The sequence below is a fragment of the Phacochoerus africanus genome, chromosome 9 (genome assembly GCF_016906955.1).
Source record: "Phacochoerus africanus isolate WHEZ1 chromosome 9, ROS_Pafr_v1, whole genome shotgun sequence".
Taxonomy (NCBI): Eukaryota; Metazoa; Chordata; class Mammalia; order Artiodactyla; family Suidae; genus Phacochoerus; species Phacochoerus africanus.
This window is the reverse complement of record NC_062552.1, coordinates 54,420,010-54,564,188: the sequence shown is the minus strand read 5'-3', so window position 1 is coordinate 54,564,188 and position 144,179 is coordinate 54,420,010. Positions and strand designations below refer to the sequence as shown.

Genomic DNA, 144,179 nt, shown 5'->3' with positions numbered 1-144,179 from the left:
ATTCTGGTCTTCCCACTCCTGGCCCAGAAGCCTTGGCCTGTGACGCAAGAGCAGACCTGTGCCCACACGCCCAGCAGAAGAAGCCATTGTGGGAGTTCCCGTCATGGCGCAGCAGAAACAAATCCGACTGGGAACCATGAGGTTGTGGGTTCGATCCCTGGCCTCACTCAGTGGGTTAAGGATCTGGTGTTGCCATGAGCTGCGGTGTAGGTAACAGACTCAGCTCGGATCTGGTGTGGCTGTTGCTGTGGCTGTGGCTGTGACTACAGCTCTGATTAGGCCCCTAGCCTGGGAACTCCATATGCCATGGGTGCGGCCCTGAAAAGGCAAATGACAAAAAAAGAAGAAGAAGCAGCAGCAGCAGCAGCTATTGTGGTCCCTCATGTCAACAAATGCAGGGGGCGAAGTTCCAGAGTGGGTTGGGTTGACCTTATATAATTTGGACTCTCTCGGCTCCACGAGTCAGTGCGGCAGCAGCGGGCAAAGGCTGGGGAGGCGCAGTGCCTAGAACATGCTGTGAGCCTGACATATGCATCTGAGACCTGGTCACTGGCCTGTGTCCAAGGCAAACTTCCCAGGACCCTCAAACAGAGGCAGCCACGCCCCGTCCCAGGGACAAACCTTGCTTTAGGCTGGTCCCCACTCTGGGCGGGTCATCTCTGCTCTCTTGACCCCAGAGGCCTGATGCATCAGGAAGGAAGCTGGCCTGTGGCTTAACTTCACTGGGCCTCAGTTTCTTCATTCATTAAATGGGGGTAATGATACCTCCCCTGCTGCGATGTCACAAGAAGGGTATGAACAAATTCTATAAAGTGCTTGATGTAAGTTCTTGCACACAACAGGTGTTCAGGGAAGACAGTGGGAGGACTTTTCCAGCTCCAAGAACCCCGCCCACCTTCCTGCAGGAAACTATCTCACACTGGCTCTCTGATCACCAGAACTGAAATACTTTGGCCACCTTTGGAGGGTGAGAAAACTGATGTCTCCTGAATTGGGGGACGGGCAAGAGGGAGAAGGAGCTGCCCAGGTTCCCAAACGGCTGCCCCTAGTGCCCACGTCCTGTGGCCTCTTTTACGTGTTAGCGGGGGGAGCACTGGACAGAGGTGCCCTCCCATTCATAGAGGGAATTCCCTTGGCAGCCCAGGACTTGGTGGGTGAATCAGCAAATCTCCTGCTTGGAAAATGGCACTGACAAGGAGTGCCTCCTCTGCTTTCCAAAGGGCCGTTGCTGGGACTGCCACTCTGTGTGCCCACTGACATTACCTGGACAATGTGGGGAAGGGGACATTGATGGCACTGAGATGGGGGGGGGAAGAGTTGGCACTGACTGATGATAATGCAGTAAATAAATATAATAATGTAGGAGTTCTCATCGTGGTGCAGCAGAAACGAATTTGACTAGGAACCATGAGGTTGAGGGTTTGATCCCTTGCCTTGCTCAGTGGATTAAGGATCTGGCATTGCTGTGAGCTGTGGTGTAGGTCACAGTTGGCTCGGATCTGGCGTTGTTGTGGCTGTGGTGTAAGCTGGCAGCTACAGCTCCTATTAGACCCCTAGCCTGGGAACTTCCATATGCCACAGGCGTGGCCGTAAAAAGCAAAAGAAAAAAAAAAAAGTAATAACCACATTATTTTTGCTTGTAAAGCAAAAATAATGTAGTTTTACTTTTTTTTTCTTTTTTCTTTTTCTTTTTTTGTCTTTCTATGGCCGCAACCTAAGGATGGCACTTCTATGGTAGGGGAATTGGAGCTGTAGCTTCTGGTCTATGCCACAGCCACAGCAACGTGGGCTCCAAGGCAAATCTGCGACCTCCATCACAGCTTCTGGCAATGCCAGATCCCCAACCCACTGATCAACGTCAGGGATTGAACCTGGGACCTCATAGATACTTGTCAGATTTGTTTCCACTGAGCCACAACGGGAACTCTTTTTTTGGGGGGGGGGGGCAAACCTGTGGCATATGGAGGTTCCCAGGCTAGGGGTCTAATTAGAGCTGCAGCTGCCAGCTTACACCACAGCCACAGCAACACCAGATCCAGCCCACATCTGCAACCTACACCAGAGCTCATGGCAACACCGGATCATTTAACCCACTGAGCGAGGCCAGGAATCGAACCCTTATCCTCATGGATAATAGTCAGATTCTTAGCCAGCTAAGCCACTAGGGGAACTTAGTTTTACATTTTAAAAGGAGCTGGTTATAAAATAGTATGTAAAATGCAGTTTCTGTATACACTTAGAAAAAACTGGAAGGAAATGTACCAGCAGGCTGAGGAGGGATGTCCAGGGTAACTGGCTGGAGGCTGGGTTTTGACTTTCTTCTGTGTCTTTCAAACTTTTCACTGTCAGCATGATTTGATCATTGCTTTTATCATTGCTTTTATCATTGGAAGAGCGACAACAAAACCCACTATCTTTAAACAAAAGTACACAAAGGCTACAGTTTGGGCTCCAGCTGTGAGCAGAGGGCCAACTTCCTGACCTGCTCTCCAGGGTGGTGACCCTCGGGCGGTGGTGGGGCCAGGTCCTCCCTGGGGACTGGTGAGATCTGGTTCTTTGTCCCTCAGGCCTGGCTGGGGGGGAGGGGACACAGGCCTGCTCCCCAGACCCCTGCATTCCCCAGTGAAGGCAGCACGTGTCCTGCCAGCCATCTTGCTGGTCTGTCGTCGGTGGGGCTGTGGCTTTGGCCCACGCCCACCGGGGGGGGGGGGGGAGAGGAGAGGGAGGCAGGGGGGGATGCTGACTCCCTGCCTGCCGGGAACTGGGCCAGGCGGACGGACGTGGTGACAGGCAGCCGTGACGTTTCCCCCACTTCCTGCGGCCAGGGTCCCTTTGGGGAAAGCCGGTGGGATGTGGCATGACACAGCAGGATGTGGCGACACACTCCAGGCAGGCAGCCCCGGAGGTCCAGGAGGGCTTCAAAGAGAAGCAAGAAGCTCCGAGGAAAATCAGAGCCAGGCAGAGGAGTTCTGTGTGTCCCCACATGCAGCCACCTCCTTCCTGGTCCTCTGTTTGGGTCTTTGCAGTGTTTCCTCTTGGCCACGAGGCCGGGCAGGTGCTCTGGTCTCCGAGGGCCTCAGCTGCAGTCTCTGGGTCCTCAGGGGACCCCAACATTTGCTTGTGCCTTGACCTGAACACTTATCCACGCACCTTGCAGCAGCCCCAGCACGGGTGACCTGCCTGAGTTCTCCACTCTTCCTCCTTCGCTGCTTCCGCCAAGCACTTTAGAGTTTTTAGAGGGGTTTGCTTTGGGCACTGGCGGGGAGGGGACAATTCTTCATGTAAAATTGTTCCATGCTTTGCAGCAACCCCCTCCCACCAGATGCCCAACCACTGTGACACCCCGAAATGTCCCCACACAGAATGACTGAGCTAATGCTCCATCCCTTACCCAGGTGGGCGGCTCACGTGATCAAGAGTAGGTCTTTCAGGGTGAAGAGATTTTTCTTTTTTTCTTTTTCTTTTTTTTTATGGCCACATCTGTGTCACATGGAAGTTCCCAGGCTAGGAGTCAAATCAGAGCTGCAACTGCCAGCCTACACCACAGCCACAGCATCACCGGATCCTTAACCCACTGAGGGAGGCCAGGGATCAAACCCTCATCCTCACAGATGCTAGGCAAGTTCTTAACCTGCTGAACCACAATGGGAACTCCCTCCCTGCCTCTTGTTCTCCACTCTGCACACGGCCCGAGGGGTTCCAATTCAAGGCTTGCTGTGATTCCACCTCAACTCATTTCAGCTCTAAATACCAATGTTTTCCTATGTCTACTGTCTAAAACTGGCCACAGAAATATTGCTGGTGCCACACTTTCTTATAAAACTTTGCTGCTCCCCCCACAGGAGGTAGAGTCCATTTTGTCTCTCTTTGAAAGTGAGCAGGATTTTGTGGCTGCTTTGAGGAAGAAAATGCGGCAAAAGTGATGCAGTGTAGCCTCTAAGGACAGGTCATAAAAAATAATGAATCTTCTTGGAGTTCCCGTAATGGTGCAGTGGCTAACGAATCCGACTAGGAATGATGAGGTTGCAGGTTTGATCCCTGGCCTTGCTCAGTGGGTTAAGGATACGGCGCTGCCGTGAGCTGTGGTGTAGGTTGCAGATGCAGCTCGGATGCCGAGTTGCTGTGGCTCTGGCGTAGGCCAGCGGCTACAGCTCCGATTAGACCCCTAGCCTGGGAACCTCTATATGCCGTGGGAGCAGCCCAAAAAATGGCAAAAAGACAAAAAAAAAATAGTGAGTCTTCTCTCTCTACCTTTGATTCCATCTGCCATGTTGTGAGGAAGCCCAGGACACAGAGCAGGGCCTCATGCATAAGTTTCCAGCCAGTGCCCAAGGATCTCTGCTGATCAGTCTCCAGCATCAATCACCCCATGGCAATGAAGGGGCCTTCGGGTTCTGCTTTCAAGTCTTCCAGCTGAGGTCCCAGGTGTTATGGAGCAGAAAAGAGCTGTTCCCTCCTAAGCCTTGTCCAAATTCTTGGCTCACAATATCTGTGAGCCTGGTAACAGTTGTTTCACTCCTTCCAGTAGGAGACCATTACAAGTTTGGACTGGAGTCCCCAGGGGTGGTTCAGTGGGAAAGAACCTGACTAGCATCCATGAGGATGCAGGTTTGATCCCTGGCCTTGCTCAGTGGGTTAAGGAGCTGGCCTTGCAGTGAGCTGTGGTGCAGGTCGAAGATGTGGCTTGGATCTGGCATTGCTGTGGCTGTGTCTGTGGCTGGCAGCTGCAGCTCTGATTCAACCCCTAACCTGGGAACTTCAATATGCTGCGGGTGTGACCCTAAAAAGACAACAACAACAACAACAACAAAAAGAGCTTGGACTTAGCCAGGAGCTGTGAGCCACTGCGGATGCTTTTTGAGTAGGGGAACCATGTGACTGTGATGCTGGGCTCAGAAAGCCTCTCAGGCCATGTGCAGAGCAGAGAAGAAGAGGCAGGGAGCCCAAGGGGGAGGCTACTGCCTCAGTCCAGCCTTTGTGAGATGGGGCCCTGTGACTGAGAGGAGAGGAGGGTGGGGTCTATAGAAAGGACACACAACTGCAGGTGAAGCCCAGTTACCATCTCAGCTTGGTCACCAATGGGGCAAGTCATTTCCCTTCTTGGAGTGTACTTTTATTAACTGTAAACTGAGTGAGACAAAAAAAAAAATTACTGTTTTTCCCATTTTTTAGGGGTATAAATTCTCCATAGGGCTTACGGCTCAGCCTGTGTCTCTCCTCCCCAGCATCAGCGCTTTCAGGTGGGCTCTCTCTCCCCCCAGAGGTTTTGGTTCTGCTCCCAACACTCATGTCTTACCTTGCACACATGCCCTGTTTGCTGTATCTACTTGATAACTCACTTTTATTTTGCTTACTTTAATTGTCAGGCCATTTCCACTGCATGACTCTCTCCTACTTGATGATCTTTCCAATATTCCTCCCCCCCCCACCCCGCAGGGCACTCATATGTAGAGTCTGTACCCAGGGGAGGGAGAGCTGGGTCACCAATATGCTCGCCTTTGACCTGGCAAGGTGCCACATTGTGTCCCTGCCAGGTGGCCTTATCAGTCTATTCCTCCACCAACCATGGGGTCCACATTGGGTAGCATCAACTTTTTTTAAAATTGAAATAAGTATTCTTTTTTTAATTTCAATTTTTATATTTTCTTAAATGTGCTGTTTTCTTATGATTTTTATTTTCCATTATACTTGAGTTACAGTACTCTGTAAATTTCTGCTATACAACAATGTGACCCAGTCATACACACACATACACACACACACATTCTTTTTCTCACATTATCCTCCATCATGTTCCATCACGAGTGACAAGATAGAGTTCCCTGTGCTCTACAGCAGGATCTCATTGCTTATCCACTCCAAAGGCAATAGTTTGCATCTATTAACCCCAGACTCCCAGTCCATCCCACTCCCTCCCCCTCCCCCAAGCTTTTTTTTCTTTCTTAATTTTTGCCAGTTTGATGGGTGAGACATAATATCTCATTGCTGGTTTTGTTTTCTGTTTTGTTTTGTGTTTAGGGCCTCACCTGCAACATATGGAGGTTCCCAGGCTAGGGGTTGAATCAGAGCTGTAGTTGCCAGCCTACACCACAGCCACAGCAACGCGGGATCCAAGTCACGTCTGTGACCTACACCACAGCTCATGGCAACGCTGGATCCTTAACCCACTGGGCAAGGCCAGGGATCGAACCCACAATCTCACGGATGCTAGTCATATTCCTTTGCGCTGCGCCACAATGGGAACTCCCTCATTGCTGTTTTAATCTACATTTCTCTGATACCTTCAAGGTAGAGCCTTATATGATTATCAGCTACATGGGTTGCATTTCCTAGGAGGCATTTGTTCACAAAATTCCAAAAATTCTGCTGAATTTTCTGTTGGGTTGGGTGTCGTTCTTCTTGATTTGCAGAAATCCTTTATATATTCTGGAAACGGATCTCCTGCTGGCTGTATGTATTGCAAATATCTCCTCCCAGATTGTGGCATATCTTTTAATCTCGTTGATGATATTTTTTGTTTCAACTGAAGATTCGAATGTTAATGTCATCAGACTCATTATATTTTCCTTCACAGCTGATGCTTTTTGCACGTAAGATATTCTTTCCTAGCCAGAGTCACGAGGAGGCTTTTCGAGTTGCTGGTGCCATCCTGTTTCTTGGCGTGGGTGCAGGGTACAAAGCTGGGTTTACTTTGTGAAATTTTATGGATCTGTGCACTTATAATCATTCTTTACCCCGAGGTCATAAAAATATTCTCCTAGATTTTCTTCTAAGTGTGTTAAAATTTTTTGTTATTCACATGTAAGCCTGGAATCCACCTGGAGTTGTGCGTGTGGTGTTAGTTAGGGATCTAATTTTACTTTTCCCATATGGATCACCACTTGTCCCAACACCATTTATAAGTCTGTCTTTTCCCCACTGGTTGGTGACGCCTTTCTGTCATATAGCAAGTCCTCATTTATGGACAGTTCTGCCTCTGGGCCCTTCTTCTGTTCATTTCATCGCTATAGAGCCTGATGCCAAAGCTGCCCTGCTGAATTTCCTTACAGAGTTGTAATATTTGGTGGGGCCCAGTGGAGGATTTGAAATGGCAGAGTTAGAAGGATACTGTGAAAAGATCACTCTGATAAGTGGAGAATGGATTTTAGAGGCCAAGGCCAAAGGGTCAGGAATCCAGTTAGTTGGGGGCTGCTGCATCCAAGCCAGAGGTGAACAGCTTGGCCAGGAAGTGGGCTGATGTTGGATGTGTCGTGGAGGTAAAGTGGACAGGATTTGCAGATGATCAGAAAACCTGGGGCTCAAGGGTGACTCCTTGTTTTTTGGCCATTTGCTGAGATGGGAGAGCCTGGAGTGAAGCTGACAGGTGGGCCCTTAGAAAGTTTCCAATAATGACTGCCTAGGAGTTCCTGTCTTGGTGCAGGGGAATTGAATCCACCTAGTATCCATGCAGATACGGGTTGATCCCTGGCCTTGATCCGTGGGTTAAGGATCCAGCATTGCCATGAACTGTGGTGTAGGTCACAGATACGGCTCAGATCTGGCGTTGCTGTGGCTGTGGTGTAGGCCAGCAGCTGGAGCTCCAATTTGACCCCTAGACTGGGAACCTCCATATGCTGCGAGTGTGACCCTAAAAAGCAAAAAAAAAAAAAAAAAAAAGACTGTCTAAATGAAGGAAGGAATGAGTAGGAAGCAGACAAGTGTGAATGGGTGGATGGGGCCCCTCCACCTCCTGCAGTCCTTCCTTCTGACTCCCCAGGGAGCATAAAGCACCAGCCTTCTTGTTTCACATTATCAGTTGTTTCAGCCTGTGTGTCACTTCCCCCAAGCAGGACGGTCATTACTAGACAGGGAGGGACGTACCCCTGCCTGTGTGGTGGTACCTCCCCACCCCCACCCTGGCTCATCGCAGAGTCCCTGGATTCTTGGTCCCAGGACTGTGGCTCATGGCAAAGGCTCCCAGACCCACGGGAGGCCTGAGGCCCTGGGGAGGACAGAGCCGGTCCTGAGGCTGCAGGCCCAGCTCTGCTACTTACTTCTCTCCTCAGTTAAGGAAGTGGCCTGGGTGAGACTCCGTGTCCTGGGGCAGGGATGTGGTCTGTGCTATTTTCCAGGATGAAGGAAGGAGGTCCCGCCACCCCCGTGGAGAAGCTTACAGTCTGGGAGGCCCTGCTCGTGGGTGGGGCCTCAGACCGGGGCGTTTTTTGCTGTTTACAGCCTGCTGCTGGCTCATCAGCCCCAGCTGTTATGAAAACACCTTTAATCCATAAAACGTGGAAAAGTGCATCTGGGCGCTCAAGCTGAGTCATTTCTCTGAGCAAGCCTTCAGCTGGGGCTGTGTTTTGGGCCAGGCCTGGGGTGGGGCTCTGCAGGCCTGTGTTTAGCCCGTGGACAGCCCCAGGTGGCCTGGCTGGCCTGTTCCAGCCCCAGCGTACAGGCTTCACTCGTTTATTCACTGAATCAAGAACGATGTTAAGGGAGCTCCCGTTGTGGCTCAGGGGAATGAACCCGACTAGTTCATGAGGGTGGGGGTTCAATCCCTGGCCTCGCTCAGAGGGTTAAGGCTCTGGTGTTGCTGTGAGCTGTGCATAGGTGGCAGATGCAGCTTGGATCTGGTGTGGCTGCGGCTGTGGTGTAGGCCGGCTGCAGCTCCGATTGGACCCCTAGCCTAGGAACTTCCAAGTGCTGCGGGTATGGCCTTAAAAAGACCAAAAAAAAAAAAAAAAAGAAAGAACAATGTTAAGCCCCTTGTGCGTGTTGGGAATAAAGCCCTGTCCACCAGCATGGCTGAAGCAAAGAGAAGGACCCAGATCCTCGAGGCCCCAAATAACCACAGGGATGTGTTGGGGGCCAGGGGGTGAGGTGCGGGGACGATGAGGAAGAGAAAGGGAAGGAAGCGTGTCAGCTGGAGCTGGGGAGGAAAGCCAGACTCAGCCTGGGTTCTGTGCTGCCTGTGAACCCTGGAGCCCTTGGCCTGAGCACTGTGCATCCCACCATGACCTTGGCCAGGGGTGACCTTCATGATGGGGCTCAGCGGGACTCTTGGGTGGAAAGGAAGGAGGGAGGAGGGTGCTGAAGGGGAAACCAGTCTTTATTAAGCAGCTACTTCATGCCATGCCCTCTCTGCTAAGCTTGTCTTGGGGCCTCGCCGCCTCGTCCCAGAATGCTGGCTCCTTGCTGGCTGTAAGGCATCAGGCCAGTGACTTCACCTCCCAAGCGTTCTATCCTCGTCTGCCTCATCTTCCTCATCTAGCCTCGGGCTTGTTGCGAGGATCTAATGAGATCATGCAGAGGCACTGTCAATAAATGGCTCTTGGTGTTTTTTTTTTTTTATTTTTTATTACTCAATGAATTTATTACATTTGTAGTTGTACAATGATCATCACAATCCAATTTTATAGGATGTCCATCCCACAACCCCAGCGCATCCCCTCACCCCTCCTTTGGAGACCATAAGTTTTTCAAAGTCCGTGGGTCAGTATCTGTTCTGCAGAGAAGTTCATTCTCTCCTTTTTTCAGATTCCACGTGTCAGTGAAAGCATTCGATATTGGTGTCTCATTGTATGGCTGACTTCACTTAGCATGATAATTTCTAGGTCCATCCGTATTGCTAAAAATGCTGGTATTTCATTCATTTTAATGGCTGAGTAATATTCCATCGCGTATATGTACCACATCTTTTTGATCCACTCCTTTGTCGATGGACATTTAGGTTGTTTCCGTGTCTTGGCTATTGAAAAGAGTGCTGCAATGAACATCGGAGTACATGTGTGTCTGTGAGTCATGGTTTACTCTGAAGAGATGCCCAGGAGGCTCTTGGTGTTTTTATAAATAATAATGGTTCACATTTATTGAGTATGGCCTGTTCCAGGCTCTATGCTAAGAGTAACTCCTTTAATCCCTCACAAATTACTGAGGTGAGTTCTCTTTTCAGTCCCATTTTATAGATGAAAAACATCCAGGCCACAGGGACACTGAAGCTGGGGCCAGCAATCTGTCCCAGGCGATAATAATTTATGTATCATTAACTCCATCAGACCGGTTGGATTAAATTGGTGTCTCTCTCAATGTGAATTCTCCAGAACCCTTGTCATTGCTCCATTTAAAAAAATTTCTTCATCATCAGATAAGTGTGGAAAATGCTGGAACATTGCATTCTCTTCCTGAGAGATTTAGGGCACTCTGATATATCAAAGGCTCTCAGATGTGCTGGGATTAAAAGGGGAAAAGCAACGAATCTGTTTCTGTTTTTTGTTTTTGTGTGTGTCCTTGTCCTTTTAGGGCCACACCCTTGGTATATGGAGATTCCGAGGCTAGGGGTCTAATCAGAGCTGTTGCTGCTGGTCTACACCACAGCCACAGCAATGCCAGATCTGAGTCATATCTGCGACCTACACCACCGCTCATGGCAACACCAGATCCTTAACCCACTGAGCAAGGCCAGGGATCGAACTCACCACCTCATGGTTCTTAGTCAGATTTGTTTCCACTGACAAGAACTCCAAGAATCTATTTATGTTTAACCCAGCATTTCCAAGCTTGTTTCCTCTCGGAGCCTTATTTTTGAGATGCCCTCAGGAAGATCAGCTGGAACAATACATATTTTCATGCGGCACTTCTGAACTTCTAGTGCTGCATCACGGGTTTTATGCTGTTTTATGGGGGCACCCCGTGGACTACCATCCTTTGCTCTCTCATTCATTCATTCCACAAATGTCTCCTGAGTTCTCACAGGCACAATGAGAAGCAGAGATGATGCAACTTCTGTTTTAAGAATCTCATAGTCTGATGGAGGAGACAAAACAGTGTTATCAGGAGTTCCAGGGACTGAGGGAGCCGAATGGATGGCACCTACCTCCATCTGGGAGTCAGTGAGGGCATCGTGGGGGAGCCGTGGCCTCAGCAGGCCAAGTGAAGGGCGTTGGGTGGTCAGGGCTGCAGGCAAATCTTTGTCCATCTGTGGAAAAGCTTTGCATTATCTCAACTCTGCAGGACACGCCTAGGATTATCAGATTCCCGTCTATGAAGGGTATTTTACAACCCTACAAATCGTAGGTAAATGATAGTGATGCAAACTAATTCCTATCTACACGGGGGATTCTGAACTGACCTGTCCTCCATCACTGACTTCCCCTCCTCGGTTTTGCTTCCATTTCCACATTAATTTCAATAGTTCCAATCCATAAATGTGTCTTTACATGCTCTTTTGAACTGATTACAATATCTCTTGCTTCCCCCATTGATTCTGGAGTGTAATAAACTCTTTAACACACTTTTTTTTTGTCTTTTTAGGGCCACACCCACGGCATATGGAGGCTCCCAGGCTAAAGGCTGAATCGGAGCTACAGCTGCCAGCCTGCACCAAAGCTGGATCCGAGCTGTGTATGTGACCTACACCACAGTTCACAGCAACACTGGATCCTTAACCCACTGAGAGAGGCCAGGGGATCGAACCTGTGTCCTCATGGATACTAGTCGGGCTCATTTCCACTGAGCCATGACAGGGAATCCCATATTCATTTTTATATGTGCGGGGACAGTCATGATTTTACCTCTTTTAAAAAGGATGGCAGGAGTTCCCGTTGTGCCTCAGAGGTAATGAATCCATGTATCCATGAGGACATGGGTTCAATCCCTGGCCTTGCTCAGTGGGTTGAGGATTGCCGTGAGCTGTAGTGCATGCAGGTTGCAGACTTGGCTCAGATCCCATGCTGCTGTGGCTGTGGTGTAGGCTGGCAGCTGCAGCTCTGATTCGCCTCCTACCCTGGAAACCTCCATATGCTGTGGGTACGGCATTAAAGAAAAAAAATAAAGATGGTAGCTAGAGGCTCCCCAAGCAGAGGGGTACTCTGGCCTCCCCAGAGGCTTGCTCTCAGCACTGGACATTGTGCAGCTGGTGGCCCAACCCTAATCCTCAGCTGAGCAGATCACTGGGAGCTGCTGAAATGAGGTTTTTTTTGCCTACACCCATGGAATATGGAATCTTGGGCTAGGGATTGAATCTGAGCTACTATAGTTGGATTCTTTTTTTTTTTGTCTTTTTTTGGTCCTTTCCAGGGCCGTACCCGCGGCATATGGAGGTTCCCAGGCTAGGGGTCTAATCGGAGCTACAGCTGCTGGCCCACGCCAGAGTCATAGCAATGCCAGACCCAAGCTGCGTCTGTGACCTACACCACAGCTCATGGCAACGCTGGATCCTTAACCCACTGAGTGAGGCCAGGGTTGAACCTCATGGTTCCTAGTCGGATTTGTTAACCACTGAGCCAAGACAGGAACTCTTGTAGTCAGATTCTTAACCCACTGCGCCATGGTGGGAATTCCTGAAATGGGTTGGATTTTCAGCCCCCCACTCATGGAGGATGGAGGCAGTTGGGGTAAAATGAAAACATGCTAGTGATCAATCACCAGGCATTGATTTGCATGGAAGGGGGATTACGCTGCTCGAGGTCACCTCCTGATTGATGTGTCTGCCGGGGAACCGAACGCACCTCCTCAGTGGAATCCAGTACATCTTCTGACCTTGCAGTTGAAGCCATCCTTCTTCACCAGAGGGGAGGTCAATGGGCTTGGCCGCTTTGTTTAATGCGCACAAACGTAGGCAAAACTCACCAAGAACAGAGTGGGGACATGTGATGCTCTGTGTCTGAAACCAGGGAGATTCAGCAAATGCTTGTTAGAATCACCCCTCCTGGAGTTCCCATCGTGGCTCAGCAGACATGAATCTGACAGCCATGAGGATGCAAGGGTTCCCTTTGTGGCTTAGTGTTTAGCAAGCCCAACTAGCATCCATGAGGATGTGGGTTCCATCCCTGGCCTCACTCAGTGGATTAAGGATCCTGCGTTGCCCTGAGCTTGGTGTAGGTCACAGAGGAGGCTCAGATCCCGTGTTGCTGTGGCTGTGGTATAGGCCGGCAGCTGCAGCTGTGATTCGACTTCTAGCCTGGGAACTTCCATATGCTGTGGGTGTGGCCATAAGAAGACCAAAAAAAATCCATAAATAAATGTAATAGTTTGTGTCTACTAACCCCAAACTCCCACCAGACTGGACTCTGAGCTCATATTGACACTCAAGGGCCTCCCAGGAGCCCAGGGGTTGGAGCTCAGGGGCTGGGGGCGACATCTGGCCTCATTTCTCTGGGACTGGATTGTCACTCTGCCCTTCCCCAAATTCCTCAGGTCTTCTGCAGGGGGTGGGGACCTTGATGTCCCCTACTGCCCTGGCAGACACCCCAGCAGGAACCCCTTCACTCCCCAAGCTCTACTTCCTTGTTTGATTTGCATAACAATCTGCTCAGACCAGCTCTGAACCTTTCGTGCTGCTGAGGGCTGGAGCCCTTGGCTCTGACCAAGAGAAAAAAAAAAATCCAACCAAACAACCAAACAAATCTCTGGCAAGAGGAAAGGCCGTTGTTGGTTCCTGGGCCGTCTTTCTGAGGAATTGGTTCTGTGGGACGAAATGGGCTGGCTTGGCAGTGAGCTTGGGTCTGTCCCAGGTGAGAGGCCCTCCTGGAGTGAGGCCCAGTGTCCCATCTGTGGGCTGTTTGGAGAGTTTATCCTACACACACACACACACACACACACACACACACACACACACACACAGGCAAAGGGAGGTAGGACAGGGTTTGGCTTCAGAGCCCTGCTTGTCTTAGCAAGACTAGAAATAACACACACACACACACACACACACACACACACACAGGCAAAGGGAGGTAGGACAGGGTTTGGCTTCAGAGCCCTGCTTGTCTTAGCAAGACTAGAAATAACACACACACACACACACACACACACACACACACACACACACACACACACAGGCAAAGGGAGGTAGGACAGGGTTTGGCTTCAGAGCCCTGCTTGTCTTAGCAAGACTAGAAATAACCTGCATGTCCAACAGTGGGGGAGGTCACCGGGATTCTGGGCGGCCTTCAGTGGAGGGCTGCAAGCCTGGAAAAAGAATGAGGTTCCCTAGAGGGGGCTCACGGGGAGGGGGCAGCTCCTGTGTGCCCATGTGGGCTCCGTGCCAAGCCTCAGAGGCTGCCACGATGGCCTCAGCTGGGCCCCCTCCCCCTGCAGCCTCCCTCAGTACCCCCCCCCCACCAGTTCGGGACTCTGTCCCAGTCTCCCAGCCATCAAGCCCTCGGGGGCTGGGGCAGAAGAGCAGGTGGAAGACCTGCAGGGGGCGGCGCGGCTGGGGGACGGCTCTGTCAAACCCAGCTGTGTGGCCTTGAGCAACCCATTCTCTGCTCTTTGCCTCAGTCTCCTCATCTGTAAATGGGGACAATTTACCTCCCTTGAAGGTGAGCACCTGATCCGCTGAGATTGGTAAAGGTGTCCCATAAAGGTGAGAATGACTTAAATTCTACCCGGTGGGACCAGTCAGGGTGCAGACCCAAGGCTGGGAGGGGGAGCCGTGGGCCAGGAGCAGCAGAGGCTCAGGCGCTCTCCTTGCCTGTCACATGTTTTGTGTGCCTGTTGGGGGTGCTCACTCAGCTCCCTGGGCCACCCCCACAGCAGCCAGGCCGCCCCTGCACAGGGGAAGAGGTCATGCCAAGACTTCCTGAGGGAGAAGAAGGCACATGAGGCGACACAGGGTGACAGCCCCATCCCTCACCCTCACCCCCTGCCCTGAGGTCGCCCGCATATTGCCGGGATGTGGGTGACCTCAGTTCACCCACAGGTGCTGGGGGTTCGCCCTGGAACTGCATTTGCTCAGCGAGCTCACTACATGAATAGAATGATTTGGGGGAACTTCTGTGGGAGCTGGTGGCCACGGCGTGGCGGCGGGGGGGGGGGCACGCAGGGTACTGAGCTGGAAGAGACGGGGGATCTGAGAAAGAAGTTCCCTCGGAGTCTGGAGGCAGGGGACCCAGCTGGGCACAGAATCCTCCATGGGGTCTGACTGTGTCAACCCCCTGGACCCATAGACCCTCAGCTGGCTCCACAGGGAGCCTCTGTCCCCTCAGCAGAGTCAGACTTTTTTCTCCCAATTAAACTGTCATTTTTCTTCCCTTCTTGACTTGGTAATTTCCCTCTTTCGCTTTCCCCTCCTCCTTTAAGCTCATACCTCGTTGTTATTCTTTTAATAAAACTTAAAATTAAAAAAAAATTTTTTTTTGGTCTTTTTAGGGTCGTACTCGCGGCATATGGAGGTTCCCAGGCTAGGGGTCAAATCAGAGCTACATCTGCCAGCCTACACTACAGCCACAGCAATGCGGGAGCCAAGCTGCGTCTGCAACCTATACCACAACTCACGGCAATGCCAGACCCTGAACCCACTGAGTGAGGCCAGGGATTGGACCTGCAGCCTCATGGATACTAGTGGGGTTCGTTAACCCCTAAGCCACGACGGGAACTCCCCACGTTGTCTTTTCGATTCCTTTCAAGGACCCTAGGAGGAAGACTTCACCATGCTCTTATTCTTCAGAAGAGGAAACAGTCAGCAAGGACAAGGAACTTGGCTGAGGTCACCCCCTGGTAAGAGGTCAAGGCTGTTCTCACCCGCACACCATGGTGTTGGGGTGGGGGCGCTCACAGCCCACAGTGGGCCTGACCTTGGAGTCAGGAGGTGAGTCAGAGATGAGTCTTGGGATCGAGGGGTGAAGGAGGGGAATCTGATGGAGGGAAAAGCATGTGCAAAGGCCGGGTGGTGCTGGAAAGGGGACCTTGAGCCAGGGTGACTAGAATGAGGCTGCAAATGGAGAAGCATGGGGTCAGGGCTCCACTCAAGAGGGAGGATTGGGAGGTGAGGCAGTGGAGTCAGATGGGGTTCGAGTGCCCCCAAGGCTACAGGGAGAAGGGCCTTAGCCAAGCACGTCCCAGATATTGACCAAGGCTGGGCCGGGCCCCCTGCTGCCTAGGTCCAGTGCCAGCTAGAATTAAAATCTGTCTCACACGAGTTCTCTTGTGGCACAGCAGGTTAAGGATTAAGGATCCAGTGTTGTCATTGCAGTGGCTTGGGTTGCTGCTGTGGCATGAGTTCAATCCCTGGCAACTTCCACATGATCTGGGCATGGCCCCCAAAAAACAAAAACAACGACAACAAAAAATAAAGTCTGTCCTACAGGCTTAGGATCCCAGGCTAAGGACAGGAACCTCTGGCTGAGGAACTCAGGTGACAAGCTCAATAGTTCTTCCAACTGAGAGGGGCTGAAGACCCTGGGGACCCGTTCCCCCTTAAGCTCCTCCCAGGATTCAGATGCCCATGTTGGGATCTGCAGAGACTCTGGGTCCTCACACTGTCTTCCTCAAACCTTATTTATACTAAAGTGTTAATGACTCATACAGCTTAAAATGTAGTGGTTCTCAACCCTGGCTGTTCAGAAGAATCATCTGAGGTGTGTGTGAAGGTTTGACCACTGTTTTTATAAAAATGGTATAGGCGCATTCTTAGCAATGCAAGCAATACAAAAAGTACAAAGAGGGGACAACACATCCCCCCATTAGAATGCCAGCTTTCTGCGCACAGGATTTTTTTTTTCTTTTTTTGAAGAAGTTCTCAGGCTAGGGGTTGAATCAGAGCTGCAGTTGCTGGCCTAGCCCAAGGCCACAGCAACGCAGGATACAAACTGCCTCTGTGACCTATGCCACAGCTCGTGGGAATGCCAGATGTTTAACCCACTGAGTGAGGCCAGGGATTGAACCTGCATCGTCACGGACACTATGCTGGGTTCTTAACTCACTGAGCCACAGCAAGAACCCCTGAGCTCAGTCTTTTTATTTGTTCTGTTCTCTTGTATTCCCAGCACCTAGAATTTCCTGGTGCAGGGCTGTTTACTTAATACAGCCCAACAGCCACTGTTAACATTTGGTGAATGTCACCTACACACGGAGAACTTTGGAGAGACAAAGACGTACAGGCAGAAAGCAAGGCAAAGAGGTCGAAACAATTTTTAAACATGAGACTGTACCACACCTGCTATACTTTAAATGAAAATATTTAACTGTAATTGAGCTTAGCAGAAAGAAAATGAAAAAATTCCTGAATGTTAAATAAATTTTTACTTTCCACAGAGATGAGAGTTGATAATGAATTCCTCCACCATGAAGGGAAAAAAAATGATGAAACTCATTAAGACATTGGAGTCTTGGGGAAAAAGAATAAACCCTTCACTCTGGGCAGGCTCCAATTCTTCTTGGGATGAAAAAGGTGATCAATTCCTCTGCACACCCTCCCTCCCTACTACCCATAGCTCCTGATTTTGATGCTAATATTTTCAGTTTGTCAAGGTCTGCAACACTCTGCAGCCATGATTCTCTTAGTATTTTGTCTTAGTCCTGTATAAATATATTCCATTCCATCCCATTCTTTTTTTTCCCTTTTTTTTTTTTTAGGGCCACACCTTGGGCATATGGAGGTTCCCAGGCTAGGGGTCAAATCAGAGCTACAGCTGCTGGCCTACACCCCAGCCACAGCCATGCTGGATTCAAGTTGCATCTGCGACCTACACCACAGCTCACAAAAACGCCGGATCCTTAACCCACTGAGCGAGGCCAGGGACCAGACCCGCAACCTCATGGTTCCTAGTGGGATTCGTTTCCACTGAGCCACAAAGGGAATGCCTCCATTCATTCTTTAAGCACATTGTGTCCCTGAGTTTTTGCATTTGGAGTCATCTCTTGATTGAATGGGGAAAAATTGTGAAAGACTTTGAAGTGGATCCCCCCCCCTCCCCCCCCCGCAAAAAAGACTGGTGAGTGTTCTATATATAGGGACTTGTGCATTTCACAGCCTTTGAGCAAATCTTAGTCATAGAAAACCTATAGCAATGCTTGTCGATGAGAAATGCAAATGGGAGTTCCCGTTGTAGCACAGTGGTTAACGAATCCGACTAGGAACCATGAGGTTGTGGGTTCAATCCCTGGCCTTGCTCAGTGGGTTAAGGATCCGGTGTTGCCATGAGCTGTGTTGTAGGTTGCAGATGAGGCTCAGATCTGGCATTGCTGTGGCTGTGCTGTAGGCCGGCAGCTACAGCTCCGATTCGACCCCTAGCCTGGGAACCTCCATGTGCCACGGGAGCAGCCCAAGAAATGGCAAAGACCAAAAAAAAAAAAAAAGCAAATGGATTTTGGCCCGTGGAATGTATTGCCTATTGCCTGTGGCCATCGAATCAGTTTTGCTCTGGTAGGTAAATTCATTTCAGTATTTCTTATCTGCCTACATATGTGTTATGTCGTTTTCTTTTTCTTCTTTCCTTTTATTATTATTTTTTTTTGTCTTTTTCTAGGGCTGTACCTGCGGCATATGGAGGTTCCCAGGCTAGGGGTCTAATTGGAGCTACAGCTGCCGGCCTACACCAGAGCTCATGGCAATACCAGATCCTTAACCCACTGAGCAAGGCCAAGGATCGAACCTGAAACCTCATGGTTCCTAGTCAGATCCATTAACCACTGAGCAATGACAGGAACTCCTATTTTTCTTTTGGACCAGTTGTAAAATATTCCTTGTTCCCTAATTACATAATGAGTTAAATAAAAATTTTGATATGTTCCTTTTATATTGTATAAGAGTCAGACACCCCCCACACACACCTTTTTTGTCTTTTCAGGGCTGCACCCAAGGCATACGGAAGTTTCCAGGCTAGGGGTCAAGTTGGAGCTGTAGCTGCTGGTCTACACCACAGCCACAGCAATGGCAGATCTGAGCCGCACCTGTGACCTACACCACAGCTCACGGCAACACTGGATCCTTAACTCACTGAGCGAGACCAGGGCTCGAACCCTCATTCTCACGTATATCACCCAGCTTCGTTTATCACTGAGCAGCTCCTAGAGTCAGACACTTTTAACAGCTAGATTTCACGGCTGAGTAATTTTTTTTCTCTCTCTTTAAAGAAAGGCTCAAGGGTGCTATTTTCCTCCACCCTTTCCGTGTTGTCTGTGAATCTAAACAGCCTCACTGGGGTGTAATGTTCTTGGTTTCCCACTTTTCCACACCACTCTGAACACTCAGTTCCCTTGTCTTGAATGCTGCTGTGGAAAAATCTGACTGAGGCTGTCAACCGAAAAACCAAAAAAAACCCCCAAAAGTCTACAGAAGGCTACAAATAAGAGTTTATTTGGGGTTGTAAGACTTTTAGGTCAGGAGACACAGACTTGGGTAAAATCCACAAAGTGCTGCAGGGAAGAGGTCTGTAAAGGCAACAGAAAGGAAATTTGTCCTTAGCGCGTAGCTGTCATGAGTTATTTTAGGGTGAGGGTCTAGTAGGTATTTGGAGTTTCTGGAACACTGGGCAGGTGTCCTGGATGCCTGTGTTATGACGACAGGACTCCATGTGGGCTGAGGCATCCATAAGTCACACTTCCTCAGTGGCCTCCAGCGCCAGTTTAGAGCTCCCTTAGCCATATCAATTCCATTTTCATTTTCCTTTCAAAAAGCCAGACTGGGAGTTCCCATTGTGGCTCAGTGGGTTAAGAACTCAATTAGGATCCATGAGGATGAGGTTTGATCCCTGGCCTCGTTCAGTGGGTTAAGGATCCGGCGTTGCCTTGAACTATGGTGTTGGTTGCAGACGTAGCTCAGATCCTGAGTTGCTGTGGCTGTAGCATAGGTCAGTGGCTGCAGCTCTGATTCGACCCCTAGCCTGGGAACTTCCATATCCACAGGTGTGGCCCTAAAAAAAGAAGAAAAAAAAAAAGCACAAACAAAAAAAGCCTGATTGATTTGTTTTTAATCTATCATGAGATTTATTTTAATCTATTACTTTTTTTTAATGATTTTCATTTTTTTCATTATAGCTGGTTTACTGTGTTCTGTTAATTTTCTGCTGTCCAGAATGGTGACCCAGTTACACATACATGTACACATTCTATTTTCTCACATTATCAGGCTCCATCATAAGTGACCAGACATACTTCCCAGAGCTACACAGCAGGATCTCATTGCTAATCCATTCCAAAGGCAATAGTCTGCATCTATTAACCCCAAGTTCCCAATCCATCCTGCTCCCTCCTCCTTGGCAACCACAAGTCTGTTCTCCAAGTCCATGAGTTTCTTTTCTGTGGAAAGGTTCATTTGTGCCATGTATTAGATTCCAAATATAAGTGACATCAATATTCCCCTTGATGGTGATCAGTCTGAATTCCTCTTGTGCTCTCTCAGTCCACACAACTGGTTCTTCCTTCGCTCAGGGAGAGTTTCTCTAAATTTTTTTTTGTCTTTTGTCTTTTTAGGGCTGTACCCAAAGCATATGGAGGTTCTCAGGCTACAGGTCGAACGGAGCTGTAGCCGCCGGCCTACACCACAGACACAGCAACGCAGGATCCGAGCCTCGTCTTCGACTACACCACAGCTCATGGCAACACTGGATCCTTAACCCACTGAGTGAGGCTAGGAATAGAACCTGCAACCTCATGGTTCCTAGTCGGATTCATTTCCGCTGTGCCACGACAGGAACTCCTATCTCTAAATATTGTTTTGAGGAGTTCCCGTCGTGGCGCAGTGGTTAACGAATCCGACTAGGAACCATGAGGTTGCGGGTTCGGTCCCTGCCCTTGCTCAGTGGGTTAATGATCCGGCGTTGCCGTGAGCTGTGGTGTAGGTTGCAGACGCGGCTCGGATCCCGAGTTGCTGTGGCTCTGGCGTAGGCCGGTGGCTGCAGCTCCGATTCGACCCCTAGCCTGGGAACCTCCATATGCCGAGGGAGCGGCCCAAGAAATAGCAACAACAACAAAAAAGACAAAAGACAAAAAAAAATTTAAAAAAAAAAAAATATTGTTTTGCTTTACCTCTCGGATAATCTACTTCAGGGACTCCCACCCTCTTAGGTTGGAAGGTCGGGGTTCCATAATGATCATCTCTCTAATCGTTTGAATTTATGGTCCTCTCTCTCTGAAGTGTGTCATGAGGCCGTTTTTTAGATGTGCAGTGGTCCTGCTCGGGTCCTCAGTGGGCCGCCTCCTCTCCTCAAGCTCTTTTTGCAACTCCTGATGCTATTTTATTTTTTTATTTTTATTTTATTTATTTATTTTTTTAATCCTGATGCTATTTTAAAGTTATCTCTTCTTTGTGCCTTTTTTTTTTTTTTTTGCATTTTAGGTCCAGACCAAAGGCATGTGGAGGTCCCCAGGCTAGGAGTCAAATCAGAGCTGTAGCTGCCGGCCTACACCACAGCTCACAGCAATGCCAGATCCTCAACCCACTGAGCAAGGCCAGGGATGGAACCTGTGTCCTCATGGATGCTGCTCAGATTCGTTTCTGCCGAGCCATGATGGGAACTCCTGTCCTGAAGCTATTAGTTTCAGGGAAGCTGCCTCTGATCCTTGGCCCCATCCCCTTCCAGCCACGCCCTCCAGTGATTGCCAGCCTCTTCATGGCAGTTGGCAGAGTAGCCTTGGGTGTTCTTTTTCATTTTGCTCAGTTAACTCGAGCATCTCCTGCAGACCCTCTACTTCTCACAGGGGAACCAGGCTGCCTTCCCGTGGAGGGACAGTTGTGAGAGCTGTGTGGTTTTCAACCTGCTTTTCAGGAGCTCAAATGTGCAGGGGTGGGCGGGGAGACTTCCCCCACCGAGGCCACTCTTGCTGAGGGTGCAGGCCTTCCGTTTCCTGCTGCCTCTTACACACCCTGCACCCAGCCCCCTCTGCCTGGCCAGGACTGTGTCCTGCTCCCATGTCCCTGGCCGCTCGGGATCCATGAGGGTGGAGGGCACCAAAGGCCACCGCTGTGGAGATTGTCTGCTCAGTGTGTTGGCTCATTTTCTTCATAAACAAGTTGCCACTGTGCTATTACTCATCTTGTCAAGTACTGGGGTAGCGAGAGTCTAGGTTCTCCTGCCCTCTAAAGTCTGACCTCCTAGGCAGCTTCTTCTTCTTCTTCTTCTTCTTTTTTTTTTTGGCCATGCACATGGGATGCGGAAGCTCCTGGGCCAGGGATCAAATCTGAGCCATAGCAGCAACCCAAGCCACAGCAATGACATCGCCAGATCCTTAACCTACTGGGCCAATGGGGAACTCCCCAGGCGGCCTCTTAAAAATGCAAATCTCTAAGTCCTGCCCACCCAGAGGCCCAGAGGCCCAGAGACTCTGATTCTGTGGGTCTGGGTAGGACCTGTTCCTCCCCACCCCAAGTGACATGGATGTCCAGGCCAGAGCTGAGGACTGCTGAGTCACCCATCGGGACCATGTGCATTTTTGTCAAATTAAAGGAATGCGGCTCTGATTACATAAGATCACATGGTGATGAACATTTCACAGTTTTGGAATGTCCCAGTAGGTGGGCAGACTGGATCATTCATTCTATTGGTAAAGCCTGAGGCCCAGAGAGGGGAAGTGACTTGCCCAAGGTCACACAGCAAGTCAGCAACAGGTTTAAAGGACTGAACAGACAGGTTTGAAGAACAGGAAATGCCAACCCCAGATCTGGGGCCTCCGGATCAGGGTAGCCCATCTCCAAGGGCAAGAAGGTCTTTGCCGGTGGCATGAGCAGCCTCCCTGAGGAGGGGGTATAATTGTGGCTCTTCCCCTGGGGAACTTTGACCAGGAGTGTCTTGAGGGGAGGGTGGCCACAGGAGGCACAGCACCAATCCCAGCCTGCCAGGAGGAGTGACCGCATAGCCCCTCATGCCTGCCTCACCCCACTCTCCCACTTCCCAGAAATCAGGCTCTCAGCATGAGCCCAGGACTTGGTGATGACCTCGGGCCAGACGGCAGGTTGAGCCGTCCTGGCAAGGAAACAGAATCAGAACAGGTGGAGAACCTGGGATTAGCACTGGGTTGGGCCTTTCTGCTCCAAGCAGTTTAGGCAGGACTGGGTGGTGCGGCTTGACGTTCCATCAGAAGGACAGGCTGGGACCCTTGGGCTGTCCTGGGTATTGTCAGCCCCTGGCCTGTTCTCATCCTGCCCCACCAGCCAGGTGACATCAGGCCAGAGAATGAGGGCCTGGCCCTGACTGGTTTCAGGCTCAGCTGCCTCTGGGAGCAACAGGACCCTCTCTCAGATTGTGGGGGAGGGTTGATTCCTGCAGAAGCAGGGGCTCTTGGTAGCGAAGCTCAAAATAGATCCAATCCACAAGGAAACAAGAAATATTCTGTTGGAGTATTTTTGTGAGGAGATGGGGAAAAGGAACCTGATTGTTCCATAGAGCTGCAATTTATTACTATTATTATTATTTTGCTTTTTAGGGCCACACCCGCCGTATATGGAAATTCCCAGGCTAGGGGTGGAATCAGAGCTGTAGCTGCCCGCTGACACAACAGCAACGGCAGATCTTAGCTGTGTCTTCGACCTACACCACAGCTCACGGCAGCGCCAGATCCTTCACCCACTGAGTGAGGCTAGGGATCGAATCTGCCTCCTCATGGATACTAACTAGTTGGGTTTGTTACCGCTGAGCCACGGCAGAAACTCCTAGAGCTGCAACTTAATTTCTCCCCTGGACGCTTCTGATCTTTCCTTGCTTAACCCCCGCCTCCTCTTCTCCCAGCCCTGACCTGGAGTGCGTCTCCGGGAGTGTGTGAATCATGACGGTGGCTGGGTGGCTGCCCAGTGCCTGCCACACACTGGGAGGTACAGGAAACACGCCGGTGGCAGGACCATCCGGACCCTAGTGGACACAGGAGTGCCCAGGGAGGAAAGCGCCAACTCGGGATTCAGACCCAGACCGCCCAGGCCGCAGCTGCTGCTGAGGCGACCTTGAACACATGGCCACAGTCACGGGCTACTTGGCTCTTGACAGCAAGCCAGGGAGGGAACAGGCCAGGAAGCTACCACCAACCACAGAATCCCGTTTTTCAGATGAAGCAGGGCTAAGGGAAGTGCAGAGCTCGTGGGGCTTTCGCTCCCTGGAGCCCGGGCTTACCTGGTTCGGTTCTGTAGCTCTGTCCACTGTTACAGTCTGAGCAGCACCACCGATTCCGTACGCCCCTCCACGCCCCATCCCCCGGCTGCCCCGGCCACCCCGCGGAGCGCCATTGGCTTCGTCTGCGGTGGAGCCTGACTCCGTCTTCCCGGAGGCTGATCTCGCGAGATCGTAGGCAGGTGCCATCACAACTGTCTTCAGACTTGGTTGCCTGGGGTTTTACCCTTCCTAGTTTGCTCTCACCATTTTAGGGTGGTCCTCTCCTCACCTTGGAGAAGGCTTACCTCTCAGGGAAGGAGATGCAGATCTGGACTTCTCCCATCTTTTTTTTTTTTTTTTTGCTTTTTGCCATTTCTTGGACCGCTCCCGCGGCATATGGAGGTTCCCAGGCTAGGGGTTGAATCGGAGCTGTAGCCGCTGGCCTACACCACAGCCACAGCAACGCCAGATCCGAGCCTCATCTGCAACCTACACCACAGCTCACGGCAACGCCGGATCCTTAACCCACTGAGCAAGGCCAGGGATTGAGCCCGCAACCTCATGGTTCCTAGTCAGATTTGTTAACCACTGAGCCACGACGGGAACTCCAAGGACTGCTCCCATCTTTGTCCCAGGTTTTTGTTTCAGGGCGCCGCAGTGTTCCTGGGAGGGGCTGTACTGTCCAGGGAGGCCTTCTTCAGCTTCTCTTAGGCAGGGTCTCTTAATCTTTAAGGGGTGCTGGACACTATGACCATCTGTTTACATGGTCACCCTTCTCCCAGAAATCTTTGCAGATATACAAAAATAGTACATACACTTGAGGGGTTTATATACCCTCCAATATCCATCTCTGAATCTTCCAGGGGTTCCTAGAGTTTGCATCGATAACTTCTATGTTAGGACGTGCTGCTTGCCAATCTCCAGAACCCAGAATCTGGATGATTATGACGATTGGCTAGCTGGATATGTCCATGCTTGAAGGAGGCTTTTTTTGGGGGGGGGGGGGGGGGCAGGCCCTCGGCATGCCAAAGTTCTTGGGCCAGGGATTGAACCTGCACCACAGCGGTGACAAGACCCGATCCTTAACCTGCTGAGCCACTAGGGAACTTCGAGGCTTCTTTTTTCGAGAGAGCAATTTCATAAAAGGATCGAATTGAGAATGGCTGAGCCTACTTAGGGAACATGGCTTCCAGTTGACTCACCTGTCAACTTTATTTTTTTTTCTTTTTATAGCCGCACCCTTTTTAGGGGTCGAATTCAGCCTACACCACAGCCGCAGCAACTTGGGATCCGAGCTTCGTCTGCAACCTACACCACAGCTCATGGCAACGCCAGATCCACTGAGCGAGTCCAGGGCTCAAACATGTCCTCATGGATACTAGTTGGATTTGTTAACCACTGAGCCACAATGGGAACTCCCCACTTGTCAACCTCTGTACAGGTATACGCAACAGACAACCAGTACAGAGAGTGGGTCTATGCTACAATAACAATAGCTCATGTTCAGTGAGCGATGGGCACTGGGCTACATGCTGATCATCGATTATTTCATTAAACCTCCATAACAGTCAATCTCATAGGATTCTGCTGCTATGATCACTGAGGCCCAGAGAAGTTAAGTAACTTACTCAAGGTCACACAATAAACTGACCCCATTGGCCTTTGACCTCAAGCACTCTGACTCCAGAACAACTTGATGGTCTTCCTGCCTATGAACTGGTGACACACAGCCGAGGGGTGGGGTGGGCGGGGGTGGGGGCAGTGTGGGTGCTGGCCCCATCCTGTTCTGAGGCTTGACTTTGGATGCTGTTGGGTTGAGGCAGAGAGCAGGCCCTTAAGTGGATGGCAAAATGATGGTTTTCTGGAGAGCCTCACGCTGGCACCCCAAAACCCCTATCTCTGTCACTCCTTGACAGAGTGTATCATGAAGTGGCATTTGTCTGGCTTGGCACAGAGACAGAACTCTGCCCTCAGGAAAATTTGGCTGGTAACATGACCCCATTTGATCCCACAGGCTGGCAAGGCCTGGGAAATGTCAGCTTAAGCTCATCCATCACTTTTTTTTTTTTGCTTTTTAGGGCCGCACTCATAGCATACGGAGGTGCCCCAGGCTAGGGGTCGAATCAGAGCTGCAGCTGTAGGCCTACACCACAGCCACAGCAGAGGCCAGGGATCAAACCCGCAACCTCATGGATACTAGTCAGATTCGTTTCCACTGCGCCACAACAGGAATTCCTCTACCGCTTTTAAGTTCTGCTTTACCTCCGGTGCTCTCTGTAAAATGCCTGTGGGAAATGGCGCTCCTGCTTCTGCTTCCTTCTTGCTGGATCTCTTAAGAGGGATGCCAGGAGTTCCCTGGTGGCCCAGCAGGTTAAGCATCCAGTATTGCCACAGCTATAAGCTCTGGTTACAGGTGTGGCACAGGTTGGACCCCTGGCCCTGGGGAAATTTCAAATGCCGTGGGGGTGGCCAAAAAAAAAAAAAAAAGATGTACTGCTGAGGTCTGTGTTCACCCTGAGGGCTCACCCCCACTGCCCTGGCCTCTGTTCAGGGCCAGTGGTTCTCAAAATGAAGGCCCTGGGTGGCTGGCGGCCTCGGCTACACCAGGGAGCTTGTTAGAAATGCAGACCCATAGGCCCCAGCCCAGATCTTCTGAATCAAACTGTGTTTTAACTGCCTTTCCAGGGATGCTGAGGCTTTGGGAACCACTGCCCTCGGCTTCTGCCTCTCCCCTGAGCAGGCGGCAAGGACAAGAGCTTGGCTTCCCACCCTGCCCTGCATCCCGGTCCTCCCCAGAGCCTTCCCCACACGTGAGTGGACTCCAGAAACAGGCAAGAAAGGGAGAGTTGGCAACAGACGCCGGTGGTTGTACTAATCTTAGCACATGGTAAATGGTGCATCTCCAAATCACTAATGGGGAAATCAGCTAGCTTTCTGGGAACAAGACACGAATAACCAAAACCAGCAACGCACAAAAGAAGTTGTAAGTGAAGTTGTAAGGAAGACACCTTCTAGAAGCCAAGAAGGGGGAAACCCCAGTGACCCTATGCCACCGAGCTCCACAGGCCTGGGGGTGCCAGCTGGGCAGTGAGCGTCCAAGAGGCAGGAGGCTCCAGGCCTTGCTCCCACCCTCCCATCTTATCTCCCCGTGGGGGTGGGCAGTCTAGGCAGATGCCTTCACAGTGGCCCCCTTTACCTGTTCATCCAACAAATGTTATTAGGCACCGGCTGTGTGCTAGATCCTTCCAGCTAGAACCCTGATCCGGGGTGGGAGTGCAGACTCCAGCTGAGGACTGTGGAGGAGAGGCGGGATGTGCAGGGTGGCAGTTCGTGCAGGCCACCTTGGGCCTGCTTCCTCTGTGTGACACTCTCTCCTTGAGTCAGAGTTCCTGCACAGCTCCCCATTGTCACCTAGGCAGGTGACCCAGCCCAGGGTGCTTGTCCTCTCAGAGTGAGGAAGATGGTCAGGTGGGGGCAGGGTGGCCCCACTGGGGAGGCCCAGACCCTGGGATCCCAGCCTAGAGGCCACATGGCCACCCAGCCTCCTGGGCTGTGCTGTGCTTAAGTGAAACTCCATTGCCTCCTGCTGGCTTTGCTTGGTCTTGGCCCTGGGCTTTGCCCGGGGAGGGGTGCTCGCTCTGGCCCCACAGCTTATTCCTAGTCTGCTGGGGGTTCCAACCCCACAGCCCTTCTAGAGCAAAGCTGAACCCCAAGGTGGCTGAGTGGCTGTCCCTTGCTTTATTCTGACTATAAAAAGGATAAGAGATTTTTTGTACAAGGTCAAGCAGTTCAGAAAAGCACAAACCATCTCAATCCCACCACTTAATATTTTGGTAAGCGACCTCTCTTTCTCTCCACCCCCCTTTCCCTCTAAACACACACACAGGTAAAGTGACAAATAAGATCTTTACATAAAATCTTTGGAGTTCCCGTTGTGGCGCAGTGGAAACGAATCCGACTAGGAACCATGAAGTTGTGGGTTCGATCCCTGGCCTCGCTTAGTGGGTTAAGGATCTGGCGTTGCCGTGAGCTGTGGTGTAGGTTGCAGGTACAGCTCGGATCTGGCGTTGCTGTGGCTGGGGTGTAGGCCAGCAGCTGTAGCTCTGATTTGCTCCCCTAGCCTGGGAAACTCACTATGCCTCAGGTACAGACCTAAAGAGAAAAAAAAAAAAAAAAACACCAAAAAACCTTTTTTTTTTTTTTTTTTAAATATTGTTCTGTAGCTTGCTTAAAAAGAAAAAGAGCAGCCATTTACTGCTGAGCACGCTGCGCCTCATGGCATGGCTCTCCCTGCAGCCCATGAGGGACCCGGGGTCCCAGGCTGGGCAGCCCGGTGGCAGGGATTTATAGCAAAACAGAAGGACTCTGCTGGGTTCCTCAAAAACATGCTGTGGATGACTTTCTAGGTCAATAAGCAGAGCATTCATCACATGCTCTTAAATATGAAAAATAAATTAGCACAGAGTTGGCTTTTTTATGTGTGTGTGTGGGGGTGGTATAGCCTTTGAGGAATTACTTGTAAGCAGCATGGCCAGGTCAGAGCACTGTCAGGTGCACACACATGCAGCCCCCCATATATTGCAGGAAAGCCTGGGCCCCTTAGGCCCACCTGGGGCCTGGACTGGGGCCACAAACTGACCCCTCAGGCCACAGAGCATCCTCCTGACTGGAAAGGGTAGGACCTGTTTTGGTATCACTGATGTGTCAAGGGTTTCCCTCTAGGACGTCTTCAGGGCACGTTGGCAGCCCCGGCCCTGCCGCATGTCCTCCCTTTGGCAGTGGTCTCTGTCTACTCCTGCCACCTGCTACCCTGAGAGCTGCTACTTCTCTTGCTGGATGAGCAAGAGCCTCCTGCCTGCTGGCGTCCAGCATCACCTGCTGCCACCCCTTTCTGATCCTGTGGTCAGAGCAGTTTTCCTAACACTCAATTTGGATCGTGTTTCTCTCCTGCTTCAGAGCTTTCCCTGGGGACAGGTCCCCGATCCTCAGCTAGGACCATCTCCACTGGCTTTCCCGCCTCCTGCAGCCCGTCCTTAACTCCCAGGCCAGGCTCTATCACCTCTCCAGCCCTTACCTCTGCTTCGCCTGGGTCTGTCTCCTCCTCTTGTTCTGAATTCCTACTCATTCCCTGAGGCTCCATGTTCACTTCTGAGCCCCCCAGGCAGGGAAGTGAACATGGGGAGGGGGGGTCCCGCAGCACCCTGATTCCCTGATGCCACTTCTCGTCTCCTTTTCCTGGGGTGACCATTTGCGGTTACTGTGACCTCGCTGAGGGCCAGGGCCATGCCTGAGTCTCTGTGTTTGCACCAGCAAAGGTTTACGGGACATCTGATCAGAAGGTGCCCACGACTGCCTCTAGAGGCAGGGCCAGCTGCTGCTTATCATGCGGATGAGAAGTTGAGGCTCAGAAAGGCTCACAAAGGTCACCCAGCGAATGCGAGGGGAGCTGGGCCGCTGGGTAGGGCGTAGGGCTCGCAGGTGACAAGTGGATGGTGGTCCCCATCGTGGTGTGCGCGTGCAGCCCACAGGCTTGAGGGAGGGGATGGCCTGCTCTCCAGCACTACTTGTCAAACCACAGCCACCGCAGCTGTTCAGGCTTCCGTCTTGAGGTTAACGGGAGTTCCCTGCACCCCCAGGTTGGGAGAGGCTCCAGGGCCCTTGCTGAGGAGAAGGCCTGGGGGCACTGCATGTGATCAGGACTCTTCTGACTGCGTGTCTCATATCTCAGACACGCCTTCTTCCAGGCTGGGGTTTCCTGAGAGCAGTCAAGGCTGCAGGGTCTGGCTGCCCAGTCGCCCCTCCCCATGGCAGTGCAACAGCTTCTGCCCCGGGACGGGGAGGCGAGGACCTGAGTGTTCTGCTCTGCCCCAGAGGCCTACTTGGTGAGCTCTGGCACCCTGAGTGGGCTGAGGGGTCATCCCAGCCACCGATGGTCACCAGTGGTCATGGGACCCTCCGTGGGATGGTGGAGCCATGCAGTTGAGCTGTGATGACACCCAAGCCTCATCCTCCACACTTAGGGGCAGTGGAGACACAGCCTCAAGCCTTCCTTCCTGCTTGGGAGCTGCCTCCCTCTCCAGGGTTCTGTGGACTCAAGTTCAATCTTCTGCCTACTCTCTTGTCCTGTCCTCGGCCCAGTAACCAGAACAGGGGCCCAGCAGCCCCCTCCAGCCTCGATGGGATTTTATTCCCTCCCTCCTTCCTCTCTGGCCAACAGGGAAGCTGTTCTAGAGGAGGGAAGAACAGAAGACTGAATGCTTTTTGCAAAGCAGGAGCTTTCTAAAGGCCAGGGTGGGAGTTCCAGCTGTGGTGCAGCAGAAGTGAATCTGAGTAGTATCTGTGAGGATGTGGGTTTGATCTCTGGCCTGGAGCAGTGAATTAAGGACCTAGCATCGCCGTGAGCTGTGGTGTATGTTGCAGATGCGGCTCGTGTAGGCAGGCAGCTGCAGGTCCTATTTGACCCCTAGCCCTGGAACTTCCAAATGCCAAGGTTGTGGTCCTAAAAAGCCAAAAAAAAAAAAAAAAAGGGCTAGGGTGCTTGGTGGTGCCCTGCATATCTGCAGAAACTGAGCTTTTGATGGGGCCTGACCCATAGCCTGGAGCACTAGTGGTGGGGGCCAGTCAGGGCTTGGGTGCCCTGAGCATGTCCCTCCAGCCTGCTTCTCTAAATAGTGTGAGGTCATGCAGGGAACGTGACTGCTGCCTCTAGGGAGAAGTGGCTGCTGGAGCCTCTTGGTACTCCACTCTGGCCTCTCCTAAGGGCCCCCCAGGCCATTGTCCCTCTACTGAGGCCTCTGCCAGTGTGGTAGCCCAGGGCTGGGTGAGGTTCACGCCGACTGCCAACCCAAGTAGCTGCTCAGAGCAGGAGAGCCAGGGAAAGGGCTCTGGGAGCCTCCTAAGCATAGCATACCCCCCTCCCACCCCGTGGGGATCAGAGCAGCTTAGAGTAGAAGGAAAAGCAGTTTCTTAGGAAAAGCAAGGGGCCTGGACCAGAGCCTCTGCTTCCTCTTCTGCAGAGAAACCACAGCTCAGCTGTGCTGGCTGATAATTCAGCAGCTTCTGTCCCTGGAGCCTGCTCCAGGGGCCTTGAGTTTTGAGCAGATGGCCCCTGGGGCTTTGGATGGAAAAAATGGGGCTGGGAGAGATTGGATTGTCCAGGGAAAGGGCTCAGACCTGGATTCCCTATAATTTACATCTAAACTGGAACACTTTCAAGAATGAAGAGGAGCGGTTTTAATTATCACACAGGGTAGCAGATGCAAACTGGGGCTCTTCAGGGCAAACCAAGAGTATGTTACCCTACTTACTACCTTTTCCTAGCTGTGTGCATTCGGGCAATTACATAACCTCTCTCAATTCTGGCTTCTGCATAAAAAAGGCTGATATCCTGTGCTTGCCTTCCAGGGCTGCTGGAGGGATTAAAGGAGTGAATTAAGTTATGTCAAAATGTCTGAACGGCCCTGGGCACAAAGTGGGCTCTCGGGGGTTTGTTCTCCAGTGAAGGCTGGAGAGTCAGATTACCATTTTCGCTGTGCCCTCCCGAGGGTTGGGGGCCAGGGTGAGCACCCTAGTTCCCCCCCTTAGGCCTTCTTGTACCTGGGGAGGATGGGCCAGTGAGGAGTCCTGAGCTGGAGCTCTTTTGTGGACGTGTCACTTCCCCACCTCCCCCAAGTGGTGTTTCTGTGCTTACGGAGGACTCCTATCAGCGCCTGGGATGGCTTTGCTACCACCATGCATCTTTGGCTGCCAGAGATCTCAGTCTGGGTTCCGGGAAAGTCTGTGAGCTTCTGATCTCCTGGCATAGCCCAGTGTGGACGCGGGCATGTTCTCGGAGGGTGGGGGTCCAGGAAGGTGGCTGGGGGCTGAACTGAAGGAGGTGGCCTGCATTTTCTGTGGCTGCTCCTGGGAATTGAGAAACTAAACAGAGCCTGCACCAACCCAGAATTTTTTAAGAGGTAAGTATGGGTCCTCTGCCATTTCCCTGGGCTAGTCCAAGTCTCTGGGCCTCTGGTTCCTGCAGGAAGGCCCTCTTCAGTGCATGGTGAGAAGACCTACTGGACCTGGTGGCATTTCTGCAGTGGCACAGGTTCGATACCCAGCCCAATGCAGTGGGTTAAGGATCTGGATCTGGTGTTGCTGGAGCTGTGGTGTAGGTCGCAGCTGCGGCTTGGATTCAATCCCTGGCCCGGTAACTTCCATATGCATGGGTGTGGCCAAAAAAAAAAAAAGGTGCAGGTGTGGGTGGTGCAGGCCCAGCTTGAGCTTGCCCTCTACCCACTACCCTCGGGTCCTCCCCACTGCCCAGGACCCTTCAGAGAGAGTAGGGCTTGCTGAGGGGACAGCTTTCTCCAGTGTCCAGGAAGAGGCTCGGTAAAGGGATGAATAAGTGAGGTCAGAGCCGGGAAGTGACACTATGTCTGTGGCATCAGCTCTGTGCGGAGGCTGCCCCCCCGCCCCTCCCCTGCCCAAAGCAGGAGCTGCTGCAGGTGGAAGGATGTGACCAGATGCCCTTGTGCACTGCCAACTCTCCAGGCAGACTTCATGCCTGGAGACCTCATCCCAGCAGCCCTGACGACTGGCTACTTTGTCCTCCACTTCCTCTCCTCACCCTGAGGATGCTGTTCTGGCCCCTGGAGTCAGGGCTTGCTGGAAGGCTGGTTTCTGAAAACATCAGCTCTGGAAGGTTCCTTGAGGTAATAGCACGCAGCCCTCGGCTGACTCCTGTCTGGCCAGGCTCCTTTAAACGAGGGGCCCAAAGCTCAAGGCGGTCAGTGGTTGGGGAGGGATGAGGTAGGGGTGTGGCTCCCAGGGCTTCCCCTTGGGGAGGGTGCAGGGTTTGCCTCAGCACTGAGTCCCAGACAGAGGCCACAAGGCTTCCTGTCGACTTGGTCTTCAATACATTTGGCCTCAGCTCCACCCTCCTGACAGAGGCCAAGGAGGGAAGTGGGACACCGAACAGGTGTCACTAACGGTATAGCTAAGAAAAGATGTTTGCAAAAATGAAGTACTGCAGGAGTTCCCGTTGTGGCTCAGTGGTTAGTGAATCCGACTAGGAACCATGAGGTTGTGGGTTTGATCCCTGGCCTTGCTCAGAGGGTTAAGGATCCGGTGTTGCCATGAGTTGTGGTGTAGGCCGATGGCTACAGCTCCAATTAGACCCCTAGCCTGGGAACCTCCATATGCTGCAGGAGCAGCCCTGGAAAAGGCAAGAAGACCAAAAAAAAAAAAAAAAAAAAGTACTGGAACTCTGAAAATGGTGCCAAAATCCCACTGGAAGACGGGACCAATGGGCCTATTCATGGAGGGTCTTGAGGTAAAAGTTGTCTTGATCCTCAAGGATGACGCTGGCATCTAATATGTTCTCAAGAGAAATGTCTGACTCTTGCATTCCTCTCCTGTTCACATCCTTTGTTCATTTTTCTAAGATGTCTTTTTCTTTCCTCCCCATGTCTTTTTTGTCTTTTCAGGGACCCGCTCACGGCACATGGAGACTCCCAGGTTAGGGGTCAAATTGGAGCTGCGGCTGCTGGCATACACCACAGCCACAGCAATGCCAGGGATCGAACCCACAATCTCACGGTTCCTAGTCAGATTCGTTCCCGCTGCACCGTGATGGGAACTTTTTACTTAATGATTTATAGGTACTCTTTGTATATCATGGATAGCAATCCTTTGTCATGTATTTCCCCCCTTTTCTCTGTCATTTATGTTGGAACTTAATGTCGTCTTCCATACGAAGTTTTACAGTTTCGTGCTGTCCTATGTGGTCTTTTCCTTTGGCTTCTGTGTTTCACGTTGTGCCTGGAATTTCTTTCACTGAGATGCTTCAGCTGCTGCTTTACATGTTCTGAGAAACAACAGCCACAATGCTTGCAGTGGCAGCAAATCATGCTTGCATTTCAAAAGAAAGCGTTTATTTTAAAAATAAGAACTGTCACCCCAAGCATTTATTTAAATATTAATAGATATGGGTAAAAATTACAAGTGGTAGAACAAAACTAACAGCTTTATGTTCACAGATGGTCAGACGCTGACAAACAAGAACTAAGATCTATGTATGTTGAGATTTGGTTGTTATGAAAATGCATACGAAGGCTTAAGAAACGGTCTATTTATAGGCTTTGGTGGAGCCATAATCCCCAATTTTCTACTGGCTCCTGATGCTGCTTGAGAACCAAGCAAAGCTGAACGGGATCCAAATACGTTGGAAGGTTTAGTTTTAGAAGATATCCTTCTGCTTGTGCCGGACCCCCTAAAATGTGCCAAAGAAAAGAATATTAAAATGTTAAATAAAATCAAACGTGAACAGTCTTTTTGCCTCTTAACCTGCAAATAGATGTATCAGCCACGGTCTTCCTTGGTTATACATGTCTGTGCATTTTCGACCTAGAAGGGCCCTGGGTGAGGTAAGTTTCCTTTGCCATTCAAGGAATAAAGGAAGGCTGCCCTTGACACAAATCTGTCATAAATTTGTATTCCTAAAATGTCAAGGATTCTGTGACTTGAGACTAACCCCCTGTGCCTTCTCTTCCATCTCACAGCTGATAACCAGACCCCTCCCTCCCACCCCTCCTTCCACACCCGCCATCTGAAAGCAAGTGAGAATTCCTGGTTTTAAGGCCCCAGTGCCTGGACAATAGGCTGTGGAATTACTCCCAGAGCAAGGGATCTCTGCAGGTGGGTGGAGATGTGGGGGGCAGAGTGAGCCTCCTCCTGGCCGGCCCCCACTTCGGGGAAGGCTGCAGATGTGGATCCCTGGGGGCCCCGGAGCAGCCCAGGGCTGGCAGATCTCCGTCAGGGCCTCGCTGCCAGTGGCTGGCTCGCTTGTCTAAGCTCCAAGATCTGCCTACTCTCACCTCCCACTCGCTGCCTTTAAGACCGTTGAGAAGTCCCTGCCACAGCCCATCACAAAGTCCTCCTGGCACCTCACTTCCCCCACTGATCTGAAGAAGATAACAGGTTTTTCTCCCCCACCTCAAATAAACTGTAAAAAAATTAAAAAAAAAAAAAAATCACAGGGCCAGCATGTTTACAAGACTAGCAAGGCAGCAGGCTCTGCAGAAGCCTTTCCCACCACCGCTCCGTAACCCAGCTGAATTCAGGCCCAGTGGCTGAATTCAGGCCCAGTGTTCGTTCTCCGGCACCAGGGCATGCAAATGGCCTCTTATCTGTGAATTTAGGGGCTGTAGGGTATCAGGGCCACGAATCTGCTGAAAACATTTTGGTGGGGCTGGATGCAAAGTGGTTTTTCAACATTTTTGAACTCTTGCTCGAGGGCAGTTTTACTGCAGAACTGGCAAAGATCTGCTAAACCAGCAGAGAAGCAGCCTTAAATTTCCCTATGCTGATTTCCTGCTGAGAAATTAAGCCCCGAGCGAAAACCTGCTGTTTATGTTGATTTACAGAATGAATCTGCCAACGGCAGCCTCCATTTCACCAGAGCCATCCATCTCCCTCCCACTCAGAGTCCAGAACACAACCGGTTCATTGTGCGTTTCTCTGAAGATGTCAAACTCGGAGGGTGGGGTGGAGAGTTGAGGACTCTGGCAAGGAGCCATGTGTATTCCGTGGCTGCGCAGAGCTTCTCGGGCAGGTGAGCAGCCTGGACATGTGGGAAACTACCTTGCAGGGTGGCTCAGTGGGCACGAGGAGAACACAGCACAGAACCAAAGAGGCTACTGCATGGCAAAGCAAAAGTTACACAACTTACTGCTTTTAGCCAGTAGGCATTAGAAAAGAAGCCCACTGTCAACACACGGGTTAATTAAAAACCAGCATCAAAACTGGTGCTTCGGACTTTCCGTGTGGCTTGCAGCATAACTATGAGGCATCGCTTCTACAGCAGCTGTGGCTCGACCCCTGGCTTGGTAACTTCCATACATACGCTGCAGAGAAAAAAACACAACAACTGGTACTGACTTTTGTTCAAGGGTGAGTTTTACTACTTACTAGATTAGGCTCTACGCCACAGGGGAAAGGGCCTCCCTCTTTATAAACAAAATTTGTGAAAACAATAAGGGAGCCAATGGCAGCGAACACAAAAACCTGGTTTGCTTGGTTCTACCATGTGACGAGAAGATCATGATGTTTTTTCAGGAAACTCCACGGACGATGCGCAGCAGTGGAAGTGCTCTGGGCAGCCTGGGTGAGCCAGGGTCTAGTCCCCACTGTGAGCCTGGGACCAGGCTGGGGACAGCCTCACACAAGTCTTCCCCAGGCCAGGTCTCGGCTTCCTTGTCATAAACCCCAGGGGGCTGGACCAGAGGCCTTTTAAGGTCTCCTAGGCTGCATGCACGCCTGAGGAAATGAGTATTTCCCCAAACAGGGGAATCAGTGAAGAAAATAAGAAAATGTCCCCATTGAAGAACATCTGCTGGTCCCTTGCACACAAAAAACCACAAAAGTTATTATTCACCTGTAAAAATGAATGAAATCTTGCCATTGTGACAACATGAACGGACCTCAAGGGCATTATGTTATGTGAAGTATGTCAGACAGAGAAAAACAAACACTGTATGATCTCTCCTGCATGTGGAATCTAAATACATATTATTTAAACCAAGTTCATAAATGCAGAGAATACAATGATAGTTGCAAAGGCAGGGGTAGGGTGGGGTGTAGTATAAGTGGGTGAAGCTTTTTTTTTGTTTATGTTTAAATAAAATAAAAAATAAAAACCGCAAAATTAAATGAATACTTACTAATGCCTTTAATCTCTGACCCCTGACAGAAGGATTAGCACACACAAGGTGTTTGTTTATGGACTGAATAAGAAAATGACAATTTGGTAACATTTGCCTTTCTTTTCCTCCCCCCATCCAATTTTTGGCTTTTATAACACAGAAGGAAAAGAGGTAGAAAAACTGCAAAAGAAAAACACAAGAGGAGTTCCCCCCGTGGCTCAGTAGTAACAAACCTGACTGGTACCCATGAGGATGCGGGTTCAATCCCTGGCCTCGCTCAGTGGGTTAAGGATCTGGTATTGCCATGAGCTGTGGTGTAGGTCACAGACGCAGCTCTGATTGGACCCCTAGCCTGGGAACCTCCATATGCCGTGGGTGCATCCCTAAAAAGCAAAAAAAACCCCAAAAACAAAACAAAAAAACCCACTAAAAAAACAAGAAAAGAAAAACACAAGAGCTTGCACAAGTTTACTGAGGACCTGTTTCCCCTTTTTTGCAATAAGCATTTCTGTAACAATTCGCAGACACGTGAGGCCAAACTCTCCAGACTAACAGGATGGTCTCCAGCCTGCCCAACCTTACCTTCAGGGCGAGGGCAGAGGATGTCCTTGTAGAAGACAGGAAAAAGGGGCTGTCAGAAACAGGGCAATTATGAAGAAACAAGAATGTTGCCCAGCTCATTTCCAGGATCTGACACTGCCACGCTGGTGAGCGGGGAGCACCCCAGAGCAGATGCGGCCCAGCCCAAGGGCCAGGCAGATGCGGGAAAGGGAAGATGGCACAGCTGGACTGACCTTTTGAGTTTTCTTTTGTGGCCTCTTCTCTGCTACCCTGCAAAGCTTGGGAGGCCGGCTCTCCCGGGGGTTACTGAATAGCAGGGAATGTGGAACGATAAAAGCAGTGCGGCAAATGCTGTTGAAATCATGAGTGATGAAATAAAACTCTTGCTTTATGTAGATGGTATATAATTTACAGCATTTTAAGGTGGAAAAGTCTCATAAGAGCAATTGTTGGGAAAAAAAAATTTTTTTCCCCCTAAGGTAAGGTCAAAGTTGGAGAAGTTTTTAAAAACCAGAAAACTTTAGTAATAATCAACTTCAGAGCAGGTATTTTATTTTATTTTCTCTCTCTCTTTTTTTTTTTTTGTCTTTTCTAGGGCTGCACCCGTGGCATATGGAAGCTCACAGGCTAGGGGTCGGAGCTACAGCTGCCCGCCTATGCCACAGTCACAGCAACACCAGATCCGAGCTGCGTCTGCAACCTACACCACAGCTCATGGAAACGCTGGATCCTTAACCCACTGAGCGAGGCCAGGGATCAAACCTGCAACCTCATGGTTCCTAGCCGGATTCGTTAACCACTGAGCCACAACGGGAACTCCCAGAGCAGGTATTTTATTTATTTATTTATTTATTTTATTTTATTTTTTGTCTTTTGTCTTTTTTTTTTGTTGTTGTTGTTGTTGCTATTTCTTGGGCCGCTCCCTCGGCATATGGAGGTTCCCAGGCCAGGGGTTGAATCGGAGCTGTAGCCACCGGCCTACGCCAGAGCCACAGCAACGCGGGATCCGAGCCGCGTCTGCAACCTACACCACAGCTCACGGCAACGCTGGATCGTTAACCCACTGAGCAAGGGCAGGGACCGAACCCGCAACCTCATGGTTCCTAGTCGGATTCGTTAACCACTGCGCCACGACGGGAACTCCCAGAGCAGGTATTTTAAAACTCTGAAACAAGTCAAACCTCAATCCTCACTTTACAAACTGGAGAGGCAACATTTAACAATGGCTTACTTTAACAAATGCTTCAGAGCAAACCAGAGCAGTCGTACTTTTGTTTTTTGCTTTTTAGGGCTGCACCTGCAGCATATGGAAGTTCACAGGCCAGGGGTCGAATCGGAGCTACAGCTGCCAGCCTATGCCACAGTCACAGCAATGCCAGATCCGAGCCTCGTCTGCAACTTACACCATATCTCACGGCCATGCTGGATCCTTAGCCCACTGAGTGAGGCCAGGGATTGAACCTGCGTCCTCATGGATGCTTGTCGGGTTTGTTTCTGCTGCGCCACCAGGGCAACTCCCAGTTGCACTTTTGAACTTCTCTCTCTTCTACTCTACGCTGCAGAAAAGGTGGCAGAACTTACCCTTTTGCCTTGGAACCACCGAAACTAGTTTTTCTCCTCTTAGACCTTTGGGAGGCTGGTATCCTTTTCCTTTTCCTTTCGTTTTTGGTTTTATTTGCAAAGTAGTGAGAAGATATGAGTGTTTCCTCATCCAACTCCTCGGGGGCGTTTCTTCCACTGCCTCTGCGGCTGGAGGGGCTTCTCCGTGGGGAACTGTCCTCAGCTAAAAAAGGAGAACGCAGACATTAAGTGACGCTGTGCTTGTCTAAGTGCTATCACAGCCTAGATGTGGATACAAAGCACAGGGCCACAGTTCAGCTGATGCCTAGCTGCCTCCCTGCTGAATCCTGCCATGTGGATTCAACAACTCCACCAGAAATCAATCCCCCCCCCACAAAGTCCCAAAGTGGTCAATGGCAATTTATTTTTGAAGAAAGGGGGTCAGAATTCATTAAGAAAATGTATGATGCTCTTTAACTTGACTAGAGATGTCAGGTTTATTAGCCCATAATCTGTGGCCTGCACCCCTGTTATTGTTTGGGCAGTTAATCCTGTTAGGCTCTTTGAAAAGTATAAAGTGCTAAATAAAAGGCAATTTTATTTGTCATTTTACACATGCTAAAAAAACTTACCCAGTATAATGAAAACATAACTATGTTCTGCATCTTATCTTTGAACGATAGTAAATGAGTGTCAGAAAATTCTAGATATTTTACTCTCTGCATAATAGTTGTGAACATTTCACATACCACTCAGGAAATGGGTCTGTACGAAAGCACACATTTGCAGAGAAGATGGTAATTTCCATAGGCATTCGCAACCTAAGGCGCCCCCAAAGCATGGACTCTTCCCATAAGTCAACAGGGATCAGGTTCATTTTCTGAAGATACTTCCTGGCTGGCCTGGTTCACCCTCAGGCCAGCCCCCGCCTGGGAGGAAAGGCACAGGGGGAAGCAGCACAGCTCGGTGAAGAGCTGTCATCCCAGCCATGGGATTTTGGGGAAATGAAAAGGCCTTACTCATTTTCACCTCTGAATGGCTGCTAAGAGGATAGCACAAAATAGGCGAATAGGAGTGTCTCTCTCTTGATTGGGGCTGTTTCTGCAGAGCAGCCCTGTCTTATGTGGGCAAAATGCCCTTCCACACAAGTTACTATACTAAACAAATGTATACAAATGACCCACCAAGAGGTCAACGTATTTGAAATAAGGCTTCTAGGAATAACTACTACACAGAGGAATTAACGAAAACTCTTGGGCATTTTGTCAATGGACAAAAACCCTAAAAACAAAAAACGACTGTGGGGAGAGAGAACCTGACATACAGCTCACTCATTTCTCATCCTCAGCCTTGAGAAGGACCTAGCAGTGCCAGCCCCACCACTGCGGTCCATTACCAAACAGTAAAACACTTCCTGTGGCTAGTCTGCATGGCAATACGCTGGAGGAAGGCCCAGGACTCCTGCACAAGACTTGTCCTATCTGCCGCAACGAAATCTTTCTTCGTCCTTGCATTCTCCCCGAGCCCATGCTTTCTGCAGCTCAGTGAGGAGTTGCCTAATTAGAGGTGCTGCATGACAAGTCTCGCGTGACCTTTGGGAAACCCGCTAATGATGCACTCACTTGGGCAGATTCTTTCAATGGCTAATCAGTTAGACTCTCCAGTGTTCCGATTACATGTCCGTTTTTCCAAAACATTTAAACTCCACTTCTGAACTTTATCTTTAGACACGCTTGTCAGATAACACGTTCCTCCCTCAGATAAGGAAACTGAAGCACAAAGAGGTTATTTGTGGCCTGCCAAGGATCACACAGTGAGATGGTGGCAGATCCCTGGGCGCTTGCCTTAACAGAACCAGCAGTTCCTGGGCCCAAGGGGCCTCCTTTGGGTCCTACTGGCAAGTTCAGTAACTTGCATGCCCTGGGGGCCTAAGCACCAGTGTCCTCTAAGAGGTCTACTCTGACAACTGGACGTCTGTGTGACAAGGCGTAGGAAAAGCATTAACACAACCCCGAAACCACATAATTCTAACCCAGTGAGACACATCGCTTCGCATTACAAGAGGCTTTCAGAAAACATGTATTTGGCTGCATACTGAACCTGGCAATGTCCACTCGGAGTATTTCTGTAATATTGGAATCACTTCTGCACCGTATTTTTCCAGTTTGTCTTCTGTAACACCATCAATTTGAAGCAAAACCTCAGGATCAGAAGATAAAGATTCTGTGCATGGGCATAAAATTAGAAATTTAAATTACTACCCATAGAAAACCCTCTGAATTTATGCTCATTCACCAATTCAGCACATGTTTGTAAAGTGCCAACTAACTGCAGAGCACTGGGTACATGGGCCAATTTTCTACAAGGCAGTTAGTGCCAACAGAGGCAGCAGACAGGCCCAGAGGGCAGACGCCCATCCTCCAATTCCAGCAGCAGAGGGGCATTAAGTCAGGACAGAGAATGGAGACGGCAAAGGCCGTGGGGGGCATGGGAGAGCGGGGGCCAGGGCGGTGTGCCTCGGTTTAACACGACTTTATCTGGCCCAGTGTTCTCACAACGAAGACTCGTCTAGCTGCAAAGATGATGATCCTTCTGTTTGCAGAAAACATCCACATCTGTATTTCCAGCTCCGACTTCTCCCCTGCACTCCAGAACGGCCATGGCTGAATTCTCCCTCCTCCCTCCAGCCCAACCCAAACCTGTCCTTCCTCCAGTCCTTCTGTGTGCTGACTTGAACAAGCAGGCTGTTAAGAGTCCTCGGCACAGGGAGTTCCCATTGTGGTACAGTGGAAACGAATCTGACCAGTATCCATGAGGATGCAGGTTTGATCCCTGGCCTTGCTCAGTGGGTTAAGGATCTGGCATTGCCATGAGCTGTGGTATAGGCTGAAGATGCGGCTTGGGTCTGGCATTGCTGTGCCTGTGGTGTAGGCTGGCAGCTGTAGCTCCAATTAGACCCCTAGCCTGGGAACCTCCATATGCCGCGCGAGGGTGCGGCCCTAAAAAGACAAAAAAAAAAAAAAAGTCTTCTGCACAGAGAAGGCACATCAGTCTTCAGCCTAGACAAGAGTGATATTTAAAAGATTACGCTGGCTGCTGTATGGAAAATGGACTGTGAGGGAGAGAGTGGAAGCCAGAGCCTGGTGGAGGCCATTGTAGGACCTAGGAAGGATTCAGAGAATTTGCCGGTAGCAGGGGAGATGGAGAGAAGAAAGATGCTGACAAATTTTGGAGGCTGGGTCTGGAGGATTTATTGATGTACTGGCTACGGGGAGTGAGGGAGTAAAACTTCCCTCGTATGTGACCTGAGCAAAGGGTAGATTTCCAATCTGTGCTTCTCACAGCATTTCTATGTTTAGAGGAAAAGAAGAGATCCAAGAGGCAGACCAGAAGGTTTATGGAGAGGGGTAGCAGAAGACAAAGTGTGGGGGGGGGGGGTGCTGCAAGCAGAAATGCAGATAGAATTTGGCCTTTATCGGGAGAGCTGCTGGGGTTTGAGCAGAGTATCTGGAAGATGAAAATGTATGTTATCTTCATATCTGGAGTTAAGGAGGCCAGTTACGAAACTACACTAACAGCCTAGGAACAAAACACTGGATTTCATTTGATTCTAAGATGGACACGTTTTTGCATTCCTGAGGTCAAGGTGTGTCTTACAAGTGCTGACGGCCAAATGGCAGTTGTCCTGAGGCTGTCACTGCCTGTACACGAGAGAACTTAGTCACAGATATTAGTGCTGCCAGCATGGAGACAGCGCCACTGCAGTGCTGGCTCCTGCATGTTGAGTTTAACCGCCACATGAAACGAAACGTCTTCAGATAGACTGGACTGTTTAGATTCTGCATATAAGTGATAAAAAAAAAAAAAATATTGGGGGGTTCCTGATGTGGCTCAGTGGAAGTGAATCTGACTAGTATCCATGAGGACTTGGGTTTGATCCCTGGCCTCGCTCAGTGGGTTTAGGATCCGGCATTGCTGTGAGCTGTGGTGTAGGTAACAGACATGGCTCGGATTCCCTGTTGCTGTGGCTGTGGTGTATAGGCCAGTGGCTACAGCTCTGATTCGACCCCTAGCTTGGCAACTTCCATATGCCATGGGTGTGGCATGGAATAACGGGGAATAAATTTGGCATTAATCAAGCAAGTATCTGTCTTGGAGGAAAGGACAATATCCAAGTTTCTTGCAAACAACAACCAAGTGGATTATAGGATCTAAAAAAAGAAGTATCAGAAGTAGATGAGGCTGTGTTACACTGGTGTTACGAGAGATGTGCACCCCTTCCGTGGAAGCTTCCTGTCATCATCAAGAAAACGCCGCCATCAAATCAGAATGGGTGACAGGGTTTTGATTAAAGTACTGGGGAAAATAGTACAGGCTAAAAAGGCTCATGTCCTGATGACATGAGGGAAAACAAAGACATGGACAACGGAGTCAAAACATGATTCAGAAGAGTCAGGCTTGGAATGTGACTCTTACAAATACCCAAATCAATTTATTTTGATTACATGCATGTTCCATATACGCACAGTTATATATGATAAAGATCTAAAAAGTAAAAAGCAATTCTTTCAATAAAAGCATTGTGTCAGTTTAATTAGCAGGATTTTTTCTCTCTTAGGAGTCCATGAAATAACAATGTGGTACCTGAGAGTTGATGAAGTACAGTAATGAACTATGGTGGCAGGAACGGGAATGGGAAAGAGAGAAGGTGATGATTAAGAGCTTCTGTGAAAGGAGTTCCCATCGTAGCTCAGTGGAAACGAATCTGACTAGCATCCATGAGGACACAAATTCGATCCCTGGCCTCGCTCAGCGGGTTAAGGATCTGGGGTTGCTGTGAGCCCTGGTGCAGGTCACAGACAAGGCTCAGATCCTGAATTGCTGTGGCTGTGGTGTAGGCCTGCAGCTCCAGCTCTGATTTGAACCCTAGCCTGGGAACCTCCATATGCCCTGGGTGCAGCCCTAAAAAGAAAAAAAAAGAGCTTTTGTGAAAGAAGAGCGTGGAAGGTAACGTACACTGATCAGTCAACTACGTGACCAGTTTATTTTCCAGGGACTTTGCTATTAGAGTTCTGGGTTGAGCTATCTGAAGCCTTGAAAATAAATAACTCAGATCGACAAGTACATATCACAAAATACTTAGACAGCAATGTGCTAGATCTGGATACACAAAAGCATAAAATACCATCTCTTTTTATAAGGAACTTAGCTCCCCATTACAAAGACATGTGCACACAACACAAACATCATAAGGCAGGCAAATAATGCACACAACATTGGAGTTCCCGTCGTGGCGCAGTGGTTAACGAATCCGACTAGGAACCATGAGGTTGAGGGTTCGGTCCCTGCCCTTGCTCAGTGGGTTAACGATCCGGCATTGCTGTGAGCTGTGGTGTAGGTTGCAGACGTGGCTCGGATCCAGCGTTGCTGTGGCTCTGGCGTAGGCCGGTGGCTAAAGCTCTGATTCAACCCCTAGCCTGGGAACCTCCATATGCCGCGGGAGCGGCCCAAGAAATAGCAACAACAACAACAACAAAAGACAAAAGACAAAAAAAAAATAATAATAATGCACACAACATCATCAGTGACATCTGGTGTTAGAGATGACAACTATCCATATCCTAACACGCAGTATTAGACAAAACATGGCTGGTCTAATGGCTGAATAACAAAGAATTGTATATATCTTAAAGAATGTATTTCATCTCAAGAATAACTTTGAATTATTTCTCTGAGCTTTCAATTCACAGATAAAAAAGACAGACATATTTACGCTCTTGAAAGGTTTCTTAGCAAGATGAACTTTTGGCCTGTTAATTTATGCCACAAAACGGAAGACTCACTCATACCAACCTGCAAGCTTCTTGAGAGTGGCGGTATTGAAGATGTTAAAGTAATGGACACCAAAAACTTTCCCCAGAGATTTGCAGACTTCTGTAAGTTCTCCAAGACATTTCTTAACCATCTCTTCCCTCTGAGATACCTTTGCCACTAAAGCCTTTTGTTTTTTCACACTGCTGGAATTTTCCGTTTCCATAAAGTCTACCTTTGTGAGAGAAAAAGAGAGCACAAGAATGGGTGCATGCACACTTGTATCTGAACAGAGTCTTTATTTAACATTTGCATTTTGGGGGTATTTGCTATTCTAAGTAGAGAGCGAGCCCCTTGGGAACAAGGGCTGTACATTCTTGTCTTCTATTTCCAGTGCCTAGCACAGAATAGCTCCCCCCCCCCCACTTTGGCTGTGCCAGATCCCCTACTCACTGAGCGAGGCCAGGGATCGAACCCACATCCTCATGATTCCTAGTCGGATTCGTTTCTGCTGCGCCATGATGGGGAATTCCCAGAAGAGCTTTTTGATAAATGTTCCCTTAATGAATAATGATTTATTGATATGATAACCTACTCAATTCATTTTGACAGATATTACTTGGGTTCAATTTTAATTTCTCTTTTCAAATTAAGAAGAATGGAGTATGTTCATCTGAGAATAGTCTATATAAATTAAGTATCCATAAGCTTTGGAAAAGATATCTTTAATCTAAAGTAATGTATATTTGTCCTCTCATTGTGAGATAATAAAATAAAACAAACATTTAAAATACCATACCTTTAAATGACCATTCAGTATAGCCTGGGCTTTATCTCCCAGCATTATATATGCAATTGGTTGATCATTGGCATTGATATATAAGTCTTCATCCAAAATCTTGTCAAGTATCAGCTTTTTAAAAAGTCTTTCAGCATTGTGTCGTGAATAAGCAGATCCCTTTCCAAATATCCCTGACTGAAGTTTTGCACTTTTACTCCCTGGTAAGAAAGTACAAGAAACTGGATTAGTAAATGTGGGTATATCATAACTCTAACAGAAAAGGCTAAAAAAGTCATTTATGGACAAGTCTGGATAAGTGGAATAGAGAATTTATTCTGCAGGAAAACCTATGACACAAATAGACACCAGAAAATGAGACTATCTGAGGAGAAATCTAAAATTTCTATAACTGTATAATACTTTTCCTCACCTTTTTGTAAGAGGCATTGACCAAAAACAGCAGCAAAATTAAGTTGATCCTAAAGATGTTGCATTTACAGCTTAGAAAATTATTATTATTATTTTTGCTTTTTTTTAGGGCAGCCTCTGTGGCATATGGAGGTTCCCAGGCTAGGGGTCGGATCAGAGCAACAGCTGCCAGCCTACACCACAGCCACAGCAACACAGGATCTGAGCCTTGTCTGCGACTCACACCACAGCTCTCTGCAATGCTGGATCCTTAACCCACTGATCGAGGCCAGGGATCGGACCCCAAACCTCATGGTTCCTAGTCAGTTTGTTTCCGCTGCACCACAAAGGGAACTCCCTAGCTTATAAAATTACATTAGAGCAAAAAAATCAAAGAAAAAGATTATATAAACTTTAATAGCTTCATATCACTGTGCTATATTAGGAAAGCTGCATTATTGATCTAGTTACAAAACATGCTGACAATTAATTTTATAAATATTATTTCTGGTCCTGTATGGAAATTGCTACTCCTTTACAATCAAAGTATTTAAGTCCATACTTTTGGTCACCCTCACAAATGAAACCTACACAAATTCCAAAACAAGAGCGTAACTCTACAAAGCTGTACAGTTCCCTCCTCCTCCTGCTGGCCGAGAGCCCTACCCTGGGCTGGATCCTTGGTTTTACATCCAAGCTGCTGTAATTACTGATGTTCTCATTGTAAACACAATTTTATTACAACGTTTTACTTAAGAAGGTTTTGACATTAATTATAATCAGAATTAACAGTTACTTCTCTAAAGCTTTAGCTCTTTTAAGAGTTCCAAATGATTACATTATGGTAAATTTCAGGTGGCTTCCAGTCACAGGTGCTGGATGACTCAAGTTTTTCCTCCTTTAAGTGATGTGTATTCCTGAGCCCCCAGGGAATTCCCAGGTATCATTCTTTTAATAACATATTTCATCTGCAACCCCTTGTTCCCCAGGTCCCCCAAAGAGTCAAAAGTAGGAGAAGCTAAGAATCAAGAAAGGGAAGGCCAACATTAAAAGCTGCTTTAGGGAGTTCCCATCATGGCGCAGTGGTTAACGAATCCGACTAGGAACCATGAGGTTGCGGGTTCGATCCCTGGCCTGGCTGAATGGGTTAAGGATCCGGCGTTGCCGTGAGCTGTGGTGTGGGATGCAGACACGGCTTGGATCTGGCGTTGCTGTGGCTGTGGCGTGGGCCAGTGGCTACAGCTCCGATTTGACCCCTAGCCTGGGAACCTCCATATGCCCTGGAAGCGGCCCTAGAAGAGGCCAAAAAAAAAAAAAAATCTGCTTTAGCCAGAGGAATGTGCAGATCCAGAAGAAACAGCTGAGAAACTGAGCAAGCTGTCTTCCTATTCCAATCTAGGCTATTGTTTTATAGATTTTTTTTTTTGTCTTTTTGCTATTTCTTGGGCCACTCCCGTGGCATATGGAGGTTCCCAGGCTAGGGGTCTAATCGGAGCTGTAGCCATTGGCCTACACCAGAGCCACAGCAACTCGGGATCCGAGCCGCGTCTGCAACCTACACCACAGCTCACGGCAACGCTGGATTGTTAACCCACTGAGCAAGAGCATGGACCGACCAAACCCGCAACCTCATGGTTCCTAGTCGGATTCATTAACCACTGTGCCATGACGGGGACTCCTAAATTTTTAATTAAAGTAATACACGTATGTGAGAAAAAATAAAATATAGTACAGGAGGGTTTATAATTAAAAGCAAGATTTCTCAGTTCCACCTTGCCCCTCTCCAGTCTTACTCCAAGGCAATCATATTTTTGGTTTGTTTTTTAGGGCAACACCCACAGCACTGTGGAGGTTCCCAGGCTAGGGGTTGAGTTAGAGCTGTAGCTGCTGGCCTACACCACAGCCACAGCAACTTGGGATCCAAGCCTCGCCTGTGACCTACGCCATAGCTCATGGCACCATCGGATCCTTAAACCACTGAGCGGGGTCAGGGATTGAACCTCATGGATACTAGCTGGGTTTATTACCACTGAGCCATAATGGGAATTCCAGAAATCGCTTTTTAAATAGCTTGTTTTCAGAGTTCCCATTGTGGCTCAGTGGAAACAAATCTGACTAGCATCCATTAGGACGTGGGTTCAACCCCTGGCCTTGCTCGGTGGGTTAAGGGTCAGGCGTTGCCATGAGCTGTGATGTAGGTTGCAGATGTGGTTCAGATCTGGTGTTGCTGTCGCTGTGGTGTAGGTCGGCAGCTGCAGCTCTGATTCAACTACTAACCTGTAACCTCCATATGCCGCAGATAAAAAAAAAAAAAGCTTGTTTTCAGGTCTCTGGTGGTTACCTCTGCAAGGAACCTTAATTCTTGCTGTCATTCCACCTGACATTTATTTACTGACCCTTCACAATGAAAGATGAGGCCTTATCTCATTTATACAACCTCCTTCACTTTATCCCACCTCAAATTTTGCTGGTTATATAATATTATTTCATCTGCTAGTTATTTTTTTTATTTTTATTTTTTTGTCTTTTTGCTATTTCTTGGGCCGCTCCCACGGCATATGGAGGTTCCCAGGCTAGGGGTCGAATTGGAGCTGTAGCCACCGGCCTACGCCAGAGCCACAGCAACGCGGGATCCGAGCCGCGTCTGCAACCTACACCACAGCTCACGGCAACGCCGGGTCGTTAACCCACTGAGCAAGGGCAGGGACCAAACCCGCAACCTCACGGTTCCTAGTCGGATTCGTTAACCACTGCGCCATGACGAGAACTCCTGCTAGTTATTTTTGTAAAAGACGAAAGATTTATACAATATGAAGAGAAACCAGAGTATATGCTAGTTATTTTTGTAACTTTAGACAGAGCTTCTGACAACTCTCCCTCCTCAATGTAGGAAGTCATCAGCACCCCAGTCCGTCCATATACTCCTTTTCTTTTATTTACTGTACTTTTATTTTTACATCGAGATTAACATCTATATCCTGTCCTGTTCTCTAACCACATATGTTAACTCTAACTACTGTTAACTAATCAGCTGTGTTTATTATGGCAAGTTTCCTTCTCTACTTAGAATTCATGACTCTTGTGCAACTGTAAGGCAGATGTTTACTGTAACCAAACGGATTATTTTCTGTACATTTTTATCAATTACTCAAAATGGTGCAACCATTTCCTTTGTTTCATATTTGACCTTGGCTCTCTTGTATAACATTTCCCCTGGAGTTTCCCCCCTGCCCCCAGCAGCATGCAACAGCTTGATATGGGATTTCAGTTCCCAGACCAGGGACTGAAGCTAGGCTGCAGTGTTGAAAGCACGGATTCCTAACCACTAGACCACCAGGGAACTCCCTCTCCTGGAGTTTCTAAATGCTTTTCTCCTCTTTTTGTTGAAAAGTAACATTTGTTTTCTTCACTGCCATCAATTAAAAAAATTCATTTCTTGGAGCTCTCATCGTGGCTCAGTGGTTAACAATCCGACTAGGAACCATAAGGTTGCAGGTTCGATCCCTGGCCTCGCTCAGTGGGTTAAGGATCTGGCGTTGCCATGAACTGTGGTGTAGGTGGCAGATGAGGCTCAGATCTGGCGTTGCTGTGGCTCTGGCGTAGGCCAGCTCCAATTTGACCCCTAGCCTGGGAACCTCCATATGTCACAAGTGTGGCCCTAAAAACAACAAAAAAACAACAAAAAAAAACAATCAAACAAAAAAATAATAATTTCTTATTGTTTCTCTATATTGCTGGAGACTTATATCACCTTCTTTCCTTTCTAGTTTCCAGGGCTGCTGATAGTAATCTAATGTCAGTTTGGTTTTAGTTTTTTCTTTCCAAAGTTTTCTGGATCATCTATGAAGGAGTCCAGAATATGCCACGGTGGTATAAAAATTATTTTAAACAGAAGGCATTTGAGTTCTTGAAATATATCTGCCAAAACCAGAGACATCCGAAAGAACTCAAGTGTCACATAAACCTTCCCCAGGGGCAATCAGAGAAGGTAGACTCACAGGAGAAGAGATGTCTCCACATCAAACCTAAACAGACATGGTCACAAAAACTATCTTGCCTCCCTCCCATGTTTCACCAAAGGGCCTACTTATCTTCCCAAAAAATCACTTGTTTTCCTCTAAGTGTCCCTTTCGTCTCTCCTCCCCCTATTAAAATGGTACATGGGAGTTCCTGCCGTGGCTCAGCTGGTTGTGAACCCGACTAGTATCCATGAGGATTTGGGTTTGATCCCTGGCCTCGATCAGTGAGTGGGCTAAGGATCCAGTGTTGCTGTGGCTGTGGTGTAGGCTGGCAGCTGCAGCTCTGATTCAACCCTTAGCCTGGTAACTTCCATATGCCGTGGGTGTGGCCCTAAAAAGACTAAATAAATGGCATAGACGCCCCAAATTCTAACTGCCACTTTGAGTCACATTTTCTCTGAACTTCGTACATACATGATTAAATTTCTCTCGCTAATCTGCCCCCAACAAGTAAATATAACAGGGGAGAGGAAATGCACCCTAACATTTTTTTACTCTTGGTATTCTTTTTTTTTTTAATTTTTTTTGTCTTTTTGCTATTTCTTGGGCCGCTCCCACGGCATATGGAGGTTCCCAGGCTAGGGGTCGAATCGGAGCTGTAGCCACCAGCCTACACCAGAGCCATAGCAACGCGGGATCCGAGCCGCGTCTGCAATCTACACCACAGCTCACGGCAACGCCGGATCGTTAACCCACTGAGCAAGGGCAGGGACCGAACCCGCAACCTCATGGTTCTTAGTCGGATTCGTTAACCACTGCGCCATGACGGGAACTCCTACTCTTGGTATTCTTAAATCTCATTTTATAAAGCATCTTATTAGGCATTCAGTGGGCATTTTATTTATTTATTTTAGTTTACTTATTTTTGGCCGTATCTGCGGCATGTGGAAGCTCCTGAGCTGGGCATCGAACCCGCAGCACAGCAGTGACAACTTCAGACTTAACCTGCTGCACCACCAGAGAACCCCTTAGTGTGCATTAAAAAAATTTTTTTTTTGTCTTTTTAGGGCAGCACCCATGGAATATGGAAGTTCCCAGGCTAGGGGTCGAACTGGAGCTGCAGCTGCCGGCCTACACCACAGCCACAGCAATGCCAGATCTGAGCTTTGTCTGTGACCTATACTGCAGATCACAGCAACTTTGGATCCTTCACCCACTGAGTGAGGCCAGGGATTGAACCCACATCCTCATAGATACTAGTCAGGTTTGTTACTGCTGAGCCACAATGGAACTCCCTCAATGGGCATTTTAATCAGAAGCTGTTTTACTCTTCTATTCTGGAAAATTTTATCAGGGGGTTTGATGCTTCTATTTTCTATTTCAAAAAAAAAATTTTTTTTTGTCAGATTTTCCATTTCCTAGTGATTAATTGCCATTTTCTCATATTTTCCATATATCACTTTGGTCAGGTAGAAGATTTTCTTGACTTTATCTTCCAACCTTTCCACTAAGTTTACTTGGTCATTTAAAAAATTTAGCAGCTCTTTCTTAGTCTTTTGTTTCCTTTCCATAACATTTTATTAAGTCTTTGTGAAGATATTAAGATTTCCCTTCCCTTCTCCTCAAGGCAACTGCCTATTTTCTGAATTGTCTTTATTCCTAGGGTCAAACACACTACTTATTTGGTCTTTCTCTTGACTGTCTATTTATACTTAATCTTCAGGGACTAGGTTAGACTTTTTAGGGGAATTTCCTGTTATTTATATCTTGATCTCTTTCCCCCCAAATTCCTCCCCTGAATGGGGAGAGCCAGTCAGGTCTGCTTTAGGTCAAATGGGCTGGGTGGCTCCCAAATGCCACTTAGGAGCTCTAGCCCCCAACTCAGCTGTCTTTCTACTCCTCAGTTTATCTTTGTTCTAAAATCAATTGCAGGCTGGTATTCCATGCAATTCTTTTGTGAGTGGTCTTTCTTTAAACTGTTCCTTCCTATTTTTGGCTCCTCTGCTATTGACTCCCACCCCCTAGGTGTCTAGACTTCAAGTCCAAGGCTTGGTGATAATGGTGTTCTGCTTGATTGTTTTGCCCTTTTTCCTACACGTTATCTTGCGTTGCAATTTAATGCATCTCATTCCATTTATCAGTATGCTTCCATCCATTTCAGAAAAGATTTTAAAAACCTTTCTGATGATCTCTTTCCAGTTCTCCATGCTATTACAGACTTATACTTCCTTTTTTTCCCCTTCTTTCTTTCTTCCTTTCTTTAGGGCTGCACCTGTGGCATATACAAGTTCCAAGCTAGGGGAACAACTGGAGCTGCAGCTGCTGGCCTATACCACAGCCACAGCCAAGCCGGATCCAAGCCATGTCTGCAACCTATGCTGCGGCTCACGGCAATGTCAGATCCTTAACTCAAAAGAGAGGCCGGTGATGGAACCCAAATCCTCATGGATACTAGTCAGGTTCATTATTGCTGAGCCACAATGAGAATTCCTCATTTTATTTTATTTTTACTATTATTTTAATAGGACCTCAAATGAAAAAAAGAAGATAGATACTGGAATTCCCCTGTGGCTCAGCAGGTTAAGGATCTGACATTGTCACTGCTACAGCTCTTGCTTGATCCCTGGCTTGGGAACTTCTGCATGCCACAAGTGCAGCCAAAAAAATAAAGACAGATACTTATGCTTAGGCTACCATCTTGAACTGGAAGTTAGTCAATGGGTAATTTTCCAGAGAAGTTTTATTCCATTCACTCAGATAAAATTGTGTAAGTTTTGGAGTTCCTGTCGTGGCTCAGTGGCTAACGAATCCGACTAGGAACCATAAGGTTGCAAGTTCGATCCCTGGCCTTGCTCAGTGGGTTAAGGATCTGGTGCTGCCGTGAGCTGTGGTGTAGGCTGAAGATGCGGCTTGGGTCTGGCATTGCTGTGCCTGTGGCGTAGGCCAGTGGCTCCAGCTCTGATTTGACCCCTAGCCTGGCAACCTCCACATGCCGCAGGTGCAGCCCCAGAAGAGGCAAAAAAGACAAAAAAAAAAAGAAATTGTGTAAGTTTTATCTTCCTTTATATTTATGAAAACTCATCTTTGTGACTTATACAAATTCTATGAAAATAATCAGTATAAATCATAAAAACTAATTTTCTTTTGTTACTCAAAAAGGTTTTATTCCAATATTCTTAAGTTCTGTAAGAAAACAAAGGATTTCTTTTTCTATGTGCTTGTAATGAATTCTTTAGATGTTCTATTTTAACTGCTGTAGCTCAAAGAATAAAACAGATGACTTACCCAGGAAAATGTCGACCAGCATATTCATAGTAAATCTCCCAGAAGAACCTATATTTCTTGCTCCTCGTGATGAACTATGTTCTTGAACAAATCTTACAATATTTTTTACATCATCAGTTACATCTCTTGTCTTATAATCCTATGAATAAAAAGAGATTACCTTTTGCTATAATTAATGATACCTAGACTGCTAGGGTTTAATACGAACTCTAACAGTCCCACAAAAAACCATTTGTAGACTAAAATCAAGACCAAAACCCAAGGAAGTTCCAAATGCTTAATCTTTTCTTTTCTTTTGCTTTTTAGGGCCACACATGTGGCATGTGGAAGTTCCCAAGCTAGGGGTCGGACTGGAGATGCAGCTGCTGGCCTACACCACAGCCACAGCAACTCGGGATCTGTGGTATCTGAACCACATCTGCGACCTGTACCACAGCTCACAGCAAGGCTGGATCCTTAACCCACTGAGTGAGGCCAGGGATCGAACCTGTGTCCTCATGGATACTAGTTGGATTTGTTTATGCTGCACCACAATGGTAACTCCCAAATGTTCACTCCTTTCTAAGTACTTTTATTAACCTTGTGTCTAGAACAATTAGCACTTGACTATATCCACTTCATTACTGTTTCACAGACAGTTACCTGCAGGCACTCTCTGGGTAGAAATATTCTTTTGAAAAAACCCTTCCTACCTTCTCTGTCCCTTACTGGGATCTTGACCTTTGGGTTGAAAAACATTGTCTAAGCATGCAAATGCCTGAGTTCTGATCTCCTTTGTGTCTTTGGCACTGCAGTCAATCCTTTTTAGTATCTCCAGTCAGTTCCCTTTCTCATTCCCCTCAGCCGTCTCCATACTCTGCCTACTTTTTAAAGCCCCCATCGCTATATGATCTTTTATTATCATCGATCCTAGTTCTCTAAGGTAGCAATACTAAGCAGCTACTAAGCAGTTCTCAAAAGCTGAGTCATGCTTCTGTGCCTCTGTAGATAGTTTCTCTACCTTCTGATCCTTGTTCATCTGCCACATTCTGGAAGACAGACAGATTTCTTGTCCTATACTAACAACTGGTAGTGATTCTGAGGCTCTGTATAGCGTCATCACGAAAGAGTGTACCCGTCATGCTCGCTGACATCATTCCTATCTTAACTCTTGGTGATGTAGGGCACAGAGATGATCTCCCCATGCTGTGGCCTTGGGCAATGGGATCCCCTGTGCTCCACGGGTCCTGCCCTCCACATATGTCAGCCACTCACTCGCATGGGCTCACCCACTACCTCAGCCTTACTAGTAAGGCCAACCCTGCCATTTTCTGACCACCACTTCCTAATTTTCTAACACATGCCATCTAGAATTCTGATTCCAACAATCCATGGGGACTGGCTATCCACTGATTGTCATCCTCGTACGCTCTCCTATCTCAGCTTAAATTCCAGAACCAATCATTGTAACACTACCTTTCATAGACCTTCAACTCCTTGGCTCTCAGGTCATACTGCCTGACAAAACACATTAGATCCAAATCTCCACCACTTCATGCCTATCCGTTTGTAGCTGAACTTCCCGGAGAAACACACTCAACCATGCTGTTTTCACTTTCAATACATGGCCACCAAGCTCAAATGGACCCTTAATGCTGCCAGGTAATCATGACACATGCTGAGTATCACTCCCCCACTCTGTTAGGAGGAGTCAGCAAATCATGGCCCATGAGCTATTCCTGTAAATCAATTTTATTGGAACACAACCATGGAAAATCAATGTAATTATTGTTTATGTCTACTTTGGGGCTGAAAGAGCAGAGTTGAGTAGTTGTGACAGACACTGCCCACAGAGCCTAAAATATTTATTCTCTAGTCCTTTACCCTTGAAAGTGTGACAATTTCACACTTTCTCCTTTCTCGTCAATCCCCACTTCTGTCCTGTGAGCCGATGACCTTGTCTTCTACTTTGTTGACAAAACTGAAACGACTAAAACACAGCTTTCAGAAACTTCCTTCCCTACATTTATCTCCACACTGTCTCTCCTTTATTCCTGTATAGGTATATATATATATATATATATATATATATATATAGGTCACACCCACAGCAGCAGCCAGGGGTCAAAACTGTGCCCCAGCAGTGACAATGCCAAATCTCCAACCGCTGGGCCACCAGGGAACTCCCTCCTCCTGTTTTTACAGATGAACTAGCCAAGCTCCTATCTGCAGCCACTCTTTGCTCATCCACACTAGCTCCCTAAGCCCTCACTTACTCAGGGACACTGCTTCAGCAATTCTTCCTTCTTATGCGTCTGTTTCCATCCCCTGCAGGCACATTTCTATCAGCAGGCGAGTATGTTATTTCTCCTGTCTTTTCTTTCTCTTTTTTTGTCTTTTCTAGGGCTGCATCCGTGGCATATGGAGGTTCCCAGGCTAGGGGTCTAATTGGAGCTGTAGCCACCGGCCTACGCCAGGGCCACTGCGACACAGGATCCGAGCTGCATCTGCAACCTACATCATAGCTCACAGCAACGCCAGATCCTTAACCCACTGAGCAAGGCTGGGGATTGAACCTGCAACCTCATGGTTCCTAGTTGGATTCGTAAACCACTCAGCCATGATGGGAACTTCCTCCTGTCTTTTCTTGATTCCACTTCTCCTGGCAGCTACTTTGATTTTCCTGTTCCTCCCTGAAGCAAAACTTGACAGAATGTTCTACATGCACTGCCTCCAACCTTGCCCCCTCCAATGAAACTGGTCCAGTCCAGGTGCCATATTCCTGCGGCACTAAATCCAGCTGTGAGGCCTCGGTCCTCACAGACGTGGCCTGGCAGCTGCGGGTGACCAAATGGTACTCCCTTCTCCCTGAAAGGCTTCTGCATCAGTTGCCCTGGTTTCCTCCCACTGTACGTGTTCTCTCTCCGATTTCCTTCCTGAGTTCTTCCTCGTCTCAACCTCTTCAAGTCCCAGAGCTCAGTCTTTGGTTCTCTCCTCTTCTGTCTAAACTTAAACCCCTGAAGATTTCTTCTGCTTTCTTGACTTCGAATTCAATTATATACCAGCCACTCCAAAGTTGTATGTATTAACCAGCCTCTTTTCAGAACTCCTGAATCTAAGATGTATCTAACTCAAGACCCTAAACTGAAGTCCTCATCTTACCTGCTAAACAACCTTTCTGGTCTCAGCTGAGGGTCAGCCAGCCCTCCAGGTACTGCTCTGGCTGGCTGTCACCGCCCCCCAATTAACTCTTAGCGCTCTGCAGGCACATTAGCTCCATCACTACCCCTCAAACACATAGGCATACCCCCACCTCAGGGCTTTGGTCTTGGCTTCCGCCAAGAACACCCATATTTGAGAGCTGCTCAGCCAACTCCCTTCTTCAAGTTTTTTGCTCAGGTCTCATCTTTGCAATAAGACTTTCCTGGACCACTGCATCCTGTATCCCATTCATCATTCCTGACTCCTTACACTGCCCTACTTTCCACCAATGTTCTTCCCCCAAACATGTACTTATAATGTATACTGTCTTTTTTTTCCCCTTCTTTTTAGGGCTGCACCTGCGGCATATGGAAGTTCCCAGGCGAGGGGTTGAATCAGAGCTGCATCTGTGACCTACGCCACAACTTGCAGCAATGCCCGATCCTTAACCCACTAAGTGAGGCCAGGGATTGACCCTGCATCCTCACAGATACTAGTCAGGTTCTTAACCCTCTGAGCCACAACGGGAAATCCTAATGTCTACTGTCTTTATTCAGACTTCTCCTGTTAGAATAAAAGCTCTAGGAGTTCCCGTCGTGGCGCAATGGTTAACGAATCCGACTAGGAACCATGAGGTTGCGGGTTCAATTCCTGCCCTTGCTCAGTGGGTTAACGATCTGGCGTTGCCGTGAGCTTCAGTGTAGGTTGCAGACACAGCTCGGATCCCGCGTTGCTGTGGCTCTGGCGTAGGCTGGTGGCTACAGCTCCGATTCGACCCCTAGCCTGGAAACCTCCATATGCCACGGGAGCGGCCCAAGAAATGGCAAAAAAAAAAAAAAAAAGCTCTACAAGAGCAGGGATCTTTATATTTTGCTCAGTGATGTATCCCAGATCCCTGGAACAGCACCCCCGTCACAAAGCAGGCACTCAGTAAATATTTGTTGAATGAGTGAACTGATTAGCACTGTCTATAGGGTGGGGTGCAGTGGGTGGAGATGGCCATGAATCCGCAGATTCCACCCTGAGAGAGTAAATCGGCCTCTGCTCTGGCTAGCACTGCTTATCTTTGTAACTTATCACACAGTATCACAATGATATGAATACATGCATGTCTGCCTCCCCTCCTGTCTATGAACTGGCCTACACCATGTTCAGCTGTGAATCCCCAGCACCTTACACAGATGCTTCAAATAATCTATCAACTGTGAAAATGCTCTGTAAACCGTGAAGTACAGAAGACGTTAGTGGTGTAGGTAGCAGACACTGCTCGGATCTGGTGCTGCTGTGGCTCTGATTTAGGCCGGCAGCTGCAGCTCCAATTCGACCCCTAGCCTGGGAACTTCCATATGCTGCGGGTGCAGCCCTAAAAAGCAAAAAAACTCAACAAAAACAAAACAAAACATAGAATTACCAGGACAGGCACAGTAAAGTATCTAATGACTGAATTTAACAACCTCCCAAGGTTAGCAAACTCATCCTGTAGCTACTGCCACTATTCTTTACAGTTTTTTAAAAACCGGTTTATAGAGTAATCAATTGATCTCAATTCAAAAACAGTATACTAGTTTTAACCCTTTTGAGAATGAGATCTTTAAATATAATTAGTTGAATGTAAAATACTCTACTTTCCCATGTTGGATGTTTTTGGATATTTACAGATTAATGGTATTTCTAAAATATCCTATAATCACCAAAATAGGTCCATTATGTATATATATAGCTTCTAGTTATAAGAATATTGCATAGCATTACTATGAAAATGTTTTCATTCCCAATTAATAGAGGAAGTCATCTTTCTCTTGTTAAAACCCTTAGGGTCCACTTGCTGTACTCTAACTTGTATCTAACTTTTCTAAATTAAGAGAAGAAAAAAATTCTTGGCAATTTCCTTATTACAAATAATTTAAAACTTTCTTGGTTTACCTTTGTTTTACAGCAATTATCACAAGAAACATCTGGGTACTTCTTACAAAATTAGGATTAAATTCATTTTCACCAAAATAAGCCAAAAGCTGTATTCTCCTGCATTCTGCTATATTTTCACAGTAATGTACCATGCTATACAAATTATTGAAGTGAGTCTCTTTCGTATGATGGTTTCCATCCTTTTCCACTAAAAGAGATGAAGAACATAGTAACACATACTTATTAGAGTAGAAAAATGGAAGAGACTATCACAGAAATATTTAGATGATTCATGTAACTTTAAACATTAAATAAAATTACTCATAGTATTATTATTTTTAACTCACAATATTATATGTCAACGTGATATCATTCTATGTTATAACTGAATATTTATGTCCATCCTCAAAATTTTCATTTTGTAGGAATAAATGTAGGTTGTCAGGAGTAGTGGAAAAATTTTTTGCCCCTCTTCATTATTCCCAAAGATAAATATTTGAATTATATTTACTGTATTTACCAGACAAGAATGTTCTGAACTCAACATCCAAAGCAGGCAGAGTATGGAGCTATGGCAGTGGGCTTTGCATTTCCCTGAGTATTTGGGATCAAAGAGGTTAAGCCAGTGGTTCTGAAACTGGAAGGACTTCTGGGGGGAGGGGCAGGGTGGGTGCTGCAATGAACTCAGAGGGGCACTGGCAGGGTGCTTTACTTTTTTTTTTTTTTTTTTTGCTTTTTAGGGCTGCTCCCAGGCTAGGGGTCAAATCAGAGCAACACGTCTGTCCTACACTACAGCCACAGCCATAGCAACACTGGATCCAAGCCGTGTCTGTGACCTACACCGCAGCTCACAGCAACACTGGATTCTTAACCCACTGAAAGAGGCCAGGGATCAAACCCAAGTCCCCATGGATCTTAGCTGGGTTTGTTACTGCTGAGCCACAACAGGAATTCCAGGGTGTTTTAAATTTAAGGACAACACAGCAATACCATATGACATCTGCTGACCACCACAAAAATTACTAGTTTGAGGTAGTTCATAATGCGCTTCTTCCCTTCCAATGACATTGCAAATGAGTTTTTGGCAGTTGCTGTGATAAAAACAAGTACCTCCAGAAACATCAACATGAAATGAGGGTGACAGTGAGAAAAACACTTTTGAGATACTTTCCTCTCTCTCTCTCTTTTTTTTGTCTCCTTAGGGCCATACCTGCAGCATATGGAAGTTACCAAGCTAGGGGTCTCATCGGAGATATAGCTTCCCCCCTACACCACAGCCACAGCAACGCCAGATCCGAGCCACGTCTGTGACCTACACCACAGCTCACGGCAACACCAGATCCTTTAATCCACTGAGCGTGGCCAAGGGTCGAACCTGCGTCCTCATGGATCCTAGTCGGGTTCCTTACCACTAAGCCACAAGAGGAACTCCTGAGATACTTTTTAGTTGCAAAAATTGTGGTTAAATTAAACATGAAATAAAAATACATTTTTCCTAGTTCATGAGTATTATTTTTTTCAAATGGCTCTTAAGTGTTTAGGGTTTCAATACTTATTAAAACTGTTTGGACCGAATATAGGTTCTGTTTAAAAACAAAAAAGGACACCCAAAGTTTAAAAATTTCATTTTTTCACTGAGAATCATCTTGGTATCGTGCAAGGGACATGGACTTTGGAATCCAATGACCCTGGGTTCAATCAGGGCTGTGTCACTTGCTAGCTCTGTATCTCATTCTCCTCTTCTGTAAAATGAAGGGAGTAATAACAGGACCTTGTAGGGTTGTTGTGAAGATTACATGAAGTGATACATGGAAAGCATTTAAGACTCCAGCATATACTAAGTGCTGAGGAAATGTTATCATTATCACTACCCTTCCCCCTACTGCTGCTGCTGCTGTTGGGGGCAAGTTGCAAAGCCGTTCTGAAGCTAATTCTATCTCAAAAGCTGGTGGTTATGAGCAAATACGGTGATTGTTACTTGGCACAGAGCTTGGTAAATGCCATTTCCCATGCTCAGCATCTCTGCCAGAGTTCATTCAAAAGTGGTGTCAAACAGGCAAGTTTATGGAGTTCCCATAATGGCTCGGCGGAAACAAATCTGACTAGCATCCATGAAGTTGGGCCTGGAAGGGTACAGAGGAGATCAGTAACTAGAGTTATTTCTTAGGGCCAGACTGTATTCAAGGCACAGTTTGAAAATTTTTCTGTCATAAACATGGCTATATCATTTGAGGTTCATATAATAAGCATGTAATACTTTCATCATGCAATGAACTAAAAGAAAACTTCTATATCTATATAAGCGCCTCTATTTTTCTAGACTATTTAAGGAAAACTGGACAAAAAGCACAGCATTTGCAGGAGATGACAGTCATGAGACTGAGCATAGAACACATCCACGAGGGAGCTCAGCTTACTCAGTATGAGCCTCTTCAGTCTGGTCACGTCGTGGTAGGTATAAAAGAGCAGGCACTGCGAGATTTCCCCATCTCTTCCAGCTCTGCCAGATTCTTGGTAGTAACCCTCCACAGATTTAGGGAGGGATGCGTGGATCACAAATCGCACATCGGGCTTGTCAATCCCCATTCCAAAGGCAATTGTTGCACAGATAACCTGATGTAAGAGCAAAAGCCTATTAGGCTCATAACGCATTTAAAGGAACGTTTTAATAATAGACCCTCTAAAAGCTTTATCCTCGATTTTACTTTAAAATGTACTCTATACAAGAGTCTTCGCTTGGTTCCTTTATTGAGCATGACTAATGTGGGATTCTCATATTGATAATTTGCCATTCTGTTCAGATGTAAGGAGGAAAGAGAGGCTCAGTGTGCAGGCACTTGCTCGTGTGACTCGGTGTTATCCCGTAAGGGGGCCAGAATCAATAGCAGTCGTCTCTTGATGTGCTGCCACTGTCTGCTCTCCTCTGGTTTTAATATGGAGGTGTGGGGTGTTGCTCACACAGCCTCAATATCCATGATGCCCTGATAAAGCTGTGGCTCAGGTGCCCGGGTGTTCCCAGAGCTTGAGCTATCAGAGGTCACTGCTGCTAGCTTCTCCGATGATTCAGCAACAATGGCACCCTTACCTGCACCAGGGCTTGCCATCCGTTTTTCCAGAGGCAGCAGCTAATCAAACACCAGCTCCCTGGATTCATCAGCTGATTTCAGAGTCAAAACTTGTCAAAGTTTTATTGAAACTCGTGTGGGAAAAAGCCTGAGAGTCACTAATACTAGGGAATAAAAAAAAAGGCTGGAGACCGTGGGTCTTGGCCTCTGCAGATGACTCAGTGGAAGCAAGGTGAGAGTTAAATTTCAGGAGCTTAATCTATCTGCTTTTAGTAAAAAATCATTTTCAAGATGATCATTTCAGTTGCAAATTTAGGAACTATTTAACCCAGATGAAAACACTGTATTTCCAGGCAAAATGATACTATACAAATAAAGCTGCAAGTCTTTTTTTAGCACCTAAAAAAATGAATTGCTACTTCAAGAAGACTATTTCAAAAGCAAGTGGACTATCTGGCAGCCAGACTGAGGCTAATGACATGATTTCAGTAACTGTGAGTACCAGAGATGGGAACCGCAAGCTATGGAGAGCACGGATGGCAGATGGGCACATTCATCAATGATGGAAACACCAGGGGCCTGTAGTCCAGGTCAGTCATCCATCTCAATTTACGGCACTTTGATCAAAAGCGAATCCTTGGAAAGGGCAAGGCTGCTGACCCCTCTAGAGGTAGGAGAACAGGTGGAAAGGCTGCAGAGCGAGGTGTGCCAGCCCACGGGCCCACAGGTTTGCATGAAGCCTGGGTGCATCTCCCAAGGTCGAGCGAGCACGAGGCTGAGAGGCAGCCTGCAGGCTAATCAGGTGACAACACCAACCCTTTCTGAATGCCTTTATTTCTTAGAACTGGGAACACTGGCTTTGTTTACTTGTTACTTCCTTCTTTATTTTGCGTTGCTTTTAAAACTTCAGGCTAGGGAGTTCCCGTCGTGGCACAGTGGTTAACGAATCCGACTAGGAACCATGAGGTTGCGGGTTCGGTCCCTGCCCTTGCTCAGTGGCTTAATGATCCGGCGTTGCCCTGAGCTGTGGTGTAGGTTGCAGATGCGGCTCGGATCCCGCGTTGCTGTGGCTCTGGGGTAGGCCGGTGGCTACAGCTCCGATTCAACCCGTAGCCTGGGAACTTCCATATGCCGCGGGAGCGGCCCAAGAAATAGCAACAACAACAACAACAAAAATAAATAAATAAAACTTCAGGCTACCATCATTCCTTCCTCTCTCTTTCTTTCTGGCTGCAAACATAGCATATGGAAATTCCAGGGCCAGGGATTGAACCCGCACCACAGCTACGATCTGAGCCACAACAGTGACAATGCCAGATCCTTAACCCACTGCACCACCAAGGGAACAACTACCATCATTTCTTCACGAAGAAAAACAACGAAGCTTTATTCTAACTCACAAATCAAGGCTGTCCGGTTGGTTCTATTTTTACACCTTGACTGTGAGGATTAACTGCTCTGAAAGCAGAAATGATTATATTAAACTCAGCGACTAAAAAAATTACATATTTCATCAGTGTTTTACATATAAAAATACATACATATGTATGTATATTATAGAATATTTATACTATATACAAAGAATTAAAGAATTAAAAAAACTGACTTTGTCTTTTTTTCTTGTTGGTTTTCCATTCAAAAAAAATTTTTTTCGGTCTTTTTGCCTTTTCTAGGGCCGCTCCCACAGCACATGGAGATTCCCAGGCTAGGGGTCTAATCGGAGCTGTAGCCGCTGGCCTACGGATCCAACTAGGAACCATGAGGTTGTGGGCTCGATCTCTGGCCTCTCTCAGTGGGTAAGGATCCAGCGTTGCCATGAGCTGTGGTGCAGGTCACAGACTAGACGTGGCTCGGATCCCGTGTTGCTGTGGCCCTGGCGTAGGCCGCTGTATCTCGGATTAGACCCCCTAGCCTGGGAACCTTCATATGCTGCAGGCGCAGCCCTTAAAAGAAAAAAAGAAAGAAAGAAAGAAAAAAAACCCACAAAAAACAAACAACAAAAAAACACAAAACACTGATGAAAATTACACACCCACGTTTCAGATTTGAAGCTCTTAGATATGGTCTGCCATATCGTTTTTCCAAAGGCTCTCATAAGTACTATAGGAAATTGCCTCTTACAACATCGCCCCTGACAGTTAATAAAAGTTTTGTTACTATGCAAGAGGTAAAAATGATCTCTCACTGTTTTAAATTTTAATTCCTTTGATTATTAGCGAAGTTGTAGGACACTTAAAAAAATTTTGTTATGTAGTCCTTTGCAGTTCCTCCTCTCCAATCATCTCTTGACAGCCTAGGGTAATTTACTATGTGAAACTCATGTTTTTTAATCAAATTTTTACCAGCTCTTCATTATGTTTGATTTGCTGAAGATAAAGTTCCTAGTCTGCTGTTGTCTTCAATTTTTATTTACAGATATATAAGTGTTTAGCTGTTTAGGTTTTTATTCATTTCTAGCGCTTCCTTTTGAGCTCTTTTTAAGCTTAGGTTCTCTTTCACTCAGGGTTCAAACAGTTAAAAATATCGGGACCTTAATTTGCTGGTAATTAATTTTGATATGAGGATTCAGAGCAATTCTCCCCATCAGGTAAAAGTACCACTAGTTGCATAATCTTCCTTTGCTGATTAATTTTAAATATCCTCATCATAGAGTTTTTACATGTTTTCGAGTCTATTTCTGGATTTCTGTTTCATAGATCTATCTATAATGTAACGCAAAGCCAATGTTCACATATTAGTATTTTCTTGCCCAGTTCTTTTGATTATTTTCACTCGAGTATTCTTCCAGGCAAACTTCCGAAAGGATTATCAAAGGAAAAAAAACACTAGCATTTTGATTAGCTAAATATTAATTTGGGAAGAATGCCACCAGTGGTTACTTCAGTGAAGTATTTCTGAGTTTTTACATATCTGAAAAAGTCTTTCTATTGTTTTCAACATAAATGACAGTGAGGTGGGTATGGAATTCTTCCGTCCCAGCCTTCCCGCTTCTGATTCTGAAGATGGTCTGCTTCTGTTTTTTAATTCTTTTTTTTTTTTTTTGTCTTTTCTAAAGCCACACCCACGGCATATGGAACTTCCCAGGCTAGGGGTCGAATCAGAGCTGCAACTGCCGGCCTACACCACAGCCACAAGCACCACCAGATCCGAGCCGCATCTGTGATCTACACACACCCCAGCTCACGGCAACGCCCAATTCTCAACCCACTGAGAGAGGCCAGGGATCGAACCTGCAACCTCATGGTTCCTAGTTGGATTCATTAACCACTAAGCCACGATGGGAACTCCTGCTTCTGTTTTTTAAATTGAGTGAGACTTCCTCAAGTTCTATTCTTTGTAGAGTAACCTATTTCTCTTCATGAACATAATTTCTTGTAACTCTGTAAATTAAAGTGTTCTGAACTATGGCTACATCTAAGCTTTTCCCAGTGATTTTTGAGACAACTCTTAAATTTGTTATTTATTTATAATTCACTTGACTACTCTGCTTCAACTATTCTGATTTCTTCCCTAGGTACATTATTATCCTCAGACTGAACCCCTACTCCCTGAAGCCAACAAATATTTTTTTTTACGTTTCGCATTCTCAAATTATTCACAATATTGATTCAAATGTCTCCACTGAGTCGAACCATTTGTGCCTTGATATAGAATTCCATTTGTTTTCTTTTTCTTGCCTTTTCTTATTTGTATAAACTGAATTTTTATTTCTCCCTTCATCTCAGCCTATGATCTTCTTACAGCAAACTGTTTCTAGTTCAAATAAGTCAAGTCTTCTTAAGTCTTTCTGAGGATATTAAGCTGATATCCTCTAAGATTTCCTTTTGTTTTCCCTGAGAAAATAATTTTGAGAGATATTTTTGTTTTGAATCTTCCATGTAGTGATTTATCTTTTTGTGAGCTAAAAACGTCATAGGCTACAAAGAAATCATGAGTCATTCTCCTCAAATTCATCCTTATCTATAGAGGGATCTATCCAAGGCTGGTATTTGCCACAGTATGGGATGCCTAGAGTGTTCTCAGCTTCATTCTTGATCCACTTGGGTGACAAACTTGTCATCTCAGAAATAGATCCTCAACATCATTAGGCATTAGGGAATGCAAATCAAAATCACAATGAGATACCACTTTATGTCCACTAGGATGGATACAGTGAAAAAGACAGTAACTGTTGGTGAGGAGGTGGAGACACTGGAACCTCATACACTGCTAAGAGGAATGCAATTTTATTTTATTTTATTCCTTTTAAGGGCTGCACCTGCAACATATGTAAGTTGCCAGGCTAGCGTTCGATTCAGAGCTACAGCTGCCAGCCTGCGCCACAGCTACAGAAACGCCAGATCCGAGCCACGTCTGCGACCTACACCACAGCTCACTGCAACCCCAGATCCTTAACTCACTGAGTGAGGCCAGAGATCGAACCTGCATCCTCATGGATCCTAGTTGGGTTTGTTAACCGCTGAGTCATGAAGGGAACTCTGCAATTTTTTTTTGGCCTTCTTAGGACTGCACCCGCAATATATGAAAGTTCCCAGGCTAGGGGCTGAATCGGAGCTGCAGCTGCCAGCCTACACTGCAACCACAGCCACGTGCGATCTGAGCTGCGTCTATAACCTACACCACAGCCCATGGCAATGCCAGATCCTTAACCCACTGAGAGAGGCTAGGGATCAAACCTACATCCTCATGGAAACTAGTCAGGTTCATTGCTGCTGAGCCATGATGGGAACTCTGGAATACAAAATTTTGTGACTGCTTTGGAAGAACTGAAAACATGTTCACACAAAAACTTGTACAGAAATGTTCACAGAGGCATTATTCACAATAGTCAGTAAGTGGATACTACCCCAATAGGTATCAACTGGTGAATGAATAACAAATTGTGGTACATCCATACAATAGAGTATTATCCAGCCACAAAAAGGAATGACGTATTGACATGCTACAATGTGGTTAAATCTTGAAAACATGCTAAGTAAGAGAACACATTCTGTGTGACTCCATTTATATGAAATGTCCAGAATAGGAAACTCTATAAAGATAGACCATTAGTAGTTAACAGAACAGTGGTTGGTTTGGCAAGGACTGAGGGTGAGGAGGGACTGGGAGTGGATATAGGTTTCTTTTCAGGATGAAATTTTCTGAAATCAGATAGTGGTGATGGTTGTACGACCTTGGGAATATACCAAAAACCACTGACTTGTAAACTTTGGAAGGATGAATTTTCCTGTATGTGTACTGTATCACAATAAAAATGCTTTTATTTTGATTCAAGAAAGAAAAGCAACTTTAACGAGTTTCAAAAAAGAAGTTTGTAATTTGTCTTATTTGATGTTTACTATCATTAGAGAAAATCATTAGATAAAAACAATTTCCATCCTACATGTGCAAGGTGACTTATATACTATAAAATATTTTTTCCTTTACTTTTTTTTATTAAAAAAAAATTTTTTTTTGTCTTTGTCTTTTTAGGGCTGCACCAGTGGCATATGGAGGTTCCCAGGCTAAGGGTGGAATCAGAACTACAGCTGCTGGCCTACGCCACAGCCACAGCCACTCAGGATCCGAGCCACATCTGTGACCTACACCACAGCTCACGGCAATGAGGGATCCTTAACTCACTGAGCAAGGCCAGGGATTGAACCTGAAACCTCATGGTTATGAGTCGGATTTGTTAACTAATGAGTCATGACGGGAACTCCCCTCTACTTGTTTATTTAAAAAAAATGTTACCTGGCAGCCATCCTGATTAATCCACTTGTGCTGTACTTCATCTCTGGCAGAGTCACTGAGACCAGCATGATAAGCCAGAGCAGCGAGACCATCTTTCTGTAATGTGTCAGCCATTGTGTCACATTCTCGCCTGGAGAGGCAGTAAATTATCCCTGAGTCATCTGCCAAGAAACCAAAACAGTATTGAGAAATGCAGACTTTTAACATAAATAACAACACAACGTACATTAGGTTCCTAGAAATATCTGAATCATAAGCAGACCCCCCATGGTTTTCTTAGACTGGAGGAGAATCACATAGGTAATACAAAGCAAGGGTCATCACATGCACTGGAAATAAGATCTAACTTTTAATCCTGTCCATCTGAAGGGGCTCTTTTTTTCTTTTTGCCTTTAGGGCTGCACCAGTGGCATATGGAAATTCCTGGGCTAGGGGTTCAATTAGAGCTGTAGCCAACAGCCTACATCATAGTCACAGCAACACGGGATCCGGGCCATGTCTATAACCTACACCACAGCTCACTGCAACACCAGATTCTGAACTCACTGAGCAAGGCTGGGGATCAAACATGCATTCTCATGGATACTAGTCGGATTCGTTTCCACTGCACCACAATGGGAACTCCCCCAAGGACTTTTTAGGTAGACCTGGAGGAACCATGGGCTCTACTTCACACTGGCTATAAGATGGGGAGGCACTCCTACACAACTTAGTAGAAAGCATAAGCCAGTATCTATCAAGAACCTTAGAAATGCTTCTATCTTTGGACTCAGTTTCCTTCTAAGAAACAAAGTCGTCCAAGGACTTATATAAGAAGTTTTGTTTAGGAGTTCCCTGGTGACCGGTGGGTTAAGGGTCTGGTGTTGTCACTCCTGTGTCTTGGGTTCACTCCCTAGCCTGGGAATGCCTGCATGCTGCAGGTGTGGCATAAAAAAAAAAGCAGTAAAAACAAAAATTTTTAAAAAAGGAAATTATGAAATAAACATAATGCAACTTAGAAATATACTGTTTTCTAGGTTCTCAAAAAGACATGAGAAAACGTTCAAGATATAAAATAGGTTAAGGGTAGAAACACTACATATGTAGTATGCTAATGCAAAGAAAAATACACACAAAAATTATTGGAAGGAAATAAACCAAAATGATAACGGTAAAGTGTCTTGAGGTGAGGTCTGTCTTTTGATTCTACCTTTTTTTTGTCTTTTTGATTCTACCTTTTTTGTTGCTTTCTAATTTTTACTGCTGTCTGTAGGTTATTTCTAAAATCAGCAAATAAAAGGTATTAAAGAAAAAGTTATCTCTCTTGGCAGAGCCAAAGAAACAGATACATACACAAAGTTATTTATATTAACTGGCTGGGAGAGGAGGGACTGGAAAGGAAATTACTGACTTTTTCTTGGTCTATCTTTGCATCGTTTGATTTATTCAAACAAACATGTATACTAATTAAAGAAATGAAATAGAGATGCTTAAAAAAAATTCCCCATGGAAAATAGAAAAGAGGTTACATGGACAACTACCATGAATTTCAGAATCTTATTTTAGTTGCTGTAACTCAAAGGCAAACACACATGGGAGAAGGCTCTGTGTAATTCATATGCTGATAGAAGCGAGAGGAAAGACACTGAAACCACAAATTATACTATAGGTGCGTAGGAGGGAGAATTTAATACGTTTTTTTCAAAGGGTTTACTGTTATCAAACCAAATGAGATTTTATAATTTCCAGAATTGAAAGAGTTGCAATATTCTGCTCTATAAATAGAAAGTTAGTGTTCTCATAATGGGAAAAGACATGTTTAACATGCAATTTTATATATTCAACTGTGCTACTAAAAAGACACTTACTTATTACTTCTAGACATAATTGATCACATGGCTGTACTCACGTGGGTGATGCTTTCTGATCCATTCTAAGCAATCAAAAGCCACCTTTTTAGGTTTTTTGGGTAACACATAGTATTTTAGATTATGTCTGTTAAAGCTCATGGTAAACCTAAAAGAAGCCCCAAACATAAAATTCTGTTATTATTAGAAAATATAGGTTTAGCCACCTTCAAAAATTAAATGCTGATTTTCCACAATGCAAACGTTTTTCTTTTCTACGGCCACGCCTGCAGCATATGGAGGTTCCCAGGCTAGAGGTTTAATCGGAGCTGTTGCTGCCAGCCTACACCAGAGCCACGGCAACATGGGATCCGAGCCGCATCTGTGACCTATGCCACAGCTCACGCAATGTCAGATCCTTAACCCACCAAGCAAGGCCAGGGATTGATCCCAAAACCTCATGGTTCCTAGTCGGATTCGTTAACCACAGAGCCACGATGGGAACTCCACAATGCAAACTTGATTAAGAAAATCTTGGGAGTTCCTATAGTGGCTCAGCGGTAATGGACCCGGCTAGTATTCATGAGGATGAGGGTTCGATCCCTGGCCTCGCTCAGTGGGTTAAAGATCCAGTGTAGGTCACAGACGAGGCTCGGATCCTGCATTGCTGTGGCTGTGGTATAAGCCAGCAGCTGCAGTTCCGATTCAATGCCTAGCCTGGGAACTTCAAATGTTACGGGTATGGCCCTAAAAAGACGAAAGAGAGAGAGAGAGAGAGAAAGAGAGAAAGAGAGAAAGAGAGAGAGAGAGAGAGAGAGAGAGAAAGAGAGAAAGAAAGAAAGAAAGAAGAAAAAAGAAAGAAAGAAAGAAAGAAAGAAAAGAAAGAAAGAAAGAAAGAAGAAAGAAAGAAAGAAAGAAAAGAAAGAAAGAAAGAAAAGAAAAGAAAGAAAAGAAAGAAAAGAAAAGAAAAGAAAGAAAAGAAAAGAAAGAAAATCATAGAGAAAACATTCCCAAAATTTGACCGAGCACAATGAAGACCTAGCTGCTAGTAGTTTAGGGCTGCAGGAACTCAGGCCTCCTGATACTGGACAGCTGTAACTTTGGCTCTGTGCCTCTACGGGGCTTGCCTGACTCTGATTGACACATGTACTCCTCTTTTGCTAGTCTTCTGCGCTAGGTCTCCCACTGCCTTGGTGAGCTCTTCCTCTCCATTGTGTCCTCTCTTGTGTTTTAGTCTCTTCTGGGAATTCTCCACCCCCCTTTTTTGGGGGGTTATGCCCACAGCATGCAGAAGTTCTGGGGCCAGGGATCAGACCACACCACAGCAGTGACCATGCCAGACCCTTAACCTACTGAGCTACCAGGGAACTTTGAGTTCCTCCCTTTTATCTCTGCTTATTTTCTAGAACCCCCAATCCTAAAACCAAAAAAAAGTTTCTTGTGACCCTATATGCCACTACACCCTATATTCCATCCACTACACTATACCTACCCTGTCCTTTCCCTCCAAAGGCAAGTTTCTCAGAAGACACTTATGCTCCCAACCAACTAACCACGCATCCAATGTCAACACTTCCATTCTGGCTTTTGCCATTACCATTCTACCATCAACCAAAGCTTTCAAATCTGAAGAAGGGTAGGGAAATGTTACAGGGTCCTTGTCCCGGCAGACACCCTCCAATCGCCCCAGGTTCTGACATCTCCAGTGGAGAAGGAGAGAGAACACTATGGGATGAATTAAGGTTAGAGAATGAAGACTTCTCAGGGCCTCGGAATAGAAACAAGAACCATAAACTGCAGTAACCTGTAGGGAGGAGGCTGCTTATATACAGAGGATGGGCAATAAAACCATCTTTGATTCTTTGTATTTTTGTATCTAAATCCAAGCTAGGTGGGTCCAGGTTTTGTTGCCATGGATGAGATAAACATTTAGTTTTAGGATTAAAGAATGTCTTTAATGTGGATGGTAGTGGTGTTCCTGAAGGGACTGCTGCAGACAGGTAAGAAGGCCATGCAACAGGCAGCAGTAATTTCCTGACCTTGTTCCATACACACTTTGGTTTTTTATCAGATCTCGTTTTCCTATTTCTCTATCACTCCACGGTGTTGCCTACCCTTCCCGAAAATCTCTATTAGCGCTCACAATTTTACATTCCCGTGGGGGTTCCTCTCACCTCTCTGATTTCTTCCTCTCCTTCTCTTTTCTTTGCTTAATCCATAAGGGAGAACTGCACCCCCCACAACCCCATGCTCGGCTCTTCTCTTCTTCTTCCCCTATACTATTTTCTTCAGGGACCCGTCTCAAAGCACCCCCCTATCATTCTCACCAGTCCCAACTTTCACCCTCAGCTTGGACCTCTTTTCAGAGTTCTAAACCACAGTCCAACTTCTTTCAGATCAGTGGTCTAAAGTTGGGGTATGCATACCCCTAGGGGTTCACCAAGACTTTCTCAAGGTGCGTGAGCAAAGACAATTTTAAAAACATCAATTTCCAGGTCTTCTGTTTTCACAGGTATTTCCCCCTAAAAGATGAGTCTGAGGGAGTTCCCATCTTGGCTCAGTGGAAACGAATCTGACTACCATCCACAAGGATGCAGGTTTGATTCCTGGCCTCGATCAGCCAGTTAAGGATCCGGCATTGCCGTGAGCTCTGGTGTAGGTCACAGACAAGACACGGATCTGGCGTGGCTGTGGCTGTGATGTAGGCCAGTGACTATAGCTCCGATTTGACCCCTAGCCTGGGAACCTCCATGTGCTGTGAACGTGGCCCTAGAAAGACAAAAAAATAAAAAAGGTAAGTCTGAGAATGCCTGTAGTCAAGAATTCCTGTTGGTTACTCTTGTCTCATTTTTTCCCTCTTACTCTAACTTTCTAAAAACATACTTTACTCTTTACCCATTCTAAATTTTATTGCTGTGCATTGTTCTGGATATAAACACCTCCAGCACATCAAACAAAACATACTGAAATATAGTATGCACACAGGTGAAACTTTTTTTTTCTTTTTAGGGCCGCACCTGAGGCATATGGAAGTTTCTGAGCTGGGGGTCGAACTGAAGCTGCAGCTGCCAGCCTACACCACAGCCTGCAGCAATGCTTGATCCTTAACCCACTGAGTGAGGCCACTGATCGAACTCGCATCCTGACACTACATCAGATTCTTAATCCGCTGAGCCACTGAGCCACAACAGGAACTCCACCTTCTTTAATCCAAGTACCAGAAACACTTGGTAGGGCTTCGTTGTCTCTATGTGTTTAATGTTTTGTGTGAAGAGTAAAGTATAACATCAGGAATGAAGTATTTTGGTCTTTATTGGGATGTTCTGATTTCAGACATACTGAGAGTGAGGTGGTAGGAGAGAAGATGATTTGCACTTTATGAAGTTGCTTCTTTTATCCCTATTGTCATAGAACGCATTACTCTCAGAGAATTATGAAATTACTGGAGTTCCCGTCGTGGCACGAGTGGTTATCAAATCTGACTAGGAACCATGAGGTTGCGGGTTTGGTCCCTGCCCTTGCTCAGTGGGTAAACGATCCGGCATTGCCGTGAGCTGTGGTGTAGGTTGCAGACGCAGCTCGGATCCTGCGTTGCTGTGGCTCTGGTGTAGACTGGCGGCTACAGCTCCCATTCGACCCCTAGCCTGGGAACCTCCATATGCCGCGGGAGCGGCCCAAGAAATAGCAAAAAGACAAAAAAAAAGGAATGAAAACATAGGTATATGTACAAAAGCTTGTACATGAATGTTCATAGCAGTATATTACTCATAACAGCCAAAAATGGAAACAATCCTGCTACTCACAGAGGGATAAATACAATGTTGTAAACCCGCTCAATGGAATATTATTCAGCAATAAACTTTGAAAACATTATGCTAAGTAAAAGAAGCCAGTCATAAGGGACAACATTATCAGATGATTCTACTTACGTGGGATATCCAATCTATAGACTGGTAAATCCATAGACAGAAAGTAGGTTAGTGGTGGTCTAGAGCTGGTTGGGGTCGGGGAGAGGGTGGGAGTGTGAGTGGAAAAGGGGATTAACGATGAATGGATATAGGGATTTGGGGGGGGGGCAGGTGATGAAAATATTCTAAAATTGATTGTGGGGGAGTTACTGTTGTGGCTCAGTGTTAAGAACCTGACTAGTATCCATGGGGACACAGGCTCCATTTCTGGCCTCACTCAGTGGGTTATGGATCTGGGGTTGCCATGAGCCGTGGTGTAGTTCGCAGGTGCAGCTTGGATCTGGTGTTGCTGAGGCTGCATCGAAGGCTGGCGGCTGCAGCTCTGCTTCAACCCCCAGCCTGGAAACTTCCATATGCTGCTGGTGCGGCCCTAAAAAGAGAAAAAAATTGGTGACTGTGGGGAGGCTGCAGAACTCTGACTATACTAAAAACCATTAAAGCATACACTTCGAATAGATGAACGGTATGCTATGTGGATTACATCTAAATAAACTTCTGCTAAGAACACCTGGCATATGATGTGAAAAATTTTTTGATTTGTGACATAACTGACGAAAACTTAAAAAATTTTTACTAATTAATTCACCAAATTATTAAAAACCATTACACAATGTGAGATTAGCATATAAAGTCAAAAATCTCAAGTAGAAATAAAACCAAGACAGATATTTCTACCACAAAAAGACTGTTTAACTAAACTCCAGCAGACAGACCAGTAACTAAATGTAGTACAGCTGCCCCTTGGGGGTTGGAGTGCTGACCATCAAAAATCTGCACATAACTTTATACACAGTCCTCTGTATGTGTTTCCATATCTGCAGATTCAACCAGCTGCAGATCGTGTAGTATTGTAGCATATATTTAGTGAAAAAAACCCTGCACATAAATGGATCTGCACAGTGTTTAAATCTGTGTAGCTCAAGGGTCCGCTGAGTTCATACAATTTGTTGTCATGAAAAAGTTTATCAATCTCTCAGAGTTCATTACATGTGGCACATCTTACTTGGCCTGTTGAAAAACAGGATGTTTGGGATTACTAAATATCCTAGTGAGAGCGAGCTCACGTCAATTGATGAATGGATAAATAAAATGTGGGATGCCCATTCAATGGAAGATTACTCAGCAAAAAAGGAACTAAGTACCAAAAGATGCTACAACATGAGTGACCCGTGCGAACATAAACAGTGGAAGCAGATGGGCGCAGATGAGAAGGAGAGAACGGGGAGTGACTGCTGAGTACCAGATTTCTTTTTGGGGTGATGAAAATGTTCTAAACTTAGATTCAGGGGATGGATGCTCAATTCTGAAAATATGAAAACATGTACTAAGTTCTAACCTTTAACTGGGTGAAATTTGTGGTGCATCAATCATACCTCAATTTTTTTTTTAAACTTTGGATTCCAAAGTATCTTCATCAAGTGAGTACTGTTGTTGTTGCTATGAAAACAGTAAATATTATTAGGTCCAGGGTGTCAAACTCATGTCATTTTAAGTGATGTGTCAGGAAATGAAACCAATTTGTGTTTAGCTCCTGTTGGTTTTGGAACTGAGAAGCTCTCATGGGGGTGTGCTCTAAGTAGTTTACGTGAATTGAAAAACAAAGTCAGAATTTTAAATTATTTATTTTTGCTTTTTAAGGCACACTCATGGCATGTGGAGGTTCCCAGGCTCGGGGTCGAATGGGAACTACAGCTACTGGCCTACATCACAGTCACAGCAAAGCAGGACTGGAGCCGTGTCCAAGACCTACACTACAGCTCACGGCAACGCCAGATCCTTAACCCACTGAACAAAGCCAGGGATCGAACCGGCATCCTCATGGGTCCTAGTCAGGTTCATTACTGCTGAGTTCTGACAGAACTCCCCAGAATTTTTTTTTTTATATGTAAGAAAATAAGTCTAGTTTGGCCAATTGGTTTGACAATGAAAGCTTGCCTTGCCAACTAGGTTATATGGTAGTTATGTCCTATTGTTTATTTGTTTGTCTTTTTGCCATTTCTTGAGCCGCTCCCTCGGCACATGGAGGTTCCCAGGCTAGGGGTCTAATCGGAGCTGTAGCCACGTCTGCAACATACACCTCAGCTCAGGCAACGCCGGATCCTTAACCCACTGAGCAAGGCCAGGGATCGAACCGCAACCTCATGGTTCCTAGTCGGATTCGTTAACCACTGCACCACAATGGGAACTCGTGTCCCACTGTTTGAAAGAACGAATTGGCAGCTACAAAGTTTTGACAAAACTATTATTTAAAAGCACACCAGATAATAAAAATATGTCAAAACTATATTAGGAAAGGTGTCCTGAAACCAATAGCATTTTGATTTCCCTAACTCCTCCAAATACACTGGCTACAGGATTCATTTAAGTAAAAGAATAACAAGAAAATTTAATAGTCATTAGAAAAGTTTTGGTAAAGCATTTTTTAGGGTATATTTCCCAGAAAAAGTAAAGTGAGTAACTAATGATCTGACTTATTTTGCTAGTCAGATGGTTTCCAATTCTTTGCTTTTCACAAAATTTGGAGGACCTAATTGAGATGTCAGTTGACAGATCATTAAAAATAATTTTTGATGACAGATTATATAACTTTGGCATATACATCAGAAGGAATTTAAATAACTGGGCGTTAATACTATAATAAAATGCTTTCCATTCCCATCTGCATGTTGATATGAGCGACATTTCTCAATGCTATAAAATACACCTATAAAAATAAGAAATATGAACTGACTTGATTCATCCATAGACATTGAACTGGGAAAAAGTCCTCTCATTAAGTTATACACTCCAAGCAAAAAAAAATTTCTTTTTAGGGCTGCACCTGTGGCTCATGGAGGTTCCCAGGCCAGGGGTTGAACTGGAGCTACAGCTGCCGGCCTACGCCACAGCCACAGCAACCCAGGATCTAAGCTGCGTCTGCAACCTACACCACAACACCACAGCTCATGGCAACGCTGAACCCTTAAGCCACTGAGCCAGGCCAGGGATCAAACCTGCACCCTCATGGATCCTAGTCGGGTTTGTTAACTGCTGAACCACAAAGGGAACTCTCTCATTCAAAATTTATGCTTAAGAATTTTAAAAAATTATTTAAGTATAGTTGATTTACAATATTGTGTTAATTTCTACTGCAGCAAAGTGGTTCAGTTATACGTACACATTCTTTTTATTTTTTGTATTTTTAGGGCTGCACCCGAGGCATGTGGAAGTTCCCAGGCTAAGGGTCGAACTGGAGTACAGCTGCCAGCCTATGCCACAGCCACAGCAATGCAGGACCCAAGCCGTGTTTGGATCCTACACCACAGCTCACAGCAACGCCAGAATCTTAACCCACCAAGCGAGGCCAGGGACTGAACCTGCAACCTCACTGATACTAGTTGGGTTCCTTTCAGCTGAGCCACGATAGGAACTCCATACACTCGTTGATTCTTTACTGGACAACAAAATATTAGATCACAACAAAATACTCATGCATTCAGGCCCTCATTTATTTAGTGCTTACTGTGCTGTATTAACTGTCTAAATGTCCATCTCTTTTCTTTGGCTAAGTTCATATTTTAAGGGCCTAAGGAAAAGGAATGAAGTCAATCCATTTTATTTCCACCTTTCTATTTTCCAAAGAGGAAGAATATTCCCACCAATGGGCAAAGAAGCACAGGCCTGTGACCTCAACCCTAGGGACACCCACATTCACCAAGGCCATGACACAGCAGTAGCTGGGAAATTTAATCCAAACAAGGGGCCTACTGTCAGAAAAGAAGATCAGAAAAAAAAAAGTAACAGAAAGTGTTTATTAAAATCTTTTACTTGCACTCAGGGATTTAAATTCTCCCAAATGTAGAAGTCCAAATATATTAAGGAGTCAACAGACCTGCTCAAATTTTCATATTTTACCTACATTTACCAAAATTATTCCATATGTTCCAATTATTCATTCTTACTCGGTGCCAAGTATGCACAGGGCACCACATGCTAGACCCAGGAAATGTATAGTCTTTTACTTTTCCAGACAGATCTCCCCTTCACACTGCTGGGAAAAGATACTAAAGGTGCCTTCCTCTAAACATCTACGTGCAAGGTTTACTCAAAAGAAAAAAAAAAGAAAAAAGAAAAAAAAAAGGATAAATTCTATACTTTTAGGAAGTTATTTAAAATGTAAGTTGAATTTATATCATTTCTTTTAGCTATGGGCATTTGGCAACCAATACTACTGATCAAAAACAACAGTAATGGAGTTCCCGTCATGGCTCAGTGATAACAAACCCAACTAGCAACCATGAGGACATGGGTCTGATCCCTGGCCTCACTCAGTGGGTTAAGGATCTGGCGTTGCGGGGAGCTGTGGTGTAGGTCGCAGACATGGCTCTGATCTGGCATTGCTGTGGCTGTGGGATAGGCCGGCAGCTGCAGCTCCAATTCAACCCCTAGCCTGGGAACTTCCATGTGCTGCAGGTGCGGCTCTAAAAAGCAACAACAAAAAGAACAGTAGGTGAATGTATATGTATATTTATGGCTGAATCACTGTACAGCAGAAATTGACACCATACTGTAAATGAATTATACTTTAATAAAAAAATGTAAAAAATAAAAGAACAGATTACATCTGGCATAAATTGATGGAAAAAAGCTAAAAACACTGCCTTTTTTTTTTTTTTTTAAAAAAAAGCTTTTATAAGATCACAACAGTATTGGTAGAAGCAAATTTCCTGCATGTGGGTTCTTCACTAGAACTTAAAGTACAAGATACCTTAAATATAATGTTGTAATGCATATTAATTATGGAAGCAAAATTAAATTAAATTCAAATACCACATTCTAAATTTTGTGATTCCATGCACAAAATTTTGAGGACTTTAAAATTCTTGAGTTTAGGATTGCCAGTTTAATTTGCAAAGGTCTTTGGAGCTATCTTGAGCTCATAACCTCCCCCCACCACACCCATAACCCATCACACAGCACTTTTAGTTCTTCTCACAATCCACTGAGATGCTGTTAGTGTTTTTACTGATTACAGTATTTATAGAGCCAGACTATCCCCATTTCCAAATGACCAAAGCTTTAAAAATTCACCCTAATACATTAGTCATTATTCTTTCAGACATTCCTCAATCTAAAAGCACCTACCAATAAATTAGAAGGAAAAAATATTTTAACTTTAGCAGACAATAGCTGTTAAGTAAATATCTGAGCTGAATGAACCTATCAGAGAATGTATCTGTCTCTGCAAAGTCATGTAGGAGCACAAAATAATTCAGTACAACCTGTATATGTGGGGATACTTTCTATAGTGGTTTTTCTTTTTTTCCGCTTTTTAGGGCTGCACCCATGGCACACGGAGGTTCCCGGGCTAGGGGTCAAATCGGAGCTACAACTGCTGGTCTACACCACAGCCACAGCAATGTAGGATTTGAGCTGTGTCTATGGTCTACACCATGGCTCATGGCTCACGACAATGCCAGATCCCCAACCCACTGAGTGAGGCCAGGGATTGAACCCGAACCCTCATGGATACTAGTTGGATTCTTAATCCACTGAGCCACAACGGGAACGCCTATAGTAGTTTTTGTTACTTATTAACTATGGATTTGGTGGCAACAAGAAGCACTTTGCTGTTGAGATGAAAACAAAGCACCAAAGCTGTTAAACATAGTTCCTGGATACAAGTGCGACTTCAGAGGGAAATGACAAAGCAGGGTCATCTGTTCACTCCGTCATGTATACTCTTGGATACATGGGAGCTAAGACTGGATAAATAAAAGCTGATTTATTACTGAGACTATCCCGGGGTTTAACAGGTATGCCGAGCACTGTTGCCCTACTTCCAAAATAGGTACTGGGATCGAGTTTTAACTTCAGTGAGTGAAGAAAAGCCCTAGGTTCCCAAATTGAGCTAGCTGCACAGTGGAATCACTTGGGGATTTTAAAAAACATACTAGCTCCCAACCTCCCCAATTCTGATCTAATTGGCACTGGGTGCAACCTGGGCACTGGGATTTTTAAGGCTCTGTAGATGATTCTAATGTGTGGCAATCTGGGAGCCACTGCCTTGAGGCTTTGAAATTAATGACTTTCAACAACTTACACCTGAGGTCTGAGAATCTTCAGCTGAGTGAGGATGTCCTTCTGCACCCTGGGATTGGCAGTGGCTGTAAGCGCCATCACCGGAACAGAGGGAAACTTCTGGCGCAGCATATTCATTCTTTTGTAGTCTGGACGAAAATCATGTCCCCACTAGTTGGAAATAAAATACTGCTTTTCAGACGATTTGGATCTTCCTTACATAAAGCAAACACTGCTCACTATATTAAGAACAACCTCATTTTTCAGTGCAATAGCGGAATAATTCACTCAATGTTTCTTCTCTTCAGTTCTGAAAATACACACACTGTTGGTAGTATATATTTATTGCTATTTCAAGACACAGAAAACAGTATTTACCTGACTGACACAATGTGCTTCATCAATAACAAAACGTGCCAAGAGCTTCCTGTTGTACAGATTCTCCAGAGTAGAAATCAGTCTGTTACTTGCACAGACCTAGACCAGAAATGCATCAATCAGACATTTTAAAACACTGAAACACATCATCTTAAGGATTGGGTTGTCTCTAAGTCCCACTGTGACTTAAGTTGTTTTAAAACCTCCAAATAAAATTGGTTCTGATTTCAATCAATGAACAGAATTAGAAGTAATGGAAAAACAGCAAATGAGACCTCTCAGACTGTTCACCCACATTTAGCCAACAGTTATGTGTTAGGCCAGTGGTTCTAAAAGTTATTCTGCCTCTGGGTATCTGGGGGCCACCACACGGTTACTGTGGGAGCAAGGTTACTGATGTGTGTTACCTCTGTGTGTGTTGTTTGGGGGAATATAAATACACATACACACACACACACACGTACATATATTTACATTTTGTAGCTCTGTCCATAACTGGGCCTAGAAGCAATGACATCCTAGTGGCAATGACCATACCTGGCCCCTATGTCTTGACATATATAACAAGGACACAAAAGCCAATTTGATGGAGCTTTCCCACTGGTTAAACCTAGGACAATTAGAACATCAAAACAGATGATGGGGAGTTCCTGTTGTGGCTCAGGGGGTTAAGAATCCAACATAGCGTCCGTGGGGATGCAGGTTTGATCCCTGGCCTCACTCAGTGGGTTAAGGACCTTGCATTGCCATGAGCTGTAGGTCACAGATGTGGCTTGGATCCATTGTGGCTGTGTCTTTGGCTGTGGCCAGCGGCTGCAACTCTGATATAACCCCTGGCCTGGGAACTTCCATATGCCACAGGTACAGCTGTTAAAAAAAAAAAAAAAAAAAAAAAACCATAATGGTAATTATAACCCACTGAATAATTAAGAATCTGATTTGATATTGATATAAATAAATATGTGGGTAAAAGGAAAAGCTTGTCCTTGCATAGCACAATGCCAACTAAGTTAAAAAAAATCATCATTTGGCACACATTATGATAACTGATGGGGAATTATCAATGGACAATAAAACTCTAGGGTAAAAGTCTGATGTGTAATAGGATATTTATATAGTTCAGTTATTCCACAACAGGATACCTACAGTTACAAAAAAATTTACATCCCCCTCAAAATGAGGAACCCAAATCTAATCAAGAGTAAACAGGAGTTCCTGTCGTGGCGCAGTGGTTAACGAATCCGACTAGGAACCATGAGGTTACGGGTTCGATCCCTGGCCTCGCTCAGTGGGTTAAGGACCCGGTGTCGCCATGAGCTGTGGTGTAGGTCGCAGACGTGGCTCGGATCCCACATTGCTGTGGCTCTGGCATAGGCCACCGGCTACAGCTCCAATTTGACCCCTAGCCTGGGAACCTCCATATGCCGTGGGAAGCGGCCCTAGAAAAGGCAAAAAGACAAAAAAAGAAAAAAAAAAGAGTAAACATAAACTCAATCGGAGGGACAGTCTTCAAAACAATTGGCCTTCACTTTTCAAAACTGTCAAGATCGCAAAAGACAGAAATTGTTTAAAGAGACACAACAATTAATGCAATGCATAATCTAGGATTTTGTTTTGCTATAAAGGATTATTGGGACAACTGGTAAAACTGGAATAAGGTTTACAGGTTAACAATTTTTTTTTAGGGCTACACCATGGCATATGGAGGTTCCCAGGCTAAGAAGGGTAGAATCAGAGCTGCAGATGCTGGCCTACATCACAGCCACAGCAATGAGGGATCCAAGCCGAATGTGTGACATACACCACAGCTCGCTGCAACGTGGGATCCCCAACCTACTGAGAGAGGCTAGGGATTGAACCTGCATTTTCGTGGATACTAGTCGGGTTCGTAACTACAGGAACTCCCAAAGTAACAGAATTACGTCAATGAATACTTTCTAATTTTGATAACTGTACTGAGGTTATGCAAGAAAATACTTTGTTTTTAGGAAATGTGAAGTATTTAGGGTTAAAAGGATATCATGTCTGTAACTTACTCATATGTTTAAAAGAAAAATAGAGCAAGTGAAATGTGACCATTTGGGGTTTCTCAGTGAACATTACACAAGAATTTTTGCACTAAACTGTACATCATAAATTATGTAAAAAATTTAAAATATATGTAATCTAGTAGGCTTTTATGAGGTAACAGAAAAACATACTTGTCTCTGCTCCCAGTTCCTGGCACAGGGTTCCTGAAACCCTTGCAAATTCTTAAGTGATAAGAGCACTAGGAGCATCTTTTGCTCTATTGAGATAACTCTGGGTGGGCTCCTGGGTGGGACCTGATCACCAGAAAGAACAAGCCATGATTAAAAGCTTGGAACTTTCAGTCCCACCCCCATCCTCTAGAGAGGAGAGTCAGTCTAGAAATGGAGTCAATAACTGATCACACCCAAGTGAGGACGCCTCTGTGAAATCCTAAAAGTATGGGGTTCAGAGAGCCTCTGTGTTGGCAAACACAGCCACATACTGAGGGTTGACTTCCCCAGCCCCACAGAGACAGAAGCTCAGGACCCTCCTAGACCTGGCCCTAGGTCTGTGTAGCTCCTCACCTGGCTGTTTATCTGTGTCCTTTATCATCGCCTTTCATGAACTGGGAAAGGTTAAGTAAGTGTCTCCCTGAAATCTGTGAGCTGTTCTAGCAAGTTGCTCAATTCAAGCAGGAGGAGATCATGGGAACCTGTGATTTGGAGCCAAGTCTGACAGAAGTTGTGGGTAACCTGTGGCCCAGCATCTGAAGCAGAGTGGTACCAATCTCGTAAGACTGAGTCCTTAACCTGTGGGATCTGACACTCTCTCTGGGTAGACAGAGTCAGAACTGAGTTAAATTGTACCACACGACACCCAGCTGGTATCACAGAGAACTGCCTGATGTAAAGGAAAACCTCCATATATTAGGTGACTAGAGTGAAAAATTCTATGTGAGTAGCAAAGGAGAGAAACACAGGAGGTCTTTCGACTGTTTTTTTGGGTTTTTTTTTCCTCCCGGAAATAGTCTCAATATTGTATTTTAAAATAATGATATAAATACAAACCTTCTCTGGAGTGACATATAGAAGTTTTATAATTGGGTCTTTTTTTGATAACTGGAGGTAAATACTTGTAGCTTCGGAGTCAGTCTTATCACCTGTCAGATATGTAGCTGGAATCTAAGAATAAAAGTTGTAAACAATTTAAATTTTAGACATGAATCTGACTCGAGCTTACATTTATCCTTAGGTTTTATAAATATGTCACATACCAAAACTGTCAAAGGAAAGAGAATCTCAACATAATAAAAATAACAAAAAATCAATGTTTATTTTTGAAAAACCCTGTTAATCATAGGTCAAATATTCTTTCCACTGTTTAGTTCCTTTTCTTTTTCCCTCTTTTCTTTACTTCCAACTTTTTGTATTTGTAAGACAAATATGAATTCAACATCTAGGAGATTTCAGTCCTAATGCATGGCTATATATATATTTTTTTAGGTAGATTTATCTTTAGGGTTTTAATGCACAACGATACTGAAAAGACCATAACATGAATGGCTGAACCACTGCTACCATCACTGTCCTAAGACATCCTTTGGAAGAAAAATCAAATCAGTGGTCCTGTTAAGGGATGGTGGCTCATAACCCCGAAAACAGTTCTGTTTGATCACAATCGGCAGGATTTTAAGTCGACTGCATTCAGGATACTTTCTTAACCTTGGCCAGAAGAAGAAAGGACATCTGTGTGTGGGCATGCACATGTGTATGCATTTCAAGATATTAAGAGAGTGAGAACTAAGCCAATCTGACAGTAGTAAAAAAAAAAAAAAAAAGAAATCCTTCCATGTTAGAAAAAAAAATTTACATCAGGAAAATCTAGGTTAAAAGTTCTTACTAAAATATGTACTTCTAGAATAAAATCAGATTGAACTTCAGAAGGTTATCTGTTCCAGCATTCTCAAAGGCTTGCATTTAAATGTACAACTTACTATAATAGTCATGCTTTATTTATTTATTTTTTTGGTCTTTTTTGCCTTTTTAGGACTGCACAAGCGGCATATGGAGGTTCCCAGGCTAGGGGTCCAATCGGAGCTGTTGCTGCCGGCCTATGCCAGACCTGAGCCACGTCTGTGACCTACACCACAGCTCATGGCAACATTGGATCCTTAACCTACATCCTCATGGATCCCAGTCAGGTTCGTTAACCTCTGAGCCACGATGGGAACTCCAGAAACATATTTTTTAAATTATGCTTTTATTAGTATTTCTATTATAATGGGTAGTGTTTTGTTTTAACTTACATCCAAGGAAGTCAGCTTTTGGACTTGATCTACTATAAGTGATCTCAAGGGGGAAATGACAATGGTGACCCCAGAAGAAACACAGGCAGGGAGCTGGTAACACAAACTTTTACCACCTCCTAAAAGAAATGACAAAACAAGAAATCTGTCAGGTTCTATCTTGAGAGCATGAAGGCAAAAGTTACAATGTCACATTATTTAAAGTAATTAACTAATAGGATACCAAGTGATAATACACCGTATTTGAATGAACCAAAATATTTGGGCAATTTAAATATGTAAAAATTATCTTTTAGGACATCTTATGTAGGTACATATGGCAGCAAAAAGCAAGAATCAGAGCAGGAAACTATTTTAAATGCAGCAGGATTACTTTGAGAGTCTACGTGACCCTGAAAAATGCTCCCAAAACCCTAGAGGATCATAGAAAGTCCTGCTGGACGAGATCAGGGCCAGGGTGCCATCCAGCTTTAGAATACCAAACTGGAGGCCACACAGAAGGCAGGACTGAACAAGTTAATGAAGGATGAAGTGCTGCTGATTAAACCAACTACACTGTCTAAAATTTAAAATCAGTATGAAAAAATTCAGATGCCCAGCCAACATTACTTAATGATGATAGCAACGACCAATGGCTGGAAGTCCCAGCCAGGCGAGTGAAAGGCAGAGGGGAGGCTACAAGTAGGTAATGAAGCTCCAAACTCCCCAGGCTGCAGCTCCTTCTTCATTGTTAACTGAAGTACAGTGGATTTACAATACGTCCCCATGCTTCTTATCCCAAGGGCTCATCTAATATTCTTACCTGGATAAACATAAATCATTGACCAGCTGTTATAAGCTTTAATAGCACAAAGAAAAGTCCTGGAACTCTTCAAAACTGAGGATGAGAAAGAACTACGCTCAATGCTTTTCCCTTAATCCTCACAACGCTCTAAGTGGGCACCTCATTATTACCCCCTCGTTATTACGAGGAGGCTGGGGTTCAGGGAGGGAGGCGGCTTGCTCAAGGCCACATGGTTAAGAAGTGGCAGAGCTGTGCTTTAAGATCAGGCCAACGCTCCAGAGCTGACGATTTTAATCACCATGCAATACTAGGTTGTGCCAAATAAACTGCCAGAAATGGTCACGGTCTGTGACAGTAATTTTTTCTTCTTGTTCCAGGCTAATTTAGACTAGAAAAAAGAAAAATTCCCAAAGGAAAATCCTAGATCAATTCAACACTATGAGCTTTGAGTTGAAAGTATTAAAGGGCTATAAACATTATCATGTCAACAACTTGAACAGAAGATATGAGATAATACACTTTACCAACTACGGCACCGGAGGTTTAGAGGTCCCTAAATGATAGAAATACTGTGTAGGTGTTCTTTTTATTTCTATTAAAGGGCATTCATTTAACATCTGCCAATGGATTCCTGCCAATTCATATCTAAAAATACATACCAGTGGGCATTAAGATAAAACAGTCTTCACCAAGCAGTGCAGCATTGATCGCCTCAAGCTGATTAGTTCTAAAATTATGCAGGCCAAATTTTTTATGAAAAATCTTCATCATTTCTTTTGTATGAGGAAAATTAAGACTTTGGAAATGCTTGTGTTTCAGATTTCTGGATGTTAAATTTTGCTCCGACTTGTCTAAGAAAATAATCAATGTTAAGAGAAATCAGGGTATTATTGTAACAGCTCAGTTTCAGCATTTTTACCCTTTGCCCTGCCAAGTCATCAGCGTGGGTCTCCTTTAACTGCTGATGGGGGTTTCCTCACTGCCCAGCGTCAAAGCCTCCTCAGGGCTAAACTCAGGTCTTTCTTGGACTTTTTTTTGCAGCACCTACCACTGCTATTCTCTCTTGACCTTCAAGACAATCACGGGTTTTCTACTCGCTTTAAATTCCCTTTTCCAGCTCCATTTCCTCCACCTGCACCTTAAATTTGGAAAAATCCATCACACACTGGGGATTGGGGGCTTTAGACATTCTTCTTTTGGTCCTATGACCTTAAACATTCCTGATGGGTACCAGATGCCAAGATCTCTTTCTTAAGACCAGACTGGCCTCCTCCTAAGTTTCAGTTCTGCCCGCACCTCCAATTGTGTGCAAGACATTCCTACCTGAATGACTTTCCAGCACTTAAAGCTCAGCAAACCTTAAGACAGCCCTCCTCAGCTTTTCTCCAAATCTGCCTCTGCCTCCTGACTTCCCTATTTCTGTTCCTGGTGTCCTGGTTTTCCCAGTCACCGGGTCTGAAACCTCAGAGTCATGCCAGCTTCCTCTGATTCTTCTTCCGAAACGTCTCTCACTCCGCCCCCTGTTCTGCACCCTTGCTGTCACAGCTCTGGCTCAGCACAGAGAACAAGAGATGCTCACGTTGGCTCTGGCAGTTACTCTGACCCCAACACTCAACTGCCTCAAAGATAATTGCGGACACAAGTATGACACATCAAACATAATGCAAAAATAAACCCACTGATGGTTATTTTAAAGGTCAACAGCGTAACTGCAAGAACAACCTCTGTGGTATTAAGTCATCAATGGCGAAAATAGAGAGGACTGTACTTTTACAAAATCTTACTCACATAACTTGATTCAGCTAAAAAAAAAAAATCCCAATTTTTGACAACATTATAAGGCTGATGTAAGTTTTTAAAATTAATTTTGCCTTTTCTCTGCAGTCTTTGCAATGGCTAATTTTACTCTTCCAAAAAACTTCTCTTTAAACAGTGAGCTCCAAGAGGGCAGGAACTCTTCTTCATTATCCATCTACTCTCAGGACCTGTGCACTGAACATGGCACATAGTGGGCACTCAAAGAAATAAAATGATTTTAGACCAAAAGAAATCATTTGACTGATGTAAGAAATTTCTGACTTCATTATCTTTCCTAGGCTGCCCTACATTTTAATGTTTCTCTACTTTATAAATTGATCAGTTCTCATCAATCCAGAATTCTAAAAATACACACAATTACACTTTTAACATAAATTCAGCTTTGCTTTTACCCACCCCCAAAAAGCATTACGAACTTGGCCTTCATGAGCTTTATTGTTTTAGAGACTAAAAAATGTTAATTTAAAGGCAAGGCACATTTGTAATGACTTTAGAGCTTTACTACAATAGGTTATAATTACACATTTTATAAAACTACAGCTGCTACAGAGACAAAGGAGCAACTTGCTTTTGAAATTGTGATTTGTAATTCATATTATCAGCAGAAATTTGCATAGAAACAATGTCGTTTTCAGGCAATGATGATTTGCTATGGTTTTTCTCACACAGTTCCTATTTTGACCAGTTTTGTTTTCAAATAAAATATAACCATTCAATTTATTTTAAACTTACCAGTGTAATTGTGAATTGACTCTGAGAAGTTTTTATTTTGAGCAGTAGATGCCACTGGAAGAGGGTCTGTCTTGGCTGAAGAAATCCTTTCTGATACTGATTTGACTGGCCGACCTTCCTTAATAGGTTGATAGACAGCTGTGGAAGATTTGCTGGCTGCTAAATTATGCATCATATTTTCCCAGTCATCATCATCATCATCATCAAAGTCATCTATGTCAAAATTATCAATATCACAGGACGCCCGGATTTCTCTTTCCAAGTCATTTATTGAGGTAGTGTGTTTATTCTGATCTTTCACAGCAGTGCTTGTAAGAACATTTCCTGGGAAATAAGAGCTTTCATTTCTTTTTTCTACCCTTGGGGTTTCAGCCCAGTTGCTACTTACAAAAGACTTCTGTAAATGGGAATTGAATGGAGGTCTTTCAAAGACAGTCTTCGTGGTGGCTGAGAATCCCGTCTTTCCTGGGGTAGTAGTCAGCAAATGCTCCCCAGAAGAGACGGAATTTGAGAGACAGTGTGGAAAAGTTAACTCCTTAACAGAACTCCCTGTAGGACAGGAATCGCCATTTGGAAATGCAGAAGGTGAGGAAACAGATGCCACAGGGCTACCAAGTGAAGCAGGCCTGCATCTCCACAGCAAGGCAAGGGCACTGGCATCACGTGTGTTAAAATCTGCTTCAGCAAGGAGTTTCCTTCTGAAGAGAGAGCACAGAACACCGTATTACATTTGAGTAGTCTGCTATGGCAGGCCACACTGTTTAGTTTCCATGCCACACCGTGCCTAAATATAGCCTCTTTTCCCCAGTCTCAAAAATCTGAATACAAATGCTTAAAGGAACAGTTTGAAAAGGTAAATAAACTTAAAACATAGTGATAATTATGATATTCAATGGAAATCTTGCCCTATAATGCTTATGACTTAGAATGGGGGTAGAAACGTAATCGGATATTTTCCAGAAGGAGAAAAATCAAGATACCTCATGTCCCGCTGCTGGAGCAGTTCATTCCCACAATCCAAAGCCTTCAGCTTGTCATCAGGAATGGTATCAAGTAATTTACAGATATGGTCCATCACACGGATAAGCTGCTGCTGTACATTTATCTGTCCAGCTATAAAGTAATTACGTTAATTATAAAGTAATATTTTTCCTTGACAACAAAAAAGATTTAAAATTTTGAAAGGCAAGCATATAAAACATGAAGTAGTTTCTTTCTTTCTTTCTTTTTTTTTTTGTCTTTTAGGGCCACACCTGTGGCATATGGAGGTTCCCAGGCTAGGGGGTCAAACTGGAGCTGTAGCTGCCAGCCTGTGGGAAGTAACATAATGTCTCTTCTATCAAAGGAATCGTGGTTACTCCATTTTGCCGAAATGCCTTCCTGTGACCCCCACCCCTCCCCTTTCCCTCTTTTCCAGTAACAATGTGTTTCAAATTAGCCAACGGGGAAGACTGTGCGCCCTGGCCTGACCAATGGAAAGGGGACAGGTAAATCACCTGCGTTAGGAATAAATAGGGGAGGGTCCTTTGTTTGGCGAACACACTTTTTGGAGTGCCCGCACCCTTCTGCAGAAGTAAAGAGCCTTGTCAAGATTTCTCCTTGTCCATGTGTCTCACTTTCTGACACTGACGACCCGAGCCAGAGTTATTGTAATTTCCAACAAGCCTACACCACAGCCACAGCAACATGGGATCTGAGCCACGTCTGCGACCTACACCACAGCTCACAGAAATGCCGGACCCTTAACCCACTGAGCAAGGCCAGGGACTGAACATGCATCCTCATGGATACTAGTTGGATACAGCTGAGCCATCATGACTGGAACTCCCTGAAGTAGTTTCAAAACAAGATTATAAACAACCATATCAACACCCATTAGCTATCTATGAAATAATTTGGATCAGATTGTCTTTATTCTAAATCATGAGAGTCCATAACCATGTTATCATTTAATTTCCTATTAATTCTTAATATTTCTCTTAGGGTAACAAAAGATGTTGTAAGATACAAAAGTTTATCGATTTATTTATTTATTTTTTACTAACTTTAGGTGTAAATCTCACCATTTCCACACAAAGTATATCATAAAAGTCTAGACAGGCAAGACACCCACCCCGCCCCGGGCATCCAGGCTTCCATTCAATGATAAAAGCACAGCACTTAGACTCTCTTTCTGGAGACCACCCCCAAAGCCTCAGCTGATCTAAGGTAGCTCAATGAGGACTAAGTCTAAGAATTTTTGAACCGACTGGAAAAGAATCTCTTCAACAAGCTGGACAGGCTGCTGGTGGCCATCTCTGCCACCACATGGGAGAACACTGCTTGAAAATAAAGCCAACACAAGGGGAAGCAGGATACAGAGATCCAAGGAAATAAGAGATAGTGGGGGAGAGATGGGATGAAAAAGAGGAGAGAAAAGCAGATGTGAGAGAGGGAAATTCCTGATAACAATGCCTAGACATCTGAATACAGCCAGTCCACTCCACACTTTTAAATTTCAGCTACATAATTAAGAAAGAGAATGTCACAGGAGGGGTGGCTATAGATGAAGGAAAGAAAAAAAAGGGGTTAGGGTAGCCATAGGAAACAAGGAAGATGCCTGCCCACTCCTGGGGCCTAAGGTGTGTGGGAGCAATGAAGAGATTGGGTGGGCTGCAGAGGCAGCAAGATTCCCAGGAGATGGTCAGTGAAGAGAATGAGGTGCCTGGGAAATTGTTGACTGAGGGCAGCCAGCTGAAGGGTCTAAAGGGCAGGAAGGCAAGGGACAGAGGACAGAGGTGGCGGTGGTGGGGTGACACGAATGAGAGGACACATGCGTCAGTGTGGGAATGACTCTGGAGTGTGGACTTTTGCTAGTGACTGACAAGCAGGGTCGTGAAGTATGGAATGGTAAAGTGGACTTGCTGAATTGCTGTTTGACATCTGTTTTCTCTGCAAGGAGATCGGAAATCGGATTGGAAAGAGGAGAATAAACAAGGGTCCAGAGGAAATGAAAACCAAGACAGGCTCAGAGAGAGGAGGGAAAGGAGCCCAAGTCTCCTTGTCTAGATAGATTACACCTCAGACTACAAAGGAAACCTGCAAAGAAAACCTCACTGAGACATGAGGCGTCTCATGAACAGGAGAGTTGATGGAAGAGTGCAGACAAGCAAATATTGTTCTAATTTTGAAAAAAATTCTAAAGGGAATGCCAAAAGCTACATGCTGGTGATCTTTAAGTTAATTCAAGGCAAAATTTTAGAACATGTTATCAAATGGCTGCTTTGTGAGCTCAAAGGAGAGGAAATAATTATAGAGAGTTAGCAAGAGTTCATAAAAATATACCCGCCATCTTAATGTATTTCCTTCTTTGAAAGGATTACTAGACTGGCAGGTAACAATAGCTACCATTTTTCGAAGGCCTACAGTGCATTGGGTGCTTTATTTTGAACTCTGACAACTACTGGGCAAGGTAGATACGATTCTCCTCCTTTAATAGAAGAAACTGAGGGCCAGAGGAGCATAACTAATTAGCCACAGTCACCCAAGCCTCGAGTGGAAAGAAGCAGCCTTGTATTCTTGGCCTGCATCACTCTAGAGCCAGTGTCCCATATGCTCCCTCTCTTGGTTTTTTCAGACCTTGAACCTCTGAAGTCATATGACCGGGTCTTTTGCATCACTGTGGATAAGACCGAGAAACATGGTCCAAAGGCAGATTTGTAACAAGGTGAACAAGAAGTGATGATGAATGGACTGAGAGGGAGGATATGAGGACTCTGTCCTTGCTCTCGTCCTGGCCAACCATTTCATCAGTGACACTTAATGACGAAGAAACAGTATGGTGTAAACGCAAGAGCCTCAAGACTGCTAGGTTCAAATCCTAGTTCTGCTTCTGCCTAACTATGACTACCTCAGTTTCCTTACTTGTAAAATGGGATAACAGAAACTACCTTAAAGGATCATGGGGAGGATTAAATTAGTTAATATTGTAAGGCACTTAGAAGAGTGCCTATGACATCAGATATTTGAGGAACACCTGTAACGATAAATTCAGAGACCAAAATAAACAAAAAGATATTCAGAGAAAACAGAAACAACACCCAGAGCTCACTATACATGTGCATGTACACACACACACACACACACACACACACACACTGTAAACAGCACCCATCAAACAAGAATAGAAACACTCAGAGAGGAGTTCCCGTCTTGGCTCAGTGGTTAACGAACCCAACCAGTAACCACGAGGTTGTGGGTTTGCCCTGGCCTCGCTTAGTGGGTTAAGGATCTGGCATTGCTGTGAGCTGTGGTGTAGGTCGAAGACGCGGCTCAGACCCTGAGTTGCTTCAGCTGTGGTGTAGGCTGGCAGCTACGGCTCCAATTCTACCTCCAGCCTGGGAACCTCCATATGCCATGGTGTGGCCCTAAAAAGACAAAAGGCAAAAGACAAAAGACAAAAAAAAAGAAAGAAAGAAAGAAATACTCAGAATAAAAAAGAGCTCTTGGAAACTAATTTGATAAAAGTGAAAAATTCCATGGAGGAGTTAATGATAAAAGTGAGGAAATCTCCCAGAAAGCAGAAAAGCAAGAGACGGAAAATAGAAAAGGTAATTAATAGATGTCTAAGAGCCAAACAATAGAAGTTTCAGGAAGAGTGAAAGGGAAAAGGGAAAGGAAAATAAGAAAATAAAAAGGAATAATGCCAGAAAACAATTGCAGAATAGAAGGCAGAAATCTCTAACTAAAAAAGCCTCTGGGAAGTAGAAATTAGCAGGAAAGGAGACAGCTGTTTTTCTAAGTCATAATGCTAAAAGATTTTACTAGATATTTAACAGAAAATTAGAAAACGAATTAGAAACAAATCAAACAAAAAGTATCCAATTTGAAGTGGACACCAAGAACCAAACCCAGAGTATATACAAGGAGAACCAGGAGGAAGAAAGCTCTAGAAACAAGTATCTATAAAGACGTGAAAGGCCTAATATGATGTAGCCTTAGGTGCTTCAGACATCTCACCACAGGATTAAAGTTATAAGAAGACAAGATTTTGGTTCAATAAGAGAAATAATTCATTCTCTATTTTGAAAATGCTACTTGGTAGAAAGTCATCTTGTGAGAAAACAAGTTTATGGGTTTCTGAGTTGTTTGAGCCAATGCTGGTTAACCCATGGTGGTTGGTTGTTACTGATGACTCACTATTAGAGCAAAAGGAACTATAAATTCGCCATCTTATAGTATATATACAGCCACAGGGTGAGAATACAATATTACTTTAAAAGTAAGTAGACATCAGAGTTCCTGCTGTGGCACAGCAGGATCAGTGGTGTCTCTGCAGTGCCAGGACACAGGTTCAATCACCGGCCAGCGCAGTGGGTTAAAGGATCCTGCCTTGCTGCGGAAGCAGCGGAGGTTATAACTTCAGCTCAGATCTGATCCCTAAACTGGGAACCCCAAGTGCCACTGGGTGGCCAAAAAGTGTTATCTCTAAGACACTTTTGTACCTTCACAGTCTGTGCTGGTTTCTGGATTAGGTTGCTGTGAAGTCATTTTCTCAGGTTCTGACAAGTCCTCTGATGTGCCAAGACCATCCCTTCTGTCGGAGGTGTCAAGATCTTTCAACATACTACAAGTTTGAAAATATAAAACTGATCATAGTACAGAATAGACCAAATGCCTACTTTTTCTCTAATATTTCCCGCAACTGATCTGACACAATATAACAGAAAAGAGAACATGTTTGTTTTTCCTCTATTCTAAAACCTCTTTAGCTGGCCCTCAAAGCTGTCCATCTTCTGGACCCATGAGACCCTTTCAACTGTATTTCCAATTTTGCCCTTTCAAAAACCTTTCAATAACCTATGCTCCAATCACACTGTATCACTTACATTCTCCACAAGAGCCCTGCACTGTCTGCTTTAGGGATTTTTTTCTCTGCTCTTTTCTCAATTTGGAAAACCCACCATTTCAATCTGTTTTACCCAAATCACACTTCTAGGCCCAGCCCAAATGGATTCTGCTTTCTTCAGCATGTGGTTATTAACGTCTCTCTTTTCTGAGATTCCAAAGCATTTATCCAGACTTTTCTTATTATGCCACCATGTATATATGTATATCTGTACCTATAATTAACTCATACAAAAAATATTAACACAGGAGTTCCCATTGTGGCTCAGCATCCATGAGGATGTGGGTTGGATCCCTGGCCTCACTCAGTGAGTTAAGGATCCAGCGCTGTGAGCTGTGGTATAGGCTGGCAGCTGCAAGCTCTGATTCCACCCTTAGCCTGGACACTTCCATTTGCCATGGGTGCAGCCCCCCAAAAAGAGAAATGTTAACACATATAAACATGGTCAGTCTAACTGGATATAAATACTTTAAAAGTAATAAAATAAGTTAGTACCAAATGGGTGTTAAAGAGAGGGTACTATTACATGTTCCTTTGAGGAGAAAAAAAACAATAAACACAAAAAAACAAGTTACTTCCTGCCCCCCCCAAATAAATAAATAAATAAATATCTTTTTAAGAAAGAGAGATAATGCTTTCTGAAACTTGACAAGGCTTTACCAAGAAGGTAGGATTTGAGGAAATCTTGAATGATGGGTATGGGAAAAGTGACAATGAAGTAAAGAAAAAAAGGATAATTCCATTTACTAATATTCAGGAATCAACTGTACTTTTCTCTCTCTCTCTCTTTTTTTTTTTTTGGCTTTTGTCTTTTTAGGGGCAGCACCCGAGGCATATGGAGGTTCCCAGGCTAGGGGTCTAATTGGAGCTGTAGCCGCCAGCCTACGCCACAGACATAGCAATGTGGGATCCGAGCCACGTCTGCGACCTACACCACAGCTCACAGCAACACCGGATCCTTAACCCACTGAGCGAGGCCGGGATCGAACCTGCAACCTCATGGTTCTTAGTTGGATTCATTTCCACTGCGCCCTGATGGGAATTCCACTGTACTTTTTTGAAGCAATCTTCTAACTAATTCAAAAATGATGAGAGACTATGTTTTATACTGGTTTTTTAAAATGTTAATATAATTATACTTCATTTAAAATTTTTTCACCTTATATTTTTTGTAATGTTTTCCAGATTGTCAGTTTAATCTCATTAGGCTATTGGAGCTTAGGCTAAGAGCATAATTGGAGATGAAGCTGTAAAGGTAATTTGTGGTCTGAAGACAGAGGATTTTGAAGGCCAGGTAAAGAAGTTTAGGAATACAAGAGATACAAAAACATGTTCTCTTTTCTGTTATATATTATCTGACCATTACACCTCTGAAATTAATTCAGAAGTTACAACCAGCACTTTAAAATGAAATAAAATAGAAAATTTAAGTGCGCACTGTACATAAAGTACCATTTGTGAAAATTCTACTTCAGTTTTATAATATAGACAAGTATGTGTACAAGGTTGCAATGGAAAATTTACCTTGTAAACAAACTGGGAAATAACCAGTTTCTAACTGCTGAAGATCAAGGTGAAGTAAATTATGGTATGACCACTCAATAAATTATGGAGCCATTAAAAGGAATAAAAACAATGACTAGAGCAACACAGAAAATGTGTTAAAAATATTGTTAAGAAAAATGCAGACTGAAAAATTATGGCAATGCAAAAATCACACATGTGTCGAGAAGGAACAAAACAATGTGGATAGGGAAGGGGGAAGGGACAAATTAGGAGTGTGGGATGCAGATATAAACTGTATAAACAGATCAGCAACAAGGATTTTCTGCATAGCACAGGGAATTATATTCAATGTCTTAAAACAACTTGTAATGGAGTATAATCAGAAAAAATAACTGAATCACCAGGCTGTACACCTGAAACATACTGTAAATCATCTATATGTCAATTAAAAAAATAAAAGAACTTAATGTGCATAAAGAAAATATTTGGGAGTTCCCTTGATGCTCAGAGGTCAATAAACCTGACTAGGATCCATGAGGATGAGGGTTTGTTCCCTGGCCTCACTCAGTGGGTTAAGGATCCGGCATTACTGTGAGGTGTGGTGTAGGTTACAGACATGGCTCGGATCTGGTGTTGCTGTGGCTGTGGTGGAGGCTGGCAGCTGCAGCTCTGATTCGACCTCTAGCCTGGGAACTTCCATATGTCATGGTGTGGCCCTAAAAAGCAAAAAAAAAAAAGTTTGGTTTGTTGGAACTGTAAGCCTACCAGTAAGTATCCTGTTAACGTGGTTACAATGTTATCTGTCCAATGCACACTTTTTTAATAAACAAAGAAAAAAGCCGGGCCATCAACAAGAAATGGGATGGCTGTGAAATAACACTCCGCTGGATCCTAGCCCATTTGCCATTCAGGGCAGCATCCTCGGCCATCTCCTGCACTTCCCTGGGCCTCAACACCTTCACCTGTTCAATGATAATGCTGATGAATGCTATATGAAGTCCTGCTCTGTTTTTAACTTTGTACAATGCTGTCTGAATTTCTACTGGAAAGTGGAAGAGGGGAGCTCTTACAGTTTTTCAGTTTTGTTGTCAAAGAACAATCATGCTTCAACCTTTCCTGCCTCTTTAAACATCTCAACCCACCTGTTAAAACAAAAACCCAGAGAAACTAGGTTATGCAGGCGAATACCTCCTTCCTGCTTTCCTTCCTTCCTTGAACAGTCTATAGGGATAGACTAAGCGGGATTTGTTTCTCATCGAAATACTGGTTAATAGCATAGTAAATAACCCACCACTCAAGTGGATTATGATTTAGATTGGGGTGAGGATGGAGGTAACAATGACTATTAGTATTATAAGCTTGTAATGAACTATGTGGACTCTATTCTTCCCACAATCATGTCACTAATTTACCAAAATTCAGTGAACGACAAATACAATGTTCAATTCTATTTGGATTTTTTTTTTTTTTAAAGGAGGTTAAAAAGGGGGACACATTTCTTACTAAGTCACTTTGCCAATAAGGTGTTAGTTTTGAGTCATTTCAGGCCCAGGAGTTTGGAAATACAATATTTTTAGGATTATATTCCACAGGCCAAAATCAACTACATGAAACTGGAGGTTCCATGAAATTAATCATAATGGAACTTTACAGCTTTAAAATACCAACAATGAAATAAATAGGGATTTTTTTCTGACACTTTCATTTGGATACCAAGAAACTGTGCAGAAACATGAAATTAATTTTGAGATGATACTACATAACAAAATATTTCAGCTAACCCAGAAACAAACAATAGTTTATTAATTAATTAGCTGTTTTACCTAGAGCATTTTAAAGAGGATGAAGAGGTAGAAGTCATTCCTTCTTCTGGAGAAGGTGGAACATAATCTATGTCATAATCATCTTCATCGAGCTCAACACATGAAGATTTCTCAACTGAATGTAATTCTGTTTCTTCCAAGTTTTTCTCCTTTTCACAATTATCTAAAACAGTTGATAAACATAGGTTATTTTAATAATTAACGAGGCAGAAAAGTACAGGGTGTGAGCACTTGAAAGTGAATGCTTCAGGAAAGTCACAAACACCACCCCTGCTCTGTACTCTATGAGGCTCTCCTTTCACATATTGTTGGCTTGTTTCTTCATAAATAGTGAGTGAGTCAAGACGATTGAGGCTGATGATTTGCTTAAGGATTTTCGGGATTGTCTCCAGTTAATTTATGAAGAATCCCATACTTCATCAGCATTTTCCTTTCTCTATTTTTTTTATTTTTATTTTTATTTTTATTTTTCAGGGCCACATTCGTGGCATATGGAGTTTCCCAGGCTAGGGGTCGAATCAGAGCTACAGCTGCCGGCCTACACCACAGCCACAGCAACGAAGGATTCGAGCCCCATCTGCAACCTACACCACAGCTCACGGCCACGCAGGCTCCTTAACTCACTAAGCAAGGCCAGGGAGCGAACCCGAAACCTCAGGGTTTCTACGGATTCTTTTCCACTGCGCCACAACAGAAACTCCTTTATTTCTCACTCATATTTAAATTAAGGGTAGGAGTTCCTGTTGTGGCTCAGTGGTTAAGGAATCTGACCAGGAACCATGAGGCTGCAGGTTCAATCCCTGGCCTCACTCAGTGGGTTAAGGATCTGGTGTTGCCGTGAGCTGTTGTGTAGGTTGCACATGTGGCTCGGATCCCGCGCTGCTGTGAGCTGTGGTGTAGGCTGGCGAATAGCTCTGATTAGACCCCTAGCCTGGGAACCTCCATATGCCGAGGGCGCGGTCCTAGAAAGAGACAAAAGAACTAACTAAATAAATAAATAAGGGTAAAGTACAGGTAAGCCTGATAAGTAATCTACTTTACCAAAGAGAGGTTCTAGTTAAAGTCTCCCAGATTCAGTGCCTCTATTAGCTATTGGGAAAACAATGCCAAACTGTTGTTCTCTAGTTTACCTCTTACCACATTTTCTCTTCACAAAGAGCAACATACTTGGTTAGACTACAGTTTTGCTCAGTATCAATCACTTTTGAGTTTTCTCTCACCCCTACAGGAACCTTCATGGGATTCTGGTGTTTAAAAACGTTAGTCTCATATTTACAACTGTTTTAGAAGGTGGGCACCTCCACATGTGGCTAATCCCAGCTATGAAGTTCTAGACGTCTAATAACTATGAGACCTCAACAGAAAACAATTTGAATGTAATTTATAATACTTTAATAGCCTGATTAGCTCATATTACACATCAATATCAGGTAGTGCAAGCCGTAAGAGAATTTTAATTCAAAGGCTTAGTTACATGCCCCAATTCTACTACTAACCAGTCAGTAGACCATTGAGCTGTTCCACGGACCTTCTTTTCTTTTCATTGAAGTATAATTAATTTACAATATTGTGTTAATTTCAGGTGTACACTATAGTGATTCAGGTTTTTTTTTTGCAGATCATATTACAGGATATTACTAGACACTGGGTATAATTCCCTATGCTATATAGTAAATCTTGTTGCCTATTTATTTTATGTATAGTAGTTTATACCTTGTTAATCCTATATTCCTAATTTCTCCCTCCTTCCTCCCTCTCCCCTTTTAGTAACTATAAGTTTGTTCTCTAAGTCTGTTTCACATTTTTATATAGATCCATTGCTTTTTGGCCACGCCTGCGACAGGTGCAAGTTCCCAGGCCAAGGACTGAACACACATCACAGCACTGACCCTAACTGCAGCAGTGACAATGCCAAATCCTTAGCCTACGGTGCCACAAGGGAACTCCTAGATTCATTTTTATTATTTTTTTAGATACCAGTGTGATTCTCATATAGTATTTGTCTTTCTCTGTCCAACTTATTTCACTAAGCATTACATTCTCTACATATTTCTTCATATTTAAAATCACAGAACTATCCTTGTTGTTAATAGAAAATTTCATTAGCAGAATAAAATCTTTCATTTCCTTAGTATGTCCTGCCTCAAGAACATGGTCAACAGATGGTTCAATAAACACTGCCATATATCCTAAGGACAAAAGCTAAATCATATTTACTACTGTTCCCAATGCTTAGCTTTGAATAAACTAATACAATACAATCAACATATTGAAATGAAACAAAATAGTAATTTTTACCTCTTTTATCTTCCAAATGAGTTTTTAAGGAGCGATTTTCCTGAGTATCTTCATTTATATGCTCTTCGGAATTGGGATCGTCATCATCGATGCAAATCACATCACTACTTAACCATTCTGAATCATCCTTCTGTTTCTTAGTCAAATATGCCTGCTTGCTCTCAGAGGATGGAGGAATCAAATCAGTCTTTACTGTATTTGTTTTATCAAACTGTGATTTTAAAAAGTTCCTCTTAGATTTTTTTGATTTCTGAGCAGTGCTTACTCTTACGAAGTTGTTTCTGAGTGGTGTAACAAATGTTTTTGAATTTCCAGAAGTATCAAAGTCATCCATATCATCCCAATCATTGAAGGTAATACAAGAATCTGATGAAGAACTAAATTCTAATTTCTTGAAAGTAGCATCACGGGATTCCTTTATAACTGGTGTGTTCTGGGTGGTACACAAAACTTCCTGTGGAACCTGGGACAAATCTGGTAATAACGGTTGTTGTGAACTAACTCTCCTAGTTTGCTGTCCGGCTGGAGTATTTTTAAAGTCATTGATCCTTTTGTGCCGATCTGTGGTGTGGGATAAAGGTTCACTGAAGGAAAAGGCCTCAGTAACATTAACATCTTTGTCACTCAACACAGGTGTTTTTGCTACTGACACACTAGTTACAGATAGGTCTTTGGCTGAAGGTGCTTTCTTTTTAAAAGTGAAACCTCTGAAAAATAAAAAACTGAATTAGATGGATTTAACAAACCCAGCAACTATACAAACAACTCTTGATTTTTTTTTTTTTTTTTACTAATTTATGTAACAACCTCCCTTCACTGTATCACAAATGAGCAAAGATTCTCTGACTTTAAAAAGTGTACGGTAATTTAAATTATGTTTTGTATGCAATGTTCCTTCCTATTCAGAAGCTAATTATTCAACCTTGAGAGTATATAGGCCACTCCCACCCACTACTTTATTTCTCAGGCTGGTAGTTCCTAATTAATAGCCCTTCTAGAGGGAGGGGTCAGCATAATGAAAAAGAGGAGACTCAACAAGGCTACTTGTTGCTACTGTGATAAAAGTTTTACGGGGAAAAGATTTAAACCCTGGTAGCTATGATGAAATCTGAAAGACAAGTCAAAGAGGTAAGAGTCCCAGACATCTGCTGGATTTAGTGACATGAAGGTCTACAGTGTACAGTGACTTTTTTTTTTTTTTTTTTGGTCTTTTTAGGGCCACACCTGCACCATACGGAGGTTACCAGGCTAGGGGTCCAATTGGAGCTGTAGCCTACACCACAGCCACAGCAATGCAGGATCTGAGCCACGTCTTCGACCTACACCACAGCTCACGGCAACTCTGGATCCCTAACCCACTGAGTGAGGCCAGGTATCAAACCTTCGTCCTCATGGATGCTCATTAACCACTGAACCACGATGGGAACTTTGACTTTTTTTTTTTGTCTTTTTAGGGCTGTACCAGTGGTATATGGAAGTTCCCAGGCTAGGGGTTGAATCAGCTACAGCTGCCAGCCTACACCACAGCCACAGCAACACAGGATCCGAGCTGTGTCTGCAATCTACACCACAGCTCATGGCAACATAGGATTTTTAACCCACTGAGCGGGGCCAGGGATCAAACCTGCATCCTCATGGATTTTAGCTGGATTTGTTTCTGATGCACGACAATGGGAACTCAACAGTTACTTTAAAGTCAAGCACCCAAAATGGCATCTAGAACCTGATAAGGTAACTATAAAGGCTACAAATTACTAGGTATTGTTAGGACTTTGGACTAGAGCATGGAGGAAAGAACAGAACTAGAGGATTACAGTTTCCTTATAAACTGTTATTGAAAAGGATATAAAGTTATATTAAAATATTTTAAAAAACCTATTTGGGAGTTCCAGTTGTGGTGCAGTGGAAACGAATCTGACTAGTATCCATGAGGGAGCGGGTTTGATCCCCGGCTTTGCTCAGTGGGTCAGTGTTGCCATGAGCTGTGGTGTAGGCTGATAGCTGTAGCTCCGATTCCACCCCCTAGCCTGGGAACATCCCATATGACATGGGTTTGGCACTAAAAAGCAAAAATAAATCTATCAATAAATAAAAATGAAAGCTAAAAAATAACCCCAAAGCAAAACAAAAAAACCCCCTATTTGCCCAAATTTACAAGATCCATTATTCATCCATTCAACAAATACCGAGCAAATATCATGTGCCAGGAACTGCGCAAAGGTGCTGAACAATTTATTACCTGGTGTTGCTAACACCTGCTCTACCATTAATCTGCAAAGTGGGAAAATCCCTGACTCACTCAGCCTCATTTCCTCATCCGTATGATGAGAGGGTTGAAAGAAGATATTCTACTTGTGAGTTAATGCCCGTACGAAAGCAAACCAACCAAAATACTTACGAAGATTTTGGTTTTGAAAGACTTAATTTATTATTAAGTTTTCTGGCTGAATGACGTTCCAGTTGCTCCTGTAGATTATTCTGAGGAATAGCAGCCATGATCCTAAAAAGTGAGGGGGAAAAATATGCATCAACTACAATATATATTCAGTTGTGGGGGTGTATGTGTGTGAAGCACTGCTCTAACTATGCTCAGAGTAAATGAGGCTTTTTTTTTCGGTCAAAAAACTGTTCTGACATTTACAACTGGTGATATTTGAAATCTATAATCTTTAACTGAGGCTCACTTAAATAGCCTTAAACAAAATGACCTGGTTTTTCCCCAATGCTAAAATAAGCACAAAAGACGTTAAGGAAGGGCTTATTAGGAAAAGGCTTGCAGAAAAATGGGGCCTGGCCTAGGCTTGAAGAATAAACGGAAGTCAGATGGTGAGAAAGGTGGGAGAAAATGATCAAAGTATACCAAAAACCCAAAGAACAAAGGAGTAACTGAATTCTCTGCTCAAGGGAAAAATCGGGAAAAGAAGGAAAAGCAGCACCAACGTAAGCCATGGTTTACTAGCAAGATACCATGCTTCATAATTACCTAGCTTCAACCTGAAAGAATACTTTTGTCAAGCATATTTACATCCTCTGTGTAACAAATCGTGATACTGCTGAGCTACTGCTTGGGATAATGTGTTGCTTAAGGCACCCTGAAATTACTGGGGCTAAAGGAAGACAGGATAGCCAGACTTTATGGGTATAAACAATTCTCATTTGAGCTGAGAGTTTCAAGGCCCTTTCCCATTGTTTTTCTTTCTTTTTTTTTTTTAATGTATTTTACTTTCACCTGCATTTCCCTTAAAAGTTATTTTATTTTTGTCTTTATAGGGCCATACCCATGACATATGGAGGTTACCAGGCTAGGGGTCAAATCGGAGCTACAGCTGCCGGCCTACACCACAGCTCACGGCAACATTGGCTCCCTACCCAACTGAGCAAGGCCAGGGATTGAACCTGAGTCCTCATGGATACTAGTCAGATTCATTTCCACTGAGCCATGATGGGAACTCCCTCCTTCCCATTCTGTCTTTACCAGAGACCTCCTTTTAGTTATGTCAAGTATCTTAGGAGGAAGAGTTAACAACAGATAATGTCCACAGAAATATGAAGTTTTACATAAATCATATTCCACACAATAATTATTAAAAATAACCTATGGGAGTTCCCGTTGTGGCTCAGTGGTTAACGAATATGACTAGGAACCATGAGGTCATGGGTTCGATCCCTGGCCTTGCTCAGTGGGTTAAGGATCCGGCGTTGCTGTGAGCTGTGGTGTAGGCCAGCAGCTAAAGCTCCGATTCGACCCCTAGCTTGGGAACCTCCATATGCCGCAGGAGCGGCCCCAGAAATGGCAAAAAGACAAAAAGACAAAATAAATAAATAAATAAATAAATAAATAAATAAATAAATAAAAATAAAAATAGAAATAACCTATGTTTTACACACCTTCACACCATGCACAAAAATAAACTCAAAATGGCTTAAAGACTTAAACATAAGACAAAACACCATAAAACTCCTAGAAGAGAACATAGGCAAAACATTCTCTGACAACGTACAGATGTTTTCTTAGGTCAGTCTCCCACAGCAATAGAGATGAAAACAAAAATAAACCATGGGACCCGATCAAACTTACAAGTTTTTGCACAGCAAAGGAAACCATAAAAAAAAAAGAAAAGATAACCTATGGAATGGGAGAAAAATAGTTGCAAATGATCCAGCTGACAAGGGCTTAATCTCCAAAATATACGAAACAACTTATACAACTCAACAACAACAAACCAAACAACCCAATTGAAAAATGGGCAGAACCCATCAACACTCCAGAAAAGCCACACTGCCTCAAAAAAGATTGACCAACAACGCTAGCCCTCAGGAAATATTCCACAGCAGTGACAAGGCAAACACTGCCTGATAACGGAGAGTACAACTCCCTCAGGAGAAAGAAAACAACAAGCAAGATGAAGAAGCTGAGAAACCACCCCCAGTCAAACCAACAGGAGAACTCACCTAAAACAGTCAACAATGAAACAGATCTCTGCAGTCTGACAGACCTGGAGTTCAAAAGAGAAATAGTGAAAATACTGAAGGAATTAAGAGAAGATATGAACAGTAATGCAGATACCCTCAGAAAGGAACTAGAAAATATGAGGAGCCAAGAAAAACTAGAACATTCATTTGCAGAGATGCAAACTGAACTAAGGGCAGAATGAATAATGCAGAAGAACGAATCAGTGATATGGAAGATAGAATAATGGAAATCACTCAATCCGGTCAACAGACAGAAAACGGAATCAAAAAACTGGAAAGCAATATAAGAGACCTATGGGATAATATAAAGCGGGCCAATCTACGCATAATAGGAATTCCAGAAGGAGTAGAAAAAGATAAGGGGATGGAAAATATATTTGAAGAAATTATCGATGGAAACTTCCCAAATCTAAAGGATACTGGGTTCAAGATACAAGAAGCACAGAGGGCCCCAAACAAACTGAACCCAAACAGACCCACACCAAGACACATCATAATAAAAATGGCAAAAGTTAGTGATAAAGAGAGGATCCTAAAGGCAGCAAGAGAAAAGCAGAATGTTACCTACAAGGGAACCCCCATAAGAATATCAGCTGATTTCTCTACAGAAACACTACAGGCCAGGAGGGAATGGCAAGAGATATTTAAAGTGCTAAAACGAAAAAAATATGCAACCTAGAATACTCTATCCAGCAAGAATATCATTTAAAATAGAAGGGGAAATAAAACTTTTTCCAACAAACAAAAACTTAAAGAATACAGCAACACAAAACCCAGGTTAAAGGAAATATTGAAAGGGCTTCTCTAAACCAAAAAGAAAGGAAGGAAAGGGAAGAAAAAAGAAAAGAAAAAAAAAAAAAGAAGAAGAGGAAGAACTAGGACTGAGGAAACTGCAATCAGAGAGCAGTCACTCAAATAAGCCAGCATACAGATTTAATCATGAACATGCTTCAAACAAATAAAATTAAAAAGAAAAAAATAAAAAAGAGTCATCAAAACCATAAAATGTGGGCAAGGGATGTGAGGAAGTAAATAACCCTTTTTGTTTGTTTGTTTGTATGTTTCTTCTCTTAATTTTAATATAGTAATGAAGTGTTTGAACTTACAGGACCATCAGGCTAAAACACACAATTATGGGAAGGGGTTAGCATACTTAAAAAACAGGGCAACCACAAGCCAAAACCAAATATTGCATTTGCAAAAAATGAAAAAAAAAATACACTCAAGCAGATAATAACAGGAGACCATCCAACCAAAAAAGAAAAAAAAAAAAAAAGGAAGAATGGAGAACCATAGAATCAACTGGAACACGAGGTTCAAATGGCAATAAATAATCATCTATCAATTATCACCTTAAATGTCAATGGACTGAATGCCCCAATCAAAAGACACAGAGTGGCTGAGTGGATAAAAAGGCAAAAACCTTCAATATGCTGCCTACAAGAAACTCACCTTAGGACAAAAGATACATATAGATTGAAAGTGAAAGGGTGGGGAAAAATATTTCACGCCAACAGACAAGACAGAAAAGCAGGAGTCGCAACGCTCATATCAGACAAAATAGACTTTAAAACAAAAGACATAAAGAAAGACAAAGAAGGACACTACTTATGATTAAGGGATCCATCCAAGGAAAGGATGTTACTATCGTCAACATATATGTCCCAAATATAGGAGCACCCCAGATACATACAACAAATATTAACAGACATAAAGGGAGATATTGATGAGAATACAATCATAGTAGGAGACCTTGATACCCCCCTCACATCAATGGACAGATCCTCTAGACAGAAAACCAATAAAGCAACAGAGATCCTAAAGGAAACAATAGAAAAGTTAGACTTAATTGATATCTTCAGGACACTACATCCAAAAAAATCAGAATACACATTCTTCTCAAATGCTCATGGAACATTCTCAAGAATCGACCACATATTGGGACACAAAGCTAATTTCAATAAATTTAGGAGCATAGAAATTATCTCAAGTATCTTCTCTGACCACAATGCCATGAAATTAGAAATCAACCATGGGAAAAGGAAAGAGAAAAACCTACTACATGGAGACTAAACAACATGCTACTAAAAAACCAATGGGTCAATGAGGAAATCAAGAAGGAAATTAAAAACTACCTTGAAACAAATGATAATGAAGACACAACCTCTCAAAATCTATGGGATGCTGCGAAAGCAGTGCTCAGAGGGAAATTTATAGCAATACAGGCCTTTCTCAAAAAGAAGAAAGATCCCAAATTGACAACTTAACCCTCCACCTAAATGAATTAGAAAAAGAAGAACAAAAAAGTCCTAAAGTCAGCAGAAGGAAGGAATTATAAAGATCAAAGAAGAAATCAATAAAATAGAGACTCAAAAAACAATAGAGGAGTTCCCGTAGTGGCGCAGTGGTTAACGAATCCGACTAGGAACCATGAGGTTGCAGGTTCGGTCCCTGCCCTTGCTCAGTGGGTTAACGATCCGGCATTGCCGTGAGCTGTGGTGTAGGTTGCAGACGCGGCTTGGATCCTGCGTTGCTGTGGCTCTGGTGTAGGCCGGTGGCTACAGCTCCGATTCAACCCCTAGCCTGGGAACCTCCCCATATGTCACGGGAGCGGCCCAAGAAATAGCAAAAAAAAAACATAAGAGAATACTATGAACAACTATACAGCAACAAGTTTGACAATCTGGAAGAAATGGACAATCTTCTAGAATCTTACAGCCTGCCAAAACTAAATCAAGTAGAAACAGACCAACTGAACAGACCAATCACTAGAAATGAATTGAAGAGGTCATAAAATCACTCCCTACAAATAAAAGTCCAGGACCAGATGGCTTCACAGGTGAATTTTATCAAACATATAAAGAGGAATTGGTGCCCATCCTCCTGAAACTCTTTCAAAAGCTTGAAGAAGAAAGAATACTCCCAAAGACATTCTATGATGCCACCATCACCCTCATTCCAAAACCAGACAGAGATACCACCAAAAAAGAAAACTATCGCCCAATATCATTGATGAATATAGATGCAAAAATTCTCAACAAAATCTTAGCCAACCGAATCCAACAACATACCAAAAAATTATACACCATGACCAGGTTGGGTTCATCCCAGGTTCACAAGGATGGTTCAACATACGCAAATCAATCAGCATCATACACCACATTAACAAAAGAAAAGTCAAAAATCATATGATCATCTCAATAGACGCAGAAAAAGCATTTGACAACGTCCAACATCCATTCATGATCAAGACCCTCGCCAAAGTGGGTATAGAGGGAATATTCCTGAATATAATCAAAGCCATTTATGATAAACCCACAGAAAATATAATCCTCAATGGGGAAAAACTGAAAGCCTTCTCACTCCAATCTGGAACAAGACAGGGATGCCCACTCTCACCACTGCTCTTCAACATAGTTTTGGGAGTCCTAGCCACAGCAATTAGACAAACCAAAGAAATAAAAGGCATCCATATAGGAAGAGAAGAGATCAAACTGTCACTGTATGCAGATGACATGATACTATACATAGAAAACCCTAAGGACTCAACCCCAAAACTCCTTGAACTGATTAATAAATTCAGCAAAGAAGCAGGATATAAGATTAACATTCAGAAGTCAGTTGCATTTCTGTATACCAGCAATGAAATATTAGAAAAGGAATACAAAAATATGATACCTTTTAAAATTGCACCTCACAAAATCAAATACCTCGGAATACACCTGACCAAGGAGGTAAAGGACCTATATGCCGAGAACTATAAAACTTTAATCAAAGAAATCAAAGATGTAAAGAAATGGAAAGATATTCCATGTTCCTGGATTGGGAAAATCAATATTGTAAAAATGGCCATACTACCCAAAGCGATCTACAGATTCAATGCAATCCCTATCCAATGACCCATGACATTTTTCACAGAACTAGAACAAACAATCCAAACATTTATGTGGAACCACAAAAGACCCAGAATCGCCAAAGCAATCCTGAGAAACAAAAACCAAGCAGGAGGCATAACTCTCCCAGACTTCAAGAAATACTACAAAGCCACAGTCATCAAAACAGTGTGGTACTGGTATCAAAACAGACAGACAGACCCATGGAACAGAATAGAGAACCCGGAAATCAACCCTGACACCTATGGTCAATTAATCTTTGACAAGGGAGGCAAGAACATCAAATGGGAACAAGAAAGTCTATTCAGCAAGCATTGCTGGGAAACCTGGACAGCTGCATGCAAAGCAATGAAACGAGAACACACCCTCACACCATGCACCAAAATAAACTCCAAATGGCTGAAAGACTTCAATATACGACAGGACACCATCCAACTCCTAGAAGAAACATAGGCAAAACACTCTCTGACATCCACATCATGAATATTTTCTCAGGTCAGTCTCCCAAAGCAATCGAAATTAGAGCAAAAATAAACCCATGGGACCTCATCAAACTGAAAAGCTTTTGCACAGCAAAGGAAACCCAAAAGAAAACAAAAAGGCAACTTACAGAATGGGAGAAAACAGTTTCAAATGATGCAACCGACAAGGGCTTAATCTCTAGAATATATAAACAACTTATACAACCCAACAGCAAAAAAGCCAATCAATCAATGGAAAAATGGGCAAAAGACCTGAATAGACATTTCTCCAAAGAAGATATACAGATGCCCAGCAAACACATGAAAAAATGCTCAACATCGCTGATTATAAGAGAAATGCAAGTCCAAACTACCATGAGATATCACCTCACACCAGTCAGAATGGCCATCATTAATAAATCCACAAATAACAAGTGCTGGAGGGGCTGTGGAGAAAAGGGAACCCCTCCTGCACTGTTGGTGGGAATGTCAACTGGTACAGCCACTATGGAGAACAGTGTGGAGATACCTTAGAAACCTATACATAGAACTTCCATATGACCCCACAATCCCACTCTTGGGCATCTATCCGGACAAAACTCTCCTAAAAGAGACCACGTGCACCCACATGTTCATTGCAGCACTATTCACAATAGCCAAGACATGGAAACAACCCAAATGTCCATCGACAGAGGATTGGATTCGGAAGATGTGGTATATATACACAATGGAATACTACTCAGCCATAAAAAAGAATGACATAATGCCATCTGCAGCAACATGGATGGAACTAGAGAATCTCATACTGAGGGAAATGAGCCAGAAAGACAAAGACAAATACCATATGATATCACTCATAACTGGAATCTAATATCCAGCATAAATGAACATCTCCTCAGAAAAGAAAATCATGGACTTGGAGAAGAGACTTGTGTCTGCCTGATGGGAGGGGGAGGGAGTGGGAGGGATCGGGAGCTTGGGCGTATCAGACACAACTTAGAATAGATTTACAAGGAGATCCTGCTGAATAGCATTGAGAACTTTGTCTAGATACTCATGTTGCAACAGAAGAAAGGGTGGGGGAAAAATGTAATTGTAATGTATACATGTAAGGATAACCTGACCCCCTTGCTGTACAGTGGGAAAATAAAAAAAAAAATTATATAAAAAAAAAAAAGAAAAATGGGCAGAAGATCTAAATAGACATTTCTCTAAGAAGACACATGGATGGCCAGCAGGCACATGAGAAACTGCTCAACATCACTAATTATTAGAGAAATACAAATCAGTGAAGTCCCACCTCACACCAGTCAGTATGGCTATCAGTAATAAGTCTATAGGAGTTCCTGTTGTGGCTCAGCAGAAACGATTTCAACTAGGAACCATGAGGTTGCAGGTTCGATCCCTGGCCTCGATCAGTGGGTTGGGGATCCGGTGTTGCCATGGGCTGTGGTGTAGGCCAGCAGCTGTAGCTCCAATTAGACCCCTAGCCTGGGAACCTCCATATGCCATGGGTGCGGCCCTAAAAAGCAAAAAAATAATAACAAATGCTGAAGAGGGTATGGAGAGAAGGGAACATGCCTACATTGTTGGTGGAAATGTAAATTGGTACAACCACTATGGAAAACAGTATGGAGGGTCCTCAGAAAACTAAATGAAGAACTACCATATCATCCAGTAATCCCACTCCTGGGCATACATCCAGACAAAACTATAATTCAAAAAGATAAAAAACAAAAAGATACATGCACCTCTATGTTCACTGCGGCATTATTCACAATAGCCGAGACATGGCAACAACCTAAATGTTCATTGACAGAAGAACGGTTTAAGAAGATGTGGTACATGTACACAATGGAATACTACTTAGCCATAAAGAAGAGCAAAATAATGCCATTTGCAGTAACATGGATAGAACTAAAGACTCTCACACTATGTGAAGTCAGAAAGAGAAGGACAAATAACATATGATATCACTCATATGTGGAATCTAAAATGTCGCACAAAAGAACCTGTCTACGAAACAGAAACAGATTCACAGACACAAAGAACAGACTTGCGGCTGCTGAGGTGGAGGCAGTGGGACAGACCAGGAGTCTGGGGTTAGCAGACGCAAACTAGTACATTTGAGGCATATAAGCAATGAGATCCTACTGCACAGCACAGGGAACGATATCCAATTTTTTTTTTTTTTTTGTCTTTTTAGCTATTTCTTGGGCCGCTCCTGCAGCATATGGAGGTTCCCAGGCTAGGGGTCGAATCGGAGCTGTAGCCACCGGCCTACACCAGAGCCTCAGCAACGCGGGATCCGAGCCGAGTCTGCAACCTACACCACAGCTCACGGCAACGCCGGATCCTTAACCCACTGAGCAAGGGCAGGGACCGAACCCGCAACCTCATGGTTCCTAGTCGGATTCGTTAACCACAGAGCCACGACGGGAACTCCCAGTTATCATTTTTATTGATTCTCAAACTGTTTCATGTTTGACTAGCTGGAGCCTTTTCAAGTTGAGTCTTCAGTTCTTTCACACAAACTTAGTAGTCTTTGAGAGCTTCCTTACTATCTGGAATGAAAAGATACCCCAGACTTATCTTGTGCATTTTTTTTTGCCCCAGACTCAGCATCAGCCGTTTTCCCAAAGAGCCTTGATTTTTTAAAAAAATTAAAAAAAAATTTTTTATGGAAGTTCTCAGGTCAGGAACTGAATCCAAGCCACAGGTGCTACCTACACTGTAGCTGTAGCAACACCAGATCCTTTAACCCACTGCACCAGGCCAGAGATCAAACCCAGGCCTCTGCAGAGACCAGAGCTACTACAGTCGGTTTCTAAACCCACTGCATCACAGTCAGAACTCCAAGTTTTGATTTTTTTTAAAGTGGAGAATATTTTAAGACCACAGTCCCTGCATGTCCAAAGGCACCTCCACACTTTGCATCCAGTTTAAAAGCACCGACCATTCACTGGTATGCTCTGTCCAAGGTCCTGTCGAATATGGAAGTTTTTCACAGGATAAATGATAGAGTGAAGTCACACTTCAGTTCTCTCAGAATTTCAACCTCAACCAATTAGATGGCTGACATGGAGGCAGAGGCACATAGTCTTAAGACACAAAGCAGGACAAACTGGCCTATGGTATCATTACTTAACATTTTCTCACATTCCTTCTAAGTTTTTGTTGTTCCTATCACATCCTTATACAAATTTTTTATATTTTATTTATTTTGGAGTCAAAACTAGTCATGATATTCTAATAGAGATCTGTAACATTATCAAACCATTAGCATGGTTTGATATGTATATTTAGCCATCTCAATATTACATATGTTTGATTAAGTATTTCATAACTGTAGTGATACATTACAGACTCACAGTTAGCATGTAGTCAACCTTAACCCTGGAGACCCTTTCCTACTTTGAAGCTACACTGCTCTTTGGTTTAGTTTTCAGAGTGGTATCCTCTAGTCATAGTCCAAAACATGGTAGCAAATACACAGTTTTCTTACTCAATATCCTTCAATGGGAATGCTTTAAGAAGTTGGTGAGTACTGAGAAGCAAAAAATATCAATAAAATTGTCTGACCCAAGACATTGTTCATCAACAGGAGAGATCACTGATATAAAATTAAAGAAGGCGTTCCCATCGTGGCATAGTGGTTAACAAATCCGACTAGGAACAATGAGGTTGTGGGTTCAATGCCTGGCCTCGCTCAGTGGGTTAAGGATCTGGCGTTGCCATGATTTGTGGTGTAGGTTGCAGACAAGGGTCGGATCCCATGTTGCTGTGGCTGTGGCATAGACTGGCAGCTACAGTTCCGATTGGACCCCTAGCCCGGGAACCTCTATATGCCGTGGGTACAGCCCTAGAAAAGACCAAAAAAAAAAAAAAAAAGGAGAGCTCGAGAAATAAATGGAAAATAAACAGAGACTAATGAAAGGTTTCACAATACAAAAAGAGGAAGAAGGAAGAACAAAGCAATGAGAATCCAGAAAACCTCAAAGAATAAACCTCTGAATTAGACTTAACACAAAAATCACAAGTATAATTTAGAAACTTTATTAAAATTTTCTTTCACATGCATAGAGTTATCATGCCACTTGCAAAATAATATAAATAAGTAAAAAGCTGAATGAACACTGTAAAAATTTATTGAACGAAACAAATTAGAAAGCCATATCCGCATAAAGAAAGAACAAATAAATCAGTGAAAAGAAGTTATGAGAGAATGATAATAATCCAGGGCTGGAATATAAAAAGTATATCCAGCAAATGAGACATCTTAAAACAGTAAAGAAACCAAATGCAAAGAATAAATGCTTAAAGGAGTCCTATGTCAACAGTGTCTTGAACAAATAACAAGAATTTAGGCTGGAAACTGAGAAGACCTTTATTTGCCAACCAGATTATGACACTAAGAAGTAGTATTATGAAACCGAACTAAAAGGAAATACTTAAAAGAAAAATCCTACAAGTGGCTAAGCAAGAAAAATGTCACACTTAAACAGTAATAAACAGAATTACCTCTGACTACTTCTCTGATCTTAAGCATATGTCTTGATACTTTTACCTAAGTATATAACGGTATAAACATTCAAATCAAGGTACATTTCTATGGAGTTCCCATTGTGGCTCAGCAGTAAACGAACCCGACTAGCATCCATGAGGACTCGGGTTCGATCCCTTGCCTCGCTCAGTGGGTTAAGGATCCATCATTGCCGTGAGCTGTGGTGTAGGTTGCAGATGCAGCTCGGATCTGCATTGCTGTGGCTCTGGCGTAGGCTGGAGGCTATAGCTTCAATTCAATCCCTAGCCTGGGAACCTCCATATGGTGCAGGTGTGTGGCCCTAAAAAGACCAAAAAGATAACTAAATTTAAAAAAAGCTGCATTTCTAGCACTTCAATATACTTTCTCAATTAATACACTCCAGATGTAACCACTATCTGACTTTACCACTGTAAATTAGTTTTGTCTATTCTTGAACTTTTTTTCTAATGGCTGCACCTACAGCATATGGAAGATCCTGGGCCAGGGACTTAATCTGAGCCGCAGCTGCATCCTAGGCCACCAGATATGGCAATGCTGGATCCTTTAACCCACTGTGCCAGGCCAGAGGAATCAAACCGGCACTTTTCACAACAACCCAAGCTGCTGCAGTCAGTTCTTAACCCACTGCACCACAGCAGGAACTCCTATTCTTGAACTTTTTGATTCATATATATGGAATCACATAGTATGTATTACCAATGCATATTTGAAATGGCATCTGTCAAACTCAAGACTTTTTTTTTTTTTGCTTTTAGAGCTGTACCTGTGGCATATGGAAGTTCCCAGAGTAAGGGTAGGGGTTGAATTGGAGCTGCAGCTACCGGCCTATGCCACAGCCACAGCAACACCAGGTCAGAGCCAAGTCTGTGACCTGCACCACAGCACACAGGCGCACTGGATCCTTAACTCACTGAGTGAGGCCAGGGATCAAACCCGCATCCTCATGGATCCTAGTTGGGTTCGTTACTGCTGAGCCACAATGGGAATTCTCAAGTAATTTCTAATAGATACATTAAAACATAATATTTGAAAGTACCTTAAAAATCAAGACCCAATACAACATCTTATATTTTTACAGTGGGGGGATTCCATTAAAAATAGGGGCAACAATGAGACTGTTATCCTTATTTTCTCTCTAATGTTGGACACTCTTGCCTGTGCAAAAATATTCAAAAAGGGAAATACTTAGAAGAGATGAGAATATCATTACACGTAGACAATTTGATTATATACCTACACAATCCCAAGAAGATCAGTCATAACAACAGATAATTAAAACTTCAGTAAAGTGGGTAAATAAAAGATAAATATAAATCCACAAAAGTCAAGTGCATTCCCATATAGTAGTAATAACTAACTAGAAAATACAATTTTTAAAAAGCATTGAATAACGAGAGCAATGAAATATATTAAATGACTACCAATCAACCTAACAAAAGCCATACATCTTCATGATATAAAAAAAAATGACCAAATATTACTGGGGGAAATAAAGATATGGATAGAGAAATAGTTCATGTTCTTAAATGAAAGGTTCAAATATCACAAAGATAATGGTTCTTTATAAACTAATGTGAATTTAACAAAATTCCAATTAAAACACCAAAAGGATATTTCACAACACCCAACAAAAACACTTCTACAATTCATTTGACAATAGACGCAAAAATTCTCAACAAAATTTTAGCTAACTGAATCCAACAACATGTAAAAAAGATCATACACCACAACCAAGTGAGATTCATCCCGGGTTCACAAGGATGGTTCAACATATGCAAATCAATCAACCTCGTACACCACATCAACAAAAGAAAAGTCAAAAACTATGAGATCATCTCAATAGATGCAGAGAAAAGCATTTGAAAAAGTCCAACATCCATTCATGATAAACACTCTTACAAAAGTGGGTATAGAGGGAACATACCTTAACATAATAAAAGCCATTTACGACAAACACACAGCAAATATAATACTCAATGGAGAAAAGCTGAAAGCCACCCCACTAAAATCTGGAACAAAACAAGGATGCCCACTCTCACAACTTTCATTCAATAGTATTGGAAGTCCTAGCCACAGCAATCAGACAAACAAAAGAAATAAAAGATATTCAAAATGGAAAAGAAGAGGTAAAACTGTCGCTGTATGCAGATGACATGATAATATATATAGAAAACTCTAAGGACTCAACCCAAAAAACTACTCGAACTGATCAACATATTCAGCAAAGTAGCAGGATATAAGATTAAAATTCAGAAGTCAGTCTCATTTCTGTATGCAAACAATGAAATACTAAAAAAGGAACACAAAAGGAGTTCCTGTGGTGGCTCAGTGGTTAACGAATCCGACTAGGAACCATGAGGTTGCGGGTTCGATCCCTGGCCTTGCTCAGTGGGTTAAGGATCCGGCATTGCAGTGAGCTGTGGTGTAGGTCGCAGACACGGCTTGGATCCCGAGTTGCTGTGGCTCTGGCGTAGGCCGGCGGGCTACAGCTTGGATTCGACCTCTAGCCTGGGAACCTCCATATGCCGCAGGAGCGGCCCAAGAAAAACGGCAAAAGACAATTAAAAAAAAAAAAAGGAACACAAAAATACATTATCTTTAAAATTGCACCCCAAAAAATCAAATACCTTGGAATAAATCTGACCAGGGAGGTGAAAGACTTATATGCTGAGAACTATAAAACATTAATCAAAGAAATTAAAGAAGACATAAAGAAATAGAAAGAGATTCCATGTTCATGGATTGGAAAAATTACTATTGTAAAAATGGCCATACTACCCAAAGCAATCTACAGATTCAATGCAATCCCTATCAAATTACCCATGACATTTTTCATAGAACTAGAACAAACAATCCAAAAATTTATATGGAACCACAAAAGACCCAGAATTTCCAAAGCAATCCTGAGGAACAAAAACCAAGCAGGAGGCATAATTCTCCCAGACTTCAGGCAATATTACAGAGCCACAATAATCAAGACAGTGTGGTACTGGTACCAAAACAGACATACAGACCAATGGAACAGAATAGAGAGCCCGGAAATAAACCCAGTCGCCTATGGTCCATTAATCTTCAACAAAGGAGGCAAGACTATAAAATGGGAAAAAGATAGTCTTCTCAGCAAGTGGTGCTGGGAAAACTGGACAGCCACATGTAAATTGATGAAACTGGAACACACTCTCACACCATTCACAAAAATAAACTCAAAATGGCTGAAAGACTTAAATGTAAAACAAGACACCATCAAACTCCTAGAAGAGAACAGGCAAAACATTCTCTGACATCAACCTTACAAATGTTTTCTCAGGTCAGTCTCCCAAAGCAACAGAAATAAAAGCAAAAATAAACCAATGGGACCTAATCAAACTGACAAGCTTTTGCAAAGCAAAGGAAACCATAAAAACAAACAAAAGAGGAGTTCCCATCGTGGCGCAGTGGTTAACGAATCCGACTAGGAACCATGAGGTTGCGGGTTCGGTCCCTGCCCTTGATCAGTGGGTTAACGATCCGGCATTGCCGTGAGCTGTGGTGTAGGTTGCAGACGCGGCTCGGATCCCGTGTTGCTGTGGCTCTGGGGTAGGCCGGTGGCTACAGCTCCGATTCGACCCCTAGCCTGGGAACCTCCATATGCCGTGGGAGCGGCCCCAAAGAAATAGCAAAAAGACAAAAACAACAACAACAACAATAAAAAAACAAACAAAAAGACAATTTACAGAATGGGAGAAAATAGTTTCAAATGATGCAATTGACAAGGGCTAATCTCTAAAATATATAAACAACTTATACAACTCAAGAGCAAAAAAGCCAACGACCCAATGGAAAAATGGGCAGAAGACCTGAATAGACATTTCTCCAAGGAAGATATACAGATGGCCAACAAGCACATGAAAAAATGCTCAACATCACTGATTATTAGAGAAATGCAAATCAAAACAACCATGTAGTACCACCTCACACCAGTCAGAATGGCCATCATTAAGTACATAAATAACATGCTGGAGAGGGTGTGGAGAAGAGGAAAACCTCCTGCATTGTTGGTGGGAATGTAAATTAGTACAACCACTATGGAGAACAGATGGAGGTACCTCAGAAAACTAATATAGAACTACCATATGACCCAGCAATCCCACTCTTAGGCATATATTCAGACAAAACTTTCCTTGCAAAATACGCATGCACCCTCATGTTCACTGAAGCACTATTCACAATAGCCAAGACATGCAAACAACCTAAATGTCCATCAACAGATGACTAGATTAAGAAGATGTGGTATAGGAGTTCCCGTTGTGGCGCAACAGAACAGATTCGACTAGGAACCATGAGGTTGTGGGTTCAATCCTTGGCCTCACTCAGTGAGTTGAGGATCCAGTGTTGCCATAAGCTTTGGTGTAGGTCACAGACGCGGCTCAGATCTGGTGCGGATGTGGCATAGGTCAGCAGCTACAGCTCCAATTAGACCCCCAGCCTGAGAACTTCCATATGCCGTGGGTGTGGCCCTCAAAAGAGAGACAAAAAAAAAAAAAAAAAAAAGATGTGGCGCACGCACACACACACACGCACACACACACAGGAATACTACTCAGCCATAAAAAAGAACAAAATAATGCCATTTGCAGCAACATGGATGGAACTAGAGACTCTCATACTGAGTGAAGTAAGTCAGAAAGAGAAAGACAAATACCATATGATATCACTTATATCTGGAATCTAATATACGGCACAAATGAACCTTTCCACAGAAAAGAAACTCACGGACATGGAGAACAGACTTGTGGTTGCTGAGGGGGAGAGGGTGGGATGGATTGGGAATTTGGGGTTAATAGATGCAAACTACTGCCTTTGGAATGGATAAGCAATGAGATCCTGCTGTGCAGCACTGGGAGCTATATCTAGCCACTTATAATGGAGCATGATAATGTGAGAAAAAATAATGTATACATATATGTGTGACTGGACCACCTTGCTGTACAATAGAAAATTAACAGAACACTGTAAACCAGCTATAATGGAAAAAATAAAAATCATTATAAGATTAAAAAAAAATAAAAAAATTCACTTGACAAAAGCACGAGACAAGCGTATTAAATAGCAATGGGGTGGAAACTAGCATTAGAAATATTATAATCATATTAAATGTAACAGTAATTTAAATGGCATGGTACTCATCTTTAAAAAAGAAAAACCTAGCTCCAAAATATAATGTTTAATATGTAATGAGAGACACATAACAAACTAGGGAAAATAATCAATATTTAACAAATGTTATTGGAATAATCAGTAAGCAATATATTTTAGATCAGGAGTTGGGAAAACTATGAGTCATAGGCCAAATCTGGCCTGCAGCCCGTTTTTGAAATAAAAGTTTTACTGAAATACAACCATGCCCATTTGCTCACAGACTTCCGATGGCTGCTTTAAGCACCCAGTAGGTAATTACAACAGAGAATGTCTAGTCTGCAAAGCCTGAAATATTTGCTATCTAGCCCTTTACAGAAAAGCCTTGTTGACAATTGCTCTAGATTATTGCTGAATAAAGTAAGAAATTATTAAATATCCTAAGTCTCTTACAGGAAGTTAAATGAAAACACAAGCCCCCAAATCACCTCAACACAATTATTATTATTATATTATTTTTTGTCTTTTTGTCTTTTAGGGCCGCACCCATGGCATACGCAGGTTCCCAGGCTAGGGGTCTAATGGGAGCTGTAGCCGCCGGCCTATGCCAGAGCCACAGAACGCCAGATCCTAGCTGAATCTGTGATCTACACCACAGCTCACAGCCATGCCAGATCCTTAACCCACTGAGCAAGGCTGGGGTCGAACACACAACCTCACGATTCCAAGTCAGATTTGTTTCTGCTGCACCACAACGGGAATGCCCATCAATACTTTTATTATTATTATTATTATTATTATTATTATTATTGCTTTTCAGGGCCAAACCCACAGCATATGGAGGTTTTCCAGGCTAGGGGTCGAATCAGAGCTGTAGCTGCTGGCCTATGCCACGGCCACAGCCACACCAGATCCTTAACCCACTGATCAAGGCCAGGGATCGAACCTGCATCCTCATGGTTTGCTAGTCAGATTCACTTCTGCTGAGCCACGAAAGAAACTGCTCAACACAATTTTTATTACCTACATAATCAAAAAAAAAAAAATTCAGGTTATGAATTTAGATTAAAGTAGTTCTAACTCCAAGACACCTGGCAGAAGCAAATGCAAAAATGTCTCTGGAGGATTATCCCTGATCTTAGGCCTTAAATAGTTTCCACAACAAGACAATGGAGCAAGCACAGACAAAAATAGCCAAGCACACAAGGAAACTAGGTACCAGGAATGAGAACTAGTTGTAACAGAAACAGTCAAACAGTATCAGACATCAGAGTATACGGCAATTAAACTTATATTTACAAAAATAAGGAAAAGCTTGGAAATACCTGCAGTAAACAGAAACTATAAATTTGACCTTGCCAACCAAACTGCTGGGATGAAAGATACAATAACCAAAATTCAGAATTCAGCAGGTGGATTTACCAGTAGACTATGGACTATACACAGCTAAAGAGATAACTAGCAAACAGGGGACAATCACAAGTAAGTGTCCAGGATCTGTCTCCAAGGATTTCTCACATTCCTACACAGGCCAAGCCTTCTGAGCAAAGGACATGTTAAGCAGCAAACGGTCTCGGCACCTAGAGATACTGTATTCCTTTGGAAAGACCTGGAGTTACCCCTCCAGAGATGTCTCACAGTAGTTAAGAGGAAACCCTTTCTTTCTCTCCCTGGAGACCTTGCCCTACATTCAGCATTATAAACCTCAAGGCCTCTTCCCCTCTCACCTACATTTGAAAGTAGAAAGTAATCTCTTTGGAAAGAAGTGCAGATGTGCCAGTTCTCAGAGTCTCTGAATTTGGGGGGTCCTTCCCCATGACGCACTCAATTGTATGCACATGTATCATCTAGCCCTCATCACATCACCTTGTGGGAGTCAGAGTACAGGGAGTGGGTGCGAGATATTCCTGTGATAAATCAACCGTATTTCTGACCAGGGGTTTTGCGTCCTGGCAGTACATGTGTAAGTGTGTGTGTGTTTGTATAAATATCTGTAAGAAGCTAACTTGTCAGATTAGAAGCAGGGTAAATTTTAAGAGCCTTCGTAGTTTCTGATTTAATAGATGTATACACAGAAAAAAGAAAACACATGGAAAATATGAGAAGTTAAAAGACATGGAAGATAAGTAAGAAAGTTTGACATAAATCTAGCTTAGGAATCTAGTTACAGAAAAAGAGGAGAACTTGGGATAGAATATTTGAAATGGTAACAGCTGGGAAGTTTCCAGAATGAAAGAGACACGAATCCTCAGATTCAAGAATATATTACTGATAAATGCTACAATAATGATGAAACTTGGAATATTATAGAGAAAAAAGCCAGTCACAAAGAACCACATATAGGGTCACTCTATTTATATGGAATGTCCAGGATAAGCAAACCTATAGAGAGCAGGATTAATGACTGACTGGGGCAAGGGCTGCTGGTTAGATTGAGGGGTGATGGCTAGGGGTATGAAGTTTCTCTGGGCTGATGAAGTTATTCCAAAGTGAATGTGGGGGGTCCCTACTGTGGCCCAGTGGGTTAATGATCCAGCTTGTCTCTGTAGCAGCACTGGTTTCATCCCCCACCTGGTGAGGTGGGTTAAGGATCTCATGTTGCCACAGTGGTGGCAAAGGTTGAAGTTTTGCCACCAAAGGACTCGGATTTGATCCTTGGCCTGGAACTTCTATCAATAGAGATTCTTAATTTATTCAGTGGGTTGTAATCCATTACTGTCATTATTTACATTGATGCTCAAATTGTTTCTTTCTTTTGTTAAGGGCTGCACCCATGGCATATGGAAGTTCCCAAGCCAGGAACTGAATCCAAGCTGCAACTCTGGATCCTTTAGCTCACTCCACTGGCCAGGATCAAACTTATGCCTCCATCACAACCAGAGCCACTGAAGTTGGATTTTTTTTTTTCTTTTATGGCTGCTCCTGTGGCATATGGAAATTCCCAGGCTAGAGGTGGAATCAGAGTTACAGCTGCCGACCTACACCATAGCCATAGCAATGCCAGATCCTCAACCAATCAAGCAAGGCCAGGATCAAACCCACATCCTCATGATACTAGTTGGATTTGTTACTGCTGAGCCCCAAAAGGAGCTCCAGGATATTTTATTTTTAAGGTTGATTAATATGAGCCTTTTTTTTTTTTTTTTTTTTTTTTGCTTTTTAGGGCCACATCCATGGCATATGGAGGTTCCCAGGCTAGGAGGCTAATCGGAGCTACTACAGCTGCCAGCCTACACCACAGCCACAGCAACACTAGATCCAAGCCGCGTCTGCGACCTACACCACAGCTCACGGCAACACCAGATCCTTAACCCACGGAGCAAGGCCAGGGATCAAACCCGCAACCTCATGGTTCCTAGTCAGATTCATTTCCGCTGCGCCACGATGGGAACTCCTGAGCCATTTTTATGAATGTAAAATGCACACCTGAGAAGATATATTATTACTGGACTAATCCTGCTACCTTTCCATAGGTTTTATTATTTTATTTTATTTTATTTTATTTTATTTTGGTCTTTTCTATGGCTACACCCACAGTATATGGAGGTTCCCAGGCTAGGGGTCTAATTGGAGCACCAGAGCCACAGCAACACCAGATCCAAGCCACATCTGCGACCTACACCACAGCTCACAGCAATGCCAGATCCTTAACCAACTGTGCTAGGCCAGGGATTGAACCCACAACCTCATGATTCCTAGTCAGATTCATTAATCACTGAGCCACGACAGGAGCTCCTAATTTTTCAAGTAAAAAAAAAAATGAGGGAAAGAGAGATAGATCTAGAAAATCCTCATGTTTGGAAATAAAGAAATACACTTCTTTTAAAAACCATAGATCAAATAAGATTACAGAGTGGGCATTAGAATATATTTCTGAACTGAACAATAATGAGTCTACATATAAAAAACTTGTGAAGTGCAACCAAAGAAATAATTACAGGAGTTCCCGTTGTGACGCAGCAGAAAGAAACCTGACTAGTACCCATGAAGATGTGTGGGTTTGATCCTTGGCCTTGCTCAGTGGGTTGGGGATCAGGCATTGATTGCCATGAGCTGTGCTGTACATCACATATAAAGCTTGGACCCTGTGTTGCTGTGGCCGTGGTGTAGGCTGGCAGCTGTAGTTCTGAATCAACCCCTAGCCTGGGAACTTCCACATGCTGCAAGTGCAGCCTTAAAAAGCAAAAAAAAAAAAAAAAAAGAAGTAATTACAGGGAAATATACAGCCTTAATTATGAGAAAAGACAGATGAAAATGAATGAACAGAAAGTATCTCTCTCATATCTTTTTCACGTGGAAATGAAAACAAAATAAGCTCAAAGAGAACAGAAAAAAGGAAATTATAAAGAGCTAAAATGATACACATATAATAGACTCAATAAACCAAGTTTGTTCTGTGAAAAGACATAAAAAACAAGAGAAAGGATACAAATAAGTCAATATCAGGACTAAAGGAAGAAAATTAACTACATATAATAGAGACGTTAAAATACAGTAATAGGTTGTTACAAACAACTGTGTTAATAAAATTTAAAAGTTAGACAAAAGGGGCAAATTTCTTTACGAAGTTACTTATCAAAACTCACATAAAAAGAAATAGAAAACCTAACAGCCTTATAGCCAGTTTAAAAAAAAAAATCTGTGGTTAAAAATCTACCTATAAAGATAGCATCAACAGTAGAGAGCTGGTTAATTCTTCTGAGCAATTATGACAGTATCCCAGTTTTTAAATTTAAAATTTATTTAAAATTCCAATTTTATGAATGATTCCAAAGTACAGAAAGACCCAACCTCCCAACTCACTCTATGACGCTAGCATAATTTTGGTACAAATTCTGCAAAGGCAGTGAAAAACTATAGGCCAATTCTTATACATAAATGTAGCTACAAAAAAATCCCAAACAATATGTTACCAAACCAAATCCAGCCATGTATAAAATATACTATGTCCAAGTTGTATTGTCTCAGGAATCATGATTGGTAACCTTTTAAAAATCAATTAATATAGTTTGATAAATTATTAAAGCAGAAAAATCATGATTTTTCTCAAGAGCTGCAGAATAATAAAATCAACTATGCATTCACAATGAAATACAATCATGATGAAAACTCTTATCAAATAAGCAATAATAGGGAACTTCCCTAATCCTACAAAGGCGATACATAATTTAAAAATTAACAAACCTCCAGTAAGATGAAATTTAGAAAGCTTTCATTTCATTTCATTTTTTGCTTTCTAGTAAAGGGCTGCACCTGTGGCATATGGAAGTTCCCAGGCTAGGGGTCGAATCATTGCTACAGGGGCCGGCCTACACCACAGCTCACAGCACACTAGATCCTTAACCTGCTGAGCGAGGCCAGGGATCAAACCCGTGTCCTCATGGATACTAGTCGGGCTCGTTACTGCTGGGCCACAATAGAAACTTCCAGAAAGCTTATCATTTTAGATCAGGAGCAGTACAAGGATGCCTACCCTCCTTACTTCCATATGATATGCCCTGGAAGCTTAAGCCAGAGCAGGAAGGCAAGAACAGTACATAAAAGGTACAAGAACAGGAAAGAAGCAAGAACATTAACATTAACAAGTGATACAATTTGTATACAGAACAACTAAAAGTATCTTCAGATTAATGGAGGGAGGAAAGCCTCAAGAGGCCGTGAAGGGCAAAGGAAGCAGATTCTTTCCCAGAGCTTCCAGAAAGGCACGCAGCCTTACCAATACCTTGAATTTACCCCAGTGAGACTCATTCAACTTTGCAGCTATAGAACTGTAAGATAATAAATCTGTGCTGTTTTCAGCCACTGAATTTGTGGTAATCTGCTACAGCAGAAAACTAGTGCAGTGAGTTTAGGGAGACTGCTGGATATGAGATCAATACACAAAAATTAATTCTACAGAACGAAATAATGCCATTTGCAGCAACATGGATGGAACTAGAGATTCTCATACTGAGTGAAGTAAGTCAGAAAGAGAGAGACAGACAACATATGATATCACTTGTATCTGGAATCTAATATAAGGCACAAGTGAACCTTCTTCCCACAGAAAAGAACATCAGAGACTTGGAGAATAGATTTGTGGTTGCCGAGGGGGAGGGGGAGGGAGTGGGGTAATTTGGGAGCTTGGGATTGATACAAACTATTGCCTTTGGAATGGATGAGCAATGAGATCCTGCTGTGTAGCCCTGGGAACTATGTCTAGTCACTTATGATGAGGAGCAGGATAATGTGAGAAAATAGAATGTGTACATGTATGTGTAACTGGGTCACCATGCTGGACAGTAGAAAAAAAACTGTATTGGGGAAATAACTATTAAAAAATAATAACAAAAATTAATTATATTTTTATATACCAGCAATATTTAGAAAATAAAATTTCAGAAAACTTACCACTCACAACGGCATACAAATTTAAATATTAAAAATAATAAATCTACCAAACTATCTCCATGACTATTCAAAAAATTATAAATAATTAAAAGAAATTAAGGAAAAGACAAATATGTGAACCATAGTCATGACTGAAAGACAGTATTATCAAGACGCCAATTCTCCCCAAATTGATCTATAACTTCAGGCAACTCCAATCCAAATTTTATTTTTCCCCCCTGGAAGAACTTAATAACTGAGTGTAAAATTTATATGGAGATGCAAAATTCTAAAAATAGTCAATATACTACTAAAGAACTACAAGATGAGAAAACTTGCTCCGACAGACATAAAAGGACTTAACTAAAAATCTTTAAAAGCAATGAGATATTGATGTAAGGACAGGCAAACAGACCAGTGGAACAAGCAAGCCAATGTACAGACACTTAATTTATGACAAAAGTGGCACTAGAGAGCACTAGGGAAGGAGTCTTTTTAGTAAATGGTGCTGCGATATTAGATATCTACATGGGAAGAAATTAAATTTAAACCCTACTTCACTCCATGCACATTAATCACTTTCAAGTGAACTGCAGATCTACATGTAAAGGGCAAAACAATAAATTTTCTGGAAAATACTACAGAAGAATAATTTCCTAACTTCCGAGAGATTTCTCAGGAGTTCCCATTATGGCTCAGCGGGTTAGGAACCTGAGTACTGTCCATGAGGATGTAGGTTCCTCCCTGGCCTCATTCAGTGGGTTAAGGATTTAGCATTGCTGCAAGCTGTGGCACAGGCCTACAGCTGAAGCCCAGATTTGACCCCTAGCCTGGAAACTTCCATATGCCACAAGTACAGCCCTAAATAGCAAAAAAAAAAAAAAAAAAAAGATTGCTCAAACAAGAAACAAAAAGGACTAACAAGAAAAAGATTAGAAGAGTTCCCATAGCAGTGCAGGGGTTAACGAATCCAACTAGGAACTATGAGGTTGCGGTTCGATCCCTGCCCTTGCTCAATGGGTTAAGGATCCAGTGTTGCCGTGAGCTGTGGTGTAGGCTGCAGACGCAGTTTGGATCCCGAGTTGCTGTGGCTCTGGCATAAGCCGGTGGCTATAGCTCCAATTCGACCCCTAGCCTGGGAACCTCCATATGCCTTGGGAGTGGCCTAAGAAACGGCAAAAAGACAAAAAAAAAAAAAAAGACAAAAAAGATTAGAAAATTGAATTACATTTTAATTAAGACTCTTTTGTGTGCCAACTAGCTTAAAATAGCACTAAGACTTGAGACACCTGAATATAAAGGAAAGCAAGGTACTGATTAGCACAAAAGTCAGGATAATAGTTATCTTTGGGGTAGAGGATGAGACAGCAGCAGACAAGAGGCTTCTAAGGGTTTTAGCAATGTTCTATTTCTTACCTGGGACATAGGTGTTTGCTTTGATAAATGTCATTAAGCTGCTGTTTCTGCCATCCCTAGAGACCACTCCCTCATGTTCAGTGATGAACAACTTCCAGGACTTGGCATACAGTCCTACTGACAGCTAAGTTTTATTACAGCAACAGACAGTAAGGACACCTCGCCAGATCAGCAAGGAGAAAAGACGAATCAGTCTGCAAGAACCCATGTGTCGGCTTCCTTTGCTCTCTGCCTCCCAGGACAGCACATTCTCTCTCGAGGAAAGTGCAGCTACGTGTGTGCCGTATTTCTGCCCTAGGAAACTCACTACAGATACACTGTCTAGGGTTTTTTATCCAGGGCTGGTGGTATAGGAACTCTTTAACACCAAAATTCCAGATTCTCAGAATGAAAGCCAAGTGTTAGTGCCCCAGGTGGGCAAAACAATCTTATCAGCTTATGAAAGGTTTCAAAAGCCAAGTTCCCAGACACCTGCCAAGGGCCAATTTTGTAAGCAGGTCTTTCTAAAGATAAGTCTCAGGCCTCCTATGTTAACTCATTCCTGCACAGCTTATATAGATTTTCCCTGCACATTTCTGTATGAAATATGTTATTTCACAATGTGTTTTAAAACAGCTGACTACAATTATATTAAATCCATTTTAAAAGCCACAGAGTAGAGGATATCTGCAATACATACATATATATATATATATATATATATATATAACAAATTAACTATTATGTGGAATATAAAAAAATAACTCTTACAAATAAGAAAACAACAGCTCCATAGAAAAGACAGAAAACTTGAAGAGGCTCTTCAAACAAACAAACAAGGTGCTCAACTTCACTAAAAATCCAGGATATTAAAACCTAAGAAAAAAAAATATATCCATCAGACAAAAAATCAAAAACACAACACCAAATATTAGAAAAGGTGTGAAGCAATGGCTAGCCTAATACACTGGTAGGACTGCAACTACTTCTGAAAACAACATGGCACTATATCAGAAAGCGAAATGCACATACTCTGACCCAACAGCCCTACATTTACTTAAATACAAATGTAGGAACATGTGCACCAGGACATATGTATTAAGAACACACACAGGAGTTCCCTTTGTGGCTCAGCGGTTAATGAACCTGACTAGGATCCATGAGGATGCAGGTTCGATCCCTGGCCTCACTCAGTGGGTTAAGGATCCGGCATTGCGGTGGGCTGTGGTGTAGGTTGCAGATGCGGCTCGGATCCTGCGTTGCTGCAACTGTGGTGTAGGCTGGCAGCTGTAGCTTGATTCGACCCTAGCCTGGGAACTTGCGTACTCCATAGGTGTGACCCCAAAAAGTGGAGGAAAAAAAAAAAGGAACACACACAGCAACGTTAATAGCTGAAAACTGAAACCAACCCTAATGCCACCAGTAGTAGGATGAATAGGAGTTCCCAAGTGGCACAGCACATAAGGATCCAGTGTTGTCACTGCGGTGGCTGGGGTTGCTGCTGCAGTGCAGGTTCGATCCCTGGCCCGGGAACTTCCACATGCCACAGGCATGGCCAAAAAAAAGGATAGATAAATGTGGCACAATCACATAGAATATTTTATGGAAATAAAATAAATTTTTATTAAGAATTAAAAAATTATTTATTTATTTATTTTTTTTTTGGGGGTCTTTGTGCCTTTTCTCAGGCCGCTTCCTGCGGCATATGGAGGTTCCCAGGTTAGGGGTCTAATCGGAGCTGTAGTCGTCGGCCTTCATTACAGCCACAGCAACGCGGGATCCTTAACCCACTGAGCAAGGCCAGGGATGGAACCTGCAACCTCATGGTTCCTAGTCGGATTCATTAACCACTGCGCCACGACAGGAACTCCTAAAATTATTTAATATTAAAAAAAAAAAAAAAAACAACAAAAAACCAAAAAAGGGAGTTCCCTTCGTGGCTCAGTGGTTAACGAATCCGACTAGGAACCATGAGGTTGAGGGTTCGGTCCCTGCCCTTGCTCAGTGGGTTAACGATCCGGCGTTGCCGTGAGCTGTGGTGTAGGTTGCAGACTCGGCTCGGATCCCGCGTTGCTGTGGCTCTGGCGTAGGCCGGTGGCTACAGCTCCGATTCAACCCCTAGCCTGGGAACCTCCATATGCCTTGGGAGCGGCCCTAGAAAAGACAAAAAGACAAAACAACAAACAAACAAACAAAAAAACCCCAAAAAAACACCTATTATCTACAATATGGACAATCTCACAAATATAATGTTGAATTAAATATGACAAAAGAGGATACACAGACTACCATCCCTTTAAAGAGTTCAAAACCAGGCAAAACTGGTGCACATACAGGGTAAATTAAGAAGACAAAACCATTATCACAAAAACAACCAAAATCAAAACCAAAAACAGGAGAGGAGTTCGAATTGGGGCACAGAGGAAATGAATCTGTCTAGGATCCATGAGATTGCAGGTTTGAACCACGGCCTCGCTCAGTGGGTTAAGGATCTGGCATTGTCATGAGCTGTGGTGTAGGTTGCAGACACGGCTCGGATCCCACGTTGCTGTGGTTGTGGTATAGGCCGGAACCTGTAGCTCCCATTTGACCCCTAACCTGGGAATGTCCATATGCCATGGATGCAGCCATAAAAGCACAACAAAACAAACAAAAACCAAAACAAAAAACCAGGAGAATAACTATGTCTAGTGTAGGGAGGAGGTTATGATGAGGGAAGCACATGTCTAGGGTATTAATAATGTTGTATTTCTTAATTTGGATAACAGTTATATATAATTATATAAATTTATAATTATTCTTTACATTTATATAATTTCAAAAGTATAATTAAACTCATAATTTTTCTTTATTCTTTTCTTTTTTATTTGGCTGGACTTGTGGCATGTGGAAGTTCTGCGCCAGGGGGTTGAACCCGCACTACAGCTGTGGCTTGCACCACAGCTGCAGCAACACTGGACCCTTAACCTGCTGAGCCACAAGGGAACCCCTATAATTATTCTTAAAATTATATATACACATTATGTACTTTTAAAATGTACCTACTTTCACACACACAGAATGTTTTAAAGAGAAAATTAACAAAAAATAGCAAAGGATTGGGGGGTGGGGGGATGCACTGAGGGTTTGGGATGGAAATGCTATAAAATTTGGTTGTGATGACTGTTGTTCACCTATAAATGTAATAAAATTCATTAATTAAGAAAACAAAAAATGGAGTTCCCGTTGTGGCACAGTGGTTAACGAATCCGACTAGAAACCATGAAGTTGCAGGTTCGATCCCTGGCCTTGCTCAGTGGGTTAAAGACCCGGCGTTGCCATGAGCTGTGGTGTAGGTTGCAATTGAGGCTCGGATCCTGCCTTGCTGTGGCTCTGGCACAGGCCAGTGGCTACAGCTCCAATTAGAACCCTAGCCTGGGGACCTCCATATGCCGCGGGAGCGGCCCAAGAAATAGCAAAAAGACAAAAAAAAAAACACCCCAAAAATCCCCAAAGGATTAATATTAATAACACATAAAGTTCCTATGAACATATGATCAGGGAGTATAAACACACAGTTCACCAAAATATACACACACAAAATAATCTTATGGAAAAATGTTCAACTTTTCTAATAATTAATAGCATGAATCAACATTTCACACCTGTTAAACCAAGAAGAAAAGTGAAATACTGTGATAATTTACAAGATAAATGACAACCATGAAGACTGAGAAACTACAAGGGTTACTTTAAAATTGAAAAAAATCCACTAAATTATGAGCACATTAGAGTTACAGCTATCTAAGAAATCTGTATGGCCAAAATTTGGAAAATTTTACATTTAAATTTCATGAAAAAATAAAAATGGGTGAAGTGTTTCCAAGACTGGATTATGACTGCAATTTTTTTCTTGACACTGAGAATATGTTTCATTAAGAGAGAGGACTTTTGGAGCTCCTGTCGTGGTCCAGCAGTTACCAAATCTGACTAGTATCCATGAGGACACAGGTTCGACCCCTGGCCTTGCTCAGTGGATTGAGGGTCCAGCATTGCCATGAGCTGTGGTGTAGGTTGAAGACCTGGCTCGGATCCCTAGTTGGTGTGGTGTAGACCACCAGCTGCAGCTCTGATTTGATCCCTAGCCTGGGAACATCCATATGCCTCGGGTGTGGCCTTAAAAGGAAAAAAAAAGAGAGAGAAAGGACTTTTTAGGAGTTCCCTTGTGGCTCAGCGGGTTAAGAACCTGACTAGTTTCCATGAGGATGTGAGTTCAATCCCTAGCCTTGCTCAGTGAGGATCAGGCATTGCTGCAAGTTGCAGTATATGTCACAAATGTGGCTCAGCCACAGGTGTTGCTGTGGCTTTGGCACAGGCCTGAAGTTGTGGCTCTGATGTGACCCCTAGTCTGGGAACTTCCACATGCTGTGGGTGCTGCTGTAAAAAAAAAAAGAAAGAAAGAAAGAAAGAAAAACAACAACAATAGAGGACTTTTCAGATAAAGTAAATTCAAAAGTTCCTTACTATGCTAGAGAAAAAAGTCCCCATGTCCTAACTCCAAGAACTTCCTCTAGGTGATTTCGACTTGTATTTTCCACTCTATGCTAGAGATCACAGGAGGTACCTGAGAACACAGATGAGCAAGACCTAATTACTCCCCTCAGTGAGCTTCTAGACCAGCATGATATAATAGACATGTCAATAAATAATTACATGAAATGGGGTAGGTCTTATGGCTTCCCAGATGAAGGTAAAACTCAGGAAAATCATAGAGCAGCTTTTCAAAGATCACTGAACTGGACCTTGAAGCACAACTGGAACATTCCAGACAGGGTGAAGGTTGTAAAAGGTAGAATAGCAGGTGGTTAAGTCCTCATGTATCCTGCTAAAGGCGATGGAGACCCACAGAGGCTTTTGGCATTTAGCTCCCCAAAATATCCTGCAATTACCTTGGACCTCTTTGTTCTGTCCTTTCTTCCCTTAAAAGGAACACAGAGATCATAATCCAAAGCAGTCTACAGATTTAACACACTTCTTATCAAAATATCCACATTTTTCACATAATTAGAACAAATAATTTTAAAATTCATACGGAACCAAAAGACCTTGAATTGCCAAAGCAACCTTGAGGAAAAAACCAAGGCTCTTTCAGGCTTCAGACTATACTACAAAGCTACAGTAATCAAAACAGCATGATATTGGCACAAAAACACACACAGAGATCAACGAAACAGAGTAGAGAGCTCAGAAATAAAACCACACACCTATGGTCAATTAACCTATAACAAAGGAGGCAAGAACATACATACGATGGAGAAAAGACAGTCTCTTCACCAAGTGGTGCTGGGTAGACAAAAAACCCAGTAAAAAAATGGGCAGAAGACCTGAATAGACATTTTTTCCAAAGGAGATATACAAGCACATGAAAAGATGCTCAACGCTGTTAATTATCACAGAAATGCAAATCAAAACAACAGTAAGATATCACCTCACATCTACTAGAATGGCTGTCATCAAAAAGCCTACAAATAACATTTTGGAGAGGAAGTGGAGAAAAGGGAACTCTGTACACCATTGACAGGATACAGCCACTATGGAAAACAATATGGAGGTTCCTCAAAAAATAAAAACAGGAGTTCCCTTGTGATGCAGTGGGTTAAGGATCTAGTGTTGTCACTGCAGCAGCTTGGGGTTGCTGCTATGATGCAGGTTTGATTCCTGGCTCAGGAATGTCCATGTGCTGTGGGAATAGTCAGGAAAAAAACCCAAAACCTAAAAACAGAACTACCATATGATAGCAATTCCATTCCTGGATACACATCCAGAAAAAATGAAAACACCAACTTAAAAAGATACATGAACCCTAATGTTCATAAGCAGCACTATTTACAATAGCTAAGACATGGAAGCAACCCAAGTGCCCACCGACAGGTGAATGGATAAAAAAGAAGTGGTGTATGTATACAAAGGAATATGACTCAGCCATAAAAAAGAATGAAAGCCATTTGATGTAACATGGGTGAACATAGAGAATACTATGCTTAGTGAAATAAATCAAAGACAAATACTGTACGATATCACCTATGATGTGAAATCTAAAAAATAACACAAACAAATGCATGTGCATACAGTAAAAGACTCAGAGATATAGATAACAAACTATTGGAGGAAGGTTATCAAAGGGGAGAAACAAATTAGGGGTATGGTATTAACAAACTATGTATAAACTAGATAAGTAACAAGGATATATATATTTTTAAATTTATTTTATTGAGGTATGGTTGATTTACAATGCTGTTAGTTTCTGATATACAGCAAAAGTGAAATATATATATATATATATATATATATACATATATTTCTTTTCTATATTTTCCCAGTATGGCTTATTACAGGATATAGTTGAATACAGTTCCTTGTGCTACACAGTAGTTCCTTGTTGTGTATCTATCCTACACATAATAGTTTGCATCTGCCAATCCTAAATTCCCAGTCTATCCCTCTCCCACCCCGCTCCCCGGGGCAACCACAATTCTCTATGTCTGTGAGTCTGTTTCTGTTTCGTAGATAAATTTATTTGCGTCACATTTTAAACTCCACTTAAAGTGATATCATATGGATTTTTGTCTCTTTCTGACTTTGAACAGCGCATTATAGTCATCATCTTGAAATAACTTTTAATGGAGTATAATCTGCAAAAATGCTGAATCACTATGCTATACATCTGAAACACAATATTGCAAATCAACTATACTTCAATAGAATGTAATGTTACATTTAAAATAAATTATAAAAAATAAATATGTATATTTACTATTATTATATTTAAGATGTTCATATTTAATTGTATATTATATTCTTTTTAACTTTAAATATATCAAACATTTAGAAAGAACATGAAATAGATACCCAGGTACCCACTAATCAAATTTAAGAAGTTAAACTCCATCCCACTTCTTTTTTAAAAGCTTAAGAGATTTCAGATATATTTAAAATCTTACTCCCCTTATTTCCTTCCCTTCCATCTCTCCTCATGGACAGTAACAGTGACTACCTAAAGTGGATGTGTCTAATTCCCCTGTGCATTGTTCTTTTACAACACTAGATTATGGTGTCTGCCCAATTTTTAAGCTCTGGGTTTCTTCATTGGTAAAATAAAGGCTACCACTCCTGGTTACTGGGAGGTATAAGGTGATTATCACAGGGACTGACACTGCAAAGAACTCAAGGAGTTCCCCATCGTGGCTCAGTGGAAACGAATCTAATATCCATGAGGATGCGGGTTCAATCCCTGGCCTTGCTCAGTGGGTTTTAAAGATCCAGTGTTGCCCTGAGCTGTGCTGTAGGTCACAGAGGAGGCTCAGATCCCACGTTGCTGTGGCAGAGGCCAGCCGTTACAGCTCCAAAATGACCCCTAGCCTGGGAACCTCTATATGCCGCGGGTGTGGGCCTAAACAAAACAGAACAAAACAAAACAAAAAGGACTCAAGATCCAGAAATTTCATTTCCTCCTACTAGACTATAAGCTCCGTTCTCACAGCAGCCTGGCTAACTAAATGTTGGTTCAATTTAATTCCATTTACTATTCTTCACACAGAATACCCTGCCTCTCCCCGTCTCCAATTTCTGGTTTCTCACCCAGTCTCCCTCATTACTGCCTCTTAATCTTGACAGAGGCACAGGAGTGTTATTTATCCACGCTGGTAGCACCAGGAGCTGTCAGGCACCTTGCTCCATCTCAGGCTCCATTTAGGCGTTCAAAGTTCCAAGTAACCTAAGGGCACATAAGGTGTACAGGAGAAATCACATCGTGTAAGATGTTTTGGAGTCAGGCAGTACTTAGTTCAAATCTTATCTCTAGCATTTAACCATCAGATGCTGCTTCTTCTTTTTTTTTTTTTGTCTTTTTTGGTTATTTCTTGGGCAGCTCCCGAGGCATATGGAGGTTCCCAGGCTAGGGGTCCAATAGGAGCTGTAGCCACCGGCCTACGCCAGAGCCACAGCAACGCGGGATCCGAGCCGAGTCTGCAACCTACACCACAGCTCACGGCAACGCCGGATCGTTAACCCACTGAGCAAGGCCAGGGATGGAACCTGCAACCCCATGGTTCCTAGTCGGATTCGTTAACCACTGCGCCACGACGGGAACTCAACCATCAGATGCTTCTTTGGGATAGAGTCTCCATGCCTAAAATGAGAACAATCGTCCGCTTCTCTGGATGGTGGTAACAGAACCATTATTATGCATATACCAAGTACTCTTTGAAGCACTTACTACAAGTATTAAGTCGTTCGATACTAACAAAAACTCCAGAATGAAGAATAGGTCATTTCTCTCAAATGACAGAAGGAAACCAAGGCACTTTAAGTAACAGTTGAATCGTCACTGAGCTAGTTAGTACTCGAAAGAGCCAGGACTCGAACCCAGGCAACCTGATACAGCCCGAGTCCTTAACCATTTCCCTTTGCTGGGGTATTGTTAAACTACAATTGTTAAGATACAGGGGTGCCAGAGTTCCCGTCGTGGCACAGCTGAAACGAATCTGACTAGGAACCATGAGGTCGCGGGTTCGATCCCTAGCCTCGTTCAGTGGGTTAAGGATCTGGCGTTGCCATGAGCTGTGGTGTAGGTAGTAGAGGCGGCTTGGATCTGGTGTTGCTGGGGCAGTGGCGTAGGCCGGCGGCCACAGCTCCGATTAGACCCCTAGCCTGGGAATCTCCGTAGGCCGCGGGTGCCGCCCTAAAAAGACAGAAAAGACACACACACACAAAGATAAAGGGGGTGCCATGAACGTGGCACATAGGAGACACTCAAAATACCATAGCCTGGCCCATGACTGTGGAAGGCTCTTGAAAAAATAGAAGAGTTTTAGTTTTCTCTCGAGAGGTAAACGGGGATAGTGCCAGAGATCAGGGTAGTGACTGCACTGGGCCTGGCATCAGGGGAGGCACTGGAATACATAAACGAGAACATAAGGGGTGCTAGGCCGGCTCTGCCACAACGCCCTGGGACACCCTGGTAAAGCTCTCCGCCGCCCGCGAGCCTCTGTTTCCCCCTCTAAGAACCCACGTGCGTCTGTGCTTTCCTCACAGGCTGCTCCCGGGAAAAGTGGACTCAGCAGGCCTAGCCGGACCGGGTCGGGCAACTGGAGGAACCAGCGAGGGCTTCTTCTCCACCCCCGGGCCAGGTGGCCGAAAATGGGACTGGGCCAGGCGAACCTGCAAAGTGCGGGACCACACTCACCTCTCCCACAAGGTCGGAGCGGGCGGAACCAGGATCCAAACTCCCCGCGCCGCCGCAGCCCCAGCGCAGCGCGCCAGCTCACTTCGCGCCTGAGGTCGGCAGATTCCGATTGGTTGCGTCCTGAAGAAGCCGACCAATACCGTCGCCCCGTGGCACCTGTCCCCGCCCCGCTTGGGCTGCTGGGGCGGAGAGAGACACGTATTTCCAAAGTCCAATCAGAGCCGGGAACGCGAGGTCAGGTGACCGCGGTTAAACTCCCTGGCTTCCAGGGCTGGGGAGGGAGGGGGGCGGTTCTTTGTTTTTCAGTGTGTCCCACAGTGTTGGTAAAGGCTGAAAATGAAACAGGTGCCTTGGACCAGACTTTGGAGGGATTGAAAACCCCAGAGTTTAAGGAGAGCCTGAGATTTGCCACTTCCCACGGGACAGGACAAGGTTTTGGCCAGCTCTCTTTGATTCTGGGGCTTTGGCTGTCTCCTCTCCAACTGCATAGTAACGCTGGCCTCTGCCCTGTCTATGCTCTGGAAATTGATGATGTCGAAAGGGGTGTCAAGCAGATGACTCCAGGGACACGTGCAGTACCTGGGTGACAACCCACACTGAGGTTCCTGCTGATTGTTCTCACAGGGTACTGTGGTCCTTGTGATAACAGATCTTACTTTTCTTCCTATTTTGTGTGTGAAAACTGCCATTTTAAAAATGTTACACAGTTCCCCTCGTGGCTCGGTGGTTAACAAATCCAACTAGGAACCATGAGGTTGCCAGTTCGATGCCTGGCCTCGCTCAGTGGGTTAAGGATCGCAAGATGCCCTGAGCTGTGGTGTAGGTCGCAGACATGGCTCAGATCCCCCATTGCTGTGACTGTGGCTGTGGCTGGCAGCTGTAGCTCCGAATGCACCCTTAGCCTGGGAATGTCCATGTGCCCCAGGTGCGGCCCTAGAAAAAGACCAAAAAAAAAAAATTGAAATGAATAAAAATGTTACAAAAGGAAAACTAAATGATGCAGCCAAACAAAGCACATCATTGTTAGGTTACTCTCTATAGGAAAAAGCAAAAGCAGTGTAAGTTAAGCAGACTTTTAATAGCAAAATGGCCAAATAGGAAGCAGGATAGGGACAAAGAACAAGATGTAAATCATTTTCCGCTAACATTTAGAATCAAAGGGACCCTCCCTCAGAAGTCAATGAGGGGTGACAGTCAGCTGAAATTGCCTTGACCACACAGTGCCTGAATTCTTTTACTTTTTTCTTCTTCACTGTCCTTCAATTTTGTGGCCTTGTTTAGTGCCAGGCATTCTACTACACCCTGGAGTGTTCATGGAACACAGAGTCTTTTAGATAGCTTTTGAAAAGGCAGACACTTGTGCACTTTATCATGACAACACAAGCAGTAATAATGCTGACTCCTGTTATGGAGGCACCTAAGAGGGCAGATTTGCAGGGTTAAGCAAGGTTTTCAGAGGGCAACCTGACATCTGAGAGATAAATAACACGTGTGACTTGAAGGCAAAGGCCATGAGACTGGAAAGACAACCCGAGGTACTTTTCAGAAGCTGTCAAGAAAAGAGGAATAGAGGAAAATGACACAATGAGAGGAAACAGACACCAGACCTCAGTTTGGTTTTCACTCTGAAGGCAAATGGCAATTGTTAAAAGGATGAGTGGGACAGATTAGTATTTGTGTACTAATCTTAAGTAAAATCACTGGTTTTATATATGCTTTTACATATATATCTCCATCACCCAAATCAAGATCTGTACCATTTCCAGCACCCCATAAGATTCCCTTGGGGAGCTTCCTTTGTGGCGTCTGTCTCTGCCCCCAGAGGTAACCTAGGATCAGTGGGATCATACAGCATATATTCCTTTTTGTCTTTTTTTTTTTTTGCTGAATATAATATCTGTGAGCTTCATCTATGTTTGTGTACCAGTAGTTCCTCCTCTTTTCTTACTGTGTAATGTAGAGAAAAACTGAAAAACTTAGTGAAGTTCTAAAAACCATTACAGAGTATCCAGTAAAAAACGAGGTGTTGTCTAGAACACCTTTATGGGATATCTGATTCTATAAGGGCTCCATACCTTTCATTGTCTTTGAGATAAGGAACAGCACTGTTAGTTTTTAAAAAGATCTATCCTTGGAAGTTCCTGTTGTGGCTCAGTGGTAACGAGCCTGACTAGTGTCCATGAGGATGCAGTTTTGATCCCTGGTCTTGCTCCGTACATTAAGGATTCTGATATATACCACAACAAGAATGAACTCTGAAGACATTATGCTAAATGAAATAAGCCAGTCACAAAAGGACAAATAGTTTTTGATTCCACTATGTGAGATACCTATAATTCAGAGGGAGAAACTAGAACAGTGGTGCCTAGGATTTTGAGGTGGGGGGGTAATAGGTAGTGTTTCTGTTTGGAGTGATGGAAAATTCTGGAGATGGAGAATGGTGGTGGTTGCACAACAATGCAAATGTGATTAATAACATTGAACCATACATCTAGAAATGGTTAAATAGTAAATTTTATGTTACTATTTAACACACACACAGACTCAGACATGTGCACGAGGCTGGTGGTGTTCCAGGTCTGAGAACTCAGTAGTGGCAATTCCTGACTCAATTATAACTGCAGAATTTTAATTTATGGAAGTGACAGAGTAATGGCATGGAAAGAAGTGATTCCTTTGAAAGAATTTATTGCTTACATTTCCTGAGACAAGGAGGCACATCACCTGGGACCACATGGAGAAGCACCAGGCTTGGTCAGGAGGCAGAAAGGAGCAAGGGGAAAGTCTAAGTCAGAGGCTTTCCTGGGGTTTCTGCAGGAAAGGGAAGCTATATCAGGGAAAATAGCTAATGATTAGGTTTTTTTGGTGTTTTTTTTTTTTTTTTTTTTTGGTATTTTCTAGGGCTGCACCTGTGGCATATGGAGGTTCCCAGGCTAGGGGTCGAATTGGAGCTGCAGCTGCCGGCCTACACCACAGCCACAGCAACACCAGATCCAAGCCTCATCTGCAACCTACACCACAGTTCACAGCGACATCGGATCCTTAACCCACTGAGTGAGGCCAGGGATCAAACCTGCAACCTCATGGTTCCTAGTCAGATTCGTTAACAACTGAGCCATGACAGGAACTCCATGATTAGCTAGTTTAAATAATTCTTTTGAACCTCAGGCAAAGGGGCTTTTCCTATATGTCTGGTACAAGGCGCTGGGTTGATTTAGGACAGGGAAAATCTTGGCATGGCACGTGGGATTAGATAAAGGAGATGGCTGTGGAAACAGACCTGGGATTGGTTGGAGAGTTTGTTATATGACTTCCATGCTCACGAAAGCAAGATTGCAGGGGAGATGTAAACAACTTTTGGTTATTAATTTGGCCTATGGTTAATAGACATCAAAAGGACAAATACAGAATCTAAGAAAACACGAACCAACTGGCCCTGTGGCTCTTTGGCATCATGTTAAGGAAACTCTGGGGTGATGATAAGGAGACATTCAGGGACTAGGCATACGTTGCCCTAAACAACAGAGGAAACATTTTATTATGAAAGTAGAAAGGTAGAATACGGGTGAAAGTGTAAGGAGGGCTTCTCAGTTAGCCCATAACTAGGTTTTCTGTTTATGCGGCGTTTTGCAAGCAGTCTCTAACAAGACAACAATACTTTGGTGGAGTCGTATGTTAAAAGTATGGGTGATAATAACGTGTACGTATGTTTCTTGGGTCAGGCAGTTATGCTGTTGGAGGATATGAGCTGATAATTTAGCAAAGTATATGTAGTGATGAGTGGTATTGTCTGTAACCATCACGGAGAAGAGCTCATGGCTGAAGACGTGGAGCACAAGTAGGCGACAGTAGGTGACGGCACCGAGGAGTGAGTGGTCCTCTCTCCAGTGGGTCAGGAGGTTGGCTGACATGAGGCAGGTGCCTTCTGGGGAAAGTAACCATCTCCAAAAGTTTCTATCTTTTATTTTATTTTATTTTTTGTTTTTTTAGGGCCGCACCCATAGCATATGGAGGTTCCCAGGCTAAGGGTCGAATTGGAGTTGAGCTGCCAGCTTACACCACAGCCACAGCAATGCCAGATCCGAGCCGCGTCTGCAACCTACACCACAGCTTACAGCAACGCTGGATCCTTAACCCACTGAACGAGGCCAGGGATCGAACCCACGTCCTCATGGATACCAGTTGGATTCGCTTCTGCTGCGCCACAACGGGAACTCCTCCAATAATTTTTATAATAGCACAGTTAGTAGTAACCTCGACCAGGTTTCCCTTTAGGCATCAGAATTTAGGCACATAGGTGGTGGCAGAAAGCAAGGGATGTACCAGGGTCACAGGCAAACCAGACAGCCAGCTCAGAAATATAGTGTAATATCTAATATCAGAGGAAGAAAAACAAAACTGTCCTGTGTTCAGAGTTCCCATTGTGGTTCTGCAGGTTAAGGACCTGATGTTGTCTCTGTCAGGATGTGGGTCTAATCCCTGGCCTTGCTCAATGGGTTAAGGATCTGGTGTTGCTGTGGCTGTGGCATAGGCTGCAGCTACAGCTTCAATTTGACCCCTAGCCCAAAAAAGAAAGAAGGAAAACTGTCCTATGTCCAATCTGTGCCTTAGGAGTGGTGGTCCTGGCATCTCTGGGGTGGAGGTTTTCAGTGCTCAGGTAAAGTCAGCTCTGGCACAGGAGGGCAAATCATTTCCAAAGGTGAGGTCTTGGGGTGATGGCATCTGTAGGGGTCAGGGCAGTGTCATCTGAGATATGTGACTTGTATCCTTTTTAAGTGGGTATCTACCCAGGTTAATGTGGGTCTTAGCATTTGTCACGCTTGGTCAAAGCAGTGGCTTACTTGGAGTCTGCCTCCTGATTGTAAACCAATGAAAGTGCCCCAACTGATAATCAACAGAATAGTATACAGTTGCACTTGTTTTTAGCTTTGCTTAGAGTGAAAGTTTAGGTTCACTTGGGTCCCATATTAGGTAAGCAGCTACTTGGCCCATGGGACAATCTATGGTTAATGGGTTCCAGAGGAGGATCAGCCTTGATCTGGCCTCTAGTGCCTATGGGATAGAGACAGGATTGAAAATTTGTAAAGATAGGTTAAGGCAACATAGAGTCTCATTTCAAGGCTTATTTTCTGGCCTGGAATCTTAAAAGGAGTTGTTTGAACCTAAATGTCCATTGACAGATGAATGGATTAAGAAGATGTGGTATATATACACAGTGGAATACTACTCAGCCATAAAAAGAACAAAATAATGCCATTTGCAGCAACATAGATGGAACTAGAGACTCTCATACTAAATGAAGTAAGTCAGAAAGAAAAAGACAAATACCGTATGATATGACTTATATCTGGAATCTAATATATGGCACAAATGAATCTTTCCACAGAAAAGAAATTCAGGGACTTGGAGAACAGACTCATGGTTGCCAAGGAAGAGGGGGAGGGAGTAGGGTGGACTGGGAGTCTGGGGTTAATATATGCAAACTATTGGAATGGATAAGCAATGAGATCCTGCTGTAGAGCACTGGAAACTATATATCTAGTCACTTGTGATGGAGCATGATGGAGGATAATGTGAGAAAAAGAATATATATACGTATGTGTGACTGGGCCACTTTGCTGTACTCTAGAAAACTGACAGAAGACTGTAAACCAGCTATAATGGAAAAAATAAAAATTATTTTTAGAAAAAGGAGTTGTTTGAGGAGACCATTGGGTCTCTCAGTTAAACTGGCTATTCAGGTCCTATGAAATTCTATTGGACGCCTTTTCTAAGAGCCCAGTGCTGTGTATTTTGAAAAGTGAAATGTATGTCTTAGTTACTACAGCAATGTCTGTGACCCCAAAGGGAATAAGGAGGGTCCCAAGAGGGCCTTGTATTGTGGCCTCAGTACCTATAGAGACATGTATGATTTTGATTTATATTTTGGGTATCTACGAGGTAAGAGATTCCCAGAATCCTTTACATTAAAGGTAACAGCTTTTAGATAATAGTCAAATTGTTTATAATAAATGTGAAGGTGGGACAATATGTTGGCCAGAGAATCCAGTATGGAGATGATTGCCTGAAGTTTGGTCAAGTGTGTTGACCTCTGGGTCCCATCTTTTATGAGGGACGTCCTGGTTAAGGGATGGAAAGCAGCAACATTCCATGGAGCTCCATCCTATATGATGATTAGCCGTGCCATTCATATTGTCTATGAACTCACATTGCTGTTCATGCAGCTAATCCCAGGGGGCTTCTCATGGAGCCAAGGGGTCTTAGAGAGGTGTGAAATCCTTCAGCACCATGGCACCTGGCAAGGGACAGAAGACATGGGAAGCTGCCCCCTGTGCACATGGAATATGCCAGTGGTTTGGTTCCATCTGTTTGAGGAAGAACTCTGTACTGAACCTGTGGGATGCAGTTTCCATGACACAAAGCATAATGGGTAGTTGTGTACAGTGTCACAGTCTCAGGGTCTGTGAGAGCCCCTGTTTCCAGGAGAGCCCATTGTGTAGCCCATTCTGTGCTGTCATAACAGTGTACAGCATAAGGCTCAGATGGGCAGTATCTTGCATCACAGGAACTTGGCCATCAAAAATGGTCTAGAGGTGCCAGAATACAAGAGAAGATGTTGCCAAAGACTCTACAGTGAAGGACTTTCTGAGGGCACTAATGGAAGTGCCTGCTGATTTTAATTCCAGAGTGAAATTTGTAAATGAGGAATATATTGCCACTGGACCCAAAAAGCACTAAAAATGTTGGACTTATATGTCCATAAAGAGTGTGTCAAATGAGTCTCCTTGGAGGAGGATGTTTTCAGTATAATGCATACCTCTGCTCCTGGAGAAAGGTGAACGCAGTGAAGATCTTGTTGCAAAGACTGTATGTGGTGGCAAATCCATAAAAGTGCCCCATGCCTGGAAAAGGTATCTTGGTGTACTTTTAGAGGTGCAGGCAAACTTCAGCTAAAATGCTGTTAAAATAGGCATGCAAGAAGAAGATAGCCAAATTTATAAGAGAAAAATATTTATTAGTTGTGTACAGCCAGTCATTTTAACAACCTTGGATATTGGAAGTTCCTGCTGTGGTGCAGCAGAAAGGAATCTGACTAGCATCCATGAGGATGTGAATTTGATCCCTGGCCTCGTTCAGGGTGCAGGGATCCAGGGTTGCTGTGAACTGCAGTGTAGGTTGCAGGGAAGTCTCAGATCCCCCATTGTTGTGGCTGTACTGTAGGCCGGCAGCTGCAGCTCTGATTTGACCCCTAGCTTGGGAACTTCCATATGCCACAGGTGCAGCCCTAAAAAGGAAAATAATAATAATAATAATAATAATAATAATAATAATAATAATAATAATAATAATAACAACATTGGATATTGGGTTTGGGGGGCCTTAATGGATAGGACTAGAGCATTCAAGTTGTCAAATCCACCACGAGGCACCTGTTTTGGACCAAATGTCTGTGTCTTGCCAAAATTTACATGCTGAAGCCACAACCTACAAGGTCACTGTACTTGGAGTTAGGGCCTTTATGAAGGCAAATAGGGTATAAGGGTGGGCCCCTAATCCAGAAGGACTGGTGACAATATAAGAAGAAGAAGAAGAAGAAGAAGAGAGAGAGCGATCTCCTCTGCTCTACCTGAGGGAAGGCAGGTAAAGCCGCAATGAGGAGGCTGCTGTCTCCAAGCCAGGAAGAGAGGCCTCAAGGGAAATGGAATCAGCCAGCACCTTGTTCTTGAACTTCCCAGCCTTAGAACTTTGAGAAAATTTTCTGTTAAGTCACCCAGTCTGTGGTATTTTTTTACAACAACCCAAGCTAACTAGTACAGCATCCTTTACTTTTTCCATGTTTGAGAACTAGCAGGAGTTCCCATTGTGGCTCAGTGGTAATGAACCCAGCTAGTATCCATGAGGACATGGGTTCGATCCCTGGCCTCCCTCAGCAGGTTAAGGATTCTGCGTTGCTGTGAGCTGTAGTGTAGGTCACAGACTCCACTCAAATCCCGCATTGCTGTGGCTGTGGTGTAGGCCAGCGGCTGCAGCTCCAATTCGACTCCAAACCTGGGAGCTTCCATATGCCCCAGTTGCAGCCCTAAAAAGGAAAAAAAAAGAAAAAAGAAAAAAAAGAAAAAAGAAAAAAAAAGAACACGCAAAGTTGGGCTTTTTTTTTTTTTTTTTCTTTTAGGGCCGCACCCATGGCATATGGAGGTTCCCAGGCTAGGTGTCGAATTGGAGCTGAAGCCACCGGCCTACACCACAGCCACAGCCACAGCCACAGCAATGCCAGATCAGAGCCATGTCTGCAAACTACACCACAGCTCATGGCAATGCTGGATCCTTAACCCACTGAGAAAGGCCAGGGATCAAACCCAAAACCTCATGATTCCTAGTAGGATTCGTTTCTGCTGAACCATTACAGGAACTCCATTTTTTTTTTTAAGTTGGACTTTCAAATGGAGAAGCAGTGGGGATAATCACTTCATTAATTAGGTTTCATATAATAAGTTTTAATCCTTGAAGGCCCGATTTTAACTTATATTGGGCCATATTAACTATTTTAACTAAGGGATCCATGGAGTCCCATTGTATCAAGCCAATTTGCAAGTGCCAAAGATTTAATTTTAATTTAGTATTCACTGTTTTAGAGTGTGTGTGCCCAATATGAGATATTTTTAGAGCAATGGGTATCACAACTATGGGAAACTCTTGGCAAGGCTGTAGTTAAAAGCTATTTTTTTTTTCTCTATTTTATACGTAGTTACTTTTCTAAGATTACAGATGGTACAATGTTTAAATTTAGTGAGACGCTCAGGTATAACCATAATTTGAACCCCAGATTTAAGTCCCATATAGTTTTTCCATGGGTACATTTTAACAAATGCTAATTTAGAATCTAGGTTGCAGATGCACAAAAGCCAATCAGCAACCTTTTAATCTTTTTGTTATAAACTTTTTTTTTCCCAGCTGCACCTGGGCTCCAACCTGAACAACAACACAGGATCCTTAACCCACTGTGCCACAAGAGAACTCCTAATTAATATGTACATTTTTGTGTAGAAATTTTAGATTTCCAATTGAGTCAAATTAAGGACCTCAGTTGTAATTTAGTTAGGTATCATATATACACACATAACATTATGTATTATGTATTAATGTTAAAATATATTTTAAAATATTAAATTTGACATATTTAGTATGGTTTATTTTTCTCCCCCTGTAACTAGGGTTTTGCTTGTTTTCTTTTTTTCCATGCCAACCCTTTTTTCTCCATTTTAGGCTTTTAGCTGCCTGAGGCCAGTGAGTTTTAGTTTCTGTCTGTCTTTGGCTGTAAGAGGAAAGAGAGGGGCCGGTGTGTTTCTAGACAGAGGCCTCATTTGTCCCTTCTCGACATTCCCCACGTTTCTCCCTTAAACAAAAGCTTTTAGAGCAGCTGAATGGCTCTATTTTTTGATTGATAAAGTGTCCCCTCCACCCATCTTTGTTTTGTCTCCTGTTTGTCCCTGACTATTTTCCCCACTGTTTTTCCCTCTCGAGTATTTACCTGATACACTCCGGTCTAAATAATTCCAGCAGGATCTGGGGCATGGGGGCTGGCCCTAGACATCTGGTACCTGGCCCTAGGTTGATTTAGGGCAGAGGAAATATTGACAAGGAATGTGGGATCAGATAAAGGAAGTGGTTGTAGGAAAGGACTGGGATTCACTGGAAGGTGTGTGATATGACTTGACGGTCTTGAGAAAGCAGGATCACAGGAGAGATGTAAACAGGTTTGGCTGTTCATTTGGCCCTAAAGTTAATAGAGGTCAAATAGACAAATACAGAATCTAAGAAAACACAGAGCGGCCCTGCTCCACCTTGGCCATTGCCAAGTGGCCAGTGCCAGGGGCCATGTGTAACTTCAGCTACATACGGGTTAGGCATAAACTAGCAGCTTCCAGGCATGAAAGAGCCAAAAAAAAAAAAAAAAAAACCCCAAAAAACAAAAACCAAAAAAAACAAAGACAGCAAAACCACACCTTTTGCGATAGATATCTGCTGTTTTCACCTGCAGAGGATCTGCTCACAGCACCTTGACGTCCCTCTGGAGAGCCACCCCTTCCCAACTCTCTGCCCATGTGACTCACACCATTGTGGGATCAGCTTCTCCAACCGAGGGCTCCGGAGGTGGTCATGTGACTTGGGCCTGGCCAATCAGCACATCCCCCCCAGGCTGGCCTCGGTGGTTGGTTCTGAAATGGGCCATGACTCCAGCTAGTCCAGTGAGAGTGCTCGCAAGGACTTTTGCTAGGATTTATGGGGAACATGGCAGCATGCCTTCTCTGGTGGGGTTTTCAACCTGAAGCTGGGACTGGTAGGGAAGCGCCATGTGGAAGATGGATGGGTGCCAACTTGAGAATAAAGCCACCACAGAGGAAAGTGCAGGCAAGGCTGGGAAAGAAGCTGGGTCCTGACATGATTGTCTGAGGGCCTGGATCCTGCAGTGCCATCGGCCATGGGCTTTTTAATTACACAGGCCGACAAATTCCTTTTCATGCCTAAAAAAAAACAACAAAGTGCAAAATAGCAAGCATAGCATTTATGTAGAAGGAGGCTACTGTTGGTATAGAAAAGCTGTG

At 43.9% G+C, this 144,179-nt stretch overlaps 1 protein-coding gene across 1 annotated transcript; it reads right to left on the bottom strand.

Annotated features, from left to right (window-relative positions):
* Positions 1-33,703: 33,703 nt before the first annotated feature.
* Positions 33,704-133,653, bottom strand: BLM (BLM RecQ like helicase). The gene is given in 24 exon segments (XM_047796395.1): positions 33,704-34,026; positions 38,600-38,801; positions 40,679-40,801; positions 44,432-44,624; positions 45,189-45,388; positions 52,823-52,961; positions 57,926-57,978; positions 57,981-58,115; positions 60,325-60,520; positions 66,706-66,866; positions 68,594-68,700; positions 78,582-78,730; positions 78,938-79,036; positions 82,015-82,128; positions 83,253-83,371; positions 84,696-84,887; positions 86,587-87,284; positions 87,567-87,699; positions 92,070-92,191; positions 95,803-95,965; positions 98,101-98,807; positions 100,499-100,600; positions 131,970-132,105; positions 133,576-133,653. Coding segments are annotated over 23 exon segments (4,299 nt in total). The 5' UTR covers positions 131,984-132,105; positions 133,576-133,653; the 3' UTR covers positions 33,704-33,848.
* Positions 133,654-144,179: the final 10,526 nt, after the last annotated feature.